We start from the raw sequence: 133,905 nt of genomic DNA, 5'->3' as shown, positions 1-133,905 counted from the left end.
TGTTCCTGATGCCGAAAACGATTATTGTAATGCATTACTGGGAGGATGTCCAGCAAGTTCAATAAATAAACTTCAAAATGTAGATGCCAGAGTGGTGACTACAACCAAGAAATATGATCACAGGCCAATTATATCGTTGTTACATTCATTCTGTTAACTACATACAACGCTTTGAATGGTCTAGCTCCATGGTACTTAAGCGACCTTCTGACTTATTTTGGCTTATTAATAATTATTCCAAGAATATCATAATCCAAAAAAGGTCAGTCTTTTTCATTTTTGGCTCTTAAACTATGGAATAGTCTCCTTAACACTGTTCGGGATGCAGACACACTCACTCAGTTTAAGTCTAGAGTAAAGACTCATATACTTTTCCAGGCATACACCTAATTTATCCATCCATCCATCCATCCATCTTCAACCGCTTATCCGAAGTCGGGTCGCGGGGGCAGCTGCTCCAGCAGGGGGCCCCAAACTTCCCTATCCCGAGCCACATTAACCAGCTCTGACTGGGCGACCCCGAGATGCTCCCAGGCCAGTGTGGAGATGTAATCTCTCCACCTAGTCCTGGGTCTTCCCCGAGGCCTCCTCCCAGCTGGACGTGCCTGAAACACCTCCCTAGGGAGGCGGCCAGGGGCATCCTTACCAGATGCCCAAACCACCTCAACTGACTCCTTTCAACGCAAAGGAGCAGCTGCTCTACTCCGAGCTCCTCACGGATGACTGAGCTCCTCACCCTATCTCTAAGGGAGAAGCCCGCCACCCTTCTGAGGAAGCCCATTTCGCCGCTTGTACTCACGACCTAGTTCTTCTCGGGTCATGACCCAACCTTCATGACCATAGGTGAGGGTAGGAACGAAAATTGACCGGTAGATCGAGAGCTTTGCCTTCGGCTCAGCTCTCTTTCGCGGACAACGGTGCGATAGAGCGAGTGCAATACCGCCCCTGCTGCCCCGATTCTCCCGCCAACCTCCCGCTCCATTGTCCCCTCACTCGTGAACAAGACCCCGAGGTACTTGAACTCCTTCACTTGGGGCAAAACCTCATTCCCTACCTGAGTACGCACTCCATCGGTTTCCTGCTGAGAACCATGGCCTCAGATTTAGAGGTGCTAATCCTCATCCCAGCTGCTTCACACTCGACTGCCAGCTTATCCAGTGAGAGCTGAAGGTCACGGACCGATGATGACATGAAGACAACATCATCTGCAAAAAGCAGCCATGAGATCCCCAGCCCACCGAACCAAGCACACCTTCCCCACCTCGACTACGCTCGATATCCTGTCCATGAATATCACAAACAGGATTGGTGACAAAGCTTAGCCTTGGCGGAGACCAACCCCACATGGAATGAACTCGACTTTGTGCCGAGGACCCGACACAGCCCTCGCTTTGGACGCACAGGGATTGGATCGCCCTAAGAAGGGACCCCCCACCCTGCACTCTCAAGAGCACCTCCCACAGTCTCTCCCGGGGACCCGGTCATACGCTTCTCCAGATCCACAAAACACATGTAGACCGGATGGGCATACTCCCAGGCCCCCTCCAGGATCCTTGCGAGAGTAAAGATCTGGTCCGGCTGCTCCACCGACCAGGACTAAAACCGCATTGTTCCTTCTTCAATCTGAGGTTCGACAATCGGCCGAACCCTCCTCTCCAGCACCTTGGAGTAAACTTTACCAGGGAGGCTGAGAAGTGTGATACCCCTGTAGTTGGCACACACTCTCTGATCCCCCTTTTTGAAGAGGGGAACCACCACCCCGTTCTGCCACTCCTTAGGTACTGTCCCAGATTTCCACGCAATGTTGAAGAGGCGTGTCCCTGATTTATCCATCAACTCACAATTAGGCTGCTTTAGTTTGGTCTGCCAGAACCAGATACATCTATCATGGTCTATAACTCTGTATAAAATTGAATGGCATCTATGCTAATATTATTCAATTTGTTTCCATGTCTCAACCTTGGGATTCAGATCCAGCTCCATTCCTGCGTGGTGTCAGTGATGACGAAAAACTACAGCCAGTGCTAGCCAGACATCACTTCAGTCTTTTGACTTCAGAGGATGAACTGATGCCAACTCCAACTGTAAGACATCGGATACTTCATATGCCACTGCCTGAACCTTGGACTTAGGATGGACCCTACCAAACCTCACCGGAATGACCTGACGGTTGAACTGCGATGCACCTCATTGATCTCTGCCTGCATCACCTTTGTCTATTGATGGACTACACTCATGTAATGGAATACATAGACTAGATCATTTAATTGCCAACAAAAGTCTTCATTAGCAAACTAACAAAGGTCAGTGCAACTATGTGAACTTCTGCAGTTAATCCAGGATGGACTTCAAAGATATTAGTCATTAATCTAGTTTAGTCATTAAAAGTTCATAAAAAAATTTTTTTATTTAAACACTGGACCATAACGCATGAACTTGCACTGCAAACAAATAACTAATATTGCCATTATATTTATGTTGTTTAGCCAGAGGGAACTGGCCCCCACAGTGCCTGGTTTCTCCCAAGGTAATTTTTTCTTCATTAACCAACATCTTATGGAGTTTTGTGTTCCTTGCCACGGTCAGCCTTCAGCTATCTTACAGGGGTTCTAACTGCAATTAATATAATATTATTACATTTTTATACATAATTTACAATCATAGTTAATCAAACTGCACAATGATCACACTAAGACTTTATAGATATTAGTTTCATTTATTTTAATTTTTTTGTTAATGCATGATTTCCTGTAAAGCTGCTTTGAAAGGATGTGTGTTGTGAAAAGAACAATACAAATACAAATTGCATGACTTGAAGCCTTCCCATTGTTACCTCATTATTAGTTAATTTGTTTCACCTGCTTCACTGATTTCCCCCCTCATTTTCTTTCCTATTTAACTCCTAACATTTTGTTTTTTGTCTTGTGCCAATTCGTTGTGGTTTATCACCCTGTTAAGTTCTCCTGTGTGTTGGTTCCAGCCTGGCGCATCAAACCCAGTCTGTCCTGTAGTGTTCTGCTCTGGACTTTTCCCCTTCAGGGTTGCTTTTGTTTGTTGGTTGGTTGGTTTTTATTAAAATAAAGGCATCTCACTTTCTACAAGTCTTTGCCCTCTATTCAACTGAACCTTGACAGTGGGTACAGGGTATCAATATATCCCAACTGAGGCTGAGAGAGTTAGCACAGTTTCAGGCACCCCACTTAAAAAAGATTTTTTGGAATGGTCTTTTATTGAAGACCAATAAACCCTTTTCACAGACTGTGAAAATGCATTTCCACCTTATTTAGCAATGTAAATATATGTAGAAAATATATTATTTTGTTTAAATCTATAACATTATATTTTGTATTATATTACCCTGAAATAAGTTTTCAAAAAGAATTTGCCACAACTCCCATGAGGTTTCTAATACAGCTGCTGAGGGAGTAAAAGTAATTTGGCATCTTTCATTTTTCTCCTTTTGTAAAGCTGTGAAAGCGTAAAAGTGGATTTTTTTTTTCTTTTGCTGTTGGAGCAAAAGGGTAAGCAAAATGTATATTTGATGTGGTTCCCCATTCACCATTATACAATTTTACCCAGCTATCATTCACTCCAACATTCTATATGTGGAAAACAACAGATTCTGATGCATTGGACTGTGGATATTGTAAATAAAATCCATTCTTTATTGGAATTTAATTAACCTCATTTGCAAGTTTTCCTTGAAAATTTGTGAGCGCACCTTACACACAAAATAAATGTTAATTTCATCAAATATGGCATAAAATAATGCACATGATCTTTGCTATTATAACCGCAGTATTGTTTTTGAAGAATTAGTCTGAAATATTCCCCCTGATAGAATGACTCTGAATGCATCTCTGAACCAGCTGTTAAAGAAGGCATACACTATGGGATTACAAGTAGAATTATAATATCCAACCCAATAAAACAAATCAAACAACACTGGTGATACAGAGTAGCCAATGAACGGATCAATAAGATTACAAAGAAAAAAAGGAATCCAGAGAAACATAAACACCCCCATGATGATAGCTAATGTCTTAGTAGCTTTTCCCTCTTTTTTTAAATGACTGTTAGTGCTCTGGATGGCCTTCACCTGTCTTTGAGCCACATGTAATATTTTCAGGTAAACACAGAGCATAACAAAAGCAGGAATATAGAAACAAATCAGTGACATTAGTGTAGCTGCCTCTTTACTTTGAAACAAAATGCATCTACCATCACAATCAATATTTTCATAGTAAAAATCTTCAACACCTAGAATATTAAGCTCCAGGAATATCATGCTAAACCCCAAAGTAGCTGAAACAGTCCAACAAATAATAATCATGACAAAAGTTGCAGTTGATGTCATTTTACTATGATATTGTAAAGGATGACATATGGCATAATATCTCTCTAAAGCAATGATACAGAGATTTAGAATTGAAGCGGTGCTTATTGTCACATCCAGACTGCTGTGTATTTTACAGAACAAATCTCCCAGATACCAGCAAGTCTCAACCGAGCGCAGCATGCTGGGAGGCATCACAACTCCTCCTACAAGCAGGTCGGCCACAGCCAGAGACAGGATGAGGTAGTTGGTTGGTGTGTGCAGCTGCTTGAAATGAATGACAGTTATAATCACCAACAGGTTTCCTATAATTGTGACAATTGAAGAGACAATGAAAAGAATGTAGAGTAATATTCGAGTTTCCAAAGGATAGACAAGCTTCTGACAAGAGGTGTTACTAAACTCAAAACAAAGAAAGGGCTTTTCCAGGATTCCATTCTGACTGATGTTGATTTGGGTGTCCATTTGCAGAATTCAAAGGAGGCTCCTTGTTTGAAACAATGAATTGCACAAAGTTAATTGCAGCCTTTAACAAACATTCTCCGGTTAAATTTAACAGTCTCTAACAGTAAATTACATGTTTAAACTGATGGATTGTAAAAGTGACAGATTGACTCTAGTTGTTCTACATTTTACTTTTCCATTTCCAGGTCCTGTCAAATCATTGCAAATTATTTCCTGTTCTTACCTTTCCTCTTTTAAAGATGTAGAGTTACTTCATGGAGTAGAGAGGCCACATTTATAGCCCAGTTGTGTCATAGCAACCATTCTCCTATCAAGTCACACAGCATTGAAGCTCCCGAGGAAACCTTCTCTTCCCAACGGTCGAAAGCATACAAGTAGAAGAGCAAGGACCATGGTTCCATGGTGTGCCAGGTGAAACACCAAAAATATTTCTCTGCTCTGCCTGATGATGATTCTTTGCTTTTACTATATAATGTTAATTTCAATAATGAAGCCGCACCTTCTGCTCACGAAGATGGGTCCTCAGGACGATCCAGAAATTGTTGTTTATGAGCCTTTTGAGTACTCAGCCACCGCCTCCAGCTGGCCGCAAACCAAATGGGCCCTCCATCTGCTGCCGCTGCTTTCCGGGAGGCCCAGCTTGCAGCGTAGCAACTACCAGCTGAGGACCACCTGGACTATGTCAAGCTGAAGATCGCTGTCCTGCAATGGGTTGGCCATAGTCCCGAACAACACCTTCAGCGATTCAGCTCCCTCACAACGTCGACCGCCCAGTCACGTTTGCCCAGCAGCTTTGTTATGCGTGCCAGGGTCCAGTGCCATCGCCCCACATTGGTGAATGACGACGTTCAGCTGGCCGAAGCCCACATGGCGGCCTATCCGGAAGCTGGCGAACAGCAGTTCAGCTCTCTCTCCCTCTTGCTTCTCCTACTCCTCTTGTCCACACCTCTTTTCCCTCTTGCCCTATACCCACTCCCGGAAATGACCCAAACCGGCGCCCTGCCTTCGCGGGCTGCACAATGTGCCAGCCCCTTCCCCACCCCTCCATCGTCCTTACAGGTTGATGTCTCCACCGCAACAGGTGCAGCCGGGAAGCCTGGGCCAGCCTGTCGGAGTGTCGGTGGGCTGAGACGTATCCAAAACCTGCATCCAGTTATGGAGGTGGAGACGTGGATTTGGGTCTCTGACATACCACGGACTGCTCCCGATCGAGCAGGGACGTAAAAATTAAGGGGCATACAATAGATTCCAAGCCCTGGATTCTGGTTGTCTGGGCCGGTCTGTCGGAGTGTCAGTGGGCCGAGACGTGTCCAAAACCAGCGTCCAGTAATGGAGGGTCATACACTATGAGTTTTCCTCTATAACTGGCTCTAAAATATCAAATATTTACATATTTTGGCTTAATGGAATAATTTCACTGTCTGTCCAATTTAATTAACATTTTTTGACTCCAGAGTAACTGCATCGTCTCCATACTGTCTTACGTCAGCGTGGTTCATTTTTTATTTTATTAAATTTTTGGGTGAAATGGGTGTATGTGTGAAAGCGACCACTGTCATATTTTTTTAAATCGTTTAACACATGTGTTAAGTTCACAGAAATGTAAACATTGTGTCCAGGTTGGTTTTACTTTGTTTTTTGTTTTTTCAAAAAGAACAAAAAAAGGTATTTGATTAAATGATCTAAAAAAAATTTTTTGTGTGAATTGCATTCTTATTGTAATTTTGAATAATTTAATAGATCTAGCCTAAATGAAAATACCTGTCACGTCATTAACCTATTAACATAACGGCAATTTATTAAAGCACAGGACAGGGGAAACAACACCCATCCTCAGTTCACTGGTCTCTCCCTCTGGCTGGAGAGTGTGAGAAAGAAAAATGAATTACTGTTCGCATTGTCAATAGAACTGTTACTTTACCATGTTTTTAGAACACAAATGTGGCTACAATCATACAATTCATTAAATATAAAATATGTTCATATTCCATTAACAGTAATTAATCAATACTAAAATTTTTCACAACCACATGAAAAGAACAAGCCTGCGCTTTAAAATGGCATGCAAGCGGTAATAAACAAAACACTACACAGCTTGTTATTAAAACTCTGTATATTTCTAAATCAACATCACATTACAGCATTAAAACTCTCCAGCTACCAATATTGACCCAGAATTTCACTCAGTATGTCTCATTTTCACTCTTTTGTGCACAGCCCTTTGAAGAAAAACCTGTTTCTCTAAAATTCAAGCCCATCAGGTCGAAATGGAAAGACAGGGCACACCTATGACTATTGCGTAATGGCATCACTAATCTGCAAAACTCAAATGAATTAATAAAAAACAAAAATATATATTTTCCCATTTACTAGCAAGGGGTAATAAAATAACAATAATATTAATAAAAATAAATGTGATAGATATAAAATTAATTAATTCTTCCAAATACGTCCAAGATTCACAAAATCAATAATTTAACAAAAATTATTTGTAAAAAACCTGATTATACATGTTATCCCAGTATGATTTGAGAAGAAAATAATTTTTTGTACAAAGGATTTAACTAGAACAAATTTTCTTATTGGATTAAAGTTTGACCTGATAATAGTGGAAAACCCCTAAATATATTATTTAATTTCATAAATGTTTTTATTGTTTGTTTGTTTTTATGATAGTTACGGTTTATTTCAAGGTATAAATTAGATTTTGGATCCTAAAAATGTTAATATTGATAATAGTGAATATATGATAAAAAAAAATAAAAATGGACATTAAAATTGTCCTAATTGGAAAATAATTGGTCTTCTTGTTAATCCTATGGCCTGTCAAGAGATTTGTTGATGGATTTTAATCAAGAGTGAATGTTTGAAATATGATTTCAAATATGATCATTTTGTGAGACATTTGATATAGAAGAAATAAGATTGGACAAGGAAATTCACAGTAGAGTACATAGTATTCCATAACTCCACACATGTATTTCATACTCTATACATATTCTATGCATTGGACTGTAGATATTTAAATAAGAGCATTCTTTTTTTACAAAAATGTTTTCATTATGGCAGGTTTTTAGAATGTCACATTTCATGTGTGTGTGTGTGTGTGTGTGTGTGTGTGTGTGTGTGTGTGTGTGTGTGTGTGTGTGTGTGTATGTGTGAGAGAGACAGAAGGCCCATTACAATAAATACTTCAAAATATGTGAATTGATGATGCTCCCAAAACAATATTAAAAGAAGTCGATCAATCAATGCATTTTGAATATGATTTGTTTAATTATTACAACAGTATTGTTCTTGAAGAATTAGTATGAAATACTCCTTTTGATAGAATTACTCTAAATGCATGTCTGAACCAGCTATAAAAGAAGGCATACACTATAGGATTGCAAGTGGAATTATAATATCCAACCCAAAGAAACAAATCAAACAACACTGGCGGTACAGTGTAGCCAATGAACGGATCAATAATATTACAAAGAAAAAAAGGAATCCAGAAAGACAGAAACACCCCCATGATGATCGCTAAAGTCTTGGTGGCTTTTCCCTCTTTTTTTAATTGATTGTTAGTGCTCTGGATGGCCTGCACCTGTCTCTGAGCTGTATGTAATATTTTCAAGTAGACAGAGAGCATAACAAAAGCAGGAATATAAAAACAGATCAGTGAGAATACAGCAGCTCCAGTTTTACTTTGAAATACCATGCAGCCTCCGTCACAATCAATATTCTCAAAGTAAAAATTCTCTATGCCAAGAATATTAAGCTCCATGAATATCATGCCAAACCCCAATGTAGCTGACACAGTCCAGCAAATAATAATCATGACAAGAGTTGCAGCTGATGTCATTTTACTATGATATTGTAAGGGATAGCATATGGCATAATATCTCTCTAAAGCAATGATACAGAGATTCAGAATTGAAGCAGTGCACAATGTCACATCCAGACTGCTGTGTATTTTACAGAACAAATCTCCCAGATACCAGCAAGTCTCAACCGAGCGCACCATGCTGGGAGGCATCACAACTCCTCCTACAAGCAAGTCGGCCACAGCCAGAGACAGGATGAGGTAGTTGGTTGGTGTGTGCAGCTGCTTGAAATGAATAACAGTTATGATCACTAACAAGTTTCCGATAAATGTGACAATTGAAGAGACACTCAGAAGAATGTAGAGTAATATTCGAGTTTCCAAAGGATAGACAAACTTCTGACAAGAGGTGTTACTAAACTCAAAACAAAGAAAGGGCTTTTCCAAGATTCCATTCTGACTGATGTTGATTTGGGTTTCCATTAACAGGATTCAAATTCGTCGCTTTCGAATAAAAGGGAAAAAAGAGGTTAATTGTTGACAATCTCGGATCTATTTGATATATTCCAAATATTACAGTACTCTATATGACAGAAAAAGTGTTTTTATTATAGAATTCCTCAATTATTTCCACAAATAAACAATAACATCAGTTAAGTAAAATTAACAATAACAAAAAAAACATAAGATATATTTCAATGAAATAATCAAGTAATAGCTTATTTATTTTAATCTAAAAATAACATCCAGGTTCTTACCTCTTGTTCCACAAAGTGGCAAAGTCACACTTTGGAGCAGAGAGTCCAGATTTATTATATAGCAAACTCCCAGTAGCCTTGCACCACCCTCTTGAAGTTTTCCACTTTTCTCTATCATGGACAAAAGCTTATTGGCCTTGTTTTTTTAGCACTATTTATTTATCTTGCATAAAAACAATGAGGATCTCATTAGGGTGACAGCATTAAACAGAATTTGAACAGATCAACAAATACAATTATGCTAAATACACACAAAACAAACTCAAAAACAAAGTGATGAACAGAAGCAATTAGCTAAATATACAGTGATTTACAGTCAGGTCCATAAATATTGGGACATCGACACAATTCTAATCTTTTTGGCTCTATACACCACCACAATGGATTTAAAATGAAACGAACAAGATGTGCTTTAACTGCAGAATTTCAGCTTTAATTTGAGGGTATTTACATCCAAATCAGGTGAACGGTGTAGGAATTACAACAGTTTGTATATGTGCCTCCCACTTTTTAAGGGACCAGCGTCTGGTCATAGATAGATAGATAGATAGATAGATAGATAGATAGATAGATAGATAGATAGATAGATAGATAGATAGATAGATAGATAGATAGATAGATAGCGGAGGGAAATGTATAAACGGAGGGAAATGTGTCTGTTTCATTCATGATTTTTCTGACGAGTCGACAATGAGGTTCGGCCGCAACCTTGGCTCAGTCCAGCGACGTGGCCGGAGGACACAGCGTCTTGTTCCCTCCATCAGGGAACGGAGGTTAACTTAGACGTTCCCTATCTGTCGCTCACTTTGACGTTGTTTAGAAGAAGCGACACTAGGGGTCCAATTTATATCTCGCCATGCGCTAAGCCGTGTACGTGTACTGCTGACACAGGAGTGGGCAGGTATTTTACGTGCCAAAGCGACCAGCTGTGCCAAGCTGCATGTACCCTTCCCCAATGCCCCATATGCCTTCTGGCCCCAATGCCTTCTGGTTCTTTACCCCCGACAGGGGAACAAGGCGACGTGCCAAGCATGGGAGCAGGCCGTGCCAGCCGCACCTTTTCTCTCTCTATGTTTCTCGCATAGAGATGGGGCCATCTTAATGCTATCATACGCACTCGGGGGATGGCGATCTTTCCCAGTTTTCCTATTCTTTCAGGGGGGAAAGACCCTGTGGAGACCACACCTGCCCAGACTGGGGGAGGTAAAGGGTGGTGAAATACATCACATGGGCTTTTAGGTCACATGTGGAGAATGGCACGGTGGTAGATCCTACCTCATTGGGAGGGAGGAGTTGCTACAAACACGGCAACCGGGGGGGCCACGATTGAGTCACGATTTCCGCACACAGGGATTTGGCATCTTCGCCGTGTATTGCATTAAAGCGGATGCCCCCGAAGGGGGGGGCTGGCAAACTGAATTACATAACCGAGGCGAATGGTCCTGGCCAGCCAGCATGACGGAATGGGAAGTGAAAGCCATGCGTCCAAGCTCCGTGCTAGGGGCACTAAGGGGACGATTATTTTTGACGTACCCAGCAGGGATTCGCAGCGGGGCGGAGTAGGTAATGCGGCATTGGGAGGCAAAAACGCGTCCAGAGGCTCTGGTGCTGAGAGAAGACTCGAAGCACTTACATTGCTCCGAACACCCGGCGGGAGACAGGTTAGTGACTGTCAGAACCGGCCAGCCGGGGGACAACAGTCGTGGAGCTGGAGGCGAGAGGTGTGAGCGGCAGAGTGCCGTGAGAACGGCATTTGCGGGCCAGGTGACCCAGAGACAAAGGGAATTGCTCTTTTATTGAGAACGTGGGTACCGCAGCTCGAAGGAGGTATGGCAAAGTAAGTAAACTTAACTGAAAATTCTCCTCCCGGCCCTCCACCATGGGATGCAGTGGTCTGCTTACCAGCTCCGGAGCAAACATCTTGGTCCCTGGGTCGTCCATCTCAGGAATGCTTGGGAGCCTTCCGGGTCCTCGAAGGGGTTCGTGAGACAGGGGGCGTGCTTCTCCTGCGGGGTGCTTGACGCTGGGGCTGAGAGCTGGGCCCGGGTTGAGGCAGAGCTGTGTGTTTCTTAGGTGCCGCAGGGGGATGCCCTCGGTGGGCAGACGGGGCATGGCCCGTGCTGGAGGTGCGGCAGGACATGATGTGAGATATGGCCTCCGTCTGCTTTTTCATCGCTGAGAACTGCTGGGTTAAGTCCTCTACAGTGTCGCCAAAAAGGCCGAACTGGGAGACAGGTGCGTCGAGGAAGCTTTTTTTGTCCACTTCGCGCATCTCGACCATGTTCAGCCACAGATGTCGTCCCTGAACCACGAGAGTGGCCATCGCCTGCCTGAGTGACCTTTGTGGCCCTGAGGGTGAGGTTGGTCGCTGAGCGCAATTCCTGCAGCATGTCGGGATCAGGACTACCCAAGTGCAGATCTTTAAGAGCTGGGCACAGGTGGATCGCAACCGCTCTGTCCACCTGGGGGCCGTGCAATTGCATGGTTTGCGTGGTGGCTAAAACTGCTACAGGCTTGGATCGTGTATCTTGGGGACAGAGGCTGGACCTCATCGTTTTTTATCGCCTCTTGGGCTCTCAGTTGTTTAAATTGTTCCTATTCGATTGTCCGTCTCTGCACTGCCTGTAGTTATGCCAAGGGGTCTCAAATTTCAGAGCACAACACACACAATCGAGCTTGTATGCTTGAAGTGCCTGCGTTCGTGTTCTTTAATAATTTGTCTCTCATCTAAAAAATTGCTACGATCATATTGTAGCTTATTTGCAAAACGTATTTGCATTTATTCATTTAAAATTAAATTAGCCTGTTTTGATCTTCCTTCATAGACACTCACAAAAGAAAAGGCACCATTAATCATTTAAGTTATGTTCAATTGGAATTGATTCAATTATATTTAAGGCCTAAATGTCTCTTATGTCCCTGCTTACAATTTGTTTAAAATTGCCCATCTTCACTTTAGGGAAGAGCAGTCTGTAGTCAAGCTAACATTTGAATTTAGGTGGTAAGGGAACCTTCTGGTGATGATCCTCATCACCCCACCCACCTACAGTGTGTTACGTACGTGTGTACGTTTATAACTTCATACCATTGCTACGTAGTGCTCTTTTGTATTCTGCTCTCTTTCTTTCTTTCTGTTTATGGTTTTGTGTCATGAGTGGACGGCTACACGGTTAAACCTCTGTCTTCATCAGCGCCGAAGCATAACTGGACTGCCGGTGAAATTAAAAGAAGAGACAACGGCGAGGCAGCATGTGACGGCAGCGTTTGTTAGACATATAGCATGTCTTCTTTAACTGAGTGTTTTGTTTTACTCTGAATCTGTTTTGAGACCATGAACAGACTTTGATTATCACTCAGGTGATGTGTTCTGTGTATCTACGTGCCTTCAAACCTGCTCGTTTATGAATACTGTATGTACGTACTTTGTTTAATAATCAAGATCTGCTTTTTTAAAATACAAATCCACCAGCATATATGGCATTAAAAACACAACATTAAAAGTGAAAAACACCTTTAATGTGAAAAAAACAACAATACTGAAAGATAAGTGTCAATTGCCCACCAATATGCTTTAAATTAATGAAATCTAACACCAAGTGGGAGCCACTTATAAGTGCCCCATCAGAAACAAACTCTCCACATACTCTAGTTCAGGGCAGAAATGTAGCAAGCTATTTGCACTTAAAATGGATGAAGTTCACACAATAAATGATCAAATGTTTACATGCACAAATGTTAATAAGATTAATATTAATATAAGTGTATTTTTTCTTACTATAGGCCGATTTTTGGCTGAAGAAGTAATCCAAAGTATTTTGATTACATTAATGACCTCACATATTCAGAGTATGTTACAAATTACAATTTACAGCATGTATTCTTTAATCTGAAGTAGAATTAATTTGAAAAGTAACCCTTAATATTCAGGTTGATACTCATACTATTATAATACTCATTCAACAGCATAATATTGACCACAAAAAATCATTTAGACTCCTCCCTCCTTGTTTTTTGTAAGGGCACTTAGAATGCAGTGAATGGGGTCAATTCTTGGAGGGTTTAAAGGCAGAATTTATAAAAGCACTTAGCTGTAAATCTGTTTAAATTGTAAAATTGCCATTTTAGGGTTTTAAGGTTTATTGACATTATATCATCATGGCAACGTAGTTGTAAAACTGGCTATTTTACACGGAAAAGGTTAGTAAATTATTTGATCCCACTAAAATCATGTTAACATGCATGTGTGTTTACATTTTGTAGCTATATTTTTGAAACAGTGAGTATATTATTGTTTATTGATTGGCCCCATTCACTTCCATTGTAAGTGCCTCACTAGAACCCAGATTTTTATTTTTTTTTAAAGAAAAGGAGGGGCAAGTTTCTGTGATAATCAATAACCAGAAATATTGTCGACTGAGCTTAAAGACCAAATTATACTTCGTGTGTCCGCTTTGCGGATCGCTTCATGGACGGTATGTGTGATGCAAATTTTGTCAACAGCACAGCAATACAGCTTGACCATATACCACCCAGATTTTCTTGACCAGCGGATGCGGTCCTTGTCTGTGCATAAATTAGTGTACCAAAAGTGTGTCACAAAGCAGTTGAACGTCGAACGCGTTCCTATTCGTTCACAAAACTATTTATACCTGGGCCTTAAATTGTGATGAGCCCAGAATATTCCTTTGTACACGACCTAAATCTACATTTGTCTTAATGTTAAAAATACTTATATATATATATATATACTATTTTTTTTATGGATCATCATTTGATGGTAAAATCATTGTGGAACAAAAAACAATAGTAAGTTAACAGAGATCATCTGAAATATTATCAAAATCTTTAAGCCATCCCAATTAAACAATGTCATAATACATGTCAGTTTCTGTCTCTAGAGAAATCTTGTTATGGAAATGACAACTAATGTTGTCAGCAGATGTGCTGCTGTTTATGAACACATTCACACCTTTCCTCATTAAACTGAAAAGGACTCACACCTTTTACTGATTGATCCCTATACAGTCATTATGAGTATACGTGGAGTTTCATCATTGTCAACAAACAACCGATGACGTGTGGTTTAGAAAAGTTTATTCACAGTGTAATGCTGTGAATATTTTCAAGGTCAAGCACCAGTCTAAACCTTTACCCTTACCTTGATAAAAACAAATATGTCAAAACAAACAAAATGAATATAATATATAGTGTATATAGAGTGTTTTTTATTTAAAAAGCAGTGTAAAAATGGTCCCACGACATCCCTTATGGTTAAGGCTCAGGACATGCGGTTAAATTCTTAAAACATTTACAATGGCAGCCAAAAGTTTGGAATAATGTACAGATTTGCTGTAAAAAAAAAAAAAAAAAGTAATTTTTGATCAAATCTAGACAAGCCCCATTTCCAGCAGCCATCACTCAAACACATTATCCTTGAGTAATCATGCTAAATTGCTAATTGCTAAAAATCACTTGCCATTATATCACAATTAAAATTGTGATATAATGGCATATATTTATATTTGGTTCGATAAATGAAGCTTAACATTGTCTTTGTGTTTGTTTTTGAGTTGTCACCGTATGCAATAGACTGGCATGTCTTAAGGTCAATATTAGGTCAAAAATGGCAAAAAAGAAACAGCTTTCTCTAGAAACTAATCAGTCAATCATTGTTTTAGGAATGCAGGCTATACAATGCTTGAAATTGCCAAAAAACTGATTTCATAGATCATAAAAGATCACCTTTCATAAAAGGTGTACACCACAGCCTTCAAAGACAAAGAACAACTGTCTCTATCAAGGACAGAAAGAGATGTGGAAGGCCAGACGTACAACTAAACAAGAGGATAAGTACATCAGAGTCTCTAGTTTGAGAAATAGACGCCTCACATGTCCTCCGCTGACAGCTTCATTGAATTCTACCCGCTAAACACCAGTTTCATGTACAACAGTAAAGAGAAGACTCAGGAGGCCTTTTGGGAAGAATTGCAAAGAAAAGAACACTTTTGAAACACAAAAAGAAAAGGTTCAAGTGGGCAAAGAAACACAGACATTGGACAACAGATAATTGGAAAAGAGTGTTATGGATCTAAACCCCATTGAACATTTGTGTGATCAGCTAGACTGTAAGGTGCGTGAGAAGTGCCCGACAAGACAGGCATCTCTATGGCACATGATACAGGATGTAATTTTATAAGGTTGTTTGAATGCAATAAAATTGTATAGGAGCTTTTTTTCTCTTTAGCGTTTATTATTGTTTGAGAATTATACGAGTTTTCTGTGTAGGTTTTATAATGTTTTATTCATTTGTTTCTTTTTAACATTTTATACGTTTTATAAGTTCTATTAAATTCTGTTATTAATGTTTGTAAAAAAATTGTACAGCACTTTGGTTACAACATTTGTTGTTTTTAAGTGTGCTTTATAAATAAACTTGACATGACTTGACTAGGAGCTCAATTGATAGAGCGTTGCACTTGGGTACGAGCTCTGAAGAGCGCGGAAGTCGACACAATTTATTCATTAAGTTCATTTAACTTAAACATTTATGAAAACTTGTTGCTCTAAAAAAGTTTATTTTTCTTATGTAAAACATTTGCACTGACACAACTTAGTAGTGTTTATTTTTCTGCTTCGAATCAAGATACATTGAAATGAAAATATTTTCAATATTTTAAACATAAAAAGTCTTGTTGGGACCACAGATTAAACTATTGACACCGCACATGAACTGAAAGTGACATTAAAGCACCACAAAATTACATGGTTGCTTCAGCATATTTCATCTCACATTTGCATTTATGACACTAACAGTTAGGTTTAGGTGTAAGATTTAGGATAGGGAGGTAGGTTTTGTTGATTAAAAACTAGATAGAGCATTAATCTTAAAAACCTCATCTGTTTGGAAAAAAACTCTTTATGTCATGAGATCAGGCTCAAATTTGGAGAAACATATCAAGATAGACAGTGTACACTTTTTAGAAGTACAAGAATCTATCCACCATGGTACAAATGAGTTTGCTTTCATTTTCTGTAATTTATACAATTTAATTACTATATATTTATATGCATCATTATTAAAAGATATAGCCATGGCCAAACTAGAATATTTAAATAATGTAATTCCAGTCTGTATTTCATTTTAATGAGTTATTTGTTATTTGCTGTCTTGTCATGTGGGAGGGCTGGAGACGACAACGAAGAGTATTTAAGGGACTCCTCACTTAGTCTAACAGTTTGTCGGTGTGACATAATATGAACCTGTCTCAACTAAGACAGCATTTTATAGATTCTTATTTTCTGAGCAGAGAAAAAGAAAACACAACAGCCAGGATGGACATATCACTGCAAGAACATGATTCAAAACAATTCTGTTATCCTGAATTGAACAATTCTTGCCTTAAAGGCACACACAGTGTAACCTCACAGACAGTGTTGTATCTCATTTTAGTTTCGGCGACTGTCGTGACTATTCTTGGAAATTCTGTGGTCATCATCTCCATAGCGCACTTCAAACAGCTCCAAACACCGACCAACATCCTGGTGATGTCTCTGGCTCTAGCAGACCTGTTGCTTGGATTAGTAGTCATGCCTTTCAGTATTATTCGTTCGGTGACTGGCTGCTGGTTCTATGGAGATACCATCTGTTTGCTTCACTCCAGTTTTGATATGTTCCTCTCAACTGTGTCTCTTTTTCATCTCATGTTCATCGCTATTGATCGATACCAGGCTGTGTGTTATCCGCTTCAGTACTCTACAAGAATAACCATGCCTGTTGCATGGGTCATGGTGCTGTTAATTTGGACTGTAGTTGCAGTGTATTCTTATGGCTTACTATACTCAAAGGCTAATGTGAAAGGACTGGATGAATACATAGAATCAATATACTGTATGGGAAGTTGTAATCTCGTTTTCAATGCATTGTGGGGGGTTCTAGATACATTAATGACATTCTTCCTGCCTTGTTCTGTTATGGTCGGACTGTATGCCAGGATTTTCTTAACTGCAAAAAAGCATGTAAGGAAAATTGGTGAGGCAAACCAGCATGAAAATGAGAGTATGTTTCAGAATTCTCGACGATCTGAGTGCAAAGCGGCAAAAACTCTTGGTGTGGTTGTGGGTGCCTTTATCATCTGCTGGTTGCCATTTTTTGTGAACTCTTTGATTGACCCCTACTTGAACTTTTCCACCCCAGCTGCACTCTTTGAAGTGTTTCTCTGGTTTGGGTACTTGAATTCAACCTTAAACCCCATCATATATGGCCTTTTCTATCCATGGTTTAGAAAAACCCTTTCCCTCATTATAACAATGCGAATATTTGAACCTAACTCTTCTGACATCAATGTTTTCACAGTTTGACTCATTTTCAGTTTCATTCATTCTTTTTTAATTTTGATCTGACCCAACTTTTCAGCATATGGGTCAACATGTTGTTTCCTTACTTACATGACTTACAATAAAGTGCATGAATGACGTAAATAAAAAATGCTGTAAAGATCTTGTAACACTGTGACATATCTTTTATCATACACTATTTAAAGGAATACTGTGTAGCATACAATGTGCTTTATCCAACGTAGAGTATGTACATTGTATATTTTTCCACAAAATATTAAGTACATTACCTTGTCATGTTGCATGTGAGCGGCTTCTTGTTACCTTCTCGGAAATATAAAAAAGTTATTTTACATTTGTGTATAATTGTCTTTTGGGCCAGTAACTGGATTTGGAAGGTCAAGTTCTTTGCATTCGGTCAATTCTATATTCTGTGCAGTGTCCTCTGTTGTAACATTTTGGCAAATGTTGTTGGAAATAGAGGCAAAGGCGGTAGTGGTAGTTGATTGGCCTTTTAAATTGGACTGTGCGTTTGGAGAATACATGTGATCCGTTTTGGTCTACAGTTAATCTGTCTGAATGAGTCTGTGTTTAAAATGAAAATTATATAAATATTTATTAAAATTGTTGTAAGTTTATAATGATCATCTGCAATATGATATCAGAAGGGATTAGTCCAAAGTGTGAGTTGCATATTGCATATCTGCAATACTGCAAAAGCAATGAAGCACATCATACCGAAGAGAGGCTGCTCTTCATCTCACCCAGCACACTCCTGCTCTACTTCGGGTCAGTGCCCATCAAAGAAACCCACTTCTGCCACTCCAGCACCACCATGGGCTGCCACTGAGACTTCAGGTTAGCCACGTAAACCAAAAATAACTCAGAAACAGATCTTATTGCACATCCGCCCCCAGGACTGCAACAATAGATGACGTACTTTCATATACAAATTGTTCCACATCACAGACTGTTCTTGAGATTCACATGCAAGGGATCTGCGTATCACAGTGGTTCTCAAACTTTTTTTGATGAATGCCCCCAACTTCATTCTCTTACCCCAGCCCCACCCCCCAGACACACAAAAGAAATATGTAACATCATTTGAAATCGGAGAATTGTTGTTACCAAAAAAAATAAAAACAAACACAAAACTCAGTATTTGTATTATTTTCTTAATTTGATAATCTAAATTTTGATGCATTGCATAATTTAAAAGTTTTGTTAATAAATTCAGCAGGATAACGTGTCATAAATGTGAGACCAAACCTTGCATTTCTTAAATATAAGCAGATGGAGGGCTATATCTGGGGCCTCTAAACAAAAATGGAAAGACAGAAACTGATGATAAATGTGGTATTGTTATTATAGTTCAAAAATAAGTGAAAATAATAATATAGCATATTTTGTCCAACTGAAATGCTCATTCTACATTACAGCATTGATTTTAAGTTGGATGTAGATGTAAATGTACTGGTATAAACAACAGAAAGGTTCGGAAGCCCCATTGCAGCCCGACTCGGATATGACGGCCATGCTTGCCCGGGCAGCTGCGAACGTTGGGCTGGAGTGGAACCCTCCACGCCGCCCTGAACCCTCGTGGCTTGATGATTGGTTCCTGTGGCCCAGAGCGCCGCTGACGGCCACGCCCCGGTCCTTTTCTTCCCGGAGGTGCATGAGGAGCTCACAAAGTCCTTTTACTGTCCGGACCCGATCTCTGAGCTCCTCCACTCTCACTACCCTCGATGGTATTCAACGATTCCCCAGGTGGTTAAGGCGGCTGCAGTACACTTGTGCCCGCAAGGCGCCTCCACCTGGTGGAATCGTCCAAGACTCCCGTCCAAGGCCTGTAGGTTTACGTCGTCACTGCAGCTAAGAACTACAGTACCGCTGGACAGGCCACCTCTGCCCTACACGCCATGGCTCTGCTGCAAGTGCACCAAGCCAAGACGCAGAGAGAACTGCTTGAGGGTAGTTCTGCCCCAGGATTGATGCAGGAGCTGTACTCGGTGACCGATCTCGCCCTCCAGGCGATGAAGGTCACGGCGGGGACTCTTGGGCAGGCGATGTCCACCTTGGTGGTTGTAGAGCACCACCTTTGGCTCCACTTGGTCGAGATGAGGGAGGCTGACAAGGCCCGGTTCCTTGACTCCCCCATCTCCCAGGCTGACCTATTCGGCGACACTGTCTAGGACTTTGCCCAGCTGTTAAGAATCAGACGATTCGGAGTCGATTCTGTGAAACGTAGGTAGATCTCTGGGCTTCCCGGGAATCCTCCCACTGCCCTCTCTGGTACGCCCTGACTGAGGCACTCCTCGGCACACAATTGGCTCCGGGGGCTACGTAAGTATGCATTCCCCAAAGTGAGCCAACTTGCACAGACCAGGTGCAGGGTCAGGGTGGACGAGAAGCAGGTCATCCTAGTAGCTCCCTACTGGCCCAGCCAGACTTGAATCTCGGACCTCATGCTCCTTGGGACACCTTGAATATGTATGTGGCCGCTATAGTGGAGCACCACAATGCAGTTGACAGTAAGTCTCTCAGGAAGCATGAATTGATCATCAGGTTCCTAAGAGGCGCGAGGAGGCTGAATCCTCCTAGACCGCGTCTCATTCCCTCATGGGATCTCTCCGTGGTCCTACGGGCCCCATTTGAGCCCCTGCAGTCGGTTGAGCTAAAGGCAGTCTCTCTGAAGACTTTCCTCCTGACTGCGCTCATGTCCATCAAGAGGGTAGTGGACCTGCTGGTGCTCTCAGTCAACGACTCGTATCTGGAGTTTGGTCTGGAATACTCTCACATGGTACTGAGACCCCCGACCGGACTATGTGCCCAAGGTTCCCTTGATCCCGTTTCGGGATCAGGTGGTGAACCTGCAAGTGTTGCCCCTGTAGCATGCAGTCCCAGCATTGTCATTGCTGTGTCTGTGCTTTACGCATCTATTTGGATCGCACTCAGAGCTTTAGATGCTCTGAGCAGCTCTTTGTCTGCTTTGGAGGACAAAGGCGTCCACTAGTGTCACTACATCGACACAAAGTCTCGTTACCTTCATCAGGGAACAGAGCTTATGAAAGTACATTAAAGGCATTATATTTTCTTACAAAAATATTTTTTATGTTTTTTTGGGGGATTTACATATTTCAATTTCATCAAAAAAAGAAATAGTGTATTTTGCATTTGCACTTGTGAAAATTTTAATGTATTTATTATCAGTGGTATTTGTAACAAGAACATAGTAAGGACATGGAAGCATGTATCTTCTTCACTACTATGGTTAGATGTAACATGATTTCTATAAAACAAATTATGGCATTTTTTAAATTACAAACAGTAGGCATACTCTAAACGCATGTAAAAACAGTAAATACAAAATATAAACATTTATAACTTGTAACAAAAATATATTATATATTCTCTCACTCCCCTAATGTAGCCTATGACAAATTTAATACAGCTAAATTAGTGAGATAACAATATGTATTATGAATCTATTTCTGCCTAAAGTACATTTAGTATTACTATAGTAAATTCAAGGATAGTCATGTAGAATTCTGTGCCGAATTCAAATGGTTTCTGTCTCAAGCCATGCTTCTCACTGGTTCTCGTAGCGCTGCAATTATCAGAGGTGCACGTTTAAAAGCTCAAGAGTGTGAGTAAAATGCACCTGCTTTGTGCTCGTGTCTGTCTCAGTTCAAACAAGGGAAAACATTTCCACTGAAGTAATTTAAAAATGCTGGGATTTATGGTGGCAACATCCATCAACATCATATCATTAGGTCTTTTACACATGGGGCCTCAGTGCTGGCTCAAACATCAAGTACCACGACACACCACGGATGTGCCAACACAGGCTAGGGCACGTTGTGCGATGGATGCCCAGCCCATGTGTGAAAGGGGTGTGGCACATCATCCACCTGGAACTGCTAGCTGTCTTCTTAGCCTTGAAGGCTTTTTATTCTAACATAATGAATCATCAAGTTCTGATTCGTTCAGACAGCATGGTAGTAGTGGTGTACATAAATTGACAGGGCGGAACTCGATTGCTGCCAATGATGAGCCTGACACAGCGCCTTCTCCTGTGGAGCGGGTGCCATTTCCCCCCCCACGAGCAACATATATCCTGTGCTGTCTGAACTGTGGAGCGGACCTGCTGTCGCGGCCAGGGAGCATTGCCGGGGGAATGGAGACTTCATCCTCAGATGGTCCTAAGGATTTGGGAAGTATTCGGCAAAGCGGAATTAAACCTATTTGCCTCCACAGAGAACTGGGGGTGGAAGCCATGGGCCACAAATGGCCAGCGAAATGCAAGTATGCATCTCCCTAGTACGCCTCCTTTATTTTGTCATCTGCAAAGTCAGAGAGGACAAGGAAACAGTTCTGTTAGTTGCGCCGAAATGGCCCAATCAGTCCTGGTTTCCAGAGATGATGGAGATTCTGGATGGTTTACACCATGTGGGGTTATTCATTAATCTATACACTTGAAGGCATGTCTGTAATAATTCACAGTCCTGTAGAACTCTGACTTCATAAACATATTCTTTTTCAAGTGTTTATACCTCTGGCATGTCCCTCTGGGGTTGTGACACATTCGGAGTGATGGGACTCGCTACATTGCAAAAACTGGCCGCACTACTACTTCAGAGTTTCGAGCGATGCGCTCTTGTCTCTTAGTCAGAGAATTCTGAAGAAATGGTTATTTCGCACCCGCTTAAATAGGACATCTGCATGCCTAACAGGGCAGGACTCAAACACCATTGCCAATCACAGGATTGACGTTATTATACAATGGCTTCAACTAGTCATCTGAGAAGGAATTCCACATAGCGTTACCACAATGTCTCATTCCCGTCATCTCAGGGAACCAAAGTTTCATGTGTAACCAGTGACATTTTTTTTTATTTAAAACTTATTTGTGCATTGACCTTAAAAAACTGAAATTTTAACTTGTTACTCAGTGACATTTCACCTCGGATCAGCCACTATATGTTTAAGATACCATTGTCACAGTTTTTTTCATGAGATTAGGCTCAAATTTGAAGGAACATATCAAGACAGATATTGTACACCGTTTAGTGATTTAATGAAGTACAAGAATCTATCCTCAATGATGCAAATTACTTTGTTTGCATTTACTGTCATTTATAAAATTTTGTTCAACTATATATTTATATGCATCATTATTACAAGATAAATTAGCCATGGCCAAACCAGAAAATTTAAATAATGTAATTCCAGTCTGTATTTCATTTTAATGAGTTATTTGTTATTTGCTGTCCTGTCATGTGGGAGGGCTGGAGAAGACAACGAAGAGTATTTAAGGGCCTCTTCACTTAGTCTAACAGTATGTCGGTGTGACATAATATGAACCTGTCTCAACTAAGACTGCATTTGAAGACAACAAGGCAGACAGGATGGACATATCACTGCAAGAATATGATTCAACACAATTCTGTTATCCTGCTGCAAACAATTCTTGCGTTAAAGGCACACACAGTGTAACCTCACAGACAGTGTTGTATCTCATTTTAGTTTCAGGCGATGGTCGTGACTATTCTTGAAATTCTGTGGTCATCATCTCCATAGCGCACTTCAAACAGCTCCAAACACCGACCAACATCCTGGTGATGTCTCTGGCTCTAGCAGACCTGTTGCTTGGATTAGTAGTCATGCCTTTCAGTATTATTCGTTCGGTGACTGGCTGCTGGTTCTATGGAGATGCCATCTGTTTGCTTCACTCCAGTTTTGATTTGTTCCTCACATCTGTGTCTATTTATCATCTCATGTTTATTGCTATTGATCGATACCAGGCTGTGTGTTATCCACTTCAGTACTCTACAAGAATAACCATACCTGTTGCATGGGTCATGGTGCTGTTAATTTGGACTGTAGTTGCAGTGTATTCTTATGGCTTACTATACTCAAAGGCTAATGTGAAAGGACTGGATGAATACATAGAATCAATATACTGTATGGGAAGTTGTATTCTCCTTTTCAATGCATTGTGGGGGGTTCTAGATACATTAATTACATTCTTCCTGCCTTGTTCTTTTATGGTCAGACTGTATGCCAGGATTTTCATAATTGCAAAAAACATGTAAGGAAAATTGGTGAGGCAAACCAGCATGAAAATGAGAGTATGTTTCAGAATTCTCGACGATCTGAGTGCAAAGCGGCAAAAACTCTTGGTGTGGTTGTGGGTGCCTTTATCATCTGCTGGTTGCCATTTTTTGTGAACTCTTTGATTGACCCCTACTTGAACTTTTCCACCCCAGCTGCACTCTTTGAAGTGTTTCTCTGGTTTGGGTACTTGAATTCAACCTTAAACCCCATCATATATGGCCTTTTCTATCCATGGTTTAGAAAAACCCTTTCCCTCATTATAACAATGCGAATATTTGAACCTAACTCTTCTGACATCAATGTTTTCACAGTTTGACTCATTTTCAGTTTCATTCATTCTTTTTTAATTTTGATCTGACCCAACTTTTCAGCATATGGGTCAACATGTTGTTTCCTTACTTACATGACTTACAATAAAGTGCATGAATGACGTAAATAAAAAATGCTGTAAAGATCTTGTAACACTGTGACATATCTTTTATCATACACTATTTAAAGGAATACTGTGTAGCATACAATGTGCTTTATCCAACGTAGAGTATGTACATTGTATATTTTTCCACAAAATATTAAGTACATTACCTTGTCATGTTGCATGTGGCGACTTCTTGTTACCTTCTCGGAAATATAAAAAAAGTTATTTTACATTTGTGTATAATTGTCTTTTGGGCCAGTAACTGGATTTGGAAGGTCAAGTTCTTTGCATTCTATGAATTCTATATTCTGTGCAGTGTCCTCTGTTGAAACATTTTGGCAAATGTTGTATTAAAACTATGCTATACTATTTGGATAGCAATGCATTTTCATGCTTTTATTATTTTGACAGATATTTACAGAACTGTGGTCGCACATGCCCATGTTACTGGTGCCTGATATATTCAGTGTAGCATCCATGAAATATTGTACATATTTAAATAAGATTTTTAAAAAATAATTTTGGAAATAGAGGCAAAGGCGGTAGTGGTAGTTGATTGGCCTTTTAAATTGGACTGTGCGTATGGAGAATACATGTGATCCGTTTTGGTCTACAGTTAATCTGTTTTAATGAGTCTGTGTTTACTAAAATTGTTGTAAGTTTATATTGATCATCTGCATTATGATATCGCTAGGGATTAGCCCAAGGTGTGAGTTGCATATTGCATATCTGCAAAAGCAATGAAGCACATCCTACCGAAGAGAGGCTGCTCTTCCTCTCACCCAGCACACTCCTGCTCTACTTCGGGTCAGTGCCCATAAAAGAAACCCACTTCTGCCACTCCAGCACCACCGAGGGCTGCCACTGAGACTTCAGGTTAGCCACGTAAACCAAAAAAATAACTCAGAAACAGATCGCACATCCGCCTCCAGGACTGGTTTGCAACAATAGATCGGAAAGATGCATACTTTCATAAACAAATTGCTCCAGCATCACAGACTGTTCTTAAGATTCACATGCAAGGGATCTGCGTATCACAGTGGTTCTCAAACTTTTGTTTATGAATGCCCCCTACTTCATTCTCTTACCCCAGCCCCACCCCCCACACACACAAAAAAAAATGTAACATCATTTGAACGCAGAGACTTTGTTACCATAAAAAATAAAAAACAAACACAAAACTCAGTATTTGTATTATTTTCTTAATTTGATAATCTAAACTTTGATGCATTGCATAATTTGAAAGTTTTGTTAATAAATTCAGCAGGATAACGTGTCATGAATGTGAGACCAAACCTTGCATTTCTTAAATATAAGCAGATGGAGGGCTATATCTGGGGCCTCTAAAATGAAAATGTAAAGACAGAGACTAATGATAAAAGTGGTATTGTTATTATATTTCATAAATAAGTGAAAAGAATAATATAGCATATTTTGTCCAACTGAAATGCTCATTCTACATTACAGCATTGATTTTAAGTTGGATGTAGATATAAATTTACTGGTATCAACAACAGTAAGGTTCAGACGCCCCATCGCAGGCCAACTCGGATATGAAGGCCATGCTTTCCTGGGCAACTGCGAATGTCGGGCTGGAGTGGAACCCTCCACCCCGCCCTGAACCCTTGTGGCTTGATGATTGGTTCCTGGGTCCGGAGCGGTGCTCACGGCCACACCACGGTCCCTTTCTTCCCGGAGGTGCATGAGGAGCTCACAAAGTCCTTTTACTGCCCGGACACAATCTCTGAGCTCCTCCGATCTCACTACCCTCGATGGTATTCAACGATTCCCCAGGTGGTTAAGGCGGTTGCGGTACACTTGTGCCCGCAAGGCGCCGCCACCTGACGGAACCGTCCGAGACTCCCGTCCAAGGCCTGTAGGTTTATGCCGTCACTGCGGCTAAGAACTACAGTTCCGCTGGAGAGGCCGCCTCTTCCCTACATGCCATGGCTCTCCTGCAAGTGCACCAAGCCACTGCTTGAGGGTAGTTCTACCCCAGGACTGATGCAGGAGCTGTACTCGGTGACCGATCTCGCCCTCCAGGCAATGAAGGTCACTGCGGGGACTCTCGGGCAGGCGATGTCCACCTTGGTGGTTCTGGAGCACCACGTTTGGCTTCACTTGGTCAAGATAAGGGAGGCTGACAAGGCCCGGTTCCTTGACGCCCCCATCTCCCAGGCTGACTTATTCGGCGACACTGTCGAGGACTTTGCCCACCTGTTAAGAAGCAGACGGAGGCTAATCAGCACATTCTGCCTCAAGCGGATCAAGATCCCGCACACCGTCTGCCCAGCGGGTCGGCCCCTGCGTAGAGCACCCCACGGGAAACAGACACCCCTTGTCTCACGGCCCGCTGCCTATAACACAAGGAAGGCTTTGAAGCGACCCTGAGAAGGGTGACCCAGGGACGTGGAGACCCGCTTCAGGCCTGGAGCTGGTGAACAGCCCACTCCATCCCCCGGTGGAGGGCCGGGAGGAGAATCCTTTGTTGCCTTTTCTTTTCATTTTGCCGACAGTATGCGGTACCCACATTTTCAGAAAAAGAGTGGTTTCCTCACTTCCTGGGTCACACGTCCACAGCTGTCATTATCACGACCGCTGTACACCGCACTTTTATGACAGGTACGTGGCTCCACCCCACCACGAGGCCCCACCCGCCGGTAAAACTGATGCAATTGTTCCCTTGGTCCCCCTCGCCCAGAGCTTGGGGGCGTCGCTCGTGCTCCCCAACCCGTTGCGATGGCTGACCAAGACCATCCGACTCGGTTATGCAATTCAGTTCGCCAGGCGCCCGCCCCGGTTCAGTGGCATCAAGTTACCTTAGTGAAGGGCGAGAACGCCACTGCTTTTTGTGCGGAGATCACGACCCTTCTACGAAGGACGTGATAGAGCCTGTCCCTCCAGCCGAGATAAAGAAGGGGTTCTACAGTCCCTACTTCCTCAAACCAAAGAAAGGCTGTGGGTTGCGGCCAATCTTGGAACTGCAAGTACTGAACCAGGCCTTGCACACACTCCTGTTTAAGATGCTAATGAAGAAACGCATTTTAGCAAGCATTCGGCATCAAGATTGGTTCATGGCGGCAGACCTGAAGGACGCATACTTCCACGTCTCGATTTGACCTCAACACAGGCCCTTCCTGCGGTTTGCCTTCGAGGGCCGGGCGTACAAGTACAGGGTCCTCCCCTTCAGCCTATCCCTGTCGCCTTGCATCTTTACGAAAGCCACAGAGGCAGCTCGGGTGGACAACACGGCTACAATAACATACATCAACAGCCATGGCGGCGTTTTCTCACGTCGCATGTCTCAACTCGCCCGGTCAACATGCCCTCCTCTGGATTCAGCAGTGACTCAAGTCGTTGTGAGCCACTCACATCCCGGCCAACCTCAACAGTGTGGCGGAGGCGCTGTCACGGCAGGTCATGCTCAGGGGAGAGTGGAGACTCCACCCCTAGGTGGTCCAGCTGATTTGGAGTTGATTCAGTCAAACGTAGGTAGATCTCTGGGCTTCCCGGAATCCTCCCACTGCCCTCTCTGGTACACCCTGACTGAGGCTCTCCTCGGCACAGATGCGCTGGCACATAGTTGGCTCCGGGGGCTATGCAAGTATGCATTCCCCAAAGTGAGCCAACTTGCACGGACCATGTGCAAGGTCAGGGTGGACGAGAAGCAGGTTGTCCTAGTAGCTCCCTACTGGCCCAGCCAGACTTGAATTTCGGACCTCACGCTCCTTGGGACACCTTGAATGTGTATGTGGCCGTTATAGTGGTGCACCACAATGCAGTTGACAGTAAGTCTCTCAGGAAGCATGAATTGATCATCAGGTTCCTAAGAGGCGCGAGGAGGCTGAATCCTCCTAGACCGCGTCTCATTCCCTCAAGGGATCTCTCCGTGGTCCTACGGACCCCATTTGAGACCCTGGAGTCAGTTGAGCTAAAGGCAGTCTCTCTGAAGACTGCCCTCCTGACTGGGCTCATGTCTATCAAGAGGGTAGGGGACCTGCAGGTGTTCTTTGTCAACGACACGTACCTGGAGTTTGGTCCAGAATACTCTCACGTGGTACTGAGACCCCCGACCGGACTATGTGCCCAAGGTTCCCTTGATCCCGTTTCGGGATCAGGTGGTGAACCTGCAAGTGTTGCCCCAGTAGAATGCAGTCCCAGCATTGTCGTTGCTGTATCCGTGCTTTACCCATCTATTTGGATCGCACTCAGAGCTTTAGATGCTCTGAGCAGCTCTTTGTCTGCTTTGGAGGACAAAGTCAACCACTAGTGTCACTACATCGACACAACGTCTCGTTACCTCAATCAGGGAACGGAGGTTATGAAAGTAACTAAGACATATTTTCTTACAAATTGTTTTTTTTTTGGGATTTACATATTTCAATTTCATCAAAAAAAGAAATAGTGTATTTTGCATTTGCACTTATGAAATTTTAAATGTATTTATTATCAGTGGTATTTGTAACAAGAACATAGTAAGGACATGGAAGCATGTATCTTCTTCACTACCATGGTTAGATGTAACATGATTTCTATAAAACAAATTATGGCATTTTTAAAATTACAAAGAGTAGGCATACTCTAAACGCATGTAAAAACAGTAAATACAAAATATAAACATTTATAACTTGTAACAAAAATTTAGTATATTCTCTCACTCCCCTAATGCAGCCTATGACAAATGTAATACAGCTAAATAAAAATATGTATTATGAATCTATTTCTGCCTAAAGTACATTTAGTATTATTATAGTAAATTTAAGGATAGTCATGTAGAATTCTGTGCCGAATTCAAATGGTTTCTGTCTCAAGCCGTGCTTCTCACTGGTTCTCGTAGCGCTGCAATTATCAGAGGTGCACGTTTAAAAGCTCAAGAGTGTGAGTAAAAATGCACCTGCTTTGTGCTCGTGTCTGTCTCAGTTCAAACAAGGGAAAACATTTCCACTGAAGTCATTTAAAAATGCTGGGTTTTATGGTGGCAACATCCATCAACATCATATCGTTAGGTCTTTTACACATGGGGCCTCAGTGCTGGCTCAATCATCAAGTACCACGACACACCACGGATGTGCCAACACAGGCTAGGGCACGATGTGCGATGGATGCCCAGCCCATGTGCGAAAGGGGTGTGGCACATCATCCACCTGGAACTGCTAGCTGTCTTCTTAGCCTTGAAGGCTTTTTATTCTGACATAATGAATCACCAAGTTCTGATTCATTCAGACAGCATGGTAGTAGTGGTGTACATAAATTGCCAGGGCAGAACTTGATTGCTGCCAATGATGAGCCTGACACAGCGCCTTCTCCTGTGGAGCTGAGCCATCTCTTCTCCCTACGAGCAACATATATCCTGTGCTGTCTGAACTGTGGAGCAGACATGCTGTCGTGGCCAGGGAACATTGCCAGGGGAATGGAGACTTCATCCTCAGATGGTCTTGAAGGATTTGTGAAGAATTCGGCAAAGCGGAATTTGCCTCCACACAGAATGGCCACCGACCCCTCTGGTACTCCATGTCCCAAGCCCAGCTGGGGGTGGAAGCCATGGCCCTCAAATGGCCAGCGAAATGCAAGTATGCATCTCCCCTAGTACGCCTCCTCCATTCTGTCATCTGCGAATCCGAGAGTACAAGTAAACAGTTCTGTTAGTTGCGCCGAAATGGCCCAATCAGTCCTGGTTTCCGGAGCTGATGGGGATTCTGGATGGTTTTCACCATGTGGGGTTATTCATTAATCTATACACTTGAAGGCATGTCTGTAATAATTCACAGTCCTGTAGAACTGTGACTTAATATACATATACTTTTTCAAGTGTATATACCTCTGGCAGGTCCCTCTGGGTTATGACATCATATAGTTCGGTGTGATGGGACTCGCTTTCCCTATAGCATTACCGCAATGTCGAGTGAACCGTAATCGAAAGGGACTGTCTACGGTTACACATGTAACCTCGGTTCCCTCAGATGAAGGGAACAATACATTGCAAAAACTGGCCGCACTACTACTTCAGAGTTTCGAGCGATGCGCTCTTGTCTCTTAGTCATAGAATTATGAAGAAATGGTTATTTCGCACCCACTTAAATAGGACATCTGCATGCCTAACAGGGCAGGACTCAAACACCATTGCCAATCACAGGATTGGCATTATTATACAATGGCTTCAACTAGTCGTCTGAGAAGGTATTCTCCATAGCGTTACCAAAATGTCTCATTCCCGTCATCTCAGGGAACCAAGGTTTCATGTGTAACCAGTGAAATTTTTTTTATTTAAAACTTATTTGTGCATTAAACTTAAAAACTCCTCTGTTTGGTTGAAATTTTAACTTGTTACTCAGTGGACATTTCACCTCGGATCAGCCACTATACGTGTAAGATACCATTGTCACTCAAATTTGCAGGAACATATCAAGACAGATATTGTACACCATTTAGTGATTTAATGAAGTAAAAGAATCTATCCTCCATGATGCAAATTACTTTGTTTGCATTTACTGTCATTTATAAAATTTTGTTCAACTGTACATTTATACTACAAGGGTATCACACTTCTCAGCCTCCCTGGTAAAGTTTACTCCAAGGTGCTGGAGAGGAGGGTACGGCCGATTGTCGAACCTCGGATTGAAGAGGAACAATGCGGTTTTCGTCCTGGCCGTGGAACGACGGACCAGATCTTTACTCTCGCAAGGATCCTGGAGGGGGCCTGGGAGTATGCCCATCCGGTCTACATGTGTTTTGTGGATCTGGAGAAGGCGTATGACCGGGTCCCCGGAGATACTGTGGGAGGTGCTGTGGGAGTACGGGGTGGGGGATCCCTTCTTAGGGCTGATCCAATCCCTGTACGCCCAAAGCGAGAGCTGTGTCCGGGTCCTCGGCACGAAGTCGAGTTCATTCCATGTGGGGTTGGTCTCCGCCAAGGCTGCGCTTTGTCACCAATCCTGTTTGTGATATTCATGGACAGGATATCGAGGCGTAGTCGGGTGGGGAAGGTGTGCGGTTCGGTGGGCTGGGGATCTCATCGCTGCTTTTTGCAGATGATGTTGTCTTCATGTCATCATCGGTCCGTGACCTTCAGCTCTCACTGGATCGCTTGGCAGTCGAGTGTGAAGCAGCTGGGATGAGGATTAGCACCTCTAAATCTGAGGCCATGGTTCTCAGCAGGAAACCGATGGAGTGCGTACTCCAGATAGGGAATGAGGTTTTGCCCCAAGTGAAGGAGTTCAAGTACCTCGGGGTCTTGTTCACGAGTGAGGGACAATGGAGCGGAGGTTGGCCGGCGAATCGGGGCAGCGGGGCGGTATTGCACTCGCTCTATCGCACCGTTATCACGAAAAGAGAGCTGAGCCGAAAGGCAAAGCTCTCGATCTACCGGTCAATTTTTGTTCCTACCCTCACCTATGGTCATGAAGGTTGGGTCATGACCGAAAGAACTAGGTCAGCGAGTACAAGCGGCCGAAATGGGCTTCCTCAGAAGGGTGGCGGGCTTCTCCCTTAGAGATAGGGTGAGGAGCTCAGTCATCTGTGAGGAGCTCGGAGTAGAGCCGCTGCTCCTTTGCGTTGAAAGGAGTCAGTTGAGGTGGTTTGGGCATCTGGTAAGGATGCCCCCTGGCCGCCTCCCTAGGGAGGTGTTTCAGGCACGTCCAGCTGGGAGGAGGCCTCGGAGAAGACCCAGGACTAGGTGGAGAGATTACATCTCCACACTGGCCTGGGAACGCCTCGGGGTCCCCCAGTCAGAGTTGGTTAATGTGGCTTGGGATAGGGAAGTTTGGGGCCCCCTGCTGGAGCAGCTGCCCCCGTGACCCGACTTCGGATAAGCGGTTGAAGATGGATGGATGGATGGATGGATGGATGGATGGATGGATGGATGTACATTTATATGCATCATTATTACAAGATAAATTAGCCATGGCCAAATCAGAAAATTTAAATAATGTCATTCCAGTCTGTATTTCATTTTAATGAGTTATTTGTTATTTGCTGTCTTGTCATGTGGGAGGGCTGGAGAAGACAATGAAGAGTATTTAAGGGCCTCTTCACTTAGTCTAACAGTATGTCGGTGTGACATAATATTAACCTGTCTCAACTAAGACAGCATTTGAAGACAACAAGGCAGACAGGATGGACATATCACTGCAAGAATATGATTCAACACAATTCTGTTATCCTGCTGCAAACAACTCTTGCGTTAAAGGCACACACAGTGTAACCTCACAGACAGTGTTGTATCTCATTTTAGTTTCGGCGATGGTCGTGACTATTCTTGGAAATTCTGTGGTCATCATCTCCATAGCGCACTTCAAACAGCTCCAAACACCGACCAACATCCTGGTGATGTCTCTGGCTCTAGCAGACCTGTTGCTTGGATTAGTAGTCATGCCTTTCAGTATTATTCGTTCGGTGACTGGCTGCTGGTTCTATGGAGATGCCATCTGACACCACATCTCTGTTATGTTAATTCCAGCATACAGACCGCTCGTCAGACGCACAAAACCGCTTCAGAAGCAGGTGAAAACCTGGCCAGCAGGAGCCATCTCTGCTCTTCAGGACTGTTTTGAGTGTACTAACTGGCACATGTTCAGGGAGGCTGCAACATATGGCGATTCTACCAACTTGGAGGAATACACAGCATCAGTGACCAGCTACATCAGCAAGTGCATTGATGATGTCACTTTCTCAAGACCATCACCACGCGCTCCAACCAGAAGCCGTGGATGACTGCTGGAGGTGCGCGCGCTGCTGAGGTCGAGACTCCGCCTTCAGAGCAGGCGATAAGGCAGCCCTAAGAACAGCTAGGGCCAAACTGTCACGGGCAATCAGAGAGGCAAAGCGCGCTGCGCCCAGAGAATCCACAGTCACTTCCAGGACAGCGGTGACCGCGGCGCATGTGGCAGGGCATCCAGGCCATCACCAACTACAGGACAACATCAGTTGCCTGTGACAAAGATGCCTCCCTTCCAGATGCGCTGAGCGACTTCTACGCTTCGGTTTGAAGTGCAGAACGGCGTGATGGCGAGGAAGTCCACCCCTCCTCCCAGCGACCAGGTGCTCTGTCTTACCACGGCAGATGTGAGGAAAACTCTACGTAGAGTCAACCCGCGGAAGGCTGCTGGACCAGACAACATTCCTGGCAGAGTGCTCAGAGGATGTGCAGACCAGCTAGCAGATGTTCTTACCGACATCTTCAACATCTCTCTGAGCAGCGCCGTTGTTCCAACGTGCTTCAAGGCCACCACCATCATCCCCATGCCAAAGAAGTCTTCAGTGTCCTGCCTCAGCGACTACCGTCCCGTCGCACTTACACCCATCATCATGAAGTGCTTGAGAGGCTCGTCATGAGGCAGATTAAGACCCAGCTGCCCCCTCACTAGACCCACTGCAGTTTGCATATCGTTCAAACCGTTCAGCGGACGATGCCATCACCACAACCCTCCATCTGGCCCTCACCCACCTAGACAATAAGGACTCATACGTTCGAATGCTGTTCATAGATTTCAGCTCAGCATTCAACACAATCATTCCCCAGCACCTGATTGGAAGCTGAACCTGCTGGGCCTGGACACCTCCCTCTGCAACTGGATCCTGGACTTCCTGACTGGGAGACCTCAGTCAGTCGGATCGGGAACAGCATCTCCACCACCACCACACTGAGCACTGGGGCCCCCAGGCTGTGTGCTCAGTCCACTGCTGTTCACTCTGCTGACTCACGACTGTGCAGCAATGCACAGCTCGAATCACATCATCAAGTTAGCCGATGACCGCGACCGTGGTGGGTCTCATCAGCAAGAACAACGAGTCAGCATACAGAGAGGAGGTGCAGCGGCTGACGAACTGGTGTAGAGCCAACAACCTGTCCCTGAATGTCGACAAAACAAAAGAGATGGTTGTTGACTTTAGGAGAGCACAAGGTGAACACACTCCGCTGAACATCGACGGCTCCTCTGTGGAGATCGTCAAGAGCACCAAATTTCTTGGTGTTCACCTGGCGGAGAACCTCACCTGGTCCCTCAACACCAGCTCTATCACCAAGAAAGCCCAGCAGCGTCTCTACTTTCTTCGAAGGCTGAGAAAGCACATCTCCCAACCCCTATCCTCACTACATTCTATAGAGGGACTATTGAGAGCATCCTGAGCAGCTGCATCACTGCCTGGTTTGGGACTTGCACCGTTTAGGACCATAAAGCCCTGCAGAGGATAGTGAGGACAGCTGAGAAGATCATTGGGGTCTCTCTTCCCTCCATCAAAGACATTTACAAAAAACACTGTATCCATAAAGCAACCAGCATTGTGGACGACCCCACACCCCTCACACAAACTCTTTACCCTCCTCCCGTCTGGCAAGAGGTACCGAAGCATTCGGGCCCTCACGGCCAGACTGTGTAACTAACTTCTTCCCCAAGCCATCAGACTTCTCAATACTCAGAGACTGGTTTGACACACCACGTGTCCTGAGTTGCACTTTAATAACTGTCACTTTATAACTGTCTGCTACCTCAATAACTGCTATGTGCATAGAACATTATCTCATAGTATGTTATGTTTACATTTTAGAAACTGTCATCTTTTTGCACTACTGAGTACTGGTCGAGCTGCACTGTCTATTGTCCTGTTCATTGTCAGTAATTTGTTGTACTGTCCTGTACTTTTTGCACATGTTTGCACGTGCACTTTATATAGGTATATATAGGTAGTTTATATAGGTATTTTATTTCGTTGTGTAGTCTCATGTGGTCCTATGTTGGTCCTTTGTTGTTTTTATGTAGCACCATGGTCCTGGAGGAACGTTGTCTCGTTTTGCTGTGTACTGTACTAACTGTATATGGTTGAAACGACAATAAAAACCACTTGACTTGACTGACTTGATCTGTTTGCTTCACTCCAGTTTTGATTTGTTCCTCACATCTGCATCTATTTTTCATCTCATGTTCATCGCTATTGATCGATACCAGGCTGTGTGTTATCCACTTCAATACTCTACAAGAATAACCATACCTGTTGCATGGGTCATGGTGCTGTTAATTTGGACTGTAGTTGCAGTGTATTCTTATGGCTTACTATACTCAAAGGCTAATGTGAAAGGACTGGATGAATACATAGAATCGATATATTGTTTGGGAAGTTGTATTCTCCTTTTCAATGCATTGTGGGGGGCTCTAGATACAATAATGTCGTTCTTCCTGCCTTGTTCTGTTATGGTCGGACTGTATGCCAGGATTTTCATAATTGCAAAAAAACATGTACGGAAAATTGGTGAGGCAAACCAGCATGAAAATGAGAGTATGTTTCAGAATTCTCGACGATCTGAGTGCAAAGCGGCAAAAACTCTTGGTGTGGTTGTGGGTGCCTTTATCATCTGCTGGTTGCCATTTTTTGTGAACTCTTTGATTGACCCCTACTTGAACTTTTCCACCCCAGCTGCACTCTTTGAAGTGTTTCTCTGGTTTTGGGTACATATATGGCCTTTTCTATCCATGGTTTAGAAAAACCCTTTCCCTCATTATAACAATGCGAATATTTGAACCTAACTCTTCTGACATCAATGTTTTCACAGTTTGACTCATTTTCAGTTTCATTGATTCTTTTTTCATTTTGATCTGACCTAACTTTGCATTATATGGGTCCACATGTTGTTTCCTTACTTACATGACTTACAATAAAGTGCATGAATGACGTAAATAAAGAATACTGTAATGATCTTGTAACTGTGACATATCTTTTATCATACACAATTTAAAGGTTGATTTGTGTAATGCTTTTTAATGTTAAAATACTTTTTTTCCCATCCTACTATGCAGAGACAAATAAAAGAAAGCCATTGTTAACACTTTTCATTTGAATCATCTTATAAACTGGCGATTGTGCTTTTCAGTCAAACAAATTTAAAAAGGTAACATATGAAATATCAAACTATTGTTTTAGCCAACTGTATATACTATAACATTTAAATTTCATGTGACAACTTTTCCCCAAAATTCCATTGTATTTTCTTTATCATTTTTATGTAAAGCAATTTGAATTTCCATTATGTATGAAATGTGCTTCATCAATAAACTTGCCTTCCCTTGGCTTTGTCTTGAAAACACTTTAAATCTTTTGGTTAAAAATATACTTTCAGTATATGACCCTTGCATAAATGTATGCTATGTATGGTTTTATTGTGTTCACTCTATTGTGTTTCACATTTTTGAAGTAGGTGTTTGAAACCAACATAAAAAACTGCTGCTAGTAAAAAAACTCAAATTTGTGTAATTGGACTTATGACTCAAAATCATTAGTTACTGAGATATAGCCCTTATGACAACTTCCCAAAGACAACTTGTCCTGCTCTCTCATATTCAACTTAAGACATACATTTAACATTTTACTTTTGATTTATTTCAGCCAAACATTGGTATCCGCCAATAAAAGCAATTATTAGATGGCTTAGGGTTGCCACCCTTCCCGTAAAATACGAGATCGTCCTGTATCTAAAGATGAAAAGATGTGTCCATCCAATCAATATGTAATGCGATTTGTATAGTATTTAAGCTGGTCCGATGGCATCATGGCTAAATTGTTCAAGATCATTGTAAATGTTTCCTACGGTGGGTAAGGGACTGCCTGAAAAGTCAAAAAATCCTGCCTCCGTATACCTGGCAGTGCCCGCCCTCAAAACTGTTGGTCCTCGTTTCACGATAACAATTGATCTTATTTGGGAAAAATGTCTTTACTGCGATCGATTTTATGAATGTTCTTTTATTAACATGAACTTGCAAGGATGCATTTAAGAGGACAGTTAAGAGAGTACTTAAGAGAGTTCCTGTCTGTTTGTGATGTGCTGATGTGACCTTTTAGTGTCACTCATCATTGTAACTTCATTATATATTTGTGCATAGTTATATAAATACAATTTACCTCGCTAGGAAATGTAAATAAGAAAAGGAGGGGCAAGTCAAACTTAATTTTTGTGGTTATCTATATTATGTCACAAATGCTGTTGATTGAGCTTAACTTGTTTTCCACCCGAATATTCCTTTAAGAATGTTAATGTGAGTTAATGTGCATTATGTTTCAGTGTTTTGTTTATAACTGAGACCAGTTACTCTGAAACTGTCACGAACCCCGCTCCTCTGCCCCATCTCCGCTTCCTCGAGCACGCACACATGCACTCCGCGAGCGTGCTCGCTTCCCGCTCCCTCGCTCCGCCCCCTTGAGCTCGTACGCTCCTTTTCCTCCCTCGGGCTTCCACGCCTGGTTTTGCTCTTGCTCGTAAACTCTCTCCCCCCTCTGACTCACATGCTCGCTTCTCACGCGCTTCCAATCTGCCTGAACATTATGACCACCTGCACTCACGCACTTCCAATCCCCACACATTAGTTTCACCTGCACTCGTCTCGTCACCTTCATTGTTCACACCTGCACTCGCCCCTATATAACTCACTATCCTTTCGTTTGTTTGGGGTTGGTTATTGTATTTAGTTCCCCGTATCTTTGCCCCGCTAGTCTCGCCTAGTTTTGCCCCCCCGCTAGTCTCGTCTAGTTTTGACCTCCCTACTATTCTTCCTCTTAGCTTGCCAGCCCCCCATTCCTCTCGTCCCCCTGTCTTCGTTCCCGCTTGTCTCGTCTTGTTCTTCGCCCTAGTTGTTAACTGTTTTCCCCGCTATCGTTCACCTCCCTCATTGGATTTTCCCCCCTTGTTATCTCTTTGATTCCCCGGCTTCTGACCCTACGCTTCCCACGACTACTCTTCACTGGATTTGCCCCCTTGTTTGTACTTTTGCCTGGACTGCTTTTATTTAATAAAGCAGTTTTCATCCGTCATTGTGACTGTCTTATCTTGTGTGTGTGTGTTCGCTACAGAAACAAGGAAGGCATGTAGAAACATACAGAATAAAGTTATTATACAAAAGTTTGACACTGTTCGCAAAGCCTTATTCTGTAATGTTCAAAAAGTGTCATATTATTATTAGAAATACTGCATCATTTCTTTTAGAATGTAAAAAATAGTAAATATGTCTTTAAAATGGTTAATTATGGATAAATGTTGAAAGGCATGTGAGTTTTTCCTCTTTTACACCCTGATGTGTCTTCAGGGTGATACTGATAATCTTGAAGTTGGAAAAACAAATTCAGTTTGACCCTCATGAGCTTTATGTTCATAGAGCACACAAAAACAACTAATGTGTGCTGCTAAGAAGTGCAATATAAAGGGTGCATTAGATCAGATCTGCCGTTTTTTTCTTTCTACCGCCTATCTTTATATAATTTAGAGACAATGGTCAATATTTGAAACTAAATAATTAAGTAATAGCCTAATGAATACAAATATCCTTAATACATATATGTGTGTCAAAAAGGAGTGAGCCAAAAGTTGTTGAGCAAGGGGGGTCGCTGTCCTTTTCTGCATATCGTGGTGCCATTTTGTGGTCCGTTCTGCATAATGCGGCGGCTCATTTTAGCTTATCACGGCCCATTGGTTCTCCCGATGGCCAGTCCGTCCATGAACGGCCCCAAATTGCATCGGCCCACTGGGAAAATGCCCGGTACGCCAGATTACCAGCCATGCATGGTGGCCACTGCCACTCCTGGCCACCCCTGTAACTCCACCACTGGCCAGTGGCTACAGAATTCAGTGGAGGACTCCAGGTAAACAGAATAACAAATGTCCATATCAATATAAAATGCATACCCCCATGTAATTATTTCACAGTGAAAGTGTATTAGCTTATAATAATTTTTTTTCATGGAAGCCGGTGATGAAATGCACACACACGATGCTGATTCTGAAGTTCATTCATGATGAGTCCATTCATTTGACTCAAACACTCTTATTTATAACCTTCCCTGTGTGTTTTGTGTATTGTCAAAGCAAAGTAAAATAAACACTGTGATCTCATTATTGAATGTGTTGGTCAGGTCGATGCAGTTTAGTTTCATTGTTTCAGCAGGTGTGTTTGAACAACATTTTTAGTCTGTTGAGAAAAATCTAGCTTACTAACTAACGCACTAGTCTACGAAAGCTAGTCCACTAAATTTAACTTGTCTATGTAATAATGGTAAATCAGCTTATACTTCTTAAAATTGACCATCTTCACAGGTCACGGTAGGCTCAAAAAGACTGTGAATTTTTTCACTGATCAGTTTTTGTCTCTGAACCATTTTTGAGATCTGGAGATTTGTGAAAACCTTCACAGATTGATTTGACTCAGTTTAATGGCTTCATGCAAGGGCGTCGCAGCCGTGGGGGGCGTGGGTGACACGTTCCCCACACTCTTTATCCAAGCCAGGGCCGGACTGGGACACAATTTCAGGCCGGGAAATCCTACACCCATCCAGGCCATCCTATGCACCCAAATAAAATTTAGAAACATGGACAACCATGTTTTTTTTCCCCCTAAATTACATTTATTTCACAGTATGACCATAACATAAAAACATAAACAACCAACCTAGAAGTAAAGCAGTCCTAATATCAAATGGGACACAATAGGGCTATTACCCATCAAATTAAAAAAATGTGCACCGCAATTACAACTGCAATAAATAATGTTATGAGATTGATGTTTTAAATAAATGTTTGAATATAAAAAAAATGCAATACTTCAACATTAAACTAAACCGCCAATAGGTGGCGGCAAGTGACCGTCTTAATTAGTGAGTCATTCATACAAAAGATTCGTTCAAAACGCTGAATCATTCAGTAACAAAACACTGCTGTAGCTTTCCTTTGGAACTATTTTAGTCGGTGAAATAGAACAAAAACAGTTCATATGGTTTGTGTCTAAAATGTAAGTAACTTAATAATAAATATTAACTATGCTACTTGTTTATTGAACAATAAATTCAATGTAACATTTTCAATCGTGATAATATTCAGCAAAACAGCTCCCTTAGTTGTGTTATGTTAAACTAAATCATATGTTATAAATAAAAAAAAACAACAATTATAATTTTTACCTCAGTACATTTCTTCTGTGAGTTTTTTGTGTGCACTCATTTGTTTTGATTTCTCCAGGAATGTAACGTTAGACGGGCGCTACCGCTTACATTTGCTAGCAGTTCGTTAAAGAAGAAAAAAGTACAGTATTTACAGATGAAACCTACCTGCACTTGAAGCCCTGAACAGGTCAGTAATTTTGCAACATTTTGCTGCTTCTTCTTGAGTGCTTTCTTTTTTTTTTTGTCCTTTCCCTCTGCTCCACCTGGCCGTTTTCTCTCCATCGCGTGCTGCTCGCATTTTCTGTTTAACCGTTTGTCTGAGGCGTAGTCGAATCGTAGCCTTGCCAGTGAAGACTAACAGATTCATGATTTTTTTTTAATTGTTATTAATATTAATAATAATTTTATTGAATGACGAATTCAAAAATGATCACTGGTAAAGGTAGGCCTAGTAATATAAAATAATAATAATGTAAAAAAATAAAATACAATTTAAAGGGTAACTAAACCCTAAACCAACTTTTTTTAGTTAATGATCTATAAGAATGGGGCTTTATTAGTACTGGTCATTGATTCAAGTAATTTTTTTGACATTTGTGTATAAAATGTTTTAATTCTACAATATATGGCGTAAAAATGTCTGAGTGCTGCCCTCTTCAGGTTGAACGGTGGCTACTGCAGTTGAATTTTCCTATTGGCTGTTTGCGGTACTTCGTGACCTAAGCGGTGACAGCTGACGTAACAGGTTCCAGCTCACCACACCCTTGGTACGAGCTACCACGCCCATAGCAGTATAAAAACCATCTTGTTTCAGTCAAAACCACTGTAGCGAGTCAGGAGTTGGAATTAGCAGTATTGAAAATGATCAGGATAGAGTATTTTAGCATCTATTTAGCATAGCATTTATATAGTTATTTAGATTATTTCGTGTAGCCTAGGTAGTTAATTAGCATATTTGTTAGTGTAGTATTGTTAGAAGCATAGTTAGTTAGTAGCATAGTATTGCGTCAGTTAGGATATCTTCAAGTTAGCGTAGATTATCTGTATTTAGTACAGTGGTCAGGATGGTACTTTGGTGTAGTGTTTCTGGTTGCAACAGCACTGCTGGACTGTATTGCTTTCCATATAGACTTGGAAATTAGGCGCTAGTGGTTGCATGTCCTTGGCCTGGAAGACTTAAAAAATTAAGAATCTTTCAATTCACACTGAATACATTCAGTATAGAAGAGTACTTTTTTAAAACCACATTCTTGTACTGTGATATCAGGTATGAAATGTTTAATGGATCTATGCAATTCTTTTTCTAATCCTGAACCCAGTCTTCTTTGGCCCAGCCAGGCAGTTTGGATGAATATTCAAAGTCAGGTCCTTTGTAGTTCCCGCCTATAGCTGGAGGAGTGTGCAAACTGCATTTTACGCGGGATTGCTTCTCCAACGCAATGGAGGTGGAAATGGGCTTCTCCATACAGCTCGCGCTGAAAAGCGACGTAGTGCCAAACGCTGCTCCTCCTGCATGGACTCCACCACCTCAGCGGCGTCTTGAGGTGAGTGATCATATATATTTGAATCACAATTTATGGTTAAGCTAAAGTGAATCCTCTGGGGTCGACAAACGCATTTTGCTGGATTTTTTCACATAGCGGCAAAATATGAATATGCCTACAGAGCGCGCGCTATTGACATCAACTCAATAAAACTCATCAGATTCATGTACGTCATCTTGCGACCGTGTGAGGAATAATAATAACATAATAGTAATACAATTCACCCTCCTCCACTTCAGGTGAAGGTGGGGGAGAAAAGTTCTCGACTTCAAAAGACCACTCCATGGCAAAGCTACTTGCGTCACTCCAGTCACTCTCCATTTTAGAGTCTGACAGCAGCTGTCAATGAATCCGTCACTACGAGTCTCAGGTGCACGCCCCCACCGCTCAGCCCCACACTCGGTTCGTCCCCTCTATCCCCGCTGGGGTCTGCCCACTTTTCAAGCATTTTTCAAATATTGCTAGTGGGTGGAGTCAGACTCTGAGCAGGGGTTTAGTTACCCTTTAAAAAAAACGCTGGCTGGCAGCAGGCCAACTTAGTCGCCAGGCCAGCGGGAATTGTCCCGGTGCTCCCGATGGCCAGTCCGGGCCTGATCCAAGCTAAGGCACTTATCCAAGCTAAACCCAAAACAAATCCAAATGGTGGATTTGTAAACAAGATTCTTTGAGTTTTGTGACTTTGGGCTGATTAAGCAACCATCCAGCCAATCACAGGTGAGTTTCATTTGCCTAAACAACCCTTACGTAATATGCCGTCAGTCAACAAGGCTGCGTTCATTTCTACAAAGCTGCTTTCAACAATGATCATTTATCCATGTTTTTATCAGCATTGATGTTGCTCTAAATGAATAATCTAGAGATGAGGAACACACAAATGAGAGTTATTTATCAGCATATCATTCTTGATTGACAGCATTACATGAAATATACTGCAGAAAAAAACAATCGTGCTTTTAAGCACACATTGTAAGTGGAGTTTACATCAGTGCATGAGTCTGCATTAAGTTATGCTTTTTACATTGTTTGTGAGATAATAGTTTGATTGGTTGTTTTTGTCAATTTAATCAGGTTACTAGATCTGTGTTAAATATGTAAAGCTATTTATAATATCAGCTCCTGTTTTTTGACTATGTTGGTGTGCAGTCAACAAACTTTAAGGAAAAAGGTAGATCTGCTGGGTTCTTAACACTTCATTTTACTGACGTGAATAGATATGTAGACATGCTTTTTTATACATGAAAACGTACGGATGTTATTGAAACTAATTATTAGACTAATATTGTTGTCTTTTGAAAAAAGTCATGCTCAGCAGCTCACAAACTGTAGGGGAGTTATAGATTTGCTTTGTTCTTGTAATACATAAAACCTCTACCAAAGTCTCTTTGTAGGTCTGTAGACATGCAAATATTAGAGAATTATTAATGTAAAATTTATTTTGGTAAACATAGGTGAAACACTCGAGCCACTTGGATAAATTTAAAACCTACACTGTACAAGCACAGAGTAAAAATGTTTATTGTGTACATGCACAATTTTCATTATTGTAATTGACCAGCTTGTGCTCAGTCTTTTATTGTCATGTGTGAAACAGAAGCAAGTGCTCCACAAGATGCCCTTTATTTTTGCAGCAAATTTTGCAATACTCAAATCTTTCAAATACTGCAAATATTAAAAATAATATGTATATATTAATACTTATATCATATTAATGTATACTGTATTATATTAATATTGCACTGTAAGTGTTGGGTCTGTGCAAGCCACCTACTGACAGGTGTGAGTGCCCCCTTTTTCCCCTTTTCTCCCAATTTGGAAAGCCCAAATCCCAGTAAGGTCCTCGTGGTGGCGCAGTTACTCACCCCACTCTGGGTGCTGGAGGACAAGCTGCACACCTGGGCCCTAATCAAGCTAGAGGGATAAAGGCCGCCTGAAGACGGCAGTGGGACAGAGATAGATTTACGGACAGCTCTCTGACGTGTGTGTGTGTGTGTGTGTGTGTGTGTGTGTGTGTGTGTGTGTGTGTGTGTGTGTGTGTGTGTGTGTGTGTGTGAGCGTGTATTTATCACTTTGTGGGTACCAAATGTCCCCATAAGGATAGTAAAACCCAAATTTTTGACCTTGTGGGGACATTTTGTCAGTCCCATGAGGAAAACAGCTTATAAATCAAACTAAATTATGTTTTTTAAAAATGTAAAAATGCAGAATGTTTTCTGTGAGGGTTAGGTTTAGGGGTAGGGTTAGGTTTAGGGGATAGAATATAAAGTTTGTACAGTATAAAAACCATTGTCTATGGAAAGTCCCCATAAAACATGGAAACACAACGTGTGTGTGTGTGTGTGTGTGTGTGTGTGTGTGTGTGTGTGTGTGTGTGTGTGTCTTTCTTTTTGGTTGAGTTTTATATTAAACTATTATTTATCTTGTCAATATGCCTGACAAAGACGCAGTTAATGCACAAAATGTCCATATTTCTATTTTTCAAATCCATTGCATACAGTCTGTTTTACTGTCAAATTTATTGATGGACCACTGTACATGTTGATGTTGATGCTCTTTACGAACAAAGACTTATGTATTTTTGCACATATTCAACTAAATGGCTGTCACTGCATTTATTTGCACATTATCAATTTACCTATGTTGGACTGCACTATTATCCGACTGCTACTTCTTTTGCACTGCCATTTTACATTTTTTTCAACTATCAAGTCTTTCAATTTCTATTCTTATATATTGTCCAGTACTTTTTAACTGAATCTGAATGTTTTCTATATTCATGATTGTGTAATTGTATGTTGGTATATCATGTGTAACTTTATGTCGCCTTGTACCTTGCGCCTATCTTGGCCAGGTCGCGGTTGCAAATGAGAACCTGTTCTCAACCGATTAACAAAATAAAAAATAAAATAAAAAGTCCATTTACTTTACCAGCTTCTTATAAATGTGTTTAAATCCAGAACCCACTGTATACACACAGTGTATAGCAGCTAAAATAAAATGAAATGTTCATCAAATTTTGTTAAAATTTTAGACTGGTGTCTGAGGGAGTTTCAGTTTTTTGTGTGTATTTAGTGATGAAACCCTTAGACAGAAAAGTGCAATTAAAGGTGTAAAAGGCAAAAGCAAAGCGTGATAATGAAGACCTGTGAGGTTTCACACGCAAAACCTCAGTGGGATTGTTTGTTCATAGGCTACACTTTTAATGACAAGACGTCAGCTATTAGCAAACACAAACTTGTGGTGTTAGGTGTTATTATTTCCTGCAAATTACATGAGATTACATCATTGTCGTGTGCTGTCCATCAAAACTTTAAAAGTTAGCTACAAAGAGACATCTAAGTGAATGACGTAAGATTGCTGAGGAAACAAAATATTTTGCAGTATTACCATGCATTTCCATTTTAAACAATGAGTTGGATAATACCATTGATTAAGATTTTTTGCATAGTCTGAAAAAGAAAAGTTTCAGTTAGCTGTGTTTAACTGTGTAAAAAAAAATGTCTCTGTTTATATCTGTCTCATTTGTAGACAGTATAGAGACCAATGTGGAAAACATTGAGATTAATATGCAATTGGCACACAGCAGCTGTCCAGAGCTGCAGATTCCTAGGTACAGCTTTCACTTATTAATAATGGCTAATAACTTACAGATGGTCAAAATTGACATCTAAGCGACTTTACTATATTTGTAGGCCAAAAACATATTACTTTGTCATCAATTTGCATCATGGGACAATTCCAAGATCCTGGATGAAGAATGTCAGAGAATTTTTTCATACTAGTCACCTGCATACCTAAAGAATTTACTTTTAAATGGTCAAGAAGTACTGTCTTCATCAAATGTGGTACATACCCTGACATTACGCAATTTTGAATGTAGCACTAATCTTCATTATGAACTATGGTTCACTAAAAAAAATCTAATTCTATAATATTTTTTTCACCCTCACGTCATTCCAAACCCAAAGAGCTTTCTTTCTTCTGGGGAAAACAAAATGTGAGGTTTTGCTGAATGTCTGAGCTGGATTGTCCTTACAATTAAAGGGGAGGTTGATTTATAAGGTCAAGCTCAAAAAGGACAATAAAGCGCCATAAAATATATTTAAAAGGAGGCTACAAGACTTGTAAACTTTATTACAAGCCTTCTGAAGCCATACGATATCATTGTGTGATGAATAGACCAAAATATAAGTTGTAATTTGCTGCCGTAGCCTTTAAATCTTGTTGGAATCATTCGAGAATCAATGATGTTTAAAATCACTGATGTCGAAACTACTGCAACACGTCTTTTACATTTACATTTTTGCATTTGGCAGACGCTTTTATCCAAAGCGAAATACAGTGCCCTTATTACAGGGACAATCCCCCCGGAGCAACCTGGAATTAAGCCTTGCTCAAGGACACAATGGTGGTGGCTGTGGGGATCGAACCAGAGACCTTCTGATTAACAGTTATGTGCTTTAGTCCACTACGCCACCACCACGTCTTGAGGTGCCATGTATGATTGCACACAATTTGAAGGCTACAGTGGAGGGGTAGATTTTCAGTGAATGATGACTAAGTTCAACAGACATGAGAATGAGTAAATTGTAACTAATTATTGCCGATTCTCATGAACTGATGACTCGTTTAGTTCTAATCACTGTAGATGTCATCCCGCAACAAGATTTGCATCCTCATCGCTGTTCTGATCGTGCTGGCTGTCATTATTGCTTTAATTATCTGGGCTGCCATCAACAGATAAGTATCTTCTTCATCTAGCATCCCAGAGTGTTGCAGAAATGTTTTTAATCAGTTGTGGAGGGTTTTTTACCAAGTGATACTGCTGAGTTTCTTTCTAAATGCATTTACGATATAAGACTTGCAGACTTGAGTGAAATTTAACATGACATTTTCTTTGATGAATATAAAACAGAAAAGTAATGAAGAAGTTGTACTCGGAACCATCATATCCTTCCTGAGATAAGAGGCAGGGGTGAGGCGCCTACACCTGTGCAGGACGGGACTCAACTGGTGGTGGTGGGGTGGTGGAGGTTGCAGTGTTAGCACACTGAAACAGCAATGTGATAGATTGTGAGCAGACTTATAAAACAATGGCTTACATGTGATTGGCTGGGAATTACCCAGCTAATGGTGCGATGATGTACAGCTGCTTGTCTTCCCGCTAGAACTACGCTGCACTTACATTCACAGGTTCAATACGAGTTAAGCTCGATTGACCACAGACAATAATTTCTACTCGTCCATCAGTTCGTTAAAACAAACAAAAGAATTCTGGCTGTCAATTTAACAAATTAATTTACTACAATGAATTATGGCCAGTGATAAGATTATGTCCGCAATAATGTTATTTGAATTATCTCTGTGTTGGTGCTTTCTCAGCAAGAATGCATATATGCAATTATTTGTGATTAATTTGAATGATCATGAAATTAGATACATTTTAATCAATAATCATATTGAAAGTTACAGCATGCCACTGGCCACATGTTCTTCGTATATAACCCAGAACATTCCTTTAAGGTTTGTAGTCTTTTTTTTAATGTATCATCATAACAGCACTGTTCTTCCTATTTATGAATATAGACATTCATGGTAGTAAAAACAAAACTTATATCTGATCATCTGTTGAAAATAGCACAAATTATTGCTTTTTATTTCTGACAGCATGAAGTTGCTGCTATAAAGATGTGTAAGGGCGCCTGACTTTTACACTGCTTGAATAAGAACATATTTTATGTTAATTATATAATTTCTTCTTCCCTGAAGCAAGAACAATACATTTTATGATATTTCGATCTTCCTTAAAGTCATTCATTTGTATAAAAAAATAAGCACATTTGAAAAGAAAAGTGACACTTCTATAAGTTAAAACATGAAGAAAATATGAGAACGTGACATATATTAGAAGCAGATTTCTGCCATCTGGTGAACAAAATATAAATAACATGACTTGAAAAACATGTCATGCCAGTAACAGCCTGTAGACGGCAGCCACCTACTATGTAGTCTAATGACTCTTTGAGACTTAATTTTATATTTTATCACAAGATATGCATTTGGATATATACACTGATTAGCCACAACATTAAAACTACCTGCCTAATATTGTGTAGGTCCCCCTCGTGCCGCCAAAACAGCACCAACCCACATCTCAGAATAGCATTCTGAGATTATATTCTTCCTATCACAATTGTACAGAGCGGTTATCAAACCATTCTGGCCATTCTCCATTGACCTCCCTCATCAACAAGGTGTTTCCATCCACAGAACTGCCACTCACTGGATGTTTTTTGCTTTTGGCCTCATGCAGAGTAAATTCTAGAGACTGTTGTGTGTGAAAATCCCAGGAGATCAGCAGTTACAGAAATACTCAAACCAGCCCATCTGGCAACAACTGTAGTGAGAAGAATAGCATCTCAGCACAGTTTTGGTGGCAAAAGGGGGACCTACACAATATCAGGCAGGTGGTTTTAATGTTGTGGGTGATCTGTGTATTTAGACATTATCAAACTAATGTTTGTCAAAGTTTAGCAGTTTAAATTAATTTGAAGTATCAGTCTGTCGCTCACTTCGACGTTGTGTTGAAGAAGCGACACTAGGGGTCTCTCTTGAGAGCCTCGCGCATCTCTGAACTTGAGAAAAGGCCAATGAGAAATTGGCAGACAGAATTTGTATGTCCTGCCCAACGGGTATAAAGGGAGGGAAATGCATCTGTTCTTTCAGAAATTTTCTTCGGAGCTGACTGTTTGTGTAATCAGCGAGCTGCGATTCACAAAACTGTTCAACTCATCTCTAAGAGTGTCTGCTGTTGGATCTACAGCGCATACCAGCAGCTTTCTCCATCTCTGCACGGCAGTGCAGCTTTGCCCCTGGGCGCTTCGACAGCGCTTTCTAAAAGAGAATATTGTAAAAGAGTTTGATTCTCTAAAAGAGCAATACACAGCAGCATTGAACGTCCTTTCCCCTGTGTAGTTCCTGGATGCGGTCAAGTTCTCTCCGCTCCTGAAGGTCACAGGCGCTTCCCCGTGTGTCTGGGCCGCGATCACACCGAGGCAGCGTTTGTGGATGGTTCATGTTCTCACTGCAAGAACCTTACCACTTACCACACTCCCCGACCAGACCCACTACGAGTTAATGGCCCCAGCCACTTTAACTCTGTGCGAGAAACATAGAGAGAGAAAAGGCGCGGATGGCGTGGCTTGCTCCCATACTTGGCATGTCGCCTTGTTCCCCCCATATCGGGGTGTAGGGAACCAGAAGTTTATGATGATTTTATGGGGCGTTGGGGAAGGGCACATGCAGTCTGACACGGCCTGTTGCTTTGACACGCAACTGCCTGCCCACACCTGCGTCAGCAGCGCACGTACACGGTTCAGCGCATGGCGTGATTAAAATTGGACCCCTAGTGTCGCTTCTTTGACACAACTTCGAAGTGAGCGACAGATGGGGAACGTCTAGGTTGTAACCTCCGTTCCCTGATGGAGGGAACGAGACGTTGTGTCCTCCCGGCCACGTCGCTGAACCGAGCCACTGTTATGGCGGAACCTCATTTTCAGCTACTCTGGCAAAATCCTTAATGAACAGACATATTTCCCTCCCTTTATACCCATATGTCCGGGGCGGGACATGCAAATTCTGTCTGCCAATTTCTCATTGGACTTTTCTCAAGTTCAGAGATGCACGAGGCTATCAAGAGAGTGTTGCTTCTTCGACACAACGTCTCATTCCCTCCATCAGGAAACGGAGGTTACAACAGTAACCTAGACATTTTTGCAATTAATGTAATTCTGCTTGCAATCAAACTGACTATGATGTTACAAAGAGAAGACAAAGAATAAATAGTTTTCCACCAATAATTTATCAAAGTAAATGCATAATAATGTCAAGAAAACGAGAATTAAAAAGCAGAACTGAACTTCAAAATTCTGGGAAAATCAAGACGAATCAGAGGAAACATTTATGTGTGTGTGTGTGTGTGTGTGTGTGTGTGTGTGTGTGTGTGTGTGTGTGTGTGTGTGTGTGTGTGTGTGTGTGTGTGTGTGTGTGTGTGTGTGTGTGTGTGTGTGTGCAAAACAAAACAAGTTTTCGCTTGAATGCCCCATCTTGACGTCTTAATTAGACATTTGTGTCCTTTTGAAGCTTGAAGAGATGGTCACCATTACCTGCCATTGTGTGACATCACTGAGCACAATTTTTCCCTTTGTGTAAAGAAAAAGAAAGAAGTCATATAGAGTTATAACAACACAGGGGTGAGTAAACAATGACTGAATTTTCATTTTTGGGTGAACTATCCCTTTAATCTGTTAAAACTTTGAGGAAAACATGTATACATATTTTATATATAGAATAAAGCCTGTAGATGACCTGTGCTTTCCTTTAAGATAATATTTTTAATCCATTTAAACATATATCATTAACGATATGAAGAATAAAAGGATCACTGAAGTATACTCAAGATATATCATATTATTTATTGTGTATTATAATATATTAAACTAGCCTATAACATACCATTCATTATACACATTCTTTCATAATATAAATATGCTTTGATCTATACTTGACCTTTTGACCCTTGATCCATGGGCTGCCTTTCAGGTGACATGTTCCTGTGTTTATGTAGTGTACTCACAATTTTCTTCATTCATTGACAAAGTCGTTGACTTCCTGATTATATATTTGCTCAGAAATAGTTGGTGTTGGGTTACATTAAACAACAGGCAAGAGTATGAGTGTGTAAGATGTTCTAGAAATGATATTGAGCATTTAAATAATCAGATAATAGGTCATGTGGTCTATATATTAGTGGGAATCATTTTTAAGTATTATTTTAATTATATCTCCATGTACTTATAATACCATTATAATACAATTATAGAATAGAATCCTTTATTTTGGTCACACATTATACACACAGTTTTTTGCATATATACAGTGACGTGCAGTGATGTCTTAAAGAGGCTAGGCACTGAGTTATGAAAGCCAGATTACCTGATTTATTGTTTATAGTGAACGTTACGCACAAGCGCGGCATATCAAGAAATGTAAAAATCAGGATGTATATCGTGTACTCTCTCTCTCTCTCTATCACAGACACACACACACACACACACACAAGCGTGTAAACAGTGAACGTTACGCACAAGCCCGGCATATCAAGAAATGTATATGTATTTTATATATGTTTTATAAATAATATATACGATTTTGTTAATATATCTTCATTAGATATTATTATACAAAATTCAGTAGTCAAAACACAGAACATATAACAGAACATAAGTTGTTTATTTTTTACAACATTATGTGCTTATTTTTTTATGTGCAATCTTCATCTTTATAACAGAAGATACAATACAACAATCCTTTACCTTTACAGCTTCCTTTGCTCGTCAAGTGCAAGGTCGATCCGAGATTTTCCAAAGGTTTTCAGTGTAATTTGACACTGGATGTGAGCTGACGACTTTTCATGCTTGGTTAAAGCTGCGGGCAGGTTGTTCAAATCACAATATCCCGCTGAAGTCCAAACAGTCTGACTGGTTGAAAAAAGCAGGCAGGGATGCTGATTGTTAGCACAGCCACATAGCCAATCTTTTCTTACATACCAATCAGTTTGAAATGATCGGATAATTTTTGGGCCCTTTTGCTGTACTAGTCCATCTAAGGCTGGCGTAGACCTCCCTCTTGCAATTAACTCATATTTGGAATTAAAATCGAGCTTGGAAGTTGGAAAAAACTCTTAATTCCGTGATGACGGCCGGTTCTGTCATTTTGATTTTGAATTTGGCGGGGATTAGGCATGTACGCTAGCTGTGGTGTAATGACGTTAGCTACGCAAATGTCCAGGAATATCTCGATTTTAATTGGTCCATGTCTGACACTTAACGGAGATGATAACGGGCATAACATATTTACGTCAAAAGGCACAGCAGATTTGTGCTTTTTGCCGTACACGTTAAAGAATACAGGATCGAAGCGCGCATGCGCAACATGGGTTTTCCGCGTGTCGCCTGCAATGAATGGACTGTAAAAGCACTGCTTATTCTACCATTTGTTTTTAGTTGATTATGCGTAACTGCTACATTTGTCATCATAACGTCTAAACAATTGGAATAACACACATATTGCATATATAAATCACAAGAATAAAAAGTAAAAATACAAATACAAGTTTATTATTTAATAAACATTTTATTTTTGAATTTTGGCAGGGTAGGCAGTGCCTAGTTTGCCTACCCAGACCACACGTCAGTGCATATATACAGTGAAATGTATTAGTTTTCACATATCCCAGCTAAGCTGGGGTCAGAGTGCAGGGTCAGCCATGATACAGCGCCCCTGGAGCAGATAGGGTTAAGGGCCTTGCTCAAGGGCCCAACAGTGGCATCTTGGTGGTGCTGGGGCTTGAACCCCCAACCTTCTGGTCAGTAACCCTGAGCCTCAACCACTGAGCCATATAATATAAATTATAAATAGATATCTAAATGTTAATAACATCTAAATAGTACTTGGGGCAGAACTGGGCAGGCAAAATCCATCGCCCCAGTAACTCCAGCAGAGGGCGCCATTTCGTTATTAAATTGCAAGAGTTCGGCTGTTTGAGACTTCACCAACTCTAAACGGTCTTTAGTTCATGTAGTGGAAATGGCCTAAAGTCTCGCGATAGCCGCATGTGACTTACACAGACTGTGTTTATTTGGAGTCCTACAGAGCCCTACACCTACTACTAAATATAGTCCAGCCTCAACCCTACTACTAAAATTGACTCTAACCTTAATAACTGCGAATGAGACTCTCGCGAGACTTCGAATGCGCGAGCGGGATTTTTATTTTCAGCTAATAACGGTCTCCTGTGTAATAAATATATTATCCTCCAGGGGGCGCTTGGCGGCTCAGATAGCTGAATCCTCTATTGAGACACATTCAAATCTCAGGATGTTTTTTTTTATTATGTTTTATGGCTTATTGGAGAGGTGTGCACTAAAAGTATAATAGTTTCAATCAATTCATTTTAGTCAATAGTAGCTGGCATTAAAATTAAAATCAGCCCCAGCCATCTCTGTAAAACAATTAAACAAAATGCCTTAGCCTGTGTACATAAATAATTGTAATCGATGGTGCTTCGTGGTGACCGGAGATCTCCAAACGGGACGTGAACGCCAAAAGAGTGCAGAGTACTCAAGAAAGGGCGGGGTTACTCCAGAAGGGGGCTGGGCCAATCACAGTGAGGTTATTTTAGGGGCATTTTTCTAAGTATTTATTGGCACGATTGTATTTATACATGTCATGAGTACATACACATGAGTAATGACAAGAAATTAACAATAAAAATAAAATAAGGTGCCAAGGGTGACAGTAATAAAATAATAATAACAATATACACTATACGACATAATATAATATAAAATAAATACTTGAAAAGACTAAATTTACTTAAAAATACTGTAACAAGTGCATATAGAAACCCCTTGATTGTGTTGATCATATCTTATTTCTGGAAAGTGAATATTTTTGGTGCTGTGACCTGGCTGTAACTTACTGTTCACTTTAATTGTGTGACATTTTTTAAATAAAAAATATTTACACTTAAAAGTACGAGTTCTGCCTGTAGTCTCTCAAATATGGAATCATAACGTCTATCCCGGTTTAAAAATGCCCACTAATTAGGAAACGCCCCTTTTGTGCTGTAGCGACAAGTCTTCACATAAGGTTATAAAACCCCTCATGTCCACCGTCACATGCCTGCGCAACATCCATGCCGTTTAAGCGCCGCCCATTTCGAACAGTTTGTTTGTTTGTTTGTTTGTTTACATTTCCGTTCTGTTCGATTCTATGTTAAGCCAAAGTGTGTCTTGCAAGTCAGTCCACTGTCTGCCATCTTTGGAAGTCATGCCAGTGCTGCTCCTATCTACTTGAATGGGGAAAGACCGAAATATCAAAAACGGTTGGTCAAGATTACGATCAAAAACCATATTTCAAATCAGCAATAAAATATGATAATATTTTAATCATAAATTGTGCTTTTTTACCTCATATTACGCCAAAACAAGAACATTTCGCGGCTTGTATAGCTAATGCGCATGCGCGTTACCGAGTTGATTGACAGACCACGTCTATGTCTAAAAGGTGATTGGCTTTGTTATCCGAAGGCGGGACTTCCTTTGTACGTCAGTTGGGCGTTCGATTTCTCGCATACATTTAAATAGAAGTGGCCCGTCTCTGCTATATACTCTCTGGTTAAGCGCGTCATCATGTGTCGAAACTTTTGAGAGAATGTTTGATGAGTTTCCGTTGCGGGAACAGAAGAGTTTATTAGACACGAGCAACGACGAATATATTTCGCGATATGGGGAGTGTATCTGGTAGAATTTAATCTAAAATGTTATATAATTTATCTGCAAGGAAGTAAGCATTTAAACGAGCTAGTTTCGCGGGTTATAAATCTGCAGCATTTACAGTAGTTTGATCGGCGTATTTTTAACATTACTCAAAATGAATGAATGACATAGTTACCAGAACCATAGACAAGAGGTAAATGAACTCGTTCCCAGGTTAAGAGTATCTGACGGCATTTAAATCGAGTGAAAATGTGCGATGAGTCAAAGTCAGTGAATCGGGAGGTGAATGATAATGAATATTTCTCCAAAACATCCGTGAATGATGCTGATGTGTATATTGAACATCACACCGCGCCACCGGTAACGCGTTTATATAAGAAGAGATGGATCATAGTATGTTTATTCAGCTCATATTCTCTGTGTAACTCCTATCAGTGGATTCAATACGGGATCATTAACAATATTTTCATGCGCTTTTACAGTGTGAACTCTTTCACCATTGACTGGATGTCCATGATTTACATGTTAACGTATATTCCGCTCATTTTCCCCGTCTCGTGGCTCTTGGATAAAAAAGGTCTACGGGTCATCGCGCTCGTCGCCGCGGGTCTGAACTGCGCGGGCACGTGGATCAAGGTAGCCAGTGCGAGACCGGACCTGTTTCCCGTGACATTTCTGGGTCAGTTCATTTGCTCCGTTGCCCAGGTGTTCATCCTCGGGATGCCCTCGCGCATCGCGTCGGTGTGGTTCGGTTCGGATGAGGTGTCCACCGCGTGTTCCATCGGGGTCTTCGGAAATCAGGTGGGTTCATATTTGTTGCAATTATTATTTTAGGTTTGTTTAAGTTTTTGGGTAAACTTCGATCTTAGGTTTATATGAATAAAAGGCTGCAACTTTGCCGTTACCATTAAGTTAATTATATGCAAGATGACACGACCAATCACAATTCAGTATGCAATTAGACGCAAGAAAGAAGACCAAGGCTGAGTTCAAAATGTCATACTTCACCATGCTACACTTACTACTTATGCCATATGTGTCTATGGCATAATTTAAATGCTGAACACTTGACTTCAATCTTAAATTTCTTTAAGTATAGTTTACCAAAAATATAAACTGATAGCACACTGGTGGCTGAAATTATCCACTTAATGTCTGTTTAAGTGGTAGATATCATTTTTTAAAAGGTGCCATATTCTAAATTTCATTTGACTTCTTTTCCTTGAAGTTTGCCTATGTTAGTTCTTGCACCAAAGTAATAATTTAGTTTTTCATGACAAATTTCTACTCCTCTCTCTCCCAAAGTATAGTTTTTTTTTCTCTCCCCAATATGGAATGCCAAATTCCCAATGTACTCTATCTCTTTGTGGTGGCTTAGTGACTCGCGGAGGAGGACGAATCTCAGTTGCCTCCGCGTCTGACCATCAATCCGTGCATCTTATCACGTGGATTGTTGAGCGCGTTACCGCAGAGACGTAGTGCATGTGGAGTCTTCATGCTATTCCCCGCAGCATCCACACACAACTCCACGTGCCTCACCGAGAGCGAGAACCACAGATTATAGCGACCGTGAGGAGGTTACCCCTTGTGACTCTACCCTCCCTAGCAACCGGGCCAATTTGGTTGCTTAGGAGACATGGCTGGAGTCACTCAGTATGCCCTGGATTCGCCCTCTACACTTTTTACGTGTAGAGGGCGAGTGATGTAAATTCAGTCCTCAGCATGGTCTGTGACAGAGATTCTTATAAATAAATAATCAGAGATTCCCCTTTATGGGTCTAAACTCCTTAAGAGAATGTCCGGTGTCTCATAGCAGTCGTAGCATGCATGCGCCAACTGTCTGTGTATGCACACACAGTTATATGAAGCATACTTTGACAGGCTCGCATTTGACTATATGCAGACGCTGAGCATTCGTGTCAAATTGGAAGTATCTAGGGTTTAATTTCAGGCATATACACATTTTGCACATTAAAAGATGAGCGGTTTGAAAAATCAGTGCTCAAGCACTCTGCTGATGACGAGATTTACGTGACACGTCCTGTACACGGATTCTCAGCATTCGCATCTGACCGAAGTATACTTTTGTCTTAACAGTTATTTAGCATGTTAGGATAGTTAGTCACTGTTTCTGGATACCATACAAATTAATGGGGAGAGCCATAAGCTGACACCTACCTGTTGCGAAATGTACAGTGTATTCTCTTATAAAATAGCTAGGGCTATTTTATTGTAGTAAATTCCACAGAGAGTTCATTACAAAAGGATTGTTTAGTATAAAACATGTTGAAGATTAGCAGACAGGTGGTCAGTTCATTAAGTAATAAGCTATTTCCACACAAAAGCAGTTTATTCCTCATACTAAAGCATCTCCTCCATAGACATCTATTAAAAAAAATAGTCTCCTCAACAGTGTACCGCCCATAGAAGGTCTATGAGAACACCACGTAATGCTATTTTATGCTAAGCTTGTAGGCTTCCCTATGTATAAGGGTTCTGGTAACTTAGCAATTTTTCTAGCCGTTTGTCTCTGTACACCTATTCTGCACATGCTTGGAATTGTTTGCATTAATTAGTATTGTTCACAATGTGGCCATGCTTACCGTTGGGCCATTGCTTGAAGTGTACCGGTGTAGTGCCGAATTTTGACTCCCTATTATCAGATTTTAGCACAACACCAGTGAACACTAAGAGACAAAGGTGGAAACAACAACAGTGGATGTGCACATCATTTATAGTTTAGAATTATAACCGCCATTTTTAAAGCTGCAGTCTAATCCTGTTTATGGTAAACAAACCTGCTCCCGAGCCGTTTTAAGCTTATGTACCTCTTGCTACTTGAAAACATAATGTGGAATTTAACTGGCATAGCCCTTGAACTGAGGCTTGTGAAATGTGCAGGGCATTAGATTAAACTTTATTTGTCACCACACAACCGTATCCCCATCCCCCAGTACAAATCATTCCTCTGGAACAACATAAGGGCCCATGTTTGTTTCATGTATCTACATTTACTGGAACCCAATATGTAATGGAGGTTACCATCACCAAGTCCCGACCATTCCTCTTGTAGAGCACAAGGGGCCCCTGAATGTCCATTGTTGTTACATGATTACATATCAAATAGTGGGGGCTCATCTCAAAAACAAAACACTATGGAGGGCATTATCTTTTTGTCACTTCACATTGTCATAAATTAAATCCATTAAAAGGATAAATGTATATTATAAACTACAATATTATTTAGCTAGTTAGCTAGACCCGCGCATAACTGATGTGTGTATTTTCCATTTCCCTTTTTGATTTGTAACTAGTAACGCCTAATAATCATGCAAAAAAAATAATTCTATAGCAAATAGTTTTCCTTAAAGTATGTCCACATACAGTGCATCCGGAAAGTATTCACAGCGCTTCACTTTTTGCACATTTTGTTATGTTACAGCCTTATTCCAAAATTGATTAAATTAATTATTTTCCAAAAAATTCTACAAACAATACCCCATAATGACAATGTAAAAATTTGTTTGAAATCTTTGCAAATTTATAAAAAAAAAAAAAAAAAAATCACATGTACATAAGTATAGCCTCAAGTCTTTTTGTGTATGATGCTACAAGCTTGGCACACGTATTTTTGGGCAGTTTCTCCCATTCTTCTTTGCAGGACCTCTCAAGCTCCATCAGGTTGGATGGGGAGTGTCTGTGCACAGCCATTTTCAGATCTCTCTAGAGATTTTCAATCGGGTTCAAGTCTGGGCTCTGGCTGTGTCACTCAAGGACATTCACAAAGTTGTCCCGTAGCCACCCCTTTGTTATCTTGGCTGTGTGCTTAGGGTCATTGTCCTGTTGGAAGATGAACCTTCACCCAAGTCTGAGGTCCAGAGTGCTCTGGAGCAGGTTTTCATCAAGGATGTCTCTGTACATTGCTGCATTCATCTTTCCCTCGATCCTGAATAGTCTCCCAGTTCCTGCAGCTGAAAAACATCCCCACAGCATGATGCTGCCACCACCATGCTTCACTGTAGGGATGTATTGGCCAGGTTATGAGCGGTGCCTGTTTTCCTCCAGACATGACGCTTGCCATTCAGGCCGAAGAATTCAATCTTTGTTTCATCAGACCAGAGAATTTTGTTTCTCATGGTCTGAGAGTCCTTCAGGTGCCTTTTGGCAAACTACAGGTGGGCTGTCATGTGCCTTTTATTGAGCTGGCTTCCGTCTGGCCACTCTACCATACAGGCCAGATTAGTGGGGGTGCTGCAAAGATGGTTGTTCTTCTGGAAGGTTCTCCCCTCTCCACAGAGAAACGCTGGAGCTCTGTCAGAGTGACCATCGGGTTCTTGGTCACATCCCTGACTAAGGCCCTTCTCCCCCGATCGCTCAGTTTGGCCGGGTGGCCAGCTCTAGGAAGAGTCCTGGTGGTTCCAAACTTACATTTATGGATAATGGAGGCCACTGTATTCATTGGGACCTTCAATGCTGCAGACATTTTTCTGTACCCTTCTCCAGATCTGTGCCTCGATACAATCCTGGATGTACCTGAACTCAATTTTGAGTGTCATGGCAAAGGCTGTGAATACTTATGTACATGTGATTTTTATTTTTTATTTAATTTAATTGTTTTAATACATTTGCAAAGATCTCAAATAAACTTTCACATTGTCATTATGGGGTATTGTTTGTAGAATTTTGAGGAAAATAATGAATTTAATCAATTTTGGAATAAGACTGTAATTAACAATATGTGGAAAAAGTGAAGTGCTGTGAATATTTTCCGGATGCACTGTATTTGGACAGCGGGACTAAGTAGTGAAATTTTAAATAGTACCAAGCTATAGAAAGTTTAAAAAAAATGATTAAATTGTTCATGTTTCCAGGAGTGTTGGTTATTCATGTTTGGAGACGTTACAGACATTACAGCTGATTTTCTATAAAGCTGCTTTGAAACAATTTGTATTTGGAAAAGCACAAATAGGCAAGGCAAGGCAAGTTTATTTATATAGCACATTTCATACACAATGGTAATTCAAAGTGCTTTACATAGAAGAGATTAAAATAAGAATAAAAAAAATAAAAATAATTGAAACAGTTTAGAATAAAATAAAATACAGTACAGACAGTCGGACACACAGTGGCACAGTGCTCATTCAGTAAATGCACAGCTAAACAGATGTGTTTTGAGTCTGGATTTGAATGTGACTAATGTAGGAGCGCATCTGATCTCTTATGCAAGCTGGTTCCAGCTGCGGCTGGCATAATAGCTAAAAGCAGACTCTCCTTGCTTAGAGTGAACCCTTGGTATTTCTAGCTGATGTGATCCTAATGATCTGAGTGATCTGTTGGGTTTATATTCAGTGAGCATATCTGCAATATATTGAGGTCCTAGCCCATTGAGTGATTTATATACCAGTAATAATACTTTAAAATCAATCCTAAATGTAACTGGGAGCCAGTGTAAAGACCTGAGGACTGGTGTGATATGTTCATATTTTCTGGTTCTGCTCAGAATCCTGGCAGCAGCGTTCTGTATGAGCTGCAACTGTCTTGTGGTATTTGGGAAGGCCAGTGAGGAGTCCATTACAATAATCCACCCTGCTGGTGATGAAAGCATGCACAAGTTTCTCTAGGTCTTGACTGGAAACAAAGCATCTAATTCTTGCAATATTTTTCAGATGATAGTATGCTGATTTAGTTATTGCTTTGACATGACTACTGAAACTAAGGTCTGACTCTAGAGACACACCAAGATTCCTGACTTGATTTTTAGTTGTTTGACCCCTAGCGTCAAGGTATGCATTCACCTTGAGAACGTCATCTTTGTTTCCAAACACAATGACTTCAGTTTTGTCTTTGTTTAACTGAAGAAAGTTTTGGCACATCCAACTGTTAACTTCATCAATGCATTGGCACAGGGAGTCAATGGGGCTGTAATCGTTAGGTGATAGGGCTAAGTATATCTGTGTGTCGTCTGTATAGCTGTGGTAAGCAATTTGGTTCTTTTTCATTATTTGGCTCATTGGGAGCATATACAGGTTGAACAGGAGTGGCGCAAGAATTGAGCCTTGAGGGACTCCGCATGTCATGGACGTCCACTCACATATACTCACATAATAACCTCTCCCTTGTAAGTATGACCTGAACCATTTTAGGACCATCCTAGAAAGCCCCACCCAGTTTTCCAGCCTGTCAAGAAGTATGTTGTGATCAACAGTGTCAAATGCAACACTGAGGTCGAGTAGTACCAGTACTGATAATTTGCCTGTATCAGTATTTAAGCGAATAAAAAGCTATACAAAAAAATTATTTGACTTGATTTGACTTATGTTACAATGTTTTTATTTTTCTAGTAGGGTCTAGGGGTATGATTCTCACTTGGGGTGCGAGAGGACCCAGGTTAAAATCCCGGATGAGCCCCCAATTGTTAAATCCTCCCCAGTCTAGGGTTGGGGAGGAGTAACAAAATGGTTAAAAGTGGAGAGATTAGGGAGTTTCCCATCTCCAGCCCCACAATTCATCAATTAAAGAAAATTGTGTTTATTGTATAACAAAGTGGGAGTCTTCAGGAGTGGACTAGGCCAAAATAACAAATAAAGAGTCTTCTTTTGAGGGAGAAGTAAATTACCTGTGAAAGAGCAAAAAGAAAACGTCTCTACCTCCCTTTGTCCAAAAACAAGAGAAAAACATAAACAAAACTCGCACAAATATTCCCACTTAACTTATAACTCGCAAGGGTCAAGTCAATGAGGCACATAGCACAACATTGACAGCACACAGCAAACAACAATCCAGATGGCACACAATGGCACATAGTCACACCATTCAATCCGCAACAACACACAGCAACACCATCTGGGGCCAGAGAAAGGAAACACTCTTTTTGAGGCAAATCTCTTAGTCTCTCTCCTCAAGTATGAGGTTTGTTGGGCCTTTAATCTGGCACCCTCCTCCCACTGGCCAATCACAGCAGGTAAGGGTTCCAAGATGGCAATGAGAAACAGGTGGCAATCATCAGTACCTGTTAGAGGAGAGTGGGAGGAGCAACATCAAAGGTGGAAAACAAAATAAAACAAAAATTTGTCCTGCGAAGTTACCAAATGTTACACTTTACACTGTTTGTACTGATCTCAGATCAATTAGAAATGCACCATATTTTTATCCTTGCTCCATGTAAAGCCTCTGAGCAAAAAAACATTTCTCAATGTGAAAATGCACAGTCAGTATAGGATTTCTAATGAAAACCTTGTGCTATTGTACACATTAGTGTACATTGTGTTTAGCAGTTTGGCGTTTCGCAAAAAATGGTAAAAAATAAATAAAAAATTGCTTATCGGATGAATCTAGAGACTCCAATCTTTTGACTAAAACAGGTTTCGATGTAAAAACTTAATTAGGTTTCTTACCAGATGTAGTTCTGTTGGTGTATCTCCCAAAGATAAACTCTCCTGTGATCAGCACCATGTTGTTTTGTAACATATCTCCATATATCGAATGTTTAACCCTTTACTGACAGCCCAGATTCTCCTGAACTGAGATCAGTCGGTTTAAATGAAATGAAATTATGCGTTGTGTATAGCGAAGCCAAAATACAATGTCCATGCATGTGTGCGCAGGGTTGCACAAAGATAAACATGTCAAAAGTTTAACTAACATTGCTCGGCAGGATCCTCGTCAAAATGCTGTTCCACCATGGCCATAGTTGACCTGAAAGAGATAACTGACTGTAGAAAAATGTAAAAGAATTGTTTTGCTAATGCCCACTGTAGCGCCTCCCATGGCAACACTTAAGAATATAACCAATACTTGTGCTTTAATTAATTGCATTCTGACACATTTGGGAATGCAGTGACATTTAAAATCAAGATTGTGTTGCTAAAGCGTTTGCTTTCATTTACTTGTGTAGAGTTTGTGGGTCAGAAGTCCTGTTTTGTTTTTGACCTTAGAAATATTTGTTTTCCTTTTTAGTTAGGGATCGCCATTGGCTTTCTCGTCCCACCAATCCTTGTTCCAAATGTGGATGATCTGGACGAGTTGGCAGGTCACATCAGAGTCATGTTCTACATCACAGCGGGTGTGGCTACCTTCCTATTTGTCTTGGTTGTCATTGGTAAGAGCAAATGTCAATCATGTTGATTGTCAGAGTATGTCTCAAGTCAAGCTTGATATTCCACTGTCTGTTAGCGTGTCTCTCTTCCTCTTTTTGAGTCTTGTTCTTGTTTTTACAAAATCACATATAATGGCAGCCTAAAGTTTGGAATAATGTACAGATTTTGCTGTTTCGGAAGGAAACTGGTACTTTAATTCACCAAAGTGGCATTCAACTGATCACAAAGTATAGTCAGGACATTGCTCATGTAAAAAACAGCACAATCACTATTTGAAAAAGTAATTTTTGATTAAATCTAGACAGGCCCCATTTCCAGCAACCAACACTCCAACACCTTATCATTGAATAATAATTCTAAATTGCTAATTTGGTACTAGAAAATCACTTGCCATAATATCAAACACAGTTGAAAGCTATTTAGTTTGTTAAATGAAGCTAAACATTGTCTTTGTGTTTGTTTTTGAGTTGCCATAGTATGCAATAGACTGGCATGTCAATATTAGGTCAAAAATGGCAAAAAAGAAACCGCATTCTCTTGAAACTCATCAGTCAATCATTGTTTTGAGGAATGAAGGCTATACAGTGCTTGAAGATTTCATACAAAGGTGTACACTACAGTCTTCAAAGACAAAGGACAACTGGCTCTAACAAGGAAAGAAAGGGATGTGGATGGCCAGACGTACAACTAAACAAGAGGATAAGTACATCAGAGTCATAGTTTGAGAAATAGACGCCTCACATGTCCTCAGCTGACAGCTTAATTTAATTCTACCCGCTCAACACCAGTTTCATGTACAACAGTAAAGAGAAGACTCAGGAGCAGTGGGGATTTCTTTAAGACTGCAAGGGAAGCTCAGCTTCCCCTATAATGTCAAAAAAATAATGGTCAAATATGTACTATTGTGTAAACAATTTATTGACTAAAAATGCGTTAGAACACGTTCATCTCGAAGACGAGTTCGTTCAGAATCAGCTACATTACATATAGCAGGTCGGCTGACTCGATTTACTTCTCATACATTCCCGTAGCGTCAGTGCATTTCCCTGTTGAAGCCGAGCGTCCATTGACTTCAGTGTTGCTGCTCTGAACAGTTTTTTTCAGTGCTCCGAAAATAGACGGTCATTGGATAAATGCTGCGATTATCTCCCGCCCACGGACGCTCAGCGTCTCTGGGGGTGAATGAGGAGTGGGCTGGCCCGGACTCCGGGCTTCCGCGTGATGATTGGGGGATCTGTCGAAAGACTGCATCTCCTTTTGATTGACAGCAAATCTGTACTATAAGAAGTCACTGAAGCTATTTTGCGCTCAGTCCCATCGCGGATTTCTCAAGTGTAGTCGAAAGACAAACTGCTGCAACCTATTTCTTTATATTTGTTTGGCAAAATTGCTAGTCAATTTGCATAATACATTTCACACAATTAGACACCACATTCCTTGTTTCAGTTTTACTAAGTTTAATATATTTTGTTTTAGAGCGTTCGTTCGTTCGTTCATTCATTCATTCATACAGTAGGCTAGGCTAGCGTCGTGACGGGTGAAACTGCGCACGATGGCAGACGGTGCTAATATTGTCGACCTGATTTTGGCGAAGCCATTTGAAAGTCTTCCTTACGAGGAAAAAATTAGAATTAAACAGTAGGGCAGATCAACACCTAAGATTGATTTAGTGCAAAAAATAGGGTAAATAAGTTTATAATGTAGGCCGAAAATGAGCTTCCCCTCTTTGAAAGACCAGCAGCCGCCACTGCTCAGGAGGACTTATGGGAAGAATTGCAAAGAAAAGAACACTTTTGAAACACAAAAAGAAAAGGTTCGAGTGGGCAAAGAAACACAGACATTGGACAACAGATAATTGGAAAAGAGTGTTATGGATCTTAAACCCATTGAGCTTTTGTGGGATCAGCTAGACTGTAAGGTGTGTAAGAAGTGCCCGACAAGACAGCCACATCTATGGCAGGTGCTACAGGAAGCGTGGGGTGACATATCACCTGAGTATTTGGACAAACTGACAGCTAGAAGGCAAGGATCTGCAAAGCTGTCATTGCTGCATGTGAAGGATTTTGTGTTAGTTTGTCTCCTTTCCCCGACAGTTAGCATTACCGGGTCACATTTAATTATCATTAAAACCGTGCATGATTATCGTGATTTGTAAAAATCACGGTAAATGCTGTCCACACACACCCAGCATGAGTCTGATGCATGGGCGCAGCATGCAATATTGTTATTGTTTTGTTAGCATGACAACATGACGGAAGGAAAGTCTGCAGAGCTTGCCAGAGGAAAAGACACTGTAAAATGGGGCAATGCGTCCAATCTGATGGGGGGGATGGAGGAAAGTAAATAGTTTAATTGGATTATTAAACTATTTAACTAACAAGAAAACAAGACAATAGCCTAGTTTCCATCCACTTTTCATGCTATTTTGTTATCAATAAAGTGAAAATGCGTAAAACGTCTTCTGCCTGTTTCCATTCAAATGGCCTTTTATCGATAAAAATGGTGTGCGTGATGTCATGCCTAAAAAACTCTTTGTCGCATAAGTTTTGGTTTATCGCAAAAGAAATCTGCCCTTAAGCCGTTTCCATACAGAAATGTGTGTTTATCTCAAATTGTGTACCTTTCGACTCCCAGATGCCCCAAATTGTTTTTCTTGAAGTTTTGGTAAAATGGGGAGAGTATTAAGACAATGAATTGAAATTGGCCAGCTTACTGTCATTTTAATTTCACAAATAAATGCAATCAGAAGAGGAATTGCAATCAAAAGGGCCCTTCTGATGGGACTAATATTGGTCCCGATGTTGCACCTATCGTAGGTTGCCACCGGTTCCGACACAAAAACGAATCATCATGGCCCTGTTCAAGCTGGCAACCTGCACCAATTGTGGGGGAAACTTTAATAAATAAACAGATGTCTACCATGATTAAATTACTCACAAACCGTGGCCATTCATATGTTCTCCTTGCATTTGTCGATGTGCATGATACGAGATATTTGCGTTGGCACTCCTGGTGTGTCATGTTTGCAGATCGGATCTATATGCCGTTAATATAAATCCATAATCGCGTACAATAAATTCGCTTTCAAGGATGTATACCTTGTCATCATTGGCTAACGATTGGTGTAAATGCTGTCATGTGACGCTATATTGTTGTGTTAATGCCAATTTTCTCATCAAAAAGTGTTTCAAAACCATTTTTTTGCGACATTTGAAGTATTGACATAGAGTTTATATGGTTAAAACGGAAAAATATTATGTCGACACTTGTGAAATTTTAACGATAATTTGAGTTTCCATCAGCTTTATGTAAAGCTGCTTTGAAACGATGTGTATTGTGAAAGGCGCTATACAAATAAAAATGACTTGAATGTCGCAAAAACCCTTGGATTGAAATGTAGTTTGTGCAACATTTATGTGATGTACATTCATGCCACTAATGCACGGCTTTTCATATAATTATGGGACATGAAAGTGATTTGTGATGAATGTTTTAAAATTTGACCTGTTCTTTAATAATTTTATAATCCGTTGTAATCTACAAAACAATCGTCCAAAACAAGTCCTCTGATTTCATTTTCAATACAATCGATAATTACAGCAGAGACGCACGATGGCACCAGTTGTGTTTGTATGAAAGGAGAGAGCGTGAGACATGAAAGAAGCCGGAGTTTCAGGATAAGCGACCAGAATCAAGAATTTCAGAGAGTTATGTAATACATGTACAACATGTTTAGTCACCCAACCAACATATTTTGATCATTTAAAATGTGTATGTTAATAATAATAAAACCACCCCAATAATAATAATAATTATTATTATACTTCATTTGCTATTCCCTTCATTTGTATTTGATGTTTGTTGATTTTCAAATATAAAACCTGTTTAAATTATTTCAGTGTGTGTATATCAGTACTTTTTTGCACATTTTAACAATACCATGATAATACTGATAACCGTGATAGTTTTGGTCACGATAATCGTGATATAAAATTTTCATACCGTTACATCTCTATTAGTGTGGATAATAAACCAACCTTTTGCACAAATTCACAAGAGGAAATTCGTTTTTCCTTTCCCATTTCCGATCCTCTTTTACTCCTTAAATTTTTATTGTTTCAGCTGTTTAAATGCTAAGCTTTTTATCTGGCATGACCACAAAACCTCATTCAAGAACTAGGTCACGTAACACTCATGTGATTTCAGAAAGTGCTGTTTCACAAGTGAAATGTGCACTACTCTATTATTGAGTAGATTTGACTTCACATGAATTATCTCCTTCCTCATGTAATAAGGATAAAAATGGTGTTTCTGGCTAATAGTTCTATGTTGATAATATTATAATTTACATCCACATCCGAACCTCAAAATCAATGCTATACTGTCAAATGTGCATTTCAGTGCACAAAATATGCAATATTACTGATATTTGCATTAGTGCTACCAAAGCAGGTGCTGGTGCCACATTTTCCACCGGCCCTTTGAGGGCACAAATAAACCCTGATGTGGCCCAAGCTAAAATTTAGTTTGACAACCCTGTTTTAAGCTCTTCCTCCACAGATGCATGTAAATACTGGTCCGGGGTTGCGGACTTATGGACGCGTGCATAACAGCACTGCTGTTGAAACTCTGCAAAAGATATCTCTCCAACAGCTGAAATCCTGTTGCAGGATATCTAGCCCATGTAGGATAAAGCAAATATCAAGGGTTCAGTCAACTGCAGTTTTGAGGACAACAGTCTACATTTTTACTCGACACAAACACTCCCAGAACGTGTCAGATCATGATTAATTCAAGCACATTTAAATCCAAACTATTGTCTGACAAAAAAGATTGTTTCTGTAAAAAATTGTTTCTGTGATTTTCAGTCTCCTTTCTTTCTGTCTTTCTCTTTTTTTTCTTCTCTTTCTTTTCCATTATTTCTGTCTGTCTTGCCTTCTTTCTTTCAATCTGTCTTTCTCTTTCTGTCGTTCTTTCTTTTTCTCCTTTCTTTATTTCTGTCTCCTTTCTGTCTGTCTTTCTCTTTCTGTCTTTCTCCTTTTTTCTTTCTTGCTTTTTCTCTTTCTTTATTTTCCTTTATCCGTCTCTCTGTCTGTCTTCCTCCAGCTTTTTCTATCTTTCTTTCTTTCTTGCTGTCTGTCTTTTTATTTGTCTTTATCTTTCTGTCTTTCTTTTATCATGTCGGTCTCTTTATCCTGTCTTTACTTTCTGTCTATTTGTCTCTTTCTGTCTCCATTCTTTCTCTTTTTTTTTTTCTCTCCTTGTGATAAGGAGGAGGGCAGGGCCAGGCTGTGACTACGCATGCCCGGCTCACAATTGGGCTAATCAGTTATATATATGTGTATAAATAGTCTGCATGTGCTGTACGCTTTAAAGGTAATTAGCGCTCTGCTCTCTGTCATCTGCGACACGTGTGCACGATGTGTGATGATTAGGTTTGTTCGGTGTATGAGCGACCGGCTTTACAAATCATTTTGAAGTGCACAGCACATGTAGACTGTATATTTCTCAGCCTTTTGTGGTTTCATTATCACACAAAGACAACATACGATTTTTTACTTGATTTAATTATGTATTCATACTTTAGTTTTAACACACATATGTCAAATACTTTGACAATTCTTTCTTTCAAACTTTTCCTCTTTTGACCTTTTTTTTTTCTTTCAAACTTCCATCCATTCATCTATCATCCATATTAAGAGTACTCTGTGAAGTATCTGGCAGGTGATTTGGATATGTTTGTGTTTTTTTTTTTTTTTTTATTGTTAGTGTTTCAAGAGCGTCCAGATGACCCTCCCACTCATGCTCAGGCTGCTGCTCGTCAGATCTCTCCGGAAAGTTACTCCTACACAGCCTCCATCCTCAGATTGCTCCGCAACAAGGCTTTCATCCTCCTCGTCATCACTTATGGTGAATGTTTCTCCCTTTATACTTTATAACATCCCCATTCAGAACCTCAGACTGGGAGTACTTATGCTTTTTGGCACCATTCAAAGACACCATTAAATAAAAAACGAGTTGTTGTAGTTTTTAAATGTCTATTTGAGGTCAACTAAATGCTGTACTCCTAAAAGTTGACCAAATTAGCTTTTAACAGGTATATGCATCTAAAATCTCTCCTGGGAAAGCAGATCAAAACACTGATGATTCTTCGTGCAAGTATCTTATGCCTACTGCCTACTGGTGGCGGGCAGCCTATTAAACGAAGCACTTAGACTTTTAATAAGGCACCCTAGCCATATCTAGATACCTGAATATCATCACAGAGACTTGGGGATGGGCTCTTTTGACATAGTATGCAACCACCCAGAACACCGGCTGTGGATCAGGTGGTAGAGCGGGTTGGCCACTAATCACAGGGTTGGCGGTTCGATACCCGGCCCATTCCCGGTCCTTGGGCAAGAACCCCAAGCTGCTCCCAATGACAGGCTAGTGCCTTGCATGGCAGCTCTGCTGTCATTTGTGTGTGAATGTGAGTGTGAATAGGTGAATGAGTCACAGTGTAAAGTGCTTTGAATACCATTAAGCTTAAAAAGGTGCTATATAAGTGCAGGCCATTTACCTTTGCACCCATGGCCGTAACTAGCTACAAGGTCACCGAGGTCCAGACCTCTGTACATTTTTCATATTCAATAATAAAATAAAAAAGCTATATACAACTGAATTTAAAAGTTCTCCTTTGAGTGTCTGCATGTATATTTCAGTTTAGACTGCTAGATTGTTTAGTGTCTGTTTACACAAGTGCAAACAACAACAACAAAAAAAATTAAATACTCACTGCTCTTGGCTAGATTAATTTATTAGCTTTAAAAATTATTCATCTGTTATAATTATACAGTAAAGACCAGTAATAAAAGTAGTTTTGTCACATTTCACTACATTTCATTCTGAATTTACTTGAATACTTGATACTACTGTGAATAACTTACAGCAGTGTTTTCTAAATGTGTATTTCATTGTTTTATTGTTTTTTATTTGTTTCTAATGCTAGTAATTTGTTTAATTGTTCTTGTTTTATTACTGACTGTTTACTTGTATTTAATAATTACTTAAGAAACCATTTTTACATAATCACAAAAAAAAAATGTGTATTAGTTTTTAGGGTATTTAAATTGGTTTAAGCAATCATAGTTCAAGTGCTTTCCAAATAGAAGTAGTTCTGTTTCCCCTTTTTTGCTTTGCATTCACAGGGAGCATGTTGTTTGTATCACTGCAGAATGACATTAACATACTTTATGATCTTGCTGTGCACACAGACACGTGTGTAACAATAGCACAGGAAGATTGTAGCTCCATTTAACTTGGCTAACAATTTACAGAAATAAACCCAGAGGAATGCATGTCCTCCTTTATAACTTTACAGCTCCTACAAAACTATAAAGACCATTTAAATCCTACCAGATTGATTTGAAAGGTTCCATAAAATACTGTAAGTAGTCTGAGACAAGATGTTGTGAAACATTCTGTTAAAGACTAAATACAACCAAAAACAATAAAAACAATTATGTCATCATTTATTCACCCTCATGTTGTTCTAAAACTGTATCAGTTACTTTTGTACGTGGAACACAAAAGGAGCTGTCAGGCAAAATGTTAGCATTAGTCACCATTCACTTTTATTGCATCTTTTTTTTTTATGTACAATGAAAGTGAATGGTGACTGAGGCAAACAGTCTGTCTAACAGCTCCTTTTGTGCTCTACTTAAGAAAAAAGTGTGGGTGAGTAAATTATGACTTTTTGGACATTTTGATGGATGTAAAATTGGACACTTTACATGCCAAAGTTTAATACTTTGGGTTAGAAGTGTGTTAAAATTTCTAAACCCCTACATTTTACTCTTACCTTATTTGTTAATGCACACTTCATTTTCCAACCCTGTTTCTGACTGGATCTTTAACCTCTCTGTCTTTCCTTAGGACTGAATGTTGGTTGTTTCTATGCTGTCGGTACACTTCTTAACCAAATGATCGTCGAACACTATCCCGTAAGTCCCTCCCACTCACCTACCGTCCAGCCAATCATGAGAGCCCCTGACCAACACTCAATTCACACTTAAATAACTTTGAACAAACCCCTAATTCCTAAATTTTGGCACATAAATCCTCAAACCATGAACAAAAGCTTTAAGTAGGGATGCACCGAAATGAAAATTCTGGGCCGAAACCGAAAATCCAGGATGCACTTGGCCGAAAACCGAAACCGAAATTTTTACCTATTTAAAAAAAAAACAAAAAAAAAAAACAATTGTGTATAATTGTATTAATTTTATACTTTTTCATTAATTTCATGAATTTAATTAATCTGAATTGAAAAACTACAAACCAATAAAATAAATCACACTTTTATTGAAAGTAGCACACCAAAATTGGACAAAAAATATATTAAAACTATATTAAATATTATTCTTCTTTCAGTTCTGTAAAAATCTAATTTTACAGATTTTATTAACAATTATCCAAATAATGTAAAGTTTTAGAAAACTATTATATGCAAAACAAGAGTCAAGAAATGAACTTGGCTAACATCTTTCAAAAAGTTTAAATATGCAACAGTAATTTTAATTAAAACAACAGGCAGAACACAGAATGGCAGAGGGCCTCTATTCCACTGATCTATAATATATATATATATATAGATCAGTGCTCTATTCTGTTTATGTAAACGTATGTACACTTTTAGTGAACATTATTGTGCAAAACAGCAGTAATTGAACTAAATCAATTACTTCAATCATATTGGACCGCTTTCTATTTAAGTACAAGTGACAGGTTTCTCTTCAAGAACAAAAGTTGCTAAACTTTCTGACAGTCTCTCCTGTCAGAAAGCTCATCAAGAACATGAGATGCTGCACTGAACAGTCTCTCACTCTCTGTGCTGGTGCTTGGGCATATAAATACCTGTGCGCAATCCGCGCAAGCAAAGGAAAGCGGTCTTTGTTTATGCGACCGTAGTCAAGGGGATTGTCGCTTCTGGCGTAGTTCAGATAAATACGTCTCAAGTTGTGTTGTAGCTGCGCTAGTTGTGACATTTTCCTGTAGAATCTCTTGCTGTATTCTGTATATATATATCTTGAAAGTTCTGCTGAATAAACACTGCAGATCGCAAATTTGATGTCCTTATCAGAAACTTTGAAGAATTTCCACACTGCTGACATGATCGGCCTTTGTTTGGTAGCGCTGTGATAAGGGCTAGATCGATCCAGATTGAAATCTGAGCACTGAGGGGCGAGGAGGTATCTATTTTCGGCTCATATTTTCGGCCTTTTTTCTCTTTCGGTTTTCGGCCGAAATTTCGGTGCATCCCTAGCTTTAAGCTTGGATCGGCCTGCCAAGAAAAAAAATAAAATAAAAGTGTTCCGTTTTGATATATAAATTATTTTGCTTTGTATGTATTATTGTAATTGGTAAAAGCATAAAACTGATCAGATACCATGTGTAATATGTCCTTGGAAAGATCTCAAAGATTAGAATACTACCAGCCTATTTTTTTACTTAATATATAAATATAGCGAGTAATAGCTACATTTACATTAACATTTATGCATTTGGCAGACGCTTTTATCCAAAGCGACTTACAGTGCACTTATTACAGGGACAATCCCCCCGGAGCAACCTGGAGTTAAGTGCCTTGCTCAAGGACACAATGGTGGTGGCCATGGGGATCGAACCAGCGACCTTCTGATTAACAGTTATGTGCTTTAGACCACTACGCCACCACCACCAACAGCTACATGTCTTGGACATATACAGGTGAAACTCGAAAAATTTGAATATCGTGCAAAAGTTCATTAATTTCAGTAATTCAACTTAAAAGGTGAAACTAATATATTATATAGACTCATTACAAGCAAAGTAAGATATTTCAAGCCTTTATTTGATATAATTTTGATGATTATGGCTTTCAGCTTATGAAAATTAGAATATTACATGAAATCAATAAAAAAAAAGGATTTTAAATACAGAAATGTCGGCCCTCTGAAAAGTATAATCATGCATATGTACTCAGTACTTGGGTTGGGCCCCTTTGCATTAATTACTGCCTCAATGCGGCGTGGCATGGATGCTATCAGCCTGTGGCACTGCTGAGGTGTTATGGAAGACCAAGATGCTTCAATAGCGGCCTTCAGCTCTTCTGCATTGTTTGGTCTCATGTCTCTCATCTTTCTCTTGGCAATGCCCCATAGATTCTCTATGGGGTTCAGGTCAGGCGAGTTTGCTGGCCAATCAAGCACAGTAATACCATGGTCATTGAACCAGGTTTTGGTACTTTTGGCAGTGTGGGCAGGTGCCAAGTCCTGCTGGAAAATGAAGTCAGCATCTCCATAAAGCTTGTCTGCTGAAGGAAGCATGAAGTGCTCTAAAATGTCCCGGTAGACGGCTGCGTTGACTCTGGACTTAATAAAGCACAGTGGACCAACACCAGCCCGATGACATGGCTCCCCAAACCAAGACAGACTGTGGAAACTTCACACTGGACTTCAAGCATCTTGGATTGTGTGCCTCTCCATTCTTCCTCCAGACTCTGGGACCTTGGTTTCCAAATGAGATGCAAAATTTGCTCTCATCAGAAAAGAGGACTTTGGACCACTGAGCAACAGACCAGTTCTTTTTTTCTTTAGCCCAGGTAAGACGTTTGACATTTGAAGCCCATGTCCAGGACCCGTCTGTGTGTGGTGGCTCTTGATGCAGTAACTCCAGCCTCAGTCCACTCCTTGTGAAGCTCCCCACACATTTGAATGGCCTTTTCCTGACAATCCTCTCCAGGCTACGGTCATCCCTGCTGCTTGTGCACCTTTTTCTTCCACACTTTTCCCTTCCACTTAACTTTCTATTAATGTGCTTTGATACAGCACTTTGAGAACATCCAACTTCTTTTGCAATTACCTTTTGAGGCTTTCCCTCCTTGTGGAGGGTGTCAATGATGGTTTTCTGCACAACTGTCAGGTCAGCAGTCTTCCCCATGATTGTGAATTCAACTGAACCAGACTGAGAGACCATTTAAAGGCTCAGGAACCCTTTGCAGGTGTTTAGCTGATTAGAGTGTGACACTTTGAGCCTACAATACTGAACCTTTTCACAATATTCTAATTTTCTGAGATTCTGAATTTGGGGTTTTCATAAGCTGTAAGCCATAATCATCAAAATTATATCAAATAAAGGCTTGAAATATCTTACTTTGCTTGTAATGAGTCTATATAATATATTAGTTTCACCTTTTAAGTTGAATTACTGAAATTAATTACCGTAACTTTTGCACGATATTCTAATTTTTCGAGTTTCACCTGTATGTTGCATGTAAACAGGTGTTGCTTATAAGCCGTGATTTCACTTATAACTTCACTACACATAAACAGAACATAAAATGTCATACCATGACTTGGAGAAGGGGATTCCCATTAAAACGAGCCCACACACAACATAATTGGATGCAAAGATCATTAGATAATCCACACGAAGCACAATGTCCACACAGCACATAATGTGCTATCTTGCTAAAACACATAAGTTTTCCTGGATCAGATGATCTAATCGGAAATGTAGTATGTTGCCCAGTGTCATAGAACCCTAAACCAATAGTATGAGGATTCGGATTGCTGCAACCAGAGGTGCAAGTCATCCAAATATGGGCAGAGAACATTGTTCAATCTAGTAACATATGATGGCACCAAGTATATGACACAGTGTACTAGACTCAATGATGGCTCAAATGGCACAGAATGGAACTGAATGAGAACACATTTCTAATGCCTGCATGCATCAGCATATTTAATTAGTTCTTATGTACAATTATTATGTTTTATTTGTTTGGAGATGTTTTTGGACACTAGGATAAATTAATGTTGTAATGCTATAACTGTTGATTGCTTTGTCATATCAACACAAAAGTTTGCTCCGTTACAGCTGGCATGATTGGGAAATAAAAGCAGTTTTTCCTGAGCAACAGAGATATAAAGTATAATGTCAAGGAAGAAAACAATTTTAAAAAAGGTTTTTTGGGGGGGATTTTTTCAGTTTCATAGGATGAGAGTGTCATAGTTTTGTCAATCTGTATAATTAAAAACATGAAATCTTTAAAAATGACATCAGAGTTTAAACCAGCCTGCATTTAAATATGGGTTCACTTACAGTGAAATATAACATGGGCTTTTTTTAGTTTTTGTTTTGTTTTTTGGTGAGTAAATTATTGGCTGCCAAAAGCATAAAACCAAAATTTCAAAGCAATGGACATTTAGAAACCAAAAACTCCTAATATATAAAAAAATATTCAGCCTATAACATTCAGTTTGCATTTTGTTGTGCCTATACAGTTCGTGGTGTTAAAATTAATACATTTGTGTTTGATTTTACAAATATCTCACTGTGTTGGGTTACCCTTGATGTCCGCAGTAAACTCTGGGTCCTGAATCAACACTGAAATAGAGAATGTATGTGAAAGTTTATTCTGATTTGGCAGGGAGAGGAGGTGAACGCTGGCAGGATTGGCCTCACCATCGTGATCGCTGGCATGGTGGGTTCCCTCATCTGTGGAATCTGGTTAGACCGATCCAAAACATACAAGTAAGAAGCTTGATATTAATCCCAACAAATGTGTCTTTTGAAATGGCCTTTAAACAACGAAAACACTCGATAAACTTTAGACTTAAAACCGGCAGATTCTTTCCCAAAGGAGAGTTTATTATTGACTTCTGCCTCCTATGGGACTGTTCGTATTATTTAGTTTAATGTGTTTGTCCAGTTGTGTGCCTCTTTAACCCATGAACCTGGACCTCACTGAACCCACGACCTTTTGTTTTAAGTGTATTTATGATCTCTCCACAGACAGACAACTCTAGCCGTGTATCTCATGTCCTGTCTGGGTCTGTTGCTTTATGCTTTTACTTTGGATCTGGGGCATCTGTGGGTGGTTTTCATCACAGCAGGAACCCTGGGGTAAGAGACTTACAAAACACTCACAAAATGTCATTGCTAAATTTTGTTCCCTTCTAAATGATCAAATTAATAATATTCCTGTGTCCAGAATTATTAAACTTGTTGTATGCTTTGGGCAAAAGCATTTGTGGTAGAGGTTTTATTTGTGTATTCTACTGTAGATTCTTCATGACCGGTTATCTGCCTCTCGGCTTTGAGTTTGCTGTGGAACTCACTTACCCAGAGTCTGAGGGAACATCATCAGGTCTTTTGAACTGTTCTGCACAGGTCTGTGTGTGTGTGGTCCGTTTCAGTGTCAAATACCATAAAATCAACATAATGCATAAAGCAACACGAATCAACAATCACTGGCAAACGTTTGCATCAGAACTAGTGATGCACCGATGTATTTATCAGCCAATTATTTACCAAAATAAAACAACTGACATAACGGTTATAAGCATGAAAATGAAAAAACTATGGTTTATTTATAATTAATTAGTAACACACTTTGTAAAAACCCAATATGTAGAAGGGTTAGCACTCCTAAGAACATGTCATATTTAGTCTTTCTCATTCTCATATTAAAGGCGCACTCAGTAATTTTTACCTCAATAAAAAAAGTTTAACTCCTAAAGACATTAATTGTAATTTTGCAATGTATGTAGGAAATCATGACCACTCACATTAAAATGAAGATTCCAGTCATATCAGTAACCTTATAAAAGCTGTTTTATTCTACTTGGAGAGGGTCCGCACATGGGGGCTGTCATCTTAGTATCACATGACCAGCCAAATAAGCTACTACTCGCTTAATCTCAGTAACCGGCCTGTTATTTTGTCACTCACTAATTAAAGTAATCATGGCTGACTGTGAATACTATGTTTCTATAATGGTATCTGAGACTGAAAACTACTGATTTGAAATGATACTGCATCCAAGCCACTAGATGTCAGTGTAAGTCCAAGATGACACAAAGACAAAAGTTAGTTACTTCACCTTTAATGAGAGAAAAAAAGCTGTGAAAGTGGCACTTACCTATTGGCTACCTGAAGAGGATAACCATCCAAAATGCTTTGAAACCAGCAGACTTTGACTTCTGAGACATCAATATGATACCCATTAATGCTGCCCGATTGATTGAATTAAGATTAAAAATGCAATATGGCCTTGCACGATTACTAAACCTTAAAAGGCTGCATTTGAAATGACAGTCTGCATTCAGCACTGTGTGAGCAAGCGGCGCCCTCTAGTGGTCTGGATGGCAGTATCCATTTTACTACTTTAATACAGAATTTAAATGGTTTTATTTTCCTTTGGTTAAAACTTTTTATTTTTCTATAATGTGCTTGACATTTCCTTGGAATTGTCATATGCATAGTATGAATTTGTGATGTTACATGCATATAAATTGTGAGATTTGTTGATTTGAACTGTAAAAACAAGAGTGCAACATTTTTTTAGTAGTACATAATAACCTTTTTTCGTATCAATCATCATAATATAAAATGTATATATTTTTTTGGATCTTTTATTTTCTACGTATAAATTGTTTTTAACAATAAATAAAAAAAAAAGCTTTTATAGCTCTTTGTAAATTTTTAAGCATAATTCCTAAGTAAAACAGTGGTCTTATGACAAAATAAGGTAAGTGGCAAAATATCGACCTATAAGCTTTTGTTTCAATCTTTATTGGCCAAAAAGTTTCATAATGGTGCATCCCTAATCAGAACTATTCACACTTGCAGTCCTGAATAAAATAATATACTGTATTGTATATATTATTCTTCTTTACTGTCCCAACATTTTCGGAATTGGGGTTGTTCCAAAAATGCAGCACCTAATGAACATGGAACATCACTAAACTAAAACCTCTTCAGATCTGTATATTGTGTATTCATTGTGTCACTCTGTCTGGCCGTCTGTCTTCTTTCTTACTGCAGGTATTTGGGATCATATTCACCATCTGTCAGGGGAAAATTATGGACTCGTTTAACACTCTGGCTGGAAATCTGTTTCTGTGTGTCTTCCTTTTGATAGGAACCGTCATAACAGGTAAGGACAACGTGTGTGTCCCTTTACTTGCATCACTGGCTCTTAAATGGATAGTTCACACAAAAATGAAAAATCTGATGAAATTTCCCTTTTAATAAAAAATAATTGACTCAACCTGTGTGACTTAATTTCTCCCATAAAACACAAAAAGAGAATGTTGATGCAGCTAATTTCCATACAATGAAAAATAATCCTTTTGTTCTTTTTGGACAGCCCTTGGTCAACATATGCTTTCATTGTATAAAAAAATATATATCTCCTTTTGTGTTCCACTTAAGAAGTCATATGGGTCATATGGGACATGAAAGTGAGTAAATGATGACAGAATTCAAACTCATGGGTGAATTATTAATAGAAGTGAACTGAACTGAATATAAACAAAGCTTAATTTTATTGTTTTTTTCTAGGCACTTGGGTGTCCTGCTATGTATTTTCCTCTTTAAAGTAATACACTAAAATCATCTACTAGAGCTCATAATTTGAGGACTTACTAATTTGTTTATTGTGTGGTTGCTTTTTACTAATTTGTTTATTGTGTGGTTGCTTTGTAATGTTTTGCTTCCTGGAGAAGATAATGCTTCTTTGAAAACATTGGATATTGAAATTCATGCTGCATGAGCAAAAAAGCTGCTCTGTTTTCCATTGTTTCAGTTAGTGTATGAGCTTTTAAATGAATGGAAAAACACTGGATTGTTGAAATGGAGAAAGCAGCATTATTTAGGAGCGATTAAAGACAATGTTCCCTTCAGGGTACAAACACAGAGCTAGATTTGTTCTCAAGAACTCTGCTGTGACCTCCAGTTAGTGACATGCAAGTGACTGAATGAAGAATAAAAGTCACGGAGACATTCTTTCTCTGAGTTGGTTTAAATGACAAGGATCACACAGTTATTTAGGTTTTGTAATGGATAATTTTAAGTTGAAGTGTATAGTTTTTTAATGCGTAAAAAACAAAATCACATTCTCTTTACTGATACGTGGAAAAACGCAAACAATTTACAATAAGGTTGTATTTGAAAAAGGGGATATGACATGCCTTTTTGATTATTTTAATGTCACTTGAGGTTCAGTTATATACGTCATGTTTTTTGCACAAAATCAGTAATATATTTGTAAAACATGATAATTTCCACCCTCAGTCTGACCCTCTGACATAAACACCCGGCTTTGGTGCTGTTTCTCCTTTAAGACTTGATCGTAAACGCCCACTGTTAAGGCGGGTGCACAACGTACGATTTATCAAATTCCTTTACGGGTGTTGCTTGTCAGACTGTACGATATGAACGCATTGATATCGCCATGGCACACTGTGCAACATTATGTCAAACTGCACGATACACATCATAGCCGACTGTGGTCCCAATCGCCCCGATCAGTGAACGTGACTCACGTTACGGGAGTGTTGCGAAATAGAAGCTGAACGGCGAAATTTACCCACCACGGAGGAGCATTTTTTTCTCTCTCTCTGAAAGTCAGGACGTCAGCATTTCCATTGCTCCAATACCACTCCATCACGAGCATAGGCTAACATTTACAAGAAACATGGATTTTGTCAAATAGGCCTATAATAAAACCGCTTGTTCACAAATACAGAAAATTACAGATGTTGAGAATGAACGCAAGTGCGGGAGATGCAGTCATAATGAGATACTACAAGCAAATATTCTTTGTGGAAATAAAAAGACTTGTGTCACGAATAATTACAAACTTCTCCATTCACATTGGAGAAAACAAAAAGGTGGGTTATCGTCTTTCTCTTTTAGATTAGTAAACGATTGGCCATACAAAATTGAGAAAATTCATAAAGGCTGATAATATATCACACTTGCAATTTCCCTATGGATAATGCAGAAACATGACATAGATTTCTATAATTGTATCCCAGCTGTATTTGCTCATTTGGATTGAACGTTGTAAGATTGCCAATTTTGCCCTGCGACGAGAGAAATCCTTTAGGATTCCCGAAATTTGTCTCCAACAGCAGAATCGTGGCCAAAATCGTACTGTGTGCACCCGCCTTTATGATTGGCTCTCTGCTCTTGAATGATCTACTCTCTCTGATTTCCATCTCACTGTTTACCTGGGCTACGGAAGTGATAAGGCAAAATAAGTCTTGATGTGTTGTGGAGGTGGTCAGATGCAAATGTCTAGCACAGTGTGACATCACAATATGGAGGAAGTCATTTTGGCATCTTGGTTTCAACAAATGCTCTTTTTGCAGTGCGAAGGACGTTTTGAGTTCTGAAACATTTATAGTATGTTTTTACAGTGACCTCTTATATATCAAAAGATCAAGGATAATTTGATTCCTCGTGTCATGACACCTGTAATAAATCCATTAGGTATCATCAAAAACATTGTTCATTGTTGGTTCATGTTAACTACTGTAGTTAACAAATGTTAACATATACAACCTTAGATGCAACCGTAAAGTGTTACCAACTATTTTTTCTATAGTTTTTATGTATTATATGGTATTATAATGGAGGGGGTGGTTTCCTTAATTGTCATGAAAATAACATAAAATCTTAGTCTTTAAAAAATGAACACTGAAAAAGTGAAGTTGTCTCATTGAGTTTGTATTTTTTTATCCCAGGCTGTATTAAGTCAGATCTGCGCAGACAGTTGGCAAACCAGCAAGCACTGACAGCTGTAAGTAGTAAACCAAACACGCTTGCAAAGCAACCATAGAACGGCTGCACCTGCACTTGCATGTATTGGCCTGGAATTACACCTGAACTCTCTGTATATTAATGGACAAGCTGAAGATCAATAATGCATATACATACTATATAAAATGGATCAGGCATATTCAGTACAAATATGAGATGTACTTCTAAAATTGTTACAATCCCATCTAGGGTGAGGCCGCAACATAAAACTGAAACACTGAATAAATATATTTTTACAACGTTAATTTTTTACACTTTTATTACACTACAGCAAACACTCTTAGCACAAGTTTATACAGCAATAGGATCAACAGGCATTTAAAATCAGCAGAGCTCCCCCTAGAGCCTCTTTTATGCTCATGTCTCTAGGGCCGCACCAATCACAGGTTGTCAAACCTAACTTAATTTGTTCTTTAAGTGTTTGCTTAAAAAGTTTGTGCTATATTTCTTGACAATAAATTCCACTTGATTTGATATTTTGTTGATAATGCAAAAACATTTATACATTTTAAGTGTGGCTTAAGTGTCCAAAGACATTTTGGGGCCAGACTATATGTCAGAGAGACCTTATCTTACAAAAATACATTTATGTTGTGCATGTGGTCTGTAGTTGTGGCAGAGTTCTGTTTCATGCAGTTAAAATCATATTGTGTTTTTATTACGTTATGGCTGTTACCACATCTGCAGATATTAGATAACATGACTAACTCCTGACATTTCTTCCACATGCTTGTGTGTTCTGTTATTTGGCTCAGTGTGTGTTAACCGAAACGCCAGTCATTTAGAACAGAAAAGTATTAAATGTGTTGATTACAGGTCATTTTGGTTTGTTAGCTGTTGTTTTTAAAATTCTATTGCAGAAGTATGACTGTGTTCCTGCAGATTCTTGTGGGTTTTCAGCATCATGCCTTTTTGATGTTTTAATTGTCTCTAGCATCTCCTGTGGACACTGAGCTCCTGTTATTTTGTTGATTTTCCAGCACTGTGATTTGGATGATACAGGAAGTGCTTAGAGATTCATGCTGTCAATATAAACACACTTCATCCTGTTCACCACTGTTACTTGTGCTTAACCTTACTCTGCAAATCCTGGTTCCACGCATCCCGTTTCCTCTTTCTATATTTTCTGGTTTCTCTTTCCGTGCATTCCGTTTCCTCTTCCACACATTCCTTTTCCTCCTTCACCTAATCCCCATTCCCTCTTTCCACTCATCCATTTCCTTTTTTATTCGTCCCCACTCATCCCATTTCTTGTCTCCACTCATCCCGTTCCCTATTTCTACTGAACCTGTTTCATGTTTCCACTCATCTTCCTTTCGCTTTTCACTCTTTTCGTCTTTCCACGCATCCCGTTTCCTCTTTCCATGCTTTCTTTTCCACTTTCCATATTTTCCATTTCCTCTTTCCACGCTATCCTTTTCCTCTTTCCACGCATACCGTTTCCTCTCCACTCATCCTGTTTCCTTTTTCATCCATCCCCCTATCCTTTTCCCACTCATCCCATTTCTTGTCTCCACTCATCCCATTTCCTCTTTCTACTCATGCTGTTTCCTATTTCCACACATCCCGCTTCCTCTTTCCACGCATCACGTTTCCTCTTTCCACTCATCCCCGTTTCCTCTTTCCACTCACCCCATTTCCTCTTTCCACTCATCCCATTTCCTCTTTCCATTCATCCCATTTCCTCTTTCCTCACACCCCATTTCCTCTTTCCACGCATTGTTTTCTCTTTCCATGTATTCCGTTTCCTCTTTCCACTTATCCCGTTTCTTGTCTCCACTCATCTTGTTTCCTCCATCCACACATCCCTTTTCCTTTTTCTACTCATCCCATTTCCTCTTTCTGCTAATCCCCTTTCCTCTTTCCATCCATCCATTTCCTTTTTCCATGCATCCCATTTCCTCTTTCCACTCAGTGGTGTTTCTTTCCATACATCCCGTTTCCTTTTTTTATTCATCCCCATATCCTCTTTCCACTCATTCTGTTTCATGTTTCCGCTCATCCTGTTTTCTCTTTTCATTAATCGCTTCCATCTTTCCAAGCATCCCATTTCCTCTTTTCACACATCCAGCTTCCTCTTTCCAAGCATCACGTTTCCTCTTTCCACTCATCCCCATTCCTTCTTTCACCTCATCCTACTTCCCTCTTTCCGCGCATCTGTTTCCTCTTTCCTCGCATCCCATTTCTTCATTCCACTCTTCCCTTTCCCTCTTCATCTCAGATCAACGTTGCTCATTTTCACAGATCAGGTGTGCGCGTGTGTGTGTGTGTGTGTGTGTGTGTGTGTGTGTGTGTGTCTGCAGGCAACATTGGGCAGGTCAGATGTTCAGGATCACAGTGGCACTTCTCTCCTCTCGCCCTCCCCACACATATGATCAATCAATCACTACTTGATTTTATCACTAACTGGCGGTTCAGGTACAGGTGGCACACACCAATCTGATTCACACTCAATGACACATTTTAATCTTGTAAACTGATTCAAGCATGCGTTGATTTTTCTTGATTTTTATGATAAAATCAAGATGTTCTACTTGATTTTTGTTGACACTTCTGCTTTATCCAAATGCTAAACCCTTGAGCTCTTTGCAATGTTGAATATAGCATGTTGTTTTCAGCTTCGCAGTGTTATTTTTCATTTGTCTTTTAGGTATGTCTTCTCTTTGGCTGTTAGTTTTAGTTTATTTTTTTTTATTTTTTTATTTTAAGACTGTCAAGTTATTTTGTTAACTGATATCATTTAAAAATGTTTAACACTGTTAAATGTCTCTAGTCTGTCAGTGTTATCATGAAATCATGGCATTTTTATAAGCAATGAAGGCAAGGTGTAAACGCTTTAGATTTCATAAAACTGTTTATCAAACAAGAACGTTTTTCACACTGTTGTGTTTTTATTTGCATTTATTTTCATTAACAATAATAGCACTTCTGCATTGTCAGTTTTATCGTCATAGACTCACTAACTGCCCCTCCAGCTGATATGTGCATGTGTGAAATGTGTGACGCTGTTTCACTTTGATAATTATTATGCATTTTGTGTTTTTAGGACCCTTTGGAGAGATCAACTGCAAAACCTTCTGTTATAGCTGAAGCCAAACTCTAACACGCGCACACCTTACTGGCAGATAATATGAATTCCGAATGGATTGTATTTAGCATTTCATTTTCTTTTTACCGTTTTTGTGTGTGTGTGTGTGTGTGTGTGTGTGTGTGTGTGTGTGTGTGTGTGTGTGTGTGTGTGTGTGTGTGTGTGTGTGTGTGTGTGTGTGTGTGTGTGTGTGTGTGTGTGTGTGTGTGTGTGTGTGTGTGTGTGTGTGTGTGTGTGTGTGTGTGTGTATTGTTACTGTGTTGAACAAACCAGGGATTGCCTCCTTAATGTAAACAGAACTTGTTTCTTCAAAAAAAAAAGTGTTTGTACAACATTTTTCTAATTTAATCTGATCTAGAATAATCTTCTCAGGATATATCTCATTTTTAACTATCAATTGATGATTTAAATTAATTATGGTAATGTTCTTTTTAATCACAAAACGTTTTTACAGATAGTTTCAAAAACAAATTCTCAGATGAAACGTATAAGAACCACACATAATGTGTATCAGTATTGTGCACAGTTGATTATGCTGTATTGGTTTCCATCTTTGCAGTAATATAAATTAATTAAACATTTTTCTATTCTCGTTTTGTATTTCAACCCAACTTTAAAGTCTAAAGATTTTATTTGGAATTAATAATAGTATTTGGTGTTTGTTTGTTTTAGTTTTTTTTTTTTTTATCACATCTTAGCACCCTGCGATGGACTGGCGACCTGTCCAGGGTGTCCCCCGCCTTTCGCCCATTGTTAGCTGGGATAGGCTCCAGCCCCCCGCGACCCTGTACACAGGATAAGCGGTTGACGATGGATGGATGGATGGACATCTTAGCATTTTTCACTTATCAATTTAGTTTTTTCTGTAGTAAAATGTTTTTATAGCTTTCTCTGTATAAAATTACTGCCCTGTTTATGCCTAACACTGAATGATTGTACACTCAATAGTCATTACCCTTACTTAATTGAATTTGAGAGTTTTTTTTGCAAACAATTTTATTTCATTCACTCAGATTGTCATTTTCCTTGAGCCAAAAATTATTTTATTAAATTAGGTCAAATCAATGCGCACTGGTAGATTTAACTTGACTTTATTAGGTTTGTCAAACTCAATTTAATAATTTTAAATGTAATTAATTTTCTTTTGTTGGTCCAAGTTTATATTATTAATCATTAATTTTGTGATGAAGATCCAGGAGCGGAAAGTCTATAATGAAGCACAATTCCAAAATCGAAATCCAATAAAATAAGTCCACAGAACTGCCGAACAAATCTAATAAACACTACCCAAAGAGCACAAAACAGGTAAACATGCAAAAGGTGTAAAATAATAAAAATGAAAAAAATAAAATGTATACACATTGGCAGGAACAAGAGTACATTCAGAACTGTAGTCAACAACAAACAATACTTCACAAAGAATGGGGAAGCAAAGTGAACTTGTATAGGCTCAGTGTGTGAGATAACTAGCAGATTGTTAAAACTCACGTGACGATGACCTCTGGTGGTTAGATGTAGGCAGAACAGGAGATTTTTCAAGTACTGTATATGCCAGTTAAGCAATTGTTAGGACAGTGAAACTGTTGCACTGTTAATTTCATAGCAACTGCTAATAGAGCTAAACTGCACTTACTGTAAATCAAGCATCACTTGAACATGGAAGTTCATCCTCAACCTAAGCACAGGTGCTTATCTTTACCACAATGGTAACCCCCAAAACTCCTGCCTAACAGACACTCTTTTTAAATACCAGTAGAGCAAAACATTAAATCTCCTATTCTACTTTTTCTCAAAAATGCATAAAATAACACTTCATTTTAACATTTGTTCACCCCATCCTATCCCAAGCAAAGCATGGTGGGAAATGGAAGTCCCCTGCCCAGTTTCATAAAAATAAGTTATGTAGTCCCAACTCAAATGGATTTAGTAAACGTATAGTTTTACCATTTCAATTGGATAGAATGCAATGAAATCAAATTGTTCTATAATTGTGTTCAGCTCTTTAGCAGAACATGATTCAATCGTGGGAAGTGGTTCCACTTGTTTGAAATGAGTTTTCCTAACTTAAAATTACTAGGTAATCTCAACACAAACACTTTATGTGGAAAGAACCTAGTTGAATTGGGTAACCCAACAAAATTAGATGTGTCAATGTAACTGAAATACATTTCTTTAGGTACTAACTAGTGAAAGTGAGTATTTGCATGCTAAATACATGCTGGTTGGAAGCACTACAGAGTGTTGTTTAGTATTTATGCAATGGTTATCTTAGAATTTGCTCAACAAAGTGAGCAATCAATTTAATGTGTAACATCTACCTGTCCTCATCTTTAGCTCAAGTTCCACTCTTCACCATAAAAATCCCCAAAACTCCAACAGAACAGAAACCTTTCTAAATCTTAACATAACAAAACATTAAACCCTAACAAGTAGCGCAAAAACACATAATATAACTCTTAATTTTAACATTTACTCACTCTATCAAGTCCTGTGCAAAGCAAGCTGGGAAATAGAATCCCCTGCCCAGTTTCATTAATGCTACATTAACACCACAAAAAGTATTCCCAGCTCATTTTTATTTAGTGAATTAAACAAGCAGCAAAAATCCTTTGTGTGTGCATGTAGACTATGGCTCTCAGTAAAAAAAATATTGCATTTTTAATTTGTATTATAATAAAAAACAGTCCGAAATAAAAAATCAAGAATCATGCTCTCAAATGAGTATCCATAAATATTTTAATGCAGTGAACATTGCAGAAAAGTGTCAGCACTTGTATAACAGCATTTATGGAAAAGAAATTACATATTTATAACAGCATTTACTATGATAATTGTGCATTTATCAAATTATTTTAAATAGCAAGATTAAAAAAGAACCAGCAGGAATGTCCCGTACACACTCCAAATAAAAATAAAAACAGCTCCGTGTTTTTACTCCTTTGACACATTTTTATGAGACAAGTGCATTTGAAAGGGCATTTCAGATAAAGAGGCAGCAGCAGCTTTTTTCCTGCAAAAGAACTGTTCTGTTGGCACGTAAATCTTTGATAGTCTGTTCAAGCTCCCTGTTTTTTAGCTGGAGGTATTTTTGTATTTGCAAAATTTGGATCTATTTGAGTAGGCCTACTCATGATAACCGAAGCCCAGTGTAATGGTTATATGAAATCTTTGTTGGCCTGCTGTTCTAAGGCACCTTCAGCTGTTTGATTGTCTGCAAGTGTCAATGTCACCAATACACAAGCATAACAGGCACACCTGTCAAAAGAACAACAGGACAATAATGTCACAGCACTGGAATTCACCTCTGTGGAATGTGTTTTCAGGAAACAACATGGTCTTGAAATAGTTGCAGAGGAAATTAAGACATGATTTGAAGGTTTCGCATTATGCTGGAATGATAGACAACATTAAAATGTCATAAACTTCTCTTTATGTTGATAATGCACAAGCAAACTATATAAAGTTGTAAACTGCAAAGTACAGGCACCTCATTTGATTGTACCACAAAGAAAGCATTTAAAGGTGAAGTGTGTAAACACTGTGGATCTACCCGACCAGCCTGACAAAGTAACATGGGCTCAACCGGTGGTGTGTTTAGGGCAGGACTATCTGTTTATCTGATCAATGTTAGTCAGGGGAAGTGTCAATCATGATGTTGGCTTGACAAATTTCTAACATTAAGTCATCCTAGAACTTTCAAGCTACATCCACCAAACTTGGTACAGACCTTCAGACTGTTCTGGCATAGTGTGCTCTGTCTTTTCTAACTGATCGGACTTACGGCTGTCGAACAGCAGACAATCAAATATCGGAAACATCCCAAAGACTTACATTGACGGAATGTTCAAACGAATCAACGGAATGTCAAAAATTTCAAATGTAAACAATAGGCCTTTGATCTGCTTTAAGTTGCTCCCTATCTATCTATCTATTGGTTTATCTGATAATCGATGTTGACTGTCTGTCTGATAATTTAGCTAGCTAGCTGGCCATTTCGCCTATTGTAATGTTTGTATAACCATCAAGCTTCAGTATTTCAAAATTTGTTTCAAACTTTCAGATAGAGCTTTGTCAAGCTAACATCAACATTTGTCTGACAAATTTTACCTATGTACTTATTTTGGCCATTCCGTTTGGGGTTGCTATAGAGACCCAGAAATTACACGCTTCACCTTTAAGAAACTAGGAATTTAATATATATTTTAGTAACTTAAAGTGTTAGTAATCTCATGTTTATAATAAGTAACCTTTAACATATGTGTTAAAGATATATATGGAAAATAAATAGTCTCCCAGTTTATCATTAATCATATACAAACTAAAATATTAACATCAACACCAGATCATGTGCCAGTCACTGGGCCATCTCACTGAGTGCTCTGAAATCTACATCAGAGTTCATTATCGTCCTCATCAGATAAGCATATTTATGCCTTCTGTACGAGGACACTTTCCCTCTAAGACCTTTACATTTATAAAATCCTCTTTGTAATAATCAGCGATTGCTATATACAAACATATACAACTTTAGGTTGTCATTAAAGGAAAAAATAACTTGTAATCTTTGCAGATTTGACAGATATTTGTGATTGCATTTATCGCTTGGGTTAAACTGTAAAAGATTAAACTAATATCTCAGTGCCTGAGAGAAATTATATTAGCAATTTTCATTAAGTCATTTATATTGATATCAAAGGTTTGTAATATGAGACAGAAATACAGTCAAGTTTGGAATTTGTATGGCTTCGACATCATTTAGAAGCTAGTGTACTCCTAAAGGTTGACTTATAATAAACTTTCAGTAGGTGTACACATTAAACGCAGAAATTACAGCATTTCTTTTCTGCGAAAATATTGATTGACTCATCTTGCACTCATGGACTTTGAGTCTTAGAATGAAATTCTCGTCAAGGGATTTCATGGGGCCTTTAAGAGAACAAGAAATGCATTAGGGCAAATTGATATTTCAAAAGTTTTTCAGCTGTGAATTGAATAATTTGTGTAACATTCTCTCTTAACAAGAAAACATTATCTTCTGCAAATCCAACATGTTTATATCAGAAAATTCATATTTCTCTTTAACGCAAACACTTTAAGAAATGGCTCAATATTGATTATAGTAAAACCCGATCTTCAAGTTTTTGTCTGTATTTCAACAAATATGTCATTGTTTTAAGTTCTGTGCATCAGTCCTTTACGAAGCATGCGTATGGATGACCAAACGCCTTGATAACGACAACAGGCCTCCGTTGATGAGGAAAGTGCTTCAACTCTGTCCCAATAACAGTGATAACCGCCACGTTGACTGGAATCAAACAGCTCAAGAGTGCATTATGTGTAGTAATTTCAGCACAAATACTCAAACACACACATTACTGTGGACCTCGTCGGTACTCTCAAAGCTCATTGCCTGTTAAAGCAGATCTTCTTTCTTCTGAGAGTTTCATTAAGGCATCCACTGCGCTGAGATTTGCTCATACGTGACGATGTGCTGGGGAAATATAAGGCAGAAATATGAATATCTAAATATTGATATGCAACCTGCAGAATCGATCTAATTTTCTTCAATGCTCCATTTTGAGAATGGCTTCTTTGAAAAAGGAGGGAAGTCTCCAGCCAGCAGCAACTCGCTTCTTATTTAAACTGTTTTTGAGCCATATAATCCATATCTGTGCAAAGTCCATAGCTGGCAGTGCTGCGTGAAACTCATTTGTGTCCTGAACCGGTGCTGTGGCCCCCTCATCTCTGGGCTCTTGCATTTAGGGGCCCTCCTTGTGGAAATAGGAAGTTGTACAGTGAAGTCACTAGGTGGAACCAACCCAACTGGCCCCTGTGGTGTTGAGTAAACTGTAGGGAAAAAAAAAACAGATATGTAAATATACAGTGACATTTCCAAATTGATCAAAACTCCCTTGTTAGATGTTGGAGTTTAAGGTCAATGTTAAAAGCATTTGAAATGTATTTTACTTCTCTAAGGTGACTCAAGAGTGAAACCGAATGTGCAACAATAAAGAAAATGTAGGGATTGACTTGATTTTCTCTGTTGGGAATTGATTAGTTTATTAAAAGTAGGCATTTTGGGGCAGAACTTGACCAGAATTTATTTCTGTAGCCTTTATTACTTTAACTATAACAGGCATTAAATTGCTGCGTTAACTGTTGGAAAGGATGGAAAAGCTGTATTACCTACAACAGTTGCCTAAAACAATGCCTAAATATATATTTTGCGATACTTTTACTCCCTACTCGCTAAGTATGCTTAGTGACATCAGTCCACTGGTGGCCATCTTTGGAACGCTCTCAGTATGCAAGAGCATATCCTAGTTTCTTGAATGGGAAAGTCAGAAATATCCAAAACAGTAAGTCAAGATTACGATCAAAGAACATATTTCAAATGAGCATTAAAATCTGATAACACTGGGATCGCAAAATGTGCTTCTTTACTTCAGATTACGTTAAAAAAAAAAAACGCTATTTTACCGGCTTGTCGAATTAATGCGCATGCGCATTCTCAAGTTGATTGACAGGCGATGTGTAGCTAAAATATTATTCGTTATTTTACCTGTAAGGCAGGACTTTCTACAACCGTTGCCCGTTCCAATTTCTCCCATTCATTTTAATATTAGTAGCCCATTTCTGCTAAAAAAAAAAAAAAAACTAGTAAGTAATAACATTTCGACAAAACATTACGAAGACAAACTTTTCTTTTCCCATTTTGAATAACATACACTGATGATGTGTCCACAATAAGACCAAGAACATGTATTAATAAAGTCATTTCATATTGTGTTTTTTCATGTTGACAGTTTTCAACCCTTTTATTTTAGTAGCGATTATCTGCCACTAGATAGTGCTGTGCACTCAAGTTTCACTTCAAAACCCCTCCCCTTTCCTTTAACTGTTCCTGATGGCAGCTAAAGGGTCCAATCAATACTCGAGACAGCTGGGTTGTGGGCAAGTGTTGTAGTTCAGTATAGCAGTGTATTGCATCAGCAACTGCTCTTTTAGCAGCGTGGCATTTATGACATGAGGTTTAAATTAGTAATCAAAGTATTCAGTTAGATTACCTTGCAATTCTGACACAGTACAATTCCTAATTAGATTGTTATCTTCTAAGATTTTTAATTATTCAAGTAAGTATTCAGTTTCATCCTTGAGCAGAAGTTACATTTGATCGTATCTGAACTTATATAAACTATAAAAGTCACATGGAAATTTTCAGTCTGCACATCAATGAAACCATCTCAGTTACACGTGCTCAGCATATATTACACTACTATTGAAACAAATGTTGTTATTTTGGCCTACCTTTGAAATCATGGTCACATGCCAGGTGACGTGGAGTCTGAGTCAGAGTCTAAATTTAGCCTGAAGTATAAACACACACTTCACATCCTCTATCAGCTCTCACACACAAACTTCAGCCGGCCAGGGCTGACACTAAATTCAGCTTGCATAGTTTGAAAATCCTTGACAGATCTACATTAATCCTACGGTAATTAAAAGGACAGTTAACCCAAAAATGAAAATTCTGTCATTAGTTTCTCATCCTCAAGTTGTTCAAAAACTTTTCAAATTTTATTTAATGGAACACTAAAGATGTTAGGCAGAATGTTAGCATCAGTCACCATTCACGTTCATTGCGACTATTTATTTTTCAGTTTCAAACTAGTTATAAATCAAGTTGCTTTATAAACGCATCTAGCGATTTATACAGATATCCGTTTATACGTCTAATATACTGTTATAGATACTGGCAAATGTATTTTCACAGACCTTTTGTTAAGTTAACTTAAAAAATCTAAAAGAACATGTGAGTAAACAGAGCGTTGAGAAGAGTAAACCAATAATGATGTCATCGGTCCCTCTGAGCATTTGCATGTGCAGTTCAAATAACAGCACACGATGATGTAATTTCACATCGTGACAATAACCACTGCAGTCTAAACCAACCTCTTTACCCCATCTGATTCACTTGCCAAGAGTTCAGTTTTGCATTAGGGAAATAAACTAATCTGAAATAACTCTTACCAGCTGAAGATGATCCTGCTGAAACTGATCACCCATTTCTCGTAATTTACGTCCAATCTGAATTTCCACGCTAATTCCCTCCACGCATTCATCTTCTTTCTCTTCTTGCCTCATTTCATCCACCGCTCTGCGTTCTGTGTTTGGTGCGCCATCCGGGTCGTGTTCAAACAGGGCAGGGAAGTGGGCACGAAAACCAGCATTTCCTTATAAATTTAAAATCATTTATATATGATTAACATTTGAACTTTGTAATTGCTTAAACAAAAAGCAACAATTTGTCTAATATTGCTAAAGGCAGTTTTCTGGATGATAATTAAGACTTTTTAATTTAGCTGCGCAAGAAATTTAAAGGTGAAGTTTACAATTTTATGATTTTAAAATACTTAATATGCACAGACAACTACAAATAAGCCAGTCGTAGGTTGATTGCCTTGATAAGTGTAAACACTTTGCCCCAGTGGCACATTAAAAACATTGCTCTGTTTTTAAGAGCATTCCGACTAGCGCGACAGAGCAACACTGGCTCAACCAATGGCACGAGTTATGGGCAGGACTATCTGTTTGTCTGACCAATAGCAGATGGGAAAACTATTTGAAAACAGCAATTGTTTTTGCAATTCCATTTGTTGACACTAGGGGTGCACAAATAATGCAGTTCACCTTTCAATTTAATTTAGTAGTCCAAAGAAACCATATTATAATCTCACAAGCATGTATTTGATGCGCAGTGTATTTCCCTACCATGAAAAAGTGCTCTTGGCTCTTCAGGAGCCCCTGGGGCTGCAGTAATTGACGCAAGGCCCCCAGTTCCACAATTAGCCCTGAATGCACTCCTGGCATTCACATTTCCACAGGGAGTTGATGATGTCTCCGCTACAGACCTCTGGAATGGTGCCATATCTCCAGCTCTCCCTGAGTTCTGGACAGAGGTCGCAGTTTGAGTTGATCTGTTTTCAAAATGTCCGTGTCGGTTAGTTGACTGTCGACGCGAGGCGTCTCTGTTCTCTGGGCTCTTGTTTCTTAATGGCGTTTCACAGCAGAGAAGAAGGTGTTCGTCCTCCTCATCCTCCATCAGAGGAGTCACCGAAACTGCCCTGAAATACAGAACAGATCATCATGTGGTGTCCTATCAGTCTGGATTATAAAAAATGATAATGCAAAATTATGATTATTTTTTCTAGATTCAGATTTTCTAGATTTGGTCCAACAACAATTAAACTTGTTTCTAGGTGTGGAAAAGTCATGGAAATTAGTTAAATCTTAAAAAGTCATGGAAGTTTCCCAAGTCCATCTTCATTTTTCTAGTTATGCTTATTCAGTTCTAAAATATTCCCAGAATGTCAAAAAGAAATTGCCCCGAACCCACTTAAAATCATAACATCGTATCAGCACAGTCCTGGAACACATGACCTGATAGTGCTTGCACTGTATCTTTGTAAGCCTGAACAGTTAATAATGTGGCTGATCTAAAAAAATTGTTATCATTATATATATTTTTGTTTGCTTCAAAGGACTATTTACAGTAAGATGGGACAGTAGATCAGCATGAAAGTGCAACTTCTGAAATCAAAGTACCGTGAGATGACTAAAACAGGCAGGATGCAATCTAAACCACCAACACGTGAAACGACAACATTTTAAAGGAGTCACATACAAATAAGGGGAAGTTTCTGGCCTGTGCTCAAGTGTTCTGTCTGCGGTGGCTGATATTTCCCAGAAATTTGGTACAATTTAAAACAGCCCCATCAAAACAAACAAACCAGCGTCTGTCTGGTCTGACGAGAGTTGCAATGTAAAGTAGCATAGATGCTTTACAATGAGAATGGTTTCATATGATGGTGCAGTTACAGAGGATGGTGAATTTAGTGAAACCGAGAGATTGTATGAACAAGAGTTTTCAGGCATGCATAGACGTGTAACATGTTTATAGTGCTTGAGATATGCAACATTACTATTTAACAGTTTATGACTATATATATATATATATATATATATATATATATATATATATATATATATATTATGTTTGTGTGTGAGCATGTATTTATCACTTTGTGGGGACCAAATGTCCCCATAAGGAAAGTAAAACCCGACATTTTTGACCTTGTGGGGACATTTTGTCGGTCCCCATGAGGAAAACAGCTTATAAATCATACTAAATTATGTTTTTGGAAAATGTAAAAATGCAGAAAGTTTTCTGTGAGGGTTAGGTTTAGGGGTAGGGTTAGGTTTAGGGGATAGAATATAAAGTTTGTACAGTATAAAAACCATTGTCTATGGAAAGTCCCCATAAAGCATGGAAACACTACGTGTGTGTGTGCGTGTGTGCGTGCGTGCGTGCGTGTGTGTGTGTGTGTGTGTGTGTGTGTGTGTGTGTGTGTAAATCTGTCAAGACAGATTTGAGGAATTATAGGCAAATGTTAAAAAGACATTTTTTAAAGCAAAATAAAATATTCCATATAGTAATACTCCCACTAAAAACACATACATCATTTGAATGTAACTGATATGTACGTTACGTTTACAGTTCAATAAAGTTCAGACAGACAATCAGAATATTAATATGGGAATCAGAATAGCTTATTTGAAGTTTGTGATGAAACTGACACTGATAATGTTTCTGTGCATGATGATTATATTTATTCTTCTTTGATAGATCATCAGCAAACTTAATATTATGCTGACAGAGAAATAGTGTAATTTCAATTCTTGTTATTTCTACTGTATAAAAGCACAAATCAATCCCAACTGAGAGACAATCAAATATTGAAGACGCAAATAATGACAGAAACTGTAGACACTCACCGCCAGTGCGCGAATGTGTCTGCCGAGTGCTGTTTTTATTCCGTTTATTGTGTCAGTGTTGTTTTATTCCGTCTTCACGCTTGAACACGCTCGTATTTACTAACACAGACTCGCTCCGGTTTCATTCTGCGCCTTAGCTCGGGTTGTTTGTATTGGACACGAGCACAGCGATAGGCACGCCCATCTGTGCTGACATCATATGAGAAGGTAATTTATTCAAAAGGGGCGGGGTGGGGCATTGTGTGCTGTTGATGCCCGAGGGAGAAGTTCAGTTTAGGGCAGAGCTGTCCAAACTTTTTTCTATGAAGGGCCAAAAGTCAAACTTGATTGAGGGCAGTAGGACAAACTAAACGTTGCATATATCAAACTGCATTATTTTAAAATTAAATATTAATAATGCAAAACACAGAACTCTAACATTAAAATCATCAAGTGTCCAATACATAATTGATTTCAATATATTTTGTATGTATGTGTAATGGGAGCCAGCTGTTCGTGAAAGCTCTGCAGTGTGTAAACTTAACTCCCCTAGCCTCAAGAGGCGCACTAGCATCAGTCGATGCTAGTTTTGAAAGTTGCCTTTAGCCTCCTCATTAACATGCCAGCCTCCCATGCTGGAGATTCCGGTTTGAATCCCGTTCTGAGCAGGTCGAGTTGGACCGGTTACAGTGGTTCCGTGACCGGATGGAAGTGAGGTTTAGAGGGGGGAGTGTAACGGGAGCTAGCTGGTATATGATAGCTGTGCAGTGTGAACCTCACACCCCTGGCCTCAAGAGGCGTGCTAATGAGGAGGCTAAAGGGTACAGCCCCTAGCACTGCCTCCCATGCCAGAGACGCCGGTTCAAATCCCGCTCAGAGAGGGTCGAGTAAGACCGGTTACATATGTTGTGTCTCTATCTCATTTGTTAGTCACTTTGAATAAAATGTCTTCTAAACAACTAAATATAAGCATCTCTTAAAACATGGTTACTGTCTCTTTAAGAACAGTGCATTTCCTCACACTGAACACATGGTAGTTCTGTGCAGAGATGAAGATACAATGGCATGACGTAATACTATCAATTAGGATATTGTTTTGTGACAAAGAAGATATTAAAGATATTTCTTATCATAGACTTAGGCTATACATTGTCCTGGATTTCACTCAGGATTACCATTTATTGGGACTGCCAAATTAGGTTTATTTAATTAAACAATGCTGTAGAATGTTTTTGCGTAGTTAATGCATTTAGCCTACATTTATCTTACATTAAAACTGTTTTCCTGTTGTGATATCAAATACTTGAATGCCGCGGAGAATAGCGTGAATCCTCCACACGCGCTAGGTCTCTGCGGTAACGTGCTCAACAAGCCACATCATAAAATGGAACTGCAGTAGTGTCAAGAATTGACAGGTAATTAGGTGGACTCGTGGAACACTGCCTACAGTCATCCGAAATTAAATATGTCTTGTTAAAAGACAGACGCTTTTATCCAAAGCGACTTACAGAGCCCTTATTACAGGGACAATCCCCCCGGAGCAACCTGGAGGTAAGTGCCTTGCTCAAGGACACAATGGTGGTGGCTGTGGGGATCGAACCAGCGACCTTCTGATTACCTGATTACCAGTTATGTTCTTTAAACCACTACACCATCACCACTCCTAAAGGTCTTTTACTTATACACTTTTCAAAGAAGCTATAGTTTTTGTAATGCAAAAATAAAACAAAAAATGTTAAAACAAATAGATTAATTAAAAACGAAGAGCTGCATCAATGCAAGGTGGGCCAAATCAAAGGTCGTCTGGCCCTAGTTCGATCACGTTTAGGGTTTGTGTGTTGAGCCCATCAATCTCTGTTAAAGAACGAAACATTTAACATTTTTCTTGGTATTAAATTACAGGTAAAACATTGAAACAGCTCTGTTTGCAGTTTACTGTATTATCGGAAAGAAATAAACAGATTCGAATGCATCTTTTGATGTCTGCTAGATTAACATACCAACAGTTATGAGAACTATATGTCAGTGTTTGCAACACAGCACAGTTTATTTTTCTTTTGCGGTCTATTCTAAATCCCTTACCATAATTATACATTTTTTGCAATTAAAGTTACTGTAAACAATTTGTTTGAATGCCATGCATAAAAGGTAGGCCTACCAACAACAATTCATATATGACTGAAATGGGTGTGGTAAGAAACCTGTCTTGTCAGCTCTTGGACGTAAACAACAAAAATAGGCAGTGGAGCAGCCCCTCCTTATTTTAGCCAATCAGAAACGCTCATTGTCTTTCATGTGTAGGTCCTTTGATGTCAGATTGGCTGGTGTCTCACGAGCGCAGGATTTGGAGATATGCCTTTAGCCATTAGAAAACATACAGCCCTTTTAATTTTACCCGATCTGGCTACTTACAGACTCCATTCCATATTCCTTTCATTTTCAACCTTAGGTGGGATGTTTACTTTTGTTTTCTGTGAACGCTATGCTTTTAAGAAAACTAAGATTAAAATTTGAAAATCTCCCTTTGACTAACATTGATAGTAGACCTGGATTCAGCATTCAGAATGTAACCAACAGTGCCATCATTTTAATATTTACATTGTGAAGTATGATATTTCCTTGCATCTATTTACAGTAATGTTATGAGGAATTTATTATATTGCATGCGCAGCAGTACTGTATTGATTTCCTCAAACATGTTATTTTGCTGTTATATTTTTAATACGTTGTTAAAAAGGCTGATTGCCCGTATTTTGGCCACATTATGCAGCTAAACTAGATTTTATCCATTTAAAATTGGAAAGTAATTATTTCTCTTAAAAGCCTCATTAAAGCAGACCAAAACATAGTTGAAGTCTACTGCTTATCCAGTTTTATTTCTAATTTAAAAAATGTTGATATGTTATATTTCTGTAGGACTTAGTTATTACAAAAAAGGTGCTTTACGGAGATTCATCCATACATAGACATGAGCAAAGTCAAGAGGCAACATCTTGTCTTGGTAGATATGGAAAGAAACTCACTCAAGTAGTTGCACAGGCCTGAAAATGAATCAGATTATAAGCCTGAACCCGAAATCACTATCTATCTTTAGAATTTCTTCTCCTAGCAAGTACTGTTGCAATAGGTTATATTTTATGTTAGTATATAGGCAACATTTGTAACAGTATTGAAACAGTAAACATATAGTTTTAACAAGGCGTGGCAGCCCCTCAGTACACTAGAGCAGAACGGAAAAAGCATTGGCTTACAGTTTATGGGCTGAAACGATGCTTGGTGCAGAACAATCTGGAATAATATTAAGCAATGCAGTCCCCTCTTTACAGCCTGAACTTGTTCAGAACATTGAATCTTTATGACAACTGCGCTAAAAAAAAGTGTTGTTTTTTCTCCATTAATTACAAACCTGACCAGAACCCCAAGTCCTACTTGAAAAACTAGCCCGAACCCAGCCCGTAACCCATCGGATTTTAAGGTCCCGTCGGGCCCGGGTTGGGTTGCAGACCTCTATCAAGGTTAGTCAAGGAAGTGTGGGCTGCCTCTTTCCCTCTGGAAGAATAAATAAATAAACAGTGTGCATCTTCCCCTAGAAATGCACATTCTGCATTTTTTCCTAGGCAGTTTGTGCAACAGTCTATTAATGAGGCCCAATACTTCCCACTGTGTCAGAGACTGCAGAGTTTGATTAGAGATCTAGATCTAAAGCCTCTATAGGGAAATTAAGAACTAAATATACATCTCCCTAGTGTATAAACCACACATCCTCAATGAAATTATATGGATCCTATATTAATGTTTCACTCTGATCTTTTCAGGTCAAACTGTCTACTTGGTAGAAAGCTAATACTATTTCAGTATGATTTCTCTATGATTTATTGGTGTATTGGAAAATATATGCATTCAGCCAGACATTAGCCAACTCCCTCCTAAATATTATGGTAGTACAGTAGTGAGGGTCATTCTTTAAGGTCATTAGCTATACAAGCTGGTCAAATTTCGTTTTTAAGCTTAATCTGAGGTAATGAAGCACAATTTATGATACCAGTGTTGTCAGATTTTACTGCTGATTTTAAAAATGTTCTTTGATCGTGACCAACCACTTTGGAGATTCCCCATTCAAGTAGATGGGAGCTGCACTTTCATGAATGGCACCAGTGGACAGACTTGCTAGAAAGACTTTGATGAAGCTGTTATAGATCCCCATAAAGTAAATTCTGTCATTATTTAAAGAGATTGTATCACTTCAGAAGACTTGGAATATATGTTTCTACGTGCAAGTGCAATAGTTTGTTTTTTGTGGTTGTCATTTTTGAATCTAGATGTTGTTTATGTTTAGTGTTCATTTTTTTCATAAGAAAAACATGTCCAAAGGGTGAAGTGTAAACTAAATTCTAACTTAAACTAATCGATAACTCCTTTCTAGGGAAAGCTTGTTGTTTGGTAATGGACAGATACAATGATGAAGATTGGCCATTTACAGTTATTAGTTATGTTGACTGGACAGAGGAATATGTGGGGATGTTGTGATAAATGTACAAAAACCCATTTGTTATTTGTGTGTATTTACATAAGGCAGAATTCTAGTGCACTTGTTATAAATGGGCAGTGATTCGCCTGAATATTGCAATCTTCCTCTTCTCACTGGCTTACGATGACATCATCGTTTATGACTCCCATTGGGCTCAGCATTCCTGAACACTTTATGCTGCGGTTCTCAACCATGAGATTGCAATGACCAATTTAAAGTTAGTGCACTAGAAAACTCTAATTGCCACATGTACTGCAAAAACAATTTCATGTCTTGTTTTTCCAGTAACATTTTTATTAAGAAACCAAATGACAGAAGATATTAAGTGTCATTTTCAGAGATATCTAACAAAATCGAGTGAGGTTTATGCTTGAAAACTAGAAAAGAAAAATGGCAATGAGATAAGAAAAATAAAAGTTTTTCCTTTAAATTAAGTTCATTTTTCTTACCCCATTGGCAAATAGTTTTTTTTTCTTGTTGTAACATACATGTCTCTGTAAATAAGACTTAATGTTTTGCTTATTACCATGTCAAGGATGTTTCAATAATGTTCCTTGGGAATAAGAAAAAATATACTGAGTAAGGAATTTAAAAATATTTAGCAGCAAAGACGGTTGTCAGGGAGAATTGATTTTGTTCGAGAAAATAAGTGTGCCTGTCTGATTCTGTACAGGCTGCATCCTAACTTCATTAGTCAGTTAATGCCAACACTGTGTTGGCAGGGATTTCAGTTTGCTGGATAGTGTAGAGTTGGGATGGTTTCAGAAGCAGATGAGGGACAGACAAATCACCGACTAGAGGAAGAGGATGGAAATAGACTCAAAGTGACTCTGTTTCTACGGTAACTGTGGATGGGGAGGTACAGGAGATGAGAGAGCAGGCAAAACAAATGCTGGCACTCCCTCCGTGGCAACAGCTACATCATTGGTTCTTGTTTCATAGTAAAGACCCGTAAAAAATAAATAAAAACATAACATGCCCAAGAGACACCTCCCTCACAACTGCATGTTGCATCAGAAAGATCCTACAAGAGGAAGAGCTAAACACACAGACATAAACACATCACATGCTCCACTTCATACTAGAGCCCCCCTCCCTATCCCCTCCTTCCCATTCTCCCGCCAAAACATCTCAGAATGTAAATCCTGCCTAGAAACCAAACAGCTGACTGCTGCCTCACTGTGATTGGTGCTGCCCCCTGGCAACGGTGTGTGGTTATTCAGCCAGTGAGGCACTGTGTTGTCTCCACTTTCAGCCAATGGCAGACAGCCCTAGCTAACTCAGGCAGTAACAGTGACTTGGTAACTGTCTGGCAGAACAGAAACCAGCTCTGATTGGTCAGACCTGCTGTTCAGTGCCTATTGGCTACTCATTACGATCTCCAAGTCATTCATATGTTTTGTGGGTGCTCTCTCTTGCCCTGGAGGGATACACCCACAACAGAAGGTCAAGTTCTCTTCATTCTGATTGGCTGAGCAACAACATGGACTCCTAGTAACAAACCACAATTGCTAAACTAGGGTGTGGTTAGACTTGTGTCAATCATCTGAATGCTGGCCAAACATGATGTTGTTGCTGCCGTTTCCCTCTTAGTAAGAAGTATTTTGTTTGACAAACAAGCATTAATTAACCAATGATTACACACTTTTTCCACTTGTAATATCTCTAGGTAAAAGTACTTCTTATGAGTGTAGTGCAAGTATTGTAAGCGTAAGTCCATGAGTTCTTTTAAATGTTTGTTCTCACATATTTATATGAACACAACAGTATTGGCTAAGATTCAGTGCTGATAATTTGTGCTTCTGTTGGGCATCTTTCTTCCAAATGTACATTTGGTGGTTCACATTGGTCTTCCCCAGATATTTATTCACCCTAGAAATTTAGGATTTTGTTTGTGTCTAAAATCCCTTCAAGAAACTGTCTGAAAGTTTTAAGAATAAATTGAATTTTAAAATAAATGTACATTTTAAAGTAAATGTAATATATATATATATATATATATATATATATATATATATATATATATATATATATATATATATATAAGATTTACTTTTTTCACTGCACCTCCTAATATATGTACAGGTATATATATAAGGAGGTGCAGTTAATCCCTCAGGCCTTATGTTCACTTGTGTTGTTAGATGTTTAAACTTTGATCACAGCAGTGAAGTTTTTCTTAGCTTTAAGATTGCATGACATCATGCTTCAGACAAGACCAAGACTCTCAACCATTTTTACTTCAAGGCCCCCCATTGTACTCAAGACAAATGAGTACTATATTCATACTGATGACTACCATATAACATTCATCATTATACATGCTATTTCTTACTAAGGTGGCGCTGATGTTTTAGTGATTTACTTTATTTACATTTGACATTGCTATTTGAGAGGAATCAACGTGGATGTAAACTATAGCAAGTGTAACACATGAACAGTATGATTTGGCTATTGTCATTTGTGACAATTTGTTAAACTCTAGAGACTGTGTGTGAAAATCCCAGGAGATCAGCAGTTACAGAAATACTCAAAACAGCCCGTCTGGCACCAACAATCATCCATGCGATTATCTAATCAGCCAATCGTGTGGCAGCAGTGCATAAAATCATGCATATATGGGGCAGGAGCTTCAGTTAATGTTCACATCAACCATCAAAATGGGGAAAAAACGTGATCTCATTGATTTCGACCATGGCATGATTGTTGGTGCCAGACGGGCTGGTTTGAGTATTTCTGTAACTGCTGATCTCCTGGGATTTTAACACACAACAGACGCTTGAATAAATCTGAATGGGGCCAAAAACAAAAAACATCCAGTGAGTGGCAGTTCTGTGGATGGAAATGCCTTGTTGATGAGAGAGGTCAACAGAGAATGGCCAGACTGGTTTGAAATGATAAGATAACCACTCCGTATAATTGTGATGAGAAGAATATTATCTCAGAATGCTATTCTGAGATGCGGGTTGGCGCTGTTCTGGTGGCACGAAGGGGACTACATAATATTAAGCAGGCGGTTTTAACGTTGTGGCTTATCGCTGTACATGCTGTGTCACTAAAGACCAGAGTATGTAATAATATTTGGCGAAAAACCTATGCATTTAAGGGTGAATGTGTCAAATTTGAATCCCAAGGCACTGCCAAAGAAACTGATCTCACTGCTTCAGGGAATGGGATGAAGACAATCAGTAATATGAGGAGTAAAATACTGGATTATTTTCAAATGGGTTGATACAACAGGCTGCTTTAAACTCTTTTAATCCATAAACCACATTGGCTTTAATTGGTTGTGGCAACAAATATTCAGTCAGACATTTGAGTCTGTATATTTGGAAGATGTTGTGAGAAAATCTCTGCTTGGCATATTCCAAGAAACATTTTTATAGTCAGCCTCAGGTGTGCAGTGCACCTGTGAAAAGAATAATTTGTCAAACTGATATTTAGAATATACAATTTATGTGCTTAAGTCATTTTCAGATGGATAATTATTTTATTGGAAATGCTAAAGTTGTTGAATAGCAGGCAAGGAGTTTGTGCTTGGATCATTTTAGACATCTGTGCAACTTCAAGATGATATGAGAACTCACTAATTAGCCAACTGATTGAATCAGCTTTGATTTGCTACACAGAAAACAATGACTAGTAAGATTTATTGCATTTTTAATTTGCAAGTTTTTTGCACACAGTTTTCCTAGTGTGAGTAAATTTAACATAAACATTTCAGTTAATACAGTACATTTAAATAACATTTACTGTACACTTTTTTACTTTCCTTATAAAAACTTTTCATCATTAACCATGACACGTTGAAGACTTCCACGGGGAAGGTTTATGCATGCACCTTGCATTACTGATAATAGTTATGAAGCACAGGATTGTGCACGCAGACCTCAACACTTGGTGCACAAAACACGATGAAGGTAAAAATCAAGTAATTTTGTGTAGAAAACGAACTTCAGACTTCACAATGCAAGAAGTTACCAAACATAATGTGCAGGCTCATTCATTATTCAAGCACATTGCAGCTTCAAACGGTTACATAAAAATAACTTATTTTATTTCTCTAGGAACTGTACTCAAATTAGCGAATAAATAAGACAAGGTTTTCTACTTCAGGATTGATAGATGATGATGCATTATACAGATTACGAACGACAATAAATAATATTGGCATATATGCTAGAGCATACATTTTTACATGTTTACATTGAAGTACACATGTCGAATTTTATATTTATTATTCCTTAATTTCTACTTATATCTTACAATTAAAAACGCTGTAGCAGCTTAAGCCTCAATTTCCTCAGTGTTTGATACAACTTGAAAAATCAAAAAGACAAGTGTCATCAATTCATCTTTTTCCATTCTGCAAGGGGTTAAGAGTCAGCCAACATTGCATTTTCTGCACTAATCTGGCATTTTATATACAACATACAATGATTTATATTACACTAATAAGTGTGTGTATGTGACAACAATGTGGAAATCCCACAGATGATGTCAATCACACCAGATCAAAGAAAACTCTTCCATCCTTAGCCAAGGCCCATATGAAAGACATGACTGGTGATGTCAGCAAACTGTAGCCTGGCATCCAATAGGGTCTCCGGGGATCTCCTGTGCTGAGCCACCTGCAGCCTCTAAACCAGCATGTGTGTTCATTGAAAGGACAGAAGTCCCACCACCTTATTACCACAAAGTTAACTTAGCTCTAAAAATAGAACAGAAAGTCCCATACATTCCTGAGGTGTGAGATAAGCAGTTTTCAGCTCCTTGTGTGTTGTGTCATAGGCATCCATACAAATGTAAAGACAGTAGTGTTCCCTACTAGCATGCAATAGTACTAGTACATGTTGTGCCACCAGCGTTCCACCGGGTAAACCTTAGTACACCTTAGTACACCTTGAACTTTGGATGCTACTGGATGATTGACACATGTATGGTATTACATTAAATTTAGTAGCCTAAAACTTTCTGCAGGGATATCAGCCATATTTAATGCCAAAACTGTAACCATAATGTAATTTAAGATCTAATTAAATAATTTCTAAGTGCAATCATTAGCAGTAGTTAATCAACAAAAATTAATATTTATCATATTGGCTATCGAGCAACAATTAAACAGTATTATTAAAGTATTACCTGACCAACTTAAACTTCTCAATTACATTTCTTGTGTGGGTTAAATAATGTTTGTTACATTCGAACCGTGACGTCAATTTGTAGGCGAACCCGGAAGTCTAATTCGCCATTGGTTCCCTCAGGATTTTCTTATAAATAAAATTGTGAGTAAAATAAGGTATGTGGTAAACATTACTTGACGATACTTGGACGTTTTGTTCTATAGCATAAATAACACACAGTCATACCTCAAACGTGAATTTTGAAGCCACCGTGTTTAAAAAAAAAAAAAAAAAAAAGTAGTATATAATTCAATACGACTTCAAAATGTACGTTTGAGGTATGACAGCGTGTAATTTATGTTGTTGAATAAAACGTCCAAGTATCGTCAAGTTATGTTTACCACAGGCCTTATTTTACTCATAAGTTCAAAACCCCTATTGTAAAAAAAAAAAAAGCATAGGAAAATCACGAGGGAACCAAGTGCTAATTAGACTTGAGCACCTGCCCCTTTGCCCCTTTGCCCCTTAGTGCCCAAAGTGCCCTTTTGTCAAAGAAAAAATTCCTCTCATTTTTTTTATTTATTAAAGGCCCTTTTGTGAATGCCTGCCTATGCCAAATCTAAATATTAGTAAAATGTATGATTAATAATTTAGCCTTAAATAAAATGATCCAGATGATGACCTTTCACCTGACGACGACCTCATCCGACCGGGACTATTCCTCACGCCGCACGGCCGCAGCACGCGCATTTTTTAATTACCGGAAGATATGTTCAACACCGCGACCGCGGCAGCTGGTAAGTGGGGATTCATTCCCAGTGAAGTGATTTTGATGTTTATTTACTTATTATTATTATTTTACAAGAACGACGTGAAGAGAGCATGCAGATATGTTGTATATATTGCTGTGTGTAGCCTGTAGAAGTAACGTTACGTTAGCTTGCTGTTTGAGGGAGAAAAGTTTCACTCAAAGGCATCGAGGGGTCTTGTCTTTTTATGCCTTTTGACTAAATTATTATTATTATTTCAGTATTTATTTTAAAAAATGTAGAGTGCCTTAAAAATAATTATCACAACAACACTGATAAGGCTTATACTGATTTTCTCATTCTCTGAATTATCATTATAAAAATAAAACAATTCAGAACAGGATTCAAATATAATTATATTTTAAATGACAAAAATATTTTCTTTCTACAACAGCAAAGACCACTATAGCCTGGAAACTCAATAATATCTCTGTGGAAATACATGTAAAAATATCAATGTCTCTGGTCAAGCTAGGAGGAGGAAAGTGCCAGAGAAGTTCAAGTTTGCTGCCACATCAGCTACGACTGACCATGCTTTCCCAACTTTGCTGGAGTACTACCGTGTTAAAGTGTATTACGTTTTTGTGGACACAATGATACAAGAGCTTCAGAGATGCTTTAAAGGAGGAGATAATTTCAAATGGGAAATATTGCATGCCTTCCATTGCCTGACAGTCCCAGAGAACTGGAAAACAGCTAGCATTCCAACAGCAGCACTCCAAGCTGTGAAGAAACTGTGCCAGTTCTACAATATTGAAGATGAAGACAAATTGCAGACAGAATTGAAGGTCTTCCATACGTCATACTCATGCCCACCACCAGCCAATGTGTCTTCTATTCTGTCAGTGGTCAAGGAAAACAATGCACATCTAGTTTTCCCCAACATGACTCTGCTGCTGAAGACATATAGCACACTTCCGGTGTCCACAGCAACTGTGGAACATTCCTTCTCAAAACTGAAGCTTGTGAAAACCAAACTTCGCAGCCTTTGCAAAGAGCAGAGATTGTCTGACCTTCTTCTGTTGGCCATTGAGAAGGACATTCCAATAAATGACAATAATGTCATTAACATTTTTAGGGACATGGCCAACAGGAAATTTCTGTTATAAAAGCCTACAACAACTCATCCTCCACTTATTGGTAAGATTAATGCTACACTGTGATTTTTAGTAGGTGCCAACAGAATGAACACGCACATACACATTTTAGTTTCTTTATTTATATTTTTGATTAGACATAATCAATCAAAATCCAACTACATCTCAGAGTCACAATGCAACTTGAAATCATGATCACAGTATTGTGTACTGTAGACAGACAAGCACACACACCTCTGTCTATATAGATGTTTGTGTCTCACTCTCACCCCTGCCATGGCCACCATCATCCTATCCCCCATGAATGTTTTTTTTTCCTCAGATAATTTTACTTTTTTGAATCTGGTATCTTATTTTCTCTACCTGCAGCTCTTGGTGTGCAGCAGCCTCTGTGAGCATCTCCCTCTTATTTTCATGGAGCAGTCAGCCTTGGCAGGTCAGTGAGCCAGTTCCAAACACTCTCAGCAATCTTTACATCTTGTCATGGTAACATAACAATTGTTTAATCAGCTAATATATCTCCTATGTGTTTGTTGTTTTAATGTCTACAGTCTCTCAGATCAACTCCAGTATTAGCAGCAGCAACAACAACAGCAAAGGCAGCATACTCACTCAAGGAATTTAGTAAGATTTTACCAGAACAGGTATCACATTAATGTAAAAAATCTGTTGTATTTGCTGTAAAATAAAATTGCTGTATTTTTTCTGTTTGCTTTGTTTTTGTTTTTATTATATTAATGGAACTCTTGTATTTTTGTAATTCAGTTTTTGCCATCAAAATAGCCACAAATGCTGACATGGCATTAAATAAAACTATACTCTACTGTACGAAACATGGGCCACGTTGATTTTACTATAACGTTTACTATAGTTTTTACTATAACGGCTGTTCTTAATTATTCTGTATAACAGAGAAGAAAAAGCCATCAGGTTGGTACAACTTAAGACACTTCAGTTTCTAATTATTCTGGACAGAAAATATTTTTTTAACTTTTAAACTTAAAATTGTCTTTTCTGTTCTGTTTCTTTTCCAAAACTGCATCACAGCATTTGCTGCCGTATCAATACAGAATCATCCGTATCGATAGGCGAATCAGCAAGGAATGTGTCACGATATATTACTGTATTGATATTTTGAGCACCGTGCTATTTAAAGCCTTGTTCCATGTGCCCCTTTTATACTTTGAGCACCTGCCCCTCCAAAGGTCTCTGCACGGCCCTGCAGGGAAACCCCCCGGAGCAACCTGGAGTTAAGTGCCTTGCTCAAGGACACAATGGTGGTGGCTGTGGGGATCGAACCAGCGACCTTCTGATTACCAGTTATGTGCTTTAGTCCACACCACCACCACTTTGAGGTACAAAATCAATATGGTTCATTGAAACACATTGCAGGGCAGTGAAAAAAAAATATTGTTCCTTCTGGTACCTACAGTGCAGACATATAATAGACATTAGGTAAACATTAAGTAAGAAAACATTGTTACAACATAACTGTCCATTATTCAAATTCATTCTATTCAGAATCAGCTTTATTGCCAGGTATGCATACACATACAAGGAATTTGTCTTAGTAATATGAGCATCCAGTGCACAACAATACAATACAAGAATACAATAAGAAAAAAATAGTCAATAAATAAATAGAAATAGAAAAAGAATACAAATTGGATGGAAAATAAAGTATATATAGAATACACAATAATACAAAACATACATATATATATACACACACACACACACACACATACATACATACGTAGTGCAAATACAAATCTGTTATATACATTGCAAGGGCATGTAATTGCAGAAGAGTTTGGATGATGTATTCGATAGATATAAAAAGATAACTGTTAATTGCACATAATTATTGCTCAATGGGGGAGTTTAATCTGTTCATCAAGTGGATAGCCTGAGGGAAAAACTGTTCTTGTGTCTGACGGTTCTGGTGCTCAGAGCTCTGAAGCATCAGCCAGAAGGCAACAGTTCAAAAAGTTAGTGTGCTGGGTGAGTGGGGTCCAGAGTGATTTCTCTAGACTTTTTCCTCACTCTGAAAGTGTATAGTTCTTGAAGGGAGGGCAGGGGGCAACCAATAATCCTCTCAACAGTACGAACTGTCCTCAGTAGTCGTCTGATATCCGCTTTCGTAGCTGCACCAAACCAGACAGTTATAGAAGTGCAAAGGACAGACTGAATGTTGTGTTGACTCTGAATAGAATTAATTTGAATAATGGATAGTTATGTTGTAACAATGTTTTATTACTCAGTGTTTATTATATGTCTGCACTGTAGTTACCAGAAGGAACAAAAAAAAATGTCACTGCCTGCAATGTGTTAAAAAAGTTTCAATAAACCACATTCATTTTGTACCTTGAACCAAGGAGCTCTAAAAGACTAGAACACTACATGACACAGGACAAGACATTTGAGTAGAGCTGTATCAGCAGCGCCTGTGACAGGATGAACTTCCTCAACTGGCGATGGAAGTACAACCTCTGTTGGGTCTTTTTTAAAATTGAGTCAATGTCTGTCACCCATTTCAGGTCCTGTGAGATGGTAGTGCCCAGGAACCTGAATGACTCCACTGCTGCCACAGTGCTGTTTAGAATGGTGAGGGGGGTCAGTGTTGGGACGTTCCTCCTAAAGTCCACAATCATCTCCACCATTTTGAGCGTATTCAGCTCAAGGTTGTTTTGACTGCACCAGACAGCCAGCTGTTAAACCTCCTTTCTGTATGCAGACTCATCGGCATCTGTGATGAGTTCGAAGACAGTGGTGTCATCTGCAAACCACTTCACAAACTTCAGGAGCTTGACAGAGGGGTCCTTGGCAGTGCAGTCATTGGTATACAGGGAGAAGAGTAGTGGGGAGAGCACACATCCCTGGGGGCACCAGTGCTGATTGTACAGGTGCTGGAAGTGAGTTTCCCCTGTCTCACAAGCTGCTGCCTGTCTGTCAGAAAGCTGGTAATCCACTGACAGATAGACGTGGGAACAGAGAGTTGGTGTAATTTAGTCTGGAGTATAGATGGGATGATGGTGTTGATAGACGAACTGAAGTCCACCAAAAGGATCCTTGCATATGTCCCTGGTCTGTCCAGATGTTGCAGGATATGATGCAATCCCATGTTGACTGCATCATCCACATTCCTGTTTGCTCGATAAGCAAATTGAAGGGGGTCTAATAAGGGTCCAGTGATGTCCTTCCATAATTTCTTTTTAATTTTTCGTAATGGCGTCTTCATGCTTTCAGCATGTGAACTGGGACAAGTAAATGTGAAGGACAAATAATAGGTCATATCATGTTTGTCAGCTGCATAAAAGTGCACTCAGTAATTTTTTCCTCATTAAAAAAACTTTAACTCCTGGGGCGAGTATTGACGTGGACTACCACGCTAGTAGTCGCGAGTTCGAATCCAGTGCGTGCTGAGTGACTCCAGCCAGGTCTCCTAAGCAATTAAATTCGCCTGGTTACTAAGGACGGTAGAGTCACGTGGGGTAACTTTTAGATGTTCTCGCTCTTAATGGGGCACGTGGTGAGTTGTGCGTGGATTGTGATAAAACGTGATAAAATGCGCAGATTGACTATCTCAGAAGCGGTGGCAACTGAGACTTGTCCTTTGCCACCCGGATTGAAGTGAGTAACAGCGCCACCACAACGACCTAGTAACCAGTGGGAAAAGGGGATAAAAAAAAATTAAAAATACGTTTAACTCCTAAAAACATTAAATGTAATTTTGCAATATATGTCAGAAATCGTGACTGCTCACATTAAAATCAAGACTTTAGTCCTATCATTAATCTTATAAAAGAGGTTTTATTCTACAGTACATGGAGAGGGTCTCCTCATGGGGGCTGCCATGCTTGAATCACATGACCAGCCGAATACTACTCACTTAAACGCAGTAAGAGTCCTGTTATTTAACACTTTCACTCTTTGATTAAAGTAATCATGGCTGACTCTGAATACTACATTTCTACAATGGCATCTGAAACCAAAAATTATTCATTTTTAATTATGTTGCATCCAAGCCACTAGGTGTCAGTGTAAGATGACACAAAGGCAAAAGTTACTGACTGCATATTCAATGAGAAAAATGCCATTTATTAGCACTTTTTATAGTGGAAAAGGCACCTGTTTCATAGAACGACTCCTGTTAATTCTGCTCAGTGGAAGAAAAAAAAAGGTCTGGCAAGGTTTAGAAAAACAGAACAGTGGCAAGCATGTAAAATGTAGGTTGACGGATTAGTTACTGTACAATTATATGTGCAAAAACACCTAGTACAGATCACACAATATTATCTGAATATTTATGTTGCACAAAGTAACAAAAGGTATTCAAAACAAAGTGAAAAGACAATTAATTCACTTCAAACTTAATTTTTTGTGTGTAAATATCACCCTTTTTACACTTTCAACCACTGAAATGCTGGTTCTTTCCCTCGTAAACGTGAACTAGAGAGACCCTGAGATCATATTATACCCTTATGCCACAAAACAAGACAATGGTTTTTTTTTTATTTTACCTTTATTTAACCATGAAATAAAAACTTGAGATTTTAAATCTCTTTTATAAGAGGGTCCTGGCCAAGACAGGCAGCACACTAAGTTAAATAAAAAACAAAGAAATACATTAATTATATAAACAAATCTGAAACCAAATAATTTAAGATACCCTTAAATTCATTTAGAGAGACCAACTCTTTAAAACATAATGTATCTTGTAACTGGTTCCAATCAAATGGAGCAGCATAACTAAATGCCCTTTTACCTATATTTGTACGGACATTCGAGATATTTAAAAGATAATAATCTTGTGACAAGACCATAATTATTTCCACCTTTTTGAATGATATGCTGAATGATAAATAAATGTTTATTTCATGAGAAAATTGTAATTGTAATAATCTGGATTTCAATTACTGACTGATGCAGTGCATGCCTGGTAATGGTCAGACTAGACAGTACAAGACTTAACAATAAAGTACTGCTTAAGGAATATATTTGAAAAAAGGTGCATGTCTCTTTCAATTGAGTTCCTCCATTAGTGGTCAAATGACCATAATGCACATGATTATTCCCACATTTTATGTATCTACTGTGTGATGTGCATTAGCCTAAAAGCCTTTTGAATGTTTACGTCCACATCACTGTAAAGGTTTTGTTTGCTCAGATGATGCAAAACACCTAATTTGTTTTTTACAGATGATGTGACATTAGATACTGTACTGTGAATATAAAATGGAAACTTAGCTTGTTTAGTTGCATAGCTGTCTTAATGAAGCCAGAAAATCAGGATATCATAACTACAATAAAAGATGATACTTTGTGAACACGTAATCATTGTTATTTCTATCAGGAAGACTTCAGAATCAGAATCAGAATCACCTTTATTGCCAAATATGATTACACACACAAGGAATTTGTCTTGAGCTTCCAGTGTACAACAATACAAACAATACCAAAAACAGCAGCCAGACATAGGTAATTAAAACAAAAAAGAATAAAAAATAAATAATTATACATATACGTACATACACTCACCTTCATACATACACACACGTAGTGCAAATCTATTACAATCTGTTATATAAAGAACAAAAATACAGTATATTATGTACAGAGCAATGTAAGTAATGGCAGAAGTGGATATGTTGGATAATATAAATAGACTTAAACTGTGTATTGCACATCATTATTGCTCAATGGGGCAATTTAATTGTTCATTAGATGGATGGCCTGAGGGAAAAAACTGTTCCTGTGTCTGACGGTTCTGGTGTTCAGAGCTCTGAAGCGCCGGCCAGAAGGCAACCGTTCAAAAAGGTAGTGGGCAGGGTGAGTGGGGTCCAGAGTGATTTTACCAGCCTTTTTCCTCACTCTGGAAGTGTATAAACTGTCCTTTGTAGTCTTCTGAACTTCAAGTCTGCAGACTTGAGTGAGATTTAAGATGACATTTATTTGATGAATATAAAACAGAAATGTGATGTCTCTCTTTGGCGTAGTCCCCGTCTGGCTGTCCGAAGAAGTTGTTCTCAGAACCGTCATATCCTGCCGGAGATAGGGAGGCAGGGGCGAGGAGCCTACCCCCATGCAGGACGGGACTCAACTGGTGGTGGTGGGGTGGTGGAGGTTGCCGTGTTAGGGTAGTACTCCTGAAAAGAAGTATAATATGATTAAACGAAGAATGCTGATGTGATGGCTTCTCATCGGTGTCTTTACTATGAATGAAGCACATCACAGGCGCACACCCAACTGAAGCATGCGATGATGTCATAAAGCAACTATGTCAAATGAAAATAATGAATTCACTAAATGCACATAACACTCTTTTTTAACATAAAGCACAAATAGGAAATCGAACAATATTTAGCATTATTAGAAAAATAACATTTAGCAATTTTATATAGAAAATAGAAATATACATAAACATAACTTGTATTCGCTATATCACACTAGCACACTGAAACAGCAATGTGATTGTGAGCAGCCTTATAAAGCGACGGCTTACACGTGATTGGCTGGGAATTACCCGGCTAATGGTGCGATGATGTACAGCTGCTAGTCTTCCCGCTAGAACTACGCTGCGCTTACATTAAGCAGATAAGATCCGCAAAGATATAAATAATGAAACTACATTTTTAATGAATTTCCATTTCTCTTCTTTTTTTTACATTATGGAGTATAAGAACCGTTTGACACACGTTTTAAAAACATGTGAAACTAGATTGGTAAAGTTTGTCAAGACAAACTTTGATGTTAGCTTGACAAAGCCTTGTCTGAAAGCTTACAAATTTTAAAAAGTTTGAAGTTTGCAGGTGGTAGTCTGAAGGTTACAGACAGATAGCAGATTTTCCCTCAAAATCAGCACAGAAAGTTCAGATTCTTCCTGGATCTTATGAAATAGCAGTGTATACTAATCTAAATTTCTTTAAGTTTCATTGATTTACTTATTGTAATTATGTCTTGCTGTAACACTATAACGCAGGGCCGTAACCACCATTGACATTGAGAGGGACATGTTCCCCCTCCCAATATTCATAATAGTATTATTCATAATAGTATTATGAATATTACTATTATTTACATTCATGTTTTTCATTGACACTGACCACAAACACCTCTTCATGCAGAATAATACTGGACAGAGTATTTTAACAGAAAAGAACATCACAGTTCAGATTGTTAATGTCTGATGTATAACCCTCTGTTCTCTCGACAGCCGATTTGCATCTGAGATTTGGTTTGCAAAACAGAAAACCACAGAGGAATGGGAGAAAGGTTACATGCAAAATTAAGTACTGTATATTTCTGAGGACAAAAGACATACAAGTATTTGGACTATAGAGTCATCGTCTCTTCACCAGGTAGGAAGTTTTGTTTTAGTGATCTCATTGAGTAGAATATAGGGAAAATAACACAATGTAATTCAATAGTCTGAACATCTCAGATGTTCCTCGAAATTCCATAGGAAAAATAAGAATACATAAACATAGTGCAATTGTTGACATAAAGCAAGAGTATAGAGCAATGAAATGAATGTGTATTACATAGCTCAGATCATTTGGACTTGGTAGATATTGGTAAGAAATGTTTTAGTTCATATTGAAATCACAGACTTTGGTGTCTTGAGAAAATATGAGCACAGTTTCAGACTGTTGAGATCTCTTCTGAGACTCATGTGAGATAATCGGGGTCTGTTACACAGAGGGGACCATTTGTCTCCATTTGCTCTCATTTTAATCTTATTGCTGTCTAAAAAAGACTCATTTACAATGTTTTTATATGGGCACATTAATACATTTAAATTCAAATGTTATTTTTTTCTGTTGGCCCATGTTGGGCCAGTTGCTCAGATTATTACTTGCCCTGCCAAATTTTCACTGGTCCCAACACCAGGAATTGTACTTAAATGTTTTATTATGTTAAGTTTTATTTACAAAAATAAAAAAAGTTTTTTTAATTTGCAATAATAGCTGCAAATTCTGCAGATATAATGTAACTCCATGACATCTATAAACTCATAAATGCACTGTTGCTGGAAAACAATGCAAAATGTTACTGACTGGTTTGTAAATTTCAACCCTTTCTTACTGATGCCTTTAAGACTAAAACCAGTCATTTTCCAAAAAAAAAAACTAGGTAATGTTGGTTTGGTGACAAGTTGAAATCAGCAAAATTATATATATATATATATATATATATATATATATATATATATATATATATATATGAAAAACGTAAACATTCGTTACATTCTTGGGTTCAAAACACTTGAAGGAGCACAAATGCGAACTAAGGGATCTCAAGATGTGTTTAAAGATTGAGTATTAAACTATATTTAACTTGAAACTGTGAACTAAACATTTTATGTTTATGACGCAACGCACCCTAGACGCTACACGCAGGTGTACATTGACGGGCTCTTGAACAAGCCCTCTTAATAAATCTCCAACTGATTGTCAAATTCACTTGTGAAATGGATTGCAATGATTGACTTATGATCAATAATATGGTAGTAAACAATACATTGTATTCTAAAGCCGCTTTTTGTATTGTCTTATCAATGATTAACTTCTGCCACAAGAATGTAATGCATTTTAATTATATAAATATTTTTATTATATATATATATATATATATATATATATATATATATATATATCATTTTAAAATATTTAAAAATAACTATGTATAATTATATATTGATACAAATATGTATCTTTTGAATATGTATATACTGAAATATTGTTATATGAGGGGCTTTCTCAGCAAATATTTGTATATGCGATTAATTAATCGGGACACGTAATTAATTTGATTACAAATGTTAATCGATTGACAGCCCTAATATATATATATATATATATATATATATATATATATATATATATATATATATATATAATTTTGCTGATATATATATAAACATACATACAGTATATACAAATTCAGAAAAAATATTTTTTTCTGAATTCCATAGTTTATTTTTTCAGTATTATCATCAAAATGTTGATCAATCAAATGGACTCAAAACATTCACGATTATTTTTCAACACAACGTTGCATTATTTTTTATCAATGAAGTTTTATATATATTTATATACAGGCATATGCAAATGTTTAGGCACCCCTGACCATTTATGCACCTGTCTAATTTCGTTTTGATGCATATTGCACATTTTCTGTTAATCCAATGAATCTCATTTCACTACCGAAATATTACTGTCCTTCAGTTATTTGATAGATCAAAATGAAATTTCTGATCCAAACACCCAGTTATTTATAAATGAAAATCATGGAAATTGTCAGGGGTGTCTAAACTTTTGCATACACACACATATATATATATATATATATATATATATATATATATATATATATATATAATTTCTCATAGCCTATTCAAGTTTTTAACATGCCCTGTATTTTATGTTTGACACTTTTTTTCTTTACTGCTATGCAGGTGTTATTGAATAAACTCATGCTGGAAATGCTGTCAGGGATGAAGTGGTACATCTGTGGCCTCCTGCTCATTTTACCAGTGAATTGCAAAACTGATAATAATGGCAATAATTGTAAAGTAAAAAACAAAACAAAAGTTTGTCCTTTCACTACCCAAGAATCCTCTAATCTGGTCATACTGGGTGCAGATGGTTTCATGGGAGTTATGAAAACAGGTGACTCAAATCAGAGAAGATCTTTGGAAGATATGGGATAATGAATATCTTAATTCAAATTCTCAATTTAAAGAGTAAATAAACTGGTTTAGGTTGACACTAGGAAGACATCTGTTATTCTATGTCTTTTGCGACTTCTAAACTAAGCAGCACTGTACAGAATGTTTTTCACTTAACCGAAAAAAATATGCTTCATTTTGTATATCTTAATGAACTGGTTTTGCCAAATAGATTGTGTAATATGACGCAATCTGACTATTTTTAGTTAATCAGATTAAAAACATGTAATTGTATAATAAAAGTAATGAAAATATGCTTTTTTCTTCTTTCTTTTTCTTTCTTTTGTGTGTGTGTGTGTGTGTGTGTGTGTTTGTCTTTTTTTTTTAATAGCTGATTGTACTGATGGTTCTTGGAATGTCAGCATGAAAAATGTGTCACTTGTGTGTGATTCTAAAGCATTGGCAGGTAAGGAGAAACCAAATTCAGCCTAAACATTATTTAAAAACAATTTTGCAGCATAATTTCTACTTATATATGTTCCTCGAAAATATGTTTTTGTTTGGGATTTCTTCCACTCAAAATAAGTGCATAATAGGTTTAGACCCATTTATAATATATTTAGTCTCAATGTTATAAAAAGAAACTTCACAGAAGCTGCACAATGACACTTACTAGATCACTGCAACAGAAATATACAGTTTCACAAGCGTAATTTTACATTAGATTGTTTTGAGTTTTAAACAAGTGTTGCTAACTGTCGGCTGCATTCATTTAAAATGATTTTCTTTTTCCATAGACAACACATCCAAGATCACGGTTTTTTCATTCAATGGCAGTGACAACTGTACAGCAAACACCTCTTCATATTCTAGTACATCAGTTAACACATACTGCAGTGGTGAGTATTGGACTGAGAGGTTATTTTAATCCCTCTCCTGGCCTAAGCTTTGGTACAATCAATAATGAAAACCTGTGGATATTCTAAAAAGTTTAGAAATGTATGACTTATTCTTATTTAAAATGAGTGCTGTCAATTTAACATGTTGATCTAGTGGGATAAGTTATTTAAAAACTGCATTTAAAAGAATGCAATTCATGTACCCTGGTCGAATAAGGAAATGTACTATTAGAATAAATCAAGTTTGCAGAACCACCTTCATGCTTTTGCCAAATTGCCCAAATCACACAGAATAGACCGCACAGAACAATGAAAGAGACGTTCAGGACTGTGTTCAAAAACAGCTTTTAGTGCTCTGAAGATACCTTGAAATGTTGATGTTTTGAATTTGTAGCCTAATGTCTTCGAATTATGTTCAATTATTTTATTTGCAAATATTTTGGGGACTATTTGTAATTAGACCTACATATGGGATTCATTCATTTATGTATTTGATTTGATTAACATTTTCATTGATTGAAGCCCTATTGAGTAACCTTATATTCCAACCCACTGTTTTCCAGACTCTGGTGTGTATTTGACAAAAAATACCTCAGATGATTATCTGATCAGCATTAACAGAAACATTATACCCACATTTGTCTGTTTAATTGAGGGGAACTGCACAAATAACACCTGGTCAAACTGGATTACAAAAGGTGAAATATTTATATTCACTATTCAGAATAGTACTTATATTCACGTTATGAGTGTTTTTCTGGCTTTTTTAATATGATGTGCCTTGTTTTGGTTTATCATTTGTAGGCTAGTACAAAGAACAAAAATGTGTTTCAAGATTCTTTTGCTCTTAGGGTTGATAAATTCATCAATTACTCAAAAGTGCAGTTTTAAACGCAACACTAAAGAAGATATTTTACACCAGCGTTGATGAGATTTAGCAGGTCAGGCATTGATTATTGACTTATTTCTCTGTTGTTCTGTTTATGAAAGGTTGCAATTGGACCAACTTAACTCACAACAACAGTGAGTATTATCTGGATTACCGACCCTGATTCCTATTATTATTCCTGAGTGAAAAAGGGTTTATTTGTCTCTCCAAACACTCGTAAGGCATAATGTACAATATATTCTGTCGGTCATTATTGTAAAATTAACATTGACTGCCAACTAGCTATTCTAAATTTGGTATGAAAAGAGAGAGCACAAGTTCCATTTAGCGGTCTTTATAAAAAGTGTTTGCTGGTGATTGACCAATCAGAATCAAGTAATAAATAGAGCTGTGTTATAATACAGTAGATGTATGTAGTTGTGTGTAATATTATTTTGTTCTGTTGTGTGCTGTGTGTGTTGTGTATGTAAGCATGTAAAATGACCTGCCTGGATCCCACAAAGACATGCGAGAGTGCACAATATGATCCCGGCTGTAGAGGTAATAAAATTCCGCTGTAATCACGTTCAGAGCAGACTCAATATCACATTCAACCACCATACAGTCAATAGTCTATTTGTTATAATCATGGTATCATTTGATTCATCCTAGAATCTTTCTGTATTCTATTTTATGCAGATGATAATGCAAGTGATGAGAGAAAGGTGAACACCATTAAGATCACAAATCAAAATGGAGCTTGTTTCAAGTGTGGAGGTCCTTTTCAAAATTTGATATCAGTGAAAGCACCAGCAGAAATGGAAAGTCTGTTTAATAAAACAGAGATAAATGCTGTGGCAGCTGCGTACGTACAATTTCAAACATGTGATGGTGGGGTAAGTTGTGCCAGTGGGTAAGTTGAGCCACCCCCTGTTATACAGTTTCAAGAAGTTCCCATCTTATATTGTTGCCTGTAATTGAGAGTAGAAACAACATTTTCTGCATTGTGCCACGACCAGTAGCCTATGATGAGTTTTATGTCAAAGCAATTTTATTAAAAAATGTTGCCCTATCATAGGGCAAAATTAAACATTTGGCTCCCTTTTAATTCATTTTTGAAGAGAAGTGTCCATACCACACAGTCTGTATCAATGGATTGTTAAATATTATTTCATCTATTCCTTTATTTAATTTATTTGTAATTATGTTCTTTTTTATTGTTCTCGGGAAAGGCTAATTGAGACAAAAATAAATAAATAAATACTCAAAACAAAAACTCAAATTAAACTGATTTTACCCCAAGTGGTTCAGCTTACCCCCAGACATGGCTCAACTTCCTCCCTAAGTTCCTAAGTTATTAATATCTATAAAGACATATTGTAATAGGATTTATCCTTGCCCAGAGAGGATCTCACTCAAAAAAGTAAATATTATTTTAAGATTTACGCAAACAAATTCCATCAAATTGAATTGAGTATTAAAATATTTGTTTTTATTTATTTAACTTTTTTTAAACATTACACAATTCAAATTGATCTAACTTTGTTATGAAATTAAAACTTTTTCGAATGCTTATATTTACTCTGATTACTTCATATTAATAATGATATGCACCACAAATATTTGATCACCTACAGTGGGGCTATGAAAAATCTCTCCAACCTGCTGTCCCTGATGGGGAATTTAACCATAGCAGCTGTGTCCATGGGTAACATTCAAGGCGTTTTAAAGAAAATTGAATCTGAGTCTGATATCACAAAATCTGCTTTCATCTACACTTCAAACACCGGAATCAAAGTGAGTTACTAGATGAACTTGTCTTATTTAAAGCTGAAGTGTGCCATTTTTATGTCAAAATATATCCAACATTAATATGCAGAAAAACATAAATTAAGCCTGTGAAGGTGTGTGATTTCTCCATAAAGTGGCTCTGTGGTGTTTTGAACATTGCTGTTTGTTATAACATCTCGACCAGCCTGTCACTGTAACGTCAGTGTAGAGTTTGGCCGGCACTATGTCTGACCGATGGGAGGCGAGCAGGAAAATGTTTGGAAACAGTTGTTACGCACTTCAGCTTTAAATTTGTATGACAGTCTATTTAGTGTTGTAACAAAATATTTATCACCCAAAATAATGAATTACTTCATGAAGTACTGCAACACAGAAATCATCGCTGTTTACAGGTTATAGAGGATTTTGCAGAACTGGAAAAATATCCCAATGCATTTATTGTTCCGGAAGAAGCCACACTGAAAGCATTCAACCAAACCTCAGGAAAAGCTCTTCTGGGTCTGTTCCGATTTCCCAACATGACAAAGGTATAAAGAAACTTCTGACGTTAGAATTTCTGTAATGCAAGACGATTAAAGTAAGAACTGTGCTACAAAAGTTTCCATCAGGTATTTTGTGTCAAACGTTCTGATTTGTGTCTCTCAATGTGAATAATTATGAATTCAATATTTTGAAATTTCTCTTGAAATGATGGTGCAAATCTACTACAAGCTTTTTATAATGGGTTCTAAATGGGTTCTTTAAATTCTAACTCATATAGTGAATGCCTGTAACTGGTAGCATTGGTAGTTGTCTGCCAAATGCATGAATGTAAACAGATAATCAATCTGAATATTAATAAAAAATAATGTATTAATACAAAATCATTTGTTGCTATACATTTAAATAATCCATCTTTGCAGGCAAACAAATTCTGATTATTATGATTTCTGTCTGTTGATTACAGAATGTAATCATGTGACTTCTTAAAGGAATAGTTCACCTAAAACCATTCCAAACCATTCCATCATGCCATCCCAGATGTGTATGACTTTCTTTCTTCTGCTGAACACAGAGAGTTTTAGAAGAATACTTCAGCTCTATAGGTTCATTTAATGTAAGTGAAAAGGTACCAAAACTTTGAAGCCCCAAAAAACACATACAGCATAAATGTAATCAATATGACTCCAGTTGTTTAAAATCCATGTTTTCAGAAGTTAAATGATGATTGTGAGTGAGAAACAGCTTATTGGAAATTCTCCTCCCTGCCCAGTAGGTGGCGATATGCACTATTAATGTGACTCGCCCAAAACAAAAGAATGTGAAAGTGGAGATTTATAGTAAAAAAGGACTTAAATGTTGATCTCTTTCTCACTCACACCTATAATATTTCTTCTAAAGACATGGATTAAACCACTGGGGTTTAATTGATTACATTTATGCTGGTTTTATGTGATTTTTGGGCTTTCAGATTTCTGGCCACTGTTCATTTGCATTGAATGGACCAACAGAGCTGTGATATTCCTCTAAAAATCTTTGTTTGTGTTCAGAAGAAGGAAGAAAGTCATACACATCTGGGATGGCATGAGGGTGAGTAAATGATGAGAGAATTTTCATTTTCGGGTGAACTATCACTTTAAATAGAGTTCAGGGTATGTCAGTGGTTCCAAATAGCTAGAATCACATTTATTTTATTTGTACCAGATTATCTGATAAAAGACAATGTTATTCCATATAAACCTTATTATGTTTCTCTAGAATCCAAATTATGCACTCTCTCTTTTTTAAGGATGAAAACAACAGTGATATTTTGAATGATGAAGTTTATGCGATTGAAATGGGGACAAAGATTTCTAATTTAAGTAAAGGCATTGAGTTAAGCTTCCAAAAAATACAGGTAAGAAAAGGTATTCCTTAAGAAACATAAAAAAGTATATTTCTAATATTTCGAACAATTCATAAAACTGATTTTCTGAACTTCTGAATTATTTCTCTTCTTTAGGATGCAAAGTTTACTCCTACCTGTCATGCATGGGATGGAAGTGGTCTGTTTATGCTCTTGTGTTTTGCACATGTTATGCTTCTTATCAAAAGCTGTGTTTTTTAAAGAATTAAAAAGAATATGGAAAAAGATGAAGACCCTAATCATCTCCTCAGTGATACATTTATCTTACGATTCTAAACTTTAGAGAGAATTTTGATTTCTTATTAATCAGTTTATCATTAAATCTGAAGTGTGTAACTTTTTCTGTGTTAAAATACTTTCTTCTATCCCAGCTTAAACTATAGGGACAAATATATGTATGCTATTCATAGGATAATTTTATCGAAACTGTGAACATAATGTATTTGTAAAACAAATGTATTGTAACACTGTGTCTCAGTGGCGCTATAAGAATTCCTGTAATTGTTTTGAGCTACCCGCTTAGACCCGCCCCAACATCATAACTCAACCAATGGTGTGAGTTGGGGGGCGGGGCTATCTGACTCTTTGAACAACTGCAGGCGTTGAGCATATTCAGAAAGTTGTTTTGAAAAATATATATTTTTGCAATGCCGTTCGGTGGCGCAAGTGTTGCAGAAATTACACCAGCTTTAATGAATAATTTCTCAATATGCTTACTCAACACTAACCAGTATCTCCTTCTCATCAGGAGATAAGCCTAACTGGTCTACTGATGGGTGTAATACTACTATTGAAAAAGACAAGGTCACTTGTAAATGTGAACACTTGACTTTCTTCGCTGTGCTTATGGTAGGTTTCCTGTTTCAGACTCGATGTGAATAAAATCAAATAAAAAATGTTGGAACAATTTACATTTGCCTACAAAGTCATCTGAATGACTTTCTTTATTCTGTAGAACACAAAAGGAGATATTTGGCTAAATGTTAGTCTCAGTCACCATTCACTTTTCATTGCACCAATTAAAGTGAATGGTGACTGAGACTAACATTCATCCTAACATCTCCTTTTGTATTCTACAGAATAAAGAAAGTCATTCAGATTTGGAATGACATGAGTGTGCATCAATGTTTTTTGGTGAACTATTCCATGAAGATGACCAATATCTAGAAAGATCTGTATAAATGGACATTGTTTTAATACAGGCTCCTGTTAAAGAAATCCCTTCACAAGATCTCATAAGTCTCACATACATCACCTACATCGGCTGTGGCCTGTCCATGTTCTTCCTGGGCATCGGGCTCTTCATGCACTTTCTCTTGAGGTGAGACGATTCTCTGTACGACAACTTATAAATTATTTTAAAAGGAACAACAAAAGTTACTAATTAAATTTTAGAAATTGCGGTTTCACTGTGGAAATCTTGTCTATTGTGGTTTGGACCAATATGGATTAAAGGTGTGGTGTGTGATTTCTACACCACTAGCATCATCAAGCAGAATTGCAAAAAGAATGATTGTTTTCAAACAGGTTTCCCAAAATCTCCCTTCATCCTCCATTGATCAGACAAACAAATAGTCCCGCCCTAAACTCACATCACTGTTTTAGCCGATGTATCTGATTCACAATGTTTACACTTTTTTTTAAGAAATCAATCTGTGAATTGCTTACTTATAGTTGTATCTGCTGGGATAGGAGGAACTTTTTTAACTAAATAAATTACACACTACATTTAAGCCCTAATTAAAGTTTAACTCTATGTTTAAAATAATAGAGTAAATTAAAACAAATATTAAAATAACGGTTTGGATGTATAAATGAACATTATTTAATCAAAAACAAAAGGAGATTTTAGGCAGCTGGAGTCACCATTCACTTCCATTGTATCCTCATAAAGCCGAGCGTGACTGCTGTGTGCACATTTCATTTCCTTTTCGATTTGTAACTAGTAGCACTTAATAAACATGCAGAAAAAAATCTTGAGCAAATAGTTGAGATCAACTATTCAACAAATAGTTGAGATCAAAACAATCAAGCCCTGCTGTCCACATATGTGGACATCAACCATTTTGAACAATTTGAAATAATTCTAAACTATAGAAAGTCACATTTTTTTCAGCAAATTGTTTATTATGTTTCCAGAAGGCTGGTAAATCATGATTTTGAAACGTTACAGACATTACATCAGAAATTAGCATAATACTTTCTAATTCAAAGTAATCGACATCATCATCCAATCACTGCCAACCATCTTAAAATAAAATTATACATTATAAATTCTGAATCTATGTACTGATTTCTATTCTCCCACATTTGCCAAACATGTTGAGTGGTCCAAACATCATCTGTAGCCTGAAACTGAACTATTGGTTAGATTTTAGGATTGAATGCACTTATCTGCATAGAAAGCTAGGATGCTCCCTTGCTCCCTATTTAGAGACTGACTTAAACTCCAGTGTGCTGTCTATCTGCACTGGTCTCAGAACAGTTAGAAATAACTCCATATAAAGCCTCTGAGAGCAATATCTTTCAAATTTTAGTTGAAACCATTTATTTCCAGTATGATAATGCACAGTATATATAAGATTTTGGCATATTGGATAATAAAAATTGGCATATTGGATAAAACTAGAGACTCTTAATCTTTTGACTCAAACAGGTTTTTATGTAAAAGCTGAATGAGATTTCTTGTTTCCAGATGTAGTTTTTTGGTGATTATTTCTCCCATAGTCAAAGCCCGCTGTGATCGGCACCATGTTGTTTTGTCACATGACTCCATTCGTTAAAGTTTAACCCTTTACTGACAGCACAGAGTCTTCTGAACTGAGATCAGTCCATTGAAATGAATTTAAATTATGTGTCGTGTGTAGCAAAGCCAAAATACAATGTCCACGCATGTGTACGCGAGTGTATGGAGAAAAGATGCAATAAAAAAAGTGACTGAGACTAATTTGCTGCCTAAAACTTTCTATTGTTTTCCACAAAAGAAAGTAAGTAATTTGGAACTTAATGAGGGAATAAAATTATGAAAGGATTGTTCTTTTTTTTGCAAACTGTCCCTTTAATTTTAGTCCTAATTGCTACAATCCACACTTAAAGGAATAATCTAGGTTAAATATAAATTATGCAATTGAAGTGAATGGGGGCCAGTCCCTAAATGTCAAAATAGTCAGCCAGAAGACATAATCAATATACGTGTTAGCATGACGACTTAACGCTGTCAACCTTAAATCGACGATGTAAACAACTTTACTGCTCAAATAATACACAAGTTTTAACAAATGTATTATTTGTTTTACAAATTATTAATGTAAGTGCATTTCTAAAATTATAAGCTTAAAATTTCTGCCTTAAATTTGTTTGTCTCCATTTACTTCCATTGTTAGTGCCTCACTATTACTTTGGTTTTTGCTTTTTAAAGAAAAGGACGGATGATTTTAAGTAATTTTTTGTGGTTATCAATATTATGCCACAAATGCTGTCGATTGATCCTAACTTTGAACCCGGAATATTCAATTTTATTATGTTTTATTTTATTTGGGCAATGAATCCAAAATACTGATTTCAATTTTGCACTTTAAATCACAGGAGAGCAAAAGCCAGTAACTCAGTCCGCGTGTTGATCAATGTCTTTGTGGCATTGTTCCTGCTTAACGTGGCCTTCCTGTCCAATGAGTATGTAGCACGTGCGAGGGACCTCGCCTCCTGCCGGATCATGGCTGGATTCCTGCATTACAGCCTACTGGCCAGTTTCACCTGGTTTGGTCTGGAGGCTTTTCACCTCTGCTTGCAAATGTCCAAATACTCGGTCACCATCAAACACTACATTATCAAGATGACTGTGGCTGGGTGGGGTGAGTTCAGTTATAAAATGCCTAAAATGTGCATGCAGAACGATGTGGACGATTACTATGTTATCAAAAGTGTTGTTTGGTAAGACAGACATAACCATTATTGCTCATACATACACAATGCCAGAAATTGAGCATTGATTTCATATGTAAAGGTGAAGCACCAATATGTGTTGTGATCTTTCAGACTCTTTGCAAAATGTGATTTATACTTTATTTGTGTTTTTCAGTTCCTCCTGCTATTGTTGTGACCATCATTTTCTTCTTTGGCAAATACGGTGAACAGACCATATATACGGACACAGGCAATAATGTAACCATGTGAGTGTGACCTTTATAGTTACCCTTCATCTTTCATTACGGTGTGCTAGCACTGATCATTGCTATTAAAGTCAATGTAAAATAAAAATATTTGAGCTGATTTACTTTCATAATACACACCTCCCAGTCTTTTTATGCATGAGTTATCAGTGAACGTAATATTTTATCAAACGCTCTGTCTCTGAAGCATCTTTCCTTTTTGGGCTGATGTCACATAGGTGGTTAATCTTAAAGGGATAGTTAGTATGACTTTCTTTCTTCTGCAGAACACAAACAAAGATTTCAAGAAGAATATTTCAGCTCTGTAAGTCCATGAAATGCAAGTGAATGTTGACCAACATTTTTGACCCTCCAAAAAGCACATAAAGGCAGCATAAAATTTATCCGAAAGAGTCACGTGGTTTAATCCATGTCTTCTGAAGTGGTCCAGTTGGATTTGGGTGAGAACAGACCCAACTATAACTCCTTTTTCACTATAAATCTTGACATCAGCATTCTCCTTGGTGATTATATCAAGCTCTATTACACCGCGTATAGTGCCATCTAGCCCTCTGCCTATGCGTCAAGCACTAGGAAGTGTAATCGAGCTTGAAATCATGATCGTGCCTAGAGACTGCAATGGCAAGAGGTACAGTAAAAAATGAGTTACGCTTTGGTCTGCTCTCACCCAAAACTGCATCACTTCTGAAGACATGGATTAAACCACTGGAGTCATATGGATTACTTTTATGCTGCATTTATGTGTTTTTTTTAGGCTTCAAAGTTCTAGACACCATTAATTTGCATTGTATGGACCTACAGGGCTGAGATATTGTTTTAAAAATCTTATCCCTTTAATGTAAGGAAATGGCAAGAATAGTTAATAATGATTAGCCCTAGTGACCAAGGCTAACTTTCTGCCTAATATCTACTGTTCCATAAAAAAGAAACATATGGGTTTGGAACAACATTAGGGTAAGTAATTGTAAAGTAAGTACATTTTCCCCCTGTTCTCACTGCAGGTGCTGGATTGTAGACATCAATGTCCACTACATTGTGAACATCGGTTACTACAGCTTCATCTTCATCTTCACCTTCAGCATCTTCATTGTGGTGCTGCGGTGGCTCTGCATGCTGAGGGCAAACAAGTGTAATGGGACTGACAAAGTGAAGCGCTCAGGAACGGCCAACTCTGACATCACCACCGCCATGGGGCTCTGCTGTCTCTTGGGACTCACCTGGGGCTTCACGTTCTTCAGCTATGGAGCTATGCAAATACCCTCATACTACATCTCTACCATACTGAACTCCTTTCAAGGTGAGAGCATAATATCATTGCAAAAGCTTTCAGTCAAGAACATTAAAGGGCAATTCTGACATCATTTATATACAGATGTTGTGTCATGTATGCACCGGTGTGACTTTCTTTCTTCCATGTAACTCAGTCAGTGATGTTAGGCAGAATGTTAGGGGTTGACAGTCTCAGTCACCATTCACATTCATTCTATGCAAAAAAATGCAAGTAAATGAAAGTGATTTGTGTGTGTGTGTGTGTGTAGGGGGGTATTGCAATACCAGCAAGTTAGGAAAGAACCTGCTATACATATACAACCAATGTCAGATTTAAAAATTGTGTCATCACTGAGTAGCACTATATGTCGTTTCTGATTCTACATTTGTGTTTTATAGGATTCTTCTTGTTCATATATTACCTGAAATCAAGCACCTTATTTGGAGAAGCTGCACCTTCAAACCAGAGCAGCTTGTCAGAGGAGACCAAAACAGAAAATCCATATGACAACCAACTGTCAACAACCACCACAAAGTCCTGTGACTAATAAGACACCTTTATATTGTATCTGCAAATTTGAAATGTCATATCTGTCTATTGATATTTACGTATATGATAGGAATATACACTACTAAAACATGTTTTGTCAGGTAACCCAAAAAATGTGTTTCATGTTGTAATATTTATATTAACTTGTGTATTTCAAGTTAAAATCAACCAGAATACATTAGGTTACACCAAAGCAATGCAATGGTTAGATGAAATAGAAATAGATCTTTAAAGTGACATTTTTAATTGCACTTCACCACTTTTTCACAGTGTAGATATCTGTTTACACTATTGATATTCATTATTTTATTACTGAGAGTCAACAGTAAGGTCAACCCTTTTAGAATTTCCACAAGCTGAGCTGTTGGATTACCAACACCCCCTTTTTTGCAAAACCTTGCACTCCAAAGATAACAAATGAGACCGATATCAAGTGGAAACAGTTGTCAAAAACAACAGCAACAAAATAGCACCCTCCACTGACAACTGTTAAAAACAGCATGACAGTAAAATGACATTAAGTCTCAATAATCTGCTGCAACTACAATACTATGAGAACATGCTAAATGATTAACAAGCAGAAAGTGCCAGAGACCACGGCCCGCAGACACATTTTTGTTTGCTGTTTACAGAGTCTAGAGCTGTCACAGAGAAAGGTTGCGATATCTCACAACACTTATTTCATACGTTTCCATTTACAAAAATGGTTTACAGCACCTTTAATTTTTTTAATACTCCCAGTGAACAACTTTACGGAATGAATACCTTTATCTTTAATGTTTTTAGGCAATGCAAATCACTAAACTTGCTGTATTAGAGGATTGGACAAAATTCTGACTTTTGGTTCCATTTCAGTTCATGAGTTGGAAATTTCTATACATTAAAAGACACATTTTTAAATAAAATGAATTATAGATATACTGCAATTTAAATACATATTTCTATATTTAAAACATTGATTATTAAAATAATCTAAAAATAGTCCATATGTTAAAAACTGTGCATTCTGTTTAAATTCATGTGAAGCAGTCAATGGAAAGGAGGAGGCGAGAACCGGCTTGACGATATAAATTTTAATGAGAAACATCTCTCTCTACACACACACACACACACACACACACACACATATATATGATGGACATCTCTCTCTTCCGCACAATCCTCCGCAGTCGGCCTTTATCCCTCTCTGAGGCTTGATTAGCCTGATAAAGGACCCTGCCACACTCCTCCCTCGTTCTCTCAGGCAGGGGAGCCCCCGGCATGACCTACTCCTATATAATTTATTATTGACTGCAGTTAAATGTAAAAGGCTGCTTCATATTAAACATAGCATAATACTGTCCTACTGATGTATTTATCTGTACATTATAAATAATTGTTTGTATTAAATTTTTTATTTCTGCAACACACAATTCCCACAATTGGGATAATTGGACAGGAATGTTGGTCAAAGTGGTGTTAGGATCTTTTTAATCAGCTTGCCTTGATAATTGTTTTGCTTCTAAGAAAATGTTACCTTAGTCTATTAGTGTGTGTGTGTGTGTGTGTGTGTGTGTATGTGTGAGCGTGTATTTATCACTTTGTGGGGACCAAATGTCCCCATAAGGATAGTAAAACCCGAAATTTTTGACCTTGTGGGGACATTTTGTCGGTCCCCATGAGGAAAACAGCTTATAAATCATACTAAATTATGTTTTTTGAAAATGTAAAAATGCAGAAAGTTTTCTGTGAGGGTTAGGTTTAGGGGTAGGGTTAGGTTTAGGGGATAGAATATAAAGTTTGTACAGTATAAAAACCATTATGTCTATGGAAAGTCCCCATAAAACATGGAAACACAACATGTGTGTGTGTGTGTGTGTGTGTGTGTGTGTGTGTGTTCAGGAGATTATTTTCCTCCTGCCAGTCTGTTATTGTAAATGTTGATGTATCTTTTACCTTTCCTATTAGATTGATAGTACTGATTTTACACCGTCCTGCTGGTTTGTCTTTGCATAAAATTAATCAAATACCTGCCTCACACAAGAACACGGTTTATTGTAATGTAAAAGCAAAAAATGTTTGTGTAAGTGGCACCTTTTCATATTTTACATAATTCTAAACTTAAAATCTGATACGATTTTGTTCATAGCACTTGAAGTCTGGAACTTTTGTCTTTGTGTTTTTATTAATATGCATAAAATATTGCTAGTAATAAAAAAAAGGTTTTTTATTCAATAAACAACAGATATATATGGATTTGAAATTCCGTCAGAAATGTTCTTCATCTTCTTTTGGATATCTGGTGGAAATTTTTCATTAATAAATGTATTTACTTTACACCACAGTGTAACCGAATGAATGCAATGCCAAAATAAATGCAGAGCAGTTTCATAGTAGTCAAACACAATTTATATAATTTGTATTATTATTTGGTAAATAATAACTTGCTGGATATAATCTACGTATACGTTTAAAATAAACCTCTTTAATTTTGTTTCGCATATGGTACTTCTGGGGTAACAAACAAACATTTTTCCATCATTACGTAAGACTTTTATGTAAGTCACGTGATGTCACGACGTCTGTGACGTGGACTGACGGTGGCACGCGGGAAAGTTCAGACTCAGTGAGGAGCGGCTGTGCTGGTGAGTGACAAAAAACAATTATCGCGAAGATTTCAGTAATTCATTACAATTTTACCGGCTTATACTTACACATTTATATAAATTATAGTGACGTAACAGTTTTTTATATATTGTATTTGTGTCGATGAGAGTGTGAGGGTATGAGTATGTTCTTTTCTTACACATTATCCGATTACAGCTGATAAACTATCATGAGGAATTATATTTAAAATAGTCCATTATATCTTGAATTTGATCCTTACAAAACAGTACAGATATCATTGGATCAGATGGTGACATCATGTACTTTATGTACATTGGTACTTATGTGCCATGCTACTTCTAAGTTCACTTTGTAGTACTGTTTATTTTTTTAGTGATGTCATACAGGGTCCCCAGTTTTATGAAAAACCTGCAAAAACCTTGTAAAAGTCCTGTGTAAATGTTCAGAGTTTTGCTCTTGCTATTCTCTATTATATTGTCTTAATTTTATTCTGATAGAGCAATTATAATAATAATCATTTTCCAGCAATCACAAACAAGTGGAAATGTTATAGAAATGCACTGGTCAAAAAGTATGGGAACCCTGGACTATTGAAGTGTTCAGTTTAAATGTAAATATTTATATACAGTATAATGTGAAAGTGTGTTGTGTTATGAAGCAGTAAATATGGCTATGAGGAGTGCGACCCGTGTGGAGGTGGAGACGGAACTCGAGGAGGAGGAGAGCTTTGGGCCGCAACTGGTTGCCCGTCTGGAGGTATGACTGCTACAGTACAAGGCCACATAAACACTGTGTCTGATGACACATTAATGATGATCATGATCTGACACTCTCTCATGTCTTCCTGCAGCAGTGTGGCATCAGCAGCAGTGACATCAAGAAGCTGGAAGATGCTGGGTTTCACACTATTGAGGCCGTAGCGTACGCACCCAAAAAGGAACTGCTGAACATCAAAGGCATTAGTGAAGCCAAAGCTGACAAGATCCTGGTGAGATTTCATTAGTGATGTTTGCAATAGTGAGGAGACAAACATCACTATTGCTTTTGCACATACGTAGGGTTAGTAAAAAAAAAAAAAAAAGGCCTGTTCATGCTTCGCCTGTTTTTTGAATAGGGACAATGGATTTCCAAAGATAATTTTTTTCGTACTGCGATGAAATGTGACTGACCAATGAGATTCAAGTTTTTTTGTAATTTTTTCCAGAGTCCTTGCTGCTGCACAATCCAGTGTGTTGGTGGTGCTAATCAACTGGCTAACAGCGGCATTGGACATACAGCTGATTCACACCTCAGAAAAATGACAAATAAATAGTTGCAGTTCATGAAGCTTTGATACTTCAAATTTAAACCCGATCTGATTTTAAAGGTCTATTTAGAGATACACCGATATGAAATTTCTGGTACGATGCCGTGAAGCCTTCACACTTGGTTTATTCGTAACTGTCTTGGTGTGAATAACCTTTTGTCGGACGTTCGTCTCACAAATTCATAACAAATCTGGTTTGAATAGGCTTTGAGGATTAAACTTCAGTGTGTAACTCGTGCTGCCCCATTTGTGATATGGACATGAATTATACATCAAAGCATGCAGCTTATTGAGAAGTAGTGTGCTACTACTTTTCTAAGTAATTTAGACTTAGAATTTACAAAGACTTATTTTCAGTGCACAGATGAGGTTATGAACTTTGTTTTTAAAAAACAGACGGAGGCTGCTAAGATGGTACCGATGGGATTCACCACGGCGACAGAGTTTCACCAGCGCAGAGCTGAAATCATCCAGATCTCCACTGGATCAAAAGAGCTTGATAAACTCCTACAAGGTCTGGCACTGAACTACCCTGAGTCTTGATGTCATTGAATATGACAACAAAACTAATGCTCAACATTCACATGATGGAACTCATAGATTTAATATCTTTCTCTTAAAGTTAAAGTGTGCGTGTGTTCTGCAGGAGGAATCGAGACGGGCTCTATCACCGAGATGTTTGGGGAATTCCGGACAGGAAAGACGCAGCTGTGTCACACGCTGGCCGTCACCTGCCAGGTAGTGCTCCTTGCAACTTTCATTATCTAATCGTCATCTTTATCTGATTGTCGTTTGCTATTTTGATTACTGAGAAAAATGCTAGAAAATTTGATCATATTGATCTTCATAAACAAGAGTTTCAAAAAACAAACAAATGTTTTTTTTTTTTCTAGTTTTCAGCATTTTGAAGATGCAGTATATTAGGGCTGGGCGATATGGCCAAAATTGTTTCACGATAATCTTTTTTATATTGTTTGATATCGATATTTATCACGATTTACATTTACACATTGCACTTTCTTTTTTTTTATTTCAAAGTTGACGGAAGAAAAGAAGAAAAAATGTATTCTAAACAGTCAAAATAGTCTCTATAAAACTGCACAGGGGATCCAGAGACGGCCAAAGCAGTGGGGTCTGCGGGATCTTTTACCAATTTTACCGTCTTTTACCGTTTATCAATTGAAAATGAATGTTTAAAGATCATCGGTTTGTTCTGAAGCATAGTGACAGCAGTCCAGTATTTGTTGGAATATTTTTACATTAAAATTAAATATTTTTTATATTTCTTTAGATTCAGATACCCAAGTATGGGGCATAGAAGCCCTTGTGACTGTGCAATAATGCTGAATGTGGGTTCAGGGGTGTCCCGAGAGAAAATTTAGAACATTTGTATATTTTCATTAAAGTGAGAGACTAGTCTACCAACTAGTAATTTTAGTCTTTCTTTATCCATTCCAGACATCTAATTAATTTTCACAAAATTAGAACAGAAATCGATTTGTTTATTATTAAAGGCTGGTAACATGCTGATTAATAAAGATACATTTAGAAGGGAAAAAGTTTTGTTCTAAAAGATGCTTTGAAACCACGTTAACTCATGCGGCGCTTCATGTCTACACACATGCAGGGAAAAGAGGCAAGTGAGTCAGTGCAGACATTATGCATGTTTGTTGCTAGAGAACAATATTCAAGATTACAGAGCAGAAAGATCAGAGCTGTTGTCCACATCACTGTTGTTCTGTCGCGCTCTTCACTAGAGACGATGAGAGGGTGCAACCGTTGTCATGAAGTCTTGCTGTGTGGATGAATCAATCCGGTGTCCAACTTAACCTAATTGTTAGCAAGGCAGCTAGCATTAGCAAGTTCATCCAGTCTGACCCTACGTTACCACTGGTACGTTGTGAGCGAAGCTGAGAGCGTTTTCAATTCATTCCTATGAAAGCCGAGTGTCATGCTCACAAGCTGGATCGTAGGATTGGCAGCGGTGCGGAGCAAGCTCTCTCCTAGCGCTGTGAGCGCCTTTGAGCGGATTTGGTCCGCCCCAGTGGAAACGCAGCCTGAGAAAGCCGAATTGCTTGTGTTTTTAGCGACACGCAGCGAATATCAAAAATTCCTCAAAAGCTTATCGTGGATTTTCTTTATCATGATATATATCGATATCATTTTATCACCCAGCCCTACAGTATATACATCTGTAACTATTTATTTATATATGTTTTTTTTCTATCAGAGAAATTATAATTTTGACCAAACAGATATTGTTGCGTAGAAGAATTAAATGTTTAACGCAAGAAGTAAAAAATATCAGGGTTTGGTAAAAAAACATTGTTTTCCGATGCATCGTGAGCTTCATTTGAACAATCTCAATATCGATTCTTAAATCCCAAGATCGATCTTTTACTCTGTGTAGCCTTCCACAACAGTGAAAGGAAATCACTCGCATTTGCAATCTAATTTGCTATGCGACAACAATCTATTTGGCAACTGGCTTGTAAATGATTCGATTTCACTCACCATGAATGAATTATGTAGTCTAATGGTGAAGTATTCTGAAGCGAGATCCTTTCACCAGTGTTGCCAACTTGGGGACGATGTTGCTAGATTTAGCGACTTTTATTCAAAAAAGCGACTAGCGACAAATCTAGTGAATTTTTGGACAACCTTAGCTACTTCCATAGAAGAAAGTCGCCAATACTGCTCTGCGAGCGCGTGGTCTTGCTTTTTGCCAGACTCGGAGGAACACCTCTCTGCGTCTACTCTGTTCAGTGAGACTGACAGAGACAGAGGTGAGAAGGTGCAATCAGTTGACCGCACAGCAGCTGTTATAGCTGTGCATGAGCTGCGCATGTGCAAACAGCATTGTCAAGGACCAATCACGAATCTGTATTGTTTGCTCCCCTTTAGTTTTACATTTAAAGAGTTTAATTTGACCATATATTTTTATTCTTTTCATGCACTTAATCACAGGAGATTTTTAGACTGTTGTTCATTCCTGTTTCTGAACTCTCTGAATTTAGACACTTACTTGGACAACTCTGTACATTTGCACTTTATTCAAACATGTAACAAACTTTACATTTAGCTACATTTGTATATAGGGAATTAATAGGGTATTACAGTATGTACGGTAAGCACAGAGAAGCAAACACATGTAAAGGGCGGACACTATGCAAAATGCAAATGAGACGCGGTGACGTCACAAATATGTTAATTAGCGTATGACTTCATCTAGCGACTTTACGAGCAGGCTTTAGCTACTTTTCATTGAAACTAGTTGCCAACACTGCCTTTCACAGCGTGTTGTGAGTAAAAGTTGTTTCACGTGTCCAAAGACGAGATCGACGTGACCATTTGTCATTGAATAAATGTCACTTTTAAAACCCTTTCTCATTTCTATAATAGTAAAAGATGAGATCTTGGGATTTTAGAATCGCCATTGTTCAAATGAAGATTGCAACGCATCGGAAAATCTATATTTTTACCCAGTCCTTTCCTACATGGGGTATACATTTAAAACCGTGAGGACTTCTGAGAACATTGTTGAGTGATGATGACATTAATAATTGAATCAGTGTTTTGAATCATTTAGTTGAAATGAACGGTTTAAAGCTGTTGAGAATATCTCATGTTTGTGTCTTCCAGCTGCCCATAGATCAGGGCGGTGGGGAGGG

General features: G+C 38.6%; 8 protein-coding genes, 1 long non-coding RNA gene and 1 pseudogene across 11 annotated transcripts in view; 7 read left to right on the top strand and 3 right to left on the bottom strand.

Annotated features, from left to right (window-relative positions):
• Nucleotides 1-3,787: 3,787 nt before the first annotated feature.
• On the bottom strand, nt 3,788-4,801 carry LOC127622430 (trace amine-associated receptor 1-like). The gene has a single exon (XM_052096537.1). It carries the CDS (start codon nt 4,799-4,801, stop codon nt 3,788-3,790), a length of 1,014 nt encoding a protein of 337 aa, XP_051952497.1.
• Nucleotides 4,802-8,179: 3,378 nt separating this feature from the next.
• On the bottom strand, nt 8,180-9,092 carry LOC127622429 (trace amine-associated receptor 1-like). The gene is made up of 2 exons (XM_052096536.1): nt 8,506-9,092; nt 8,180-8,252 (listed from the first exon to the last, which is right to left on the bottom strand). Exons 1-2 carry the CDS (start codon nt 9,090-9,092, stop codon nt 8,180-8,182), a joined length of 660 nt encoding a protein of 219 aa, XP_051952496.1.
• A 7,607-nt stretch (nt 9,093-16,699) lies between these two features.
• On the top strand, nt 16,700-17,725 carry taar13e (trace amine associated receptor 13e). The gene has a single exon (XM_052095814.1). The coding sequence runs from the start codon at nt 16,700-16,702 to the stop codon at nt 17,723-17,725; it is 1,026 nt and encodes a 341-aa protein (XP_051951774.1).
• A 1,895-nt stretch (nt 17,726-19,620) lies between these two features.
• On the top strand, nt 19,621-25,101 carry LOC127622428 (trace amine-associated receptor 13c-like; annotated as a pseudogene).
• A 3,105-nt stretch (nt 25,102-28,206) lies between these two features.
• Nucleotides 28,207-38,341, top strand: LOC127622427 (trace amine-associated receptor 13c-like). The gene is made up of 4 exons (XM_052096535.1): nt 28,207-28,407; nt 32,316-32,653; nt 35,086-35,671; nt 38,297-38,341. Exons 1-4 carry the CDS (start codon nt 28,207-28,209, stop codon nt 38,339-38,341), a joined length of 1,170 nt encoding a protein of 389 aa, XP_051952495.1.
• Nucleotides 38,342-53,963: 15,622 nt separating this feature from the next.
• On the top strand, nt 53,964-83,870 carry flvcr2b (FLVCR heme transporter 2b). 3 transcript variants are annotated; one of them, XM_052095806.1, is made up of 11 exons: nt 53,964-54,825; nt 61,981-62,122; nt 67,890-68,030; nt 70,038-70,105; nt 74,575-74,678; nt 74,940-75,050; nt 75,212-75,317; nt 76,974-77,085; nt 79,682-79,737; nt 82,061-82,175; nt 82,804-83,870. In XM_052095806.1, exons 1-10 carry the CDS (start codon nt 54,274-54,276, stop codon nt 82,130-82,132), a joined length of 1,464 nt encoding a protein of 487 aa, XP_051951766.1. In that variant the 5' UTR covers nt 53,964-54,273; the 3' UTR covers nt 82,133-82,175; nt 82,804-83,870. The 3 variants fall into 3 exon arrangements, with proteins under 3 accessions (XP_051951766.1, XP_051951767.1, XP_051951769.1); XM_052095807.1 differs by having other exon boundaries at nt 82,061-82,181; nt 82,804-82,882; XM_052095809.1 differs by lacking the exon at nt 82,061-82,175.
• A 1,647-nt stretch (nt 83,871-85,517) lies between these two features.
• On the bottom strand, nt 85,518-93,801 carry LOC127621975 (uncharacterized). Its single transcript, XM_052095821.1, has 4 exons — nt 93,682-93,801; nt 91,618-91,970; nt 90,877-91,079; nt 85,518-88,692 (listed from the first exon to the last, which is right to left on the bottom strand). The coding sequence occupies exons 2-4, from the start codon at nt 91,946-91,948 to the stop codon at nt 88,585-88,587; spliced, it is 642 nt and encodes a 213-aa protein (XP_051951781.1). The 5' UTR covers nt 91,949-91,970; nt 93,682-93,801; the 3' UTR covers nt 85,518-88,584.
• A 10,129-nt stretch (nt 93,802-103,930) lies between these two features.
• On the top strand, nt 103,931-106,256 carry LOC127621983 (uncharacterized). Its single transcript, XR_007967934.1, has 4 exons — nt 103,931-104,108; nt 104,515-105,260; nt 105,587-105,653; nt 105,769-106,256. It is a non-coding gene; the product is annotated as an uncharacterized LOC127621983 (long non-coding RNA).
• A 1,535-nt stretch (nt 106,257-107,791) lies between these two features.
• Nucleotides 107,792-128,696, top strand: adgrg11 (adhesion G protein-coupled receptor G11). The gene is made up of 20 exons (XM_052095800.1): nt 107,792-107,824; nt 107,955-108,132; nt 112,434-112,578; nt 114,678-114,891; nt 115,282-115,356; nt 115,688-115,789; nt 116,353-116,487; nt 116,780-116,812; nt 117,150-117,218; nt 117,357-117,522; nt 118,295-118,454; nt 118,841-118,975; nt 120,217-120,324; nt 120,430-120,472; nt 121,082-121,182; nt 121,536-121,654; nt 123,919-124,184; nt 124,412-124,502; nt 125,504-125,799; nt 126,171-128,696. Exons 4-20 carry the CDS (start codon nt 114,696-114,698, stop codon nt 126,317-126,319), a joined length of 2,244 nt encoding a protein of 747 aa, XP_051951760.1. The 5' UTR covers nt 107,792-107,824; nt 107,955-108,132; nt 112,434-112,578; nt 114,678-114,695; the 3' UTR covers nt 126,320-128,696.
• A 218-nt stretch (nt 128,697-128,914) lies between these two features.
• The window catches only part of rad51 (RAD51 recombinase), a 10,665-nt gene continuing 5,674 nt past the window's right edge, over nt 128,915-133,905 (top strand). The window contains exons 1-6 of the mRNA XM_052096470.1: nt 128,915-128,945; nt 129,587-129,684; nt 129,779-129,916; nt 130,631-130,748; nt 130,881-130,972; nt 133,877-133,905. Coding sequence (XP_051952430.1) covers nt 129,595-129,684; nt 129,779-129,916; nt 130,631-130,748; nt 130,881-130,972; nt 133,877-133,905 — 467 coding nt within the window. The 5' untranslated portion in view covers nt 128,915-128,945; nt 129,587-129,594. The remainder of the gene's footprint in view (nt 128,946-129,586; nt 129,685-129,778; nt 129,917-130,630; nt 130,749-130,880; nt 130,973-133,876) is intronic.

The sequence above is a fragment of the Xyrauchen texanus genome, chromosome 28, assembly GCF_025860055.1.
Source record: "Xyrauchen texanus isolate HMW12.3.18 chromosome 28, RBS_HiC_50CHRs, whole genome shotgun sequence".
Lineage (NCBI taxonomy): Eukaryota > Metazoa > Chordata > Actinopteri > Cypriniformes > Catostomidae > Xyrauchen > Xyrauchen texanus.
The sequence above is the reverse complement of the archived record's forward strand: the minus strand, read 5'-3'. Positions and strand labels throughout refer to the sequence as shown.

What these genes read in the sequence shown, in the direction of transcription:
- flvcr2b (XM_052095806.1), top strand. Translation starts at nt 54,274, where the DNA reads ATGTGCGATGAGTCAAAGTCAGTGAATCGGGAGGTGAATGATAATGAA. An exon ending in TCGGGGTCTTCGGAAATCAG is followed by an intron (nt 54,826 to 61,980) that starts GTGGGTTCATAT and finishes TTTCCTTTTTAG; the next exon opens with TTAGGGATCGCCATTGGCTT. An exon ending in ACCAGCAAGCACTGACAGCT is followed by an intron (nt 79,738 to 82,060) that starts GTAAGTAGTAAA and finishes GTGTGTCTGCAG; the next exon opens with GCAACATTGGGCAGGTCAGA.
- taar13e (XM_052095814.1), top strand. Translation starts at nt 16,700, where the DNA reads ATGGACATATCACTGCAAGAACATGATTCAAAACAATTCTGTTATCCT.
- LOC127622430 (XM_052096537.1), bottom strand. Translation starts at nt 4,801, where the DNA reads ATGGACACCCAAATCAACATCAGTCAGAATGGAATCCTGGAAAAGCCC.
- adgrg11 (XM_052095800.1), top strand. Translation starts at nt 114,696, where the DNA reads ATGCTGGAAATGCTGTCAGGGATGAAGTGGTACATCTGTGGCCTCCTG. An exon ending in CAACTTAACTCACAACAACA is followed by an intron (nt 116,813 to 117,149) that starts GTGAGTATTATC and finishes TGTGTATGTAAG; the next exon opens with CATGTAAAATGACCTGCCTG. An exon ending in ACAGGCAATAATGTAACCAT is followed by an intron (nt 124,503 to 125,503) that starts GTGAGTGTGACC and finishes TTCTCACTGCAG; the next exon opens with GTGCTGGATTGTAGACATCA.
- LOC127622429 (XM_052096536.1), bottom strand. Translation starts at nt 9,092, where the DNA reads ATGGAAACCCAAATCAACATCAGTCAGAATGGAATCTTGGAAAAGCCC. An exon ending in ATTGATTGTGACGGAGGCTG is followed by an intron (nt 8,253 to 8,505) that starts CATGGTATTTCA and finishes CCGTTCATTGGC; the next exon opens with TACACTGTACCGCCAGTGTT.
- LOC127621975 (XM_052095821.1), bottom strand. Translation starts at nt 91,948, where the DNA reads ATGGAGGATGAGGAGGACGAACACCTTCTTCTCTGCTGTGAAACGCCA. An exon ending in GCCAAGAGCACTTTTTCATG is followed by an intron (nt 91,080 to 91,617) that starts GTAGGGAAATAC and finishes TAAATTTATAAG; the next exon opens with GAAATGCTGGTTTTCGTGCC. An exon ending in AGCAGGATCATCTTCAGCTG is followed by an intron (nt 88,693 to 90,876) that starts GTAAGAGTTATT and finishes TTTTCCCTACAG; the next exon opens with TTTACTCAACACCACAGGGG.
- LOC127622427 (XM_052096535.1), top strand. Translation starts at nt 28,207, where the DNA reads ATGTCTATCAAGAGGGTAGGGGACCTGCAGGTGTTCTTTGTCAACGAC. An exon ending in GTCCCAGCATTGTCGTTGCT is followed by an intron (nt 28,408 to 32,315) that starts GTATCCGTGCTT and finishes GTCTCAACTAAG; the next exon opens with ACAGCATTTGAAGACAACAA. An exon ending in TGCTGGTTCTATGGAGATGC is followed by an intron (nt 32,654 to 35,085) that starts CATCTGACACCA and finishes CTTGACTGACTT; the next exon opens with GATCTGTTTGCTTCACTCCA.